The sequence below is a fragment of the Onychomys torridus genome, chromosome 4 (genome assembly GCF_903995425.1).
Source record: "Onychomys torridus chromosome 4, mOncTor1.1, whole genome shotgun sequence".
NCBI lineage: Eukaryota > Metazoa > Chordata > Mammalia > Rodentia > Cricetidae > Onychomys > Onychomys torridus.
Window position 1 is genome coordinate 38,661,149 of NC_050446.1, and position 144,179 is coordinate 38,805,327.

At 38.9% G+C, this 144,179-nt stretch overlaps 2 protein-coding genes across 2 annotated transcripts; both read left to right on the forward strand.

Annotated features, from left to right (window-relative positions):
• The first annotated feature begins 12,316 nt into the window (after nucleotides 1-12,316).
• Psmd14 (proteasome 26S subunit, non-ATPase 14) lies at nucleotides 12,317-100,361 on the forward strand. Its single transcript, XM_036185099.1, has 12 exons — nucleotides 12,317-12,483; nucleotides 21,593-21,728; nucleotides 23,838-23,889; nucleotides 63,306-63,377; nucleotides 63,602-63,721; nucleotides 66,114-66,184; nucleotides 67,110-67,260; nucleotides 79,071-79,178; nucleotides 85,885-85,959; nucleotides 88,424-88,549; nucleotides 97,397-97,459; nucleotides 99,977-100,361. Exons 3-12 carry the CDS (start codon nucleotides 23,842-23,844, stop codon nucleotides 100,073-100,075), a joined length of 933 nt encoding a protein of 310 aa, XP_036040992.1. The 5' UTR covers nucleotides 12,317-12,483; nucleotides 21,593-21,728; nucleotides 23,838-23,841; the 3' UTR covers nucleotides 100,076-100,361.
• Nucleotides 100,362-104,563: 4,202 nt separating this feature from the next.
• Tbr1 (T-box brain transcription factor 1) lies at nucleotides 104,564-114,422 on the forward strand. Its single transcript, XM_036183208.1, has 6 exons — nucleotides 104,564-105,510; nucleotides 106,072-106,226; nucleotides 106,792-106,913; nucleotides 107,486-107,644; nucleotides 108,750-108,811; nucleotides 111,891-114,422. Exons 1-6 carry the CDS (start codon nucleotides 104,819-104,821, stop codon nucleotides 112,750-112,752), a joined length of 2,052 nt encoding a protein of 683 aa, XP_036039101.1. The 5' UTR covers nucleotides 104,564-104,818; the 3' UTR covers nucleotides 112,753-114,422.
• Nucleotides 114,423-144,179: the final 29,757 nt, after the last annotated feature.

A 144,179-nucleotide genomic window follows, 5' to 3' on the forward strand; every position in this document is an offset into this window, starting at 1 on the left:
TCTTATTTATAAATAGAATGATAGAGATTTAGTTAAAGCTACGTCTAGTATCAGCAACACCAGAGTCAGTACCTGCGGGAACAGAAATCCCAACACCCTGTGGCTTGAACAGCTGGGTCACTTCAAGAGAAGCAGGACAGTAACTGTGGAGTCCCAGTTCCTGGCTGAAATAGCAGTAGATTAAGGTGCAGCCACTGTGCCAAAGATAAAGCAACAAAAAAAGGAACAGTAGGACTCTGGCAATTTGTTTCCCACCTCCCAGGGACCTTTGTTGTTTGATTGTTGTCCTGTGTCTTGACTTCTTATTTTATTCCTTCCTCTTAGAGATGGCAATTTCTTTAGCAATTAGTCACTAAAGTGCAAATGGAAATGATGGGTGTAAGCCCTAGATCATGCTTTAATATACATCATCTGTCTCCCCTTTTCACATTCTATAGTGTTAGAAGATGAAAGAATTATGTCACCTTGATCCTCGCCACCTTGAACTTTCATATGTGAAAGGCGGAAATGTTAGGCTTTGTTCAAACCATTACCATTTTGGTCTTTGCTAACACAAAGTCTAATAAAGCAACTAATGTACAAATCAGTTCAGCCAAGAAAGTAACTTGCTCAAATTCACAGTGAATTGGCAGTGATGGAGTCAATTTATGAAATCTGATCTGCCCACACTCAAATCATTATTCAGTATTTTCTATTTTGGTTTTGTATGGACCATTACCACATTTTCTTTTTAACATTTTTAACTTCCTGTGTCTTTGTTTACTTTAAAATTAGATGCTTTTAAAACTAAAAAAGCACTGCCTTTGATAATGGCCATGAAATCATAGGTCTGATATATTATTTACATATTTTTCTAATATATACATAAATAAATATACTCAGTATAAATCTGATATATCTACTAAAATATATATTATTATGTATTAGTAATATGTAATCGTATATTAATATTATCTTAGTTAGGTTTCTATTGCTGTGAAGGGACACCATGACCATGGCAGCTCTTGCAAAGGAAAACATTTAAGTGGGGCTGGCTTACAGTTTCAGAGGTTTAGCTCATTATTATCATGATGGGAAGCATGGCAGTGCAAAGGCAGACATGGAGCTGGAGAAGAAGCTGAGAGTTCTACCTATTGATCCACAGGCAGCAGGAAGAGAAATTGAGCCACTAGGACTGGTTTGAGCTTCTGAGACCTCAAAACCTGCCTTCCAATGTAGTACTTCCTCCAATAAGGCCACACCTACCCCAACAATACCACACCTCCTAACAGTGCCACTGCTGATGGGTCTATGGGCGTCATTGTAGCATGAATCTTAAAGGTATTTACTAATAAAAAACAAACCCAGGGCCTGGTATTGGGGTAAATGCTGAAAGATCAGAGAAACAGAACAAGCCACAGCTTCCTCACCTCACCAATTCCTCAGCTGATCCTGTTTCCTCAGACTGGATGCTTCTGAGTCTGCATCCAGAATGAATCTCAACTGAACTGTTGCTCGAAAGCCTGAAAACTTAACCAGCTCTAGTGCCTGGTCCTCATGCCTTATATACGTTTCTGCTTCCTGTCATCACTTCCTGGGATTAAAGGTGTGAGTCACCATGCCTGGCTGTTTCCAGTGTGGCTTTAAACTCACAGAGATCTAGATGGATCTCTGCCTTCCAAGTGATAGGATTAAAGGTGTGTGTGCCACCATTTTCTGGCCTCTATATCTAGTGGCTGTTCTGTTCTTTGACCCCAGATATGTTTATTATGGTGCACAATATTTTGGGGAACACAATATCACCACAGGCCATTTTTATTCAAACCACCACAAATATATATAATACTATAATATATATTACAATCTATCAGTTTTACTTGTAGGTATATTCATGAGATTTTTTTTTTGGTAAGATACAACAGAGGATGCTTAGAATATTCAGAAAAGCTAATAGTATCAAGTAATAGAAACTTACTCAAATATCCATCAACTGAAAAATATAATGATTGAGCCATAAAGCAATGAAAATTCCTGACAACAGAAACTTGCATGTGCATGATAACTAACACCCTGCTCCTCAGAGAAACTTTCCATAGAGCCCATAGGATGAGAAGAGACAGGGAGAGAGGATGGTAGGGAAAGAAGACCCATCAACCTCCTTTTTGGAAAAGGCAGAGGAAGTAAAGGCCCAGAGAATGTTTGGTTTAATAATTATCTCATGCCAGGTGCCTGATACTGCTTCATATGCATTAAATGCTATTTTCTGTGCCACTCCTTTTTATAAACTAGAAAATAGTTTTGTAATATAATCACTACTTTTTAAAAAATGATCTTTAGACTATCCTGGGTTCCTACATGTAAGGCAAGTAAATATGAATCATTTTAGTTGCTCTGTCCATTCTGCTTGTTTTTTAGAACATAAGAAATAAAGTTCAAGAGGATCTTACAATCAGAGATATTCTCACCCACTAGTAACTTGAATATACTGTAGACTCAGAATTATGCTCCATAGAATCCTTTTTTTTTCTTAGAAGATATAAAGACAATTCTTCATTGAATTATTTGCTCAAACAGTTGAAGGGAACTAAAAAAATTTACTTTGAAAGATTAAATTTAATTGACATCAAGAATACTTATACCACATCATCAAAAAATTTATGGCAATATCAGTAAGTGCCTTTTAAATTAAATGACAAATTGGAAGTGTTTAACAACATATGGTCGCTTTTCCTTGACATATATGATTAAGAATATATCTTTTTATCAAAATGTAAAATACCATCTGGCAAAAGTAACAATTATTCTATTGGCTTTATACATTAAATTAATTCACTGTACTTTAAAATGTAAATATTTTCCTTTTTTTTTTCCTTTTTCTTGTGCTGGATCTATATTTATTTATAATACAAACTGCATAACTCAAAAAACTATAATTAGATATAACAATTAAAACCAATTTTGAATTTTGAACAGAAAGTATTCATTAAATTATTCCCAAGCATTTCTTAAAAATTAAATGGCAACAGTCCCTTTTTAAACACTCATAATAATAAAGCTGGGTTAATGAAAATTTTACTATTGTAACTTAGTAGGCACACCATCAGACCTTGTATTTGAAAGCAGGTGCTTGTCAAGCTCTTTAGAAATAGGAAGGGATTTTATTATAAGGGCAACGTGTGGGTACATTTTAAGGCTTTGAACATGCATGTAGTGGAGTTATAATTCAGCCTTGCATTCATTCAATAGACAGACCGAGTTCAGAGAACAGCAAATGAACTGTTTTGTTCCTCTCCAACAAAACAAAGAGTACTCTACACATTTAGTGATGTGATCTTTTGGCAACTTACAAGTTTTAGGAAGCATATTAAATATAATTCTTTATGTGACAGTGTTCTTAAAACCACATTGAGCCTAACCTAAAAGATGGATATGCTAACCTTAGTGTGTAATATTCCTGTAGTAATATATGTTTTGTTGTTTACTCTTAAAAAATTTATTATCTCAAGAGGAATTTTTCCTTGGTCTTAAGTGTTCTGAGTCTTTTCAAGTCTTCTTTGTAGTAGGATATGCTGTGGATATCTGTATGCTATGAATGTGTTGCTCTGATTGGTTAATAAATAAAGTGCTGATTGGCCAGTAGCCAGGCAGGAAGTATAGGCAGGACAAAGAGAGAGGAGAATTCAGGGAAGAGGAAGGTTGGGTCAGAAGATGCTGCCAGCTGCCACTGCCAGGAGAAGTAAGATGTAAAGCCACAAGCCACATGGCAACATATAGATTAATAGAAATGGGTTAATTTAAGATATAAGAACTAGATAGCAAGAAGCCTGCCACGGCCATACAGTTTATAAGTAATATAAATACTTGGGGGACACTAGTGGGAGAGATTTGTCCTGAATGCCGGCAGGTCAGGACACAGGAAAACTTCAGCTACAAGGATAGAGTAGTCAGATAAATATATTTAGCATTTGATGTTAAATTTTAGTAGCTACTGTGGTCAGGGCATCTTTTCTGCTTTTAAAAAACTTGAAGTTTAGATACAATGTAGATAAGTAAATCAAGGCTTATCAATAGGGTTATGCATTAGTATTATCCAAGTTGGTATTAATTGATCACTCTCCACTCTGATCTGTAGGATGCAGTGTGAGGGTAAAAATGAGAGGGTAGAAATGCAGTGAGAGGGCAGAAATGCAGTGAGAGGGTAGAAATGCAGTGAGAGGGTAGAAATGAGAGGGTAGAAATGCAGTGAGAGGGTAGAAATGCAGTGAGAGGGTAGAAATGCAGTGAGAGGGTAGAAATGCAGTGAGAGGGTAGAAATGCAGTGAGAGGGTAGAAATGCAGTGAGAGGGCAGAAATGCAGTGAGAGGGTAGAAATGCAGTGAGAGGGTAGAAATGAGAGGGTAGAAATGCAGTGAGAGGGTAGAAATGCAGTGAGAGGGTAGAAATGCAGTGAGAGGGTAGAAATGCAGTGAGAGGGTAGAAATGCAGTGAGAGGGTAGAAATGCAGTGAGAGGGTAGAAATGCAGTGAGAGGGTAGAAATGCAGTGAGAGGGTAGAAATGCAGTGAGAGGGTAGAAATGAGAGGAAGAACAAGAGATAAGAAGAGTTATAAGTTTGAAGAACCTAAAGGCATAAAAAAAGGCTTTAAATTTCAATGTACAGTCCAATGAATCTTGACAAACCACTACCACAATAAATATATAGAACACTAATAACAACTAAAATAATTCTATTATGCTCCTACCCACTGAGTTCTACCTAAATTCACTGTGTACCACCAAGGCAACTAATTTTCTGTCAATATAATACATGTGTACATGTATGTGTGCATGTGTTGTTGTTGTTGTTTTTATGGTTTTTTGAGACAGGGTTTCTCTGTGTAGCTTTGGAGCCTATCCTGGAACTCTCTTTGTAAACCAGGCTGGCCTAGAACTCACAGAGAATGGCTTGCTTCTGCCTCCCAAGTGCTGGGACTAAAGGCATGCACCACCATGCCCGGCATGCATGTGTGGTTTGTTTTAGAGTTTAAAGTGATGTTTTACAGTATGAACTCCTCACTACAATGTTTTAGAAATTTACCCATCTTGTTGCATATAATTTTCTTTTCACTAGCCTTGAACTCATGATTCTTTTGTCTCTGCCTCCTGAGTATTAGGATTATGGGTATGCTTGCCGTCCTGGCAAAGTAATTATCTTTTAAGTTTATTTATTTATTTTTTTTAGTGCTAACACAAGCCAAATGTGATCAATATACTTGTAATCTCGGTGCTGAGGAGCTGAAGCAGGAAGATTCTGAGCTTGAGGCCAGTCTGAACTATACAGCAAGTTAAAGGCCAGCCTAGACTACATGGTGAGACCCTCTCTAAATAAGAAAAAGAAAGAAAGAAAAGAAGGGCTAAAAAAAAAATTGTTGTGCCTTTTAAATTACTGTTTGCTTGACACATTTTCCATCCTTTTTGTCTTTCAATATAAAATTTATCTCTTATGAGTGCAATCTATTTGGAATTTTTTTGTTTTTTGTATTTTATTTTTATTTTTTCAAGATAGGGTTTCTCTGTATAGCTTTAGAGCCTGTCCTGGAACTCACTCTGTAGACCAGGCTAGCCTTGAACTCACAGAGATCCACCTGGCTCTGCCTCCCAAGTGCAGGGATTAAAGGTGCACACCACTGCTACAGGGCTTCCTTCCTAATTTTTAATAAGCCCTTTAAGTTTTAAGTTTTTTTTAAATGTGTATGAGTGTTTTGACTACATACATGTCTGTGCCCCACATGTTTGCCTAGTGCCCAAGGAGGCTAAAAGAGAACATCAGATGATTGGGGGCTATCCTCTGAAAAGGCAGCCAGTGCTCTTAATCACTGAGCCATTAAAGAGAACATTCTTTAAATATCCCATTTTGATTTATGCAACAAATCCAGTGACTCTATTGAAAAGTTCTCCTGGCTTGGGTGCTACTTAAAAAGATGATAATGAAGAAGACAGACATGGACCTATTTTTTAGTGGGTGGCTGTTTGAGCCATGCCCTGAAGTACAGGGCAGAGAACTGAGTTGGATCATGCCTCACCCTTCTAAGATCCTGCAATGAATTCCTTTATTCTGTCTTGTGAGTTAACCCCCAAATAAATTCCTTTGATCATTAAGCAGGCTCTGTGGATTGCTAGTGATATAATCCCATTACCTATTCTCATGAAGCTTCCCAGTACAAAGAAGACAAGCGTCCACCAAACAACAGCAGAAACCATGGGTGTGGGACTTGGAAAGAGCATAAGAAGAGCCATCCTGCTGAACTTTTCAGATTTGAGATTAGCTAAGTGAAAAGAAAGTGGGGTAGAGAGGGGGGGGTGTGGCACAGGGCGGGGGGGAACGAGTGCTCTAGTTAGAGGGAAGAGAATATACCAAAGCTCTAAAGCTGTTGTGGGGGTGAACAAAGGAAGAGCAGTACCGTAGCGAAGAGAAGGCAATGGCATAACCAGGGAGAGGGCAAGATCCAAAGGGACTTGTGAGCCTAAATAGTATAGATTCCATCCCCAGCCTCCCAAGGACAGATGCTTGTTTCATTACAGTCTTTGTTTCTGAATTTCTTCATTGTTGTTAGCTTTAGTATTACCCCCCTGCCTCTGCTTCTCCCTCTCTACTTTTGAGAAAATATCTTATGCTATAGCCCTGGCAGGTCTAGAACTTGCTATGTAGACTAGGTTGACCACAAAATCATGACAGTCCTCCAGTCTCTATATTCACAGTGCTGGGATTACAGGTGTGTGCCCCCATGATGGTTAATCTTTATTGTGATCTTGGCTATATTTAAAAATCACCATGGAAACATACCTGGAAATATATATATATATATATATATATATATATATATATATATATATATATATATATATGTATATATGGATGTTTCCAGAGAAGTTTAACTGGGCAGGGAAGGCCCATCCTAAATGTGGATGGCATCATTCTATGAGCTGTGATTTGGGACTAAATAAAAAGGAGAAAATGAGCTGAACAACTACATTTCTCTCTCTCTCTCTCTCTCTCTCTCTCTCTCTCTCTCTCTCTCCCCCTCTCTCCTTCCTCATTGTTAATGGAATTGTGGGAAAGTTATGACAGTGGGTGTTTTAGTTAGGGTTTCTATTGCTGTGAAGGGACACCATGATCACAGCAACTCCTATAAAAAACATTTAATTGGTTCTGACTTACTGTTTTAGAAATTTAGTCCATTATCATCATAGGGCGACATTGCAGCATGCAGATAGACATGGTGCTGGAGAAGGAGCTGAGAGTTCTACATCTTGATCTGCAGGGAACAGGAAGTGAAATGTGACACTGGGCATAGCTTGAGCATAGGAGACCTCAAAGCCCACCCTCACAGTGACATACTTCCTCCAACAAGGCCACACCTACTCCAACAAGGCCACACCTCCAAATAGTGTCACTCCCTGTGAACTTATGGGGGCCAATTACATTCAAACTACCACAGTGGGCGTGGCCAAAACAAACCCTTTCTCCCATATGTTGATTCTTGTCAGGTATTTATTTACAGCAATGATAAAAGTAATAATACATCCACCACACCTTGCCTTAAGTATACATTAATTTAACAATCTTGTCCTTTGATTATAAACACACACACACACATATATTTGAGGATTTTCTTTTTTAAAATTTTATTTATTCATTTAATTAACGTGTGTGTGTGTGTGTGCACTTGCATGTGTGTGCACAGGAGCCAGAAGAGGGTGTCAGGTGTCACTCTCCACCTGTTCCTCTAAGGCAGGGTCTCTTCTTGAACCTGGGGCTTTCCTTTTAGTTAGGCAGGAGGCCTGTAAGCCTCAGCAACCTTCTTATACTCACCCTGCTTGGAGCAGCAGTTGCAGGGGGTCGTAAGGAATGTCTGGTGAGTTGATAGGTGAATGCTGAAGTCTCCAGTTCTCATGGTCACTGAGCAAGCGCTCTTCTCTGCTGAGCCATCTTTCTAGCTCCCAGTATTTGAGCATTTTCTAAGTGCTTGCTCTGGAAACTATAATTTAATTTACCTAGTTTGGATAAATCTACTTAAGTTCAATACTATATGAAAGCCTTGTGTTATATGACTTCATGTCCTTCCTCTTTCTTTGGTTGTGTTGACAAATTCCATCTTTTTATAAAGTATTCCTATCCACTATGATTTATAATTGTATTACTCAGACCTTTAGATCAAATACAGAAATGAGTTACATATATATTCTTCTACATTTACTTATCTTTACAGATGTTCATTCCTTCATGTAGTTTTGAGTCTCTAGTGCCTTCTTATTTGAAGCTGAAGGACTCTTTTTAGTATTTCTTGTCAAGAAGATTTTCTATTGGCAAATCCTGTTTATTTTCTTTAGTACATTCATTTTTGGAATATATTAATATCTCCTCTAGTTTTGAAGTATGATAATCCTGGATGTAGAATTCTTTTGGTCTTTTTATTTCAATGATTTCTTTCACTGTCTTCTGTCTTTATGGCTTATCAAAAAATCCTATTAAGATTATATGAAGATAGATTCTCTCTTGTTACTTTTGGGGCTGGGGCTGTTTTCCTTTGACTTTTAATATATTGATTAATATATCAAGGTATGGGCTCCTTTATTCTGACTCATATTTTTTTGGGTTCTTTAATGTGTATATTAATGGGCTTTCTTTAAATCACATTTAGAGTTTGGGGGTTATTATTTCTCCATTTTCTTTTCTCTCTCCTTCTGAGGCTCCCCTTGTACATATGTTAGTGTGCTTGCTTGTGTTCCACAGGTCCTTGAAGATCTGTTCATAGTTTTCATTGTTTTTTTTCCATCAGTTTGTTAAATCTCAGTGACCCATGCTGAAATTGCTAATTCTTTATTCCACTGCTTAAACCTGACATTAAGACTACACTATATATATAGTTTCTACTTTAGTTATTGTGTTTTTAATTCCAGAATTAATTTTTTTAAAATAATTGTTATTTAATTTTTTTTTAGGCAGAGTATCATCATGTAGCCCTGGAACTCACTATGTTAACCAGGCTGGCTTGGAACTAACAGAGATCTGCCTGCATCTTCTTCTCAAGTCCTGGGATTAAAGATGTGTACCACCATGCTAGTCTCCCTCCTTCCCTTCCTTCCTTCCTTCCTTCCTTCCTTCCTTCCTTCCTTCCTTCCTTCTTCCCTCCCTCTCTCTCCTTCCTTCCCTCTCTTTCTTTCCTTCTTTCTTTCTTTTTTATTAGCAAGATAGGATTTCTCTGTGTAAAGGTTCTAGCTGTCCTGGAACTTGCTCTGTAGATGAGGTTGACCTCAAACTCACAGAGATCCCTGCCTCTGCCTCCTGAATGCTGGGTTTAAAGGCGTGTGCCACCAAGCCAGGCTAGTTATTTCTTACTAAGTTTTGGTGTAACATTTTTTCTTATTTTCTCCTAGTTATTCTGACATGGTTTCCATTAGCTTTTGAACAAATTTGAAATGCTGTTTTAGGGACTTGAAAGGTGGCTTGGTAGTTAAGAACACTTGCTGCTCTTCCAAAAGATGAGTTCTGTTCCCAGTACCCATATCAGATGGCTCACAACTGTCTGTAATTCTGGCTCCATGGGATCTGAGGCTTTGTTTGTTCTCTGAAAGAACTTGCACAGAGGTGGTATCAATTCACACATACATACTTACATACACATAAACAAAAATAATAAAAATAAACCTCCAAAAATTTATCTTGCTACTATAGAAGCTTGCTAAAATATTTATAAGTACATATATGATGGGAGGTTTAATAGCATTACCCTACAATGGAGGGGGACAGTACCCCTACTCGACACCACAGTCGAGTAAATAAAAACCCCAGTGCCAGCAATTTGTTACCTCTTTTTGAGTGGTTGGCCAATGGAGTCATGTAGACCAATCCCCAAGCTTACAAGCTATTGCCAATACTCTTGGCTATGCCCCAGAACTTGATGGTCTGACCCTATTGCTGACTCAAAGAACACAGAAAGACTGAGTTGATGCTCACCTAGAAGCTCCATCCCTATTTGCTAACTTTCATGGTGCTGGAAGGGTCAATGCATGCTGCCAAAGGGAGAAAGCAATCATCAGTGTCACCCAGCTCTGAACCTTGCAAACTCCAAACACAACTGGCCCGACAACATCTGCCCTCTGATGCAATAGTGGCACAAATGTTACAAGAGTAACCAACACTTGCTGGCTGTATCTAAGGTCTGCTCCATGAGGTGGAACCAATACCCAGCACTGTTAAAAGGGCCAAGAATTGTGGCTAGACAGGTCAGAGGCCTTAAGAAAGAACCCAATACTGTCATTCTGATAAATGGACACAGTATTAAAATGACTCCTAGTAACATTTCTATACCAACAGATCACAGCATATCTCACCTCAAATCAGAGAAGCTTCTTGTAGCAGATGCCAATTAACACAAAGCCTCTCAGTGGGTCAATGTACAAAGAGTAGGAGACTGTTGAGTGCTCAGCCCTAAATCATACATTCATATCCCATCCCTTCCAAAGCTCAGGGATCTTTTCAGAAGAGGGAGTGGAGAGGTTGTAAGAACCAGAGGGAGTGGATAAAACAGTGTTCTTTAGACTCAACAGGACAGTTGCACACATGAACTCATAGTGATGGGACAGCACGCGCAAGATCTAAGCAAGCTCAAGCCACACAAAATCGCATGGAGGCGAGTGGGAAGGTAGGTACCGAATCCCACTATTAGCTAAGGAGCTATTAATAGCTGAGCAGAGAGGAAGAGTTACTTTTCTTTAATTATGTGACCGTTGTAGGTTCCACCACATTCTCAAGACTAGTTGGGCAACACAAAGTGGACGAGATTGGGAGTTGAGTTGGAAGACAAGGAAGGTTTGAGAGGGGGATGAGTTTTATGATTAAATAATATTGTTTAAAAATTTTACATGTATGTGCTTCTGTGCATGCCGTGTGTGCAGTGCTCTTGGGAGGACAGAAGAAGTCATTGGATACTTTGGAGGTGGAGTTACAAGCAGCTGTATGTGAGAGGCCCTTTGTGGATGCTGGAAAATAAACTAGAGAAGAGTCTCAAGAGGTCTTAGCTGCTGAGCCAGTTCTCCAGCCCCTGAAATATCTTCATTATTTTTTTAGGGTCTTTCTATGTGGTTCAGGCAGAACTTATATTCAGGCCAATACTCCCTACTCAGCTTCCTGAATGCAGCACCAGGTCTTAATTTTTTTGTTTTTAGATGTATTCTAAATTATGTGTATGTGTATGTCTGCATGTGGATACGTACTCATGTGTGGTGCACTCAAATGCCAGAGAGGTCAAATCCTTTGGAGCTGGAGTTTCAAGCTGCCTGTCCTGGGTGCTGGAAAACGAACTTGGCTCCTCTCCAGCTGTAGTGTGAACTCTTAATCGCTGAGCTATCTATCTCTCCAGGCCCAGAAACTCTTAACCATATTTTCAGTCTTTCCTCCTTGTGAGTTTCACTAAAGAAGCAGCATGATTCTGTAATCTGTTCTCTTCCTTCATCCAATAGTTCCATTGTGGTTTTATTTTTTTAGGAATGCCTAGTGTTTTAAGTTTAGAAACGTTTTAAAGATGAATTTTAGCATATTTGAGAAAGTGGGAGTAATCTGTAAACATGATGAGTGACCTAAATGGAAACTCTATCTAGCCCCATGGTGTGATAGAAACTTGACAATATTAATTTTTGGGTAACTTTGCCTTTTGAAGATCTAACGCAGAGCAAAGATTAAAAAAAAGGTAAAATGTCTTTTATTGATAATTATGTAGAGAAATAAGTAAATTTTTCAATACTGTGAACAGTTGAACCTAAGAGGCAGGGACACTGGAAACAACGTCACTTTTCCTTGAGATCTATAATCCTTTTTAGGCAGTTGAAGGCAAGAAGGGGTAAACTGGGCTCCGGAAGAAGCTAGTTTATCGCTACACTCCCCCCCCCCCCACACACACACCCGCTTTTTATTTTTTCCCCGATTTTGCTTCTCGAGAGACCAAGATAAGTTTTTAACTCAAGTTTTTACTTTCTGAGGAGGGCCACAGTGGCGAAGGGCAGAAGCAAGGAGACAATGGCGAAGAACAGAACCAAGGAGATTCCGGGCTCCACAAAGCTAACGCTACCTCCAAAACATCTAAAGTTAACTCCAAAATACCCGAAGTTAACTCCAAAATGTCCAAAGCGGGGAAAGCTCGGTGAGGTCGGCTGGGCGCCGAGAGTAAAGCAGGAGGGCGGAGCCTCCCGCCCGCCTTCCGCCTCCCGGGAACTGGGGCGAGCGCGGCCCGCGCGGCCCGCGCGTGCGCCGTGCGCTCCTCCCGCAAGCCCGCTCCCCTCCCCAGCGGTCTCCAATTGGCGGCGCGGGAAAGGAAGCCGGGGAGAGCCGGGAACCCGGAAGTACTTCTGGGCAGAGGCCTGGGCGACTCTTTTGAATGGAATCGGGCTGATTCATCGCCGGTTCTCCGAGCCAGGTCCTTGTTGCGTGTGAGGCGCTGCTCTCGCCGCCGGGTTGCCACAAGGCCAGGTAAGGTGCAGACCGCGACCTCCCTCCCCACGGCCTCAGCTGACCCCCGAGGCGGGCCCGGGGAGGTGCGGGAGCCGGCCGCGCTAGGCCGCCGCAAGCCCCGGGCTTTCCTGAGTCACGTTGCCCAGCCAGGTTGCCCGTGGAGTCCCGGGCCTGATGGGGAGCACCGGCCCCCTTGGTTCTCTCTTCCTTTATTTCTGGGTCTCTGGCAGAGTCAGGTTTGGATATCGTCTCCTTGCAAACGTTTCTGCTTTACCCTAGCTTGGGAGCCTTTCCCCCATCAACTAGCAGACCCCTGTTTGTGGCCTGTTTGTGTTCGTCTTCAGTTCCTCCTGTGCTGAAAAACTTTGATACAGTCTGAGGAAGCAAAGGAGAGAGAGGGTGGACTGAATTTCAAGAGGGCGCGTGTTTTCTTCATCGTTTGTCCTTTAGGCTTAAAAACCTTCAGAGAGGCATTGCTTTTAATCATGAATATTTTCAAAATAAAAGTTTGGACGCTCCTGCTGTGCCAGTAGTTGTAGTATTGCTCCATTTGAGTGCTGGTCTGTGGATTGGTTACATTTCCTTTTTGAGTAAAGTAGAAACCAACTACCGCCGCTGTGGGTTATTGGAACTCAGTTTTCCTGTGAATTGAGCTCAATGTCTGTCAAAAGAATAACGTCAGCATCTCAAAAGAGTCTTAAGAAATTTTGTGACCGTTTGTTTACTTATTACTTTATTCGAAGACTAGGTCTCTGTACTTCTGGTTGGTCTAGAACTAATTATATATACCATGCTGGCCTTAAACTTCCGCAGACCTGCCTCAGTTTCCCAAATGTTACTGTTACAAGCTTGTAATTCCACTTCAGCACAGAGTGAAAAAGAAAATGGAATAAAAATGACAGTCAAGTTCCACTTGTTGGTGAACACTTTTAATCCCAGCACCCGGGAGGCAGAGGCAGACTTCCCTTTTTGAGTTAAAGGCCAGCCTGGTCTACCACATGAGTTCCAGGTCAGCGGGGTTACACAGTGAGTCCGTCTCACAACAAAAAACAAAAACCCAAACACTAATAAAGATTTACCATAAAAGGCTTTAAAATTAGCAGAGAAATACAGTTGTAGTGTGAACCCTCCCAGCACTCAGAGAGGAAAAGGTGGGGCAATTTCCAGAAGTTTGGGGCAGCCTAGTCTGTGTAAACTGGTTATAGGCCAGCCAAGGACATATGGAAAGACCTTGTTCTCTAACTTCAGGTAAAAGTATATGTGGGATTTTTTTTTTTTTTTTTTTTGTGGGAGTGTTTTGTTGTTGTTTGTTTGTTTTTGAGATAGTGTCTCCCTACACAACCCAGGCTAACCTCTAACTGGTGTGATCCCCCTACCTCAGCCTCCCCAGTTATGACTTGATAGGAGTGTGCCTCAACACGCAGCCCAAATGTGGTGCTGCAGACATAATGTAAGTAAAGCAATAAGACAAGCACTTGACTATGTTGAAATTGGAAACTGTGACAGAGTGTCAGTGAAGAGAATTAATGTAATGGAGGTCTTCTTTGCATGTTAGCTCACTAAATGGTTCCTTTTTAATGTTTGAATTGTATCTAGAGAGACAGCTGAGTGGTTAAGAGTGTGCACAGTAGTGCACATCTTTATCTTTAATCCCAGCACTCAGGAGGCAGAGGCAGGCAGATCTCTGTGAGTTCGAGGACTGTCTGGTCTACAGAGCAAGTTCCAGGACAGCTAGGGCTACACAGAGAAACTCTGTCTCAAAAAACCAAAAAGAGAGCATGTACTGCACTTGCGGAGGACCCAGGTTCTGTTCCCAGCACCCATAGCCAGTGGCTCACAATGGATTGTAACCCTCTCTCTTGTAGGTGTCTTCAGGCACCTGTACAAATGTGCAGATACCCACCCACTCACACAGACAAAATTAAAAATAATACAAATACATTCTTTGACTTAAACAAACGGCATAGGTTGTATATGTATAGATATTAAGATATACAGTGGCTCATAATTATAGTTAAGGTGTGCTTGGTGAAGACCTGAAAGTTGTCTTGGATTTGTCTAAAACAGAATTATATCTTGCCAAAAGAAGAAAAATGTGAAGGCATGATCTTTTACTTAATCTCACCTATTGGGTTCGTGACATCCATCCCAGCCTCATCCCCTGAGATCTTTGGTAATAATGCATTGCTAGTCTAGTTAAAAAGCTGGAATTTAACTTCAAGACTGGATTCCTCGTCTTTTTATGCTTGCCATATAAACCTTATACTTAGTATAGTACATAGATTTAGAATCATTTGAAAATCAGTAACAAGCAATTGAGCCTTTTTGGTTTTCAGTATTACAGCAGTGTTTTGATATTCAGGGTCTACCTGGGAAAGCCTGACCTGAGTAGTGAGTATTCACACCATGTCTGCTTGTGATGAGCCTTTCTTGGTAGTCTTGCTGCACTTACTGCAGAATTCATACTTTGCTTTGTGATAGTTTGTTATCTTCATCTGCCAAATAGTGCATTAAGTTGAATGGTCTTTATTAGTTTCAAGAGAACTGTAACAGTGACAGCATTTATTGAGTACCTAGGATATTCCTTCCAGGCTCTGTTATAGACACTTTCGATCTATTGTGACAGCAGACTTGGCAAGGTTACATATTTTTGTAGATGAACTTTAGGGTCTACCTCTAGAAGAAAGTAGCTTGTTCTACATAATGTAGTGGGTACATGGTGAAGTCTAGATTCAAATCTGAGTTGATTGGTTCTAGAGCCATTCTTAACTCTGTATTACTAATCTTTTCCTGTTGCATACTTAAATTTTGAGTGCACAAGGTAGTACCTTGCAGATATTTTGCTTAAGTGTTATAATTAGTGACAATGCAGTAAATAGCTGTATTTCTTTTAAGACAATTCTTAGAAGGGGATTGGAGTGGAATCTTGTTTTCTAAATTTAAAGTATTGGTTCACTGAAATGGGGTGGGGGGGAGACAGAGAGAGAGAGAGAGAGAGAGAGAGAGAGAGAGAGAGAGAGAGAGAGATAGATAGATATGGAGAGACAGAAAGACAGACAGACAGGTTGGAGGAGGGGAGAAAGGGTGGATGGCCTGCAGCAGCAGTCAGTTCACCGTTTCTACCATGTGGTTCTGGGGCTCAAACTAATCATCAGGCTCTTTCCTGCTAAGCCACCTTGCAGGTGGCTCCCAATGTTGCTTTTAAATATTTGTAATTCCAGTACTCAAGAAATGGAGGTGGTAGGATTGCTCCAAGTGTGAGACCAGCTTGTTCTATATAGCAAGGTCCAGGCCATCCAGGCCATGTAGTGAGATCCTGTCTTAAAAAACCTAAAGGTGAGCCGGGCAGTGGTGGCACACGCCTGTAATCCCAGCACTCGGGAGGCAGAGGCAGGTGGATCTCTGTGAGTCCTAGGCCAGCCTGGGCTACCAAGCGAGTTCCAGGAAAGGCACAAAGCTACACAGGGAAACCCTGTCTCGAAAAACCAAAAAAAAAAAAAAAAAACCCAAACAAACAAACAAAAAACCCTAAAGGTGGAAGAATTTCTATTTAAAGAATTAAATTTTCACTTTTTCTGGTTCTGATTCTACTGGAAAAAAGTAAGGAAGAAGTTCCTACCTTCCACAAATCAGAATAGAGAATTGAAGAAGTAGAAATATAGTGAGATCACAAATATGGAGTAGTTAAAAAGGATTTACTATTAGTTTGAGAATATTAATATTTACACAGAGGAATGGGAAGTAAACCAGTTACATAGGAGATACAATGTTAAACCTGAATGACTAAACACTTTGTGATTTTATATGAAGTTTATGCATTTTTGGTATGTTAGGTCCCTTGGAAAAGTTTGAAAGGTTGAAAAATTCAAATTAATACAACTTTGAAGGATCTGCTTTTGAGGTAGCCATTGTTTCATATAGTGTCTGTAAATATTTGAGAACTGATTTAAAGCTAACATGTACATGTTCTAAAATTAATGCATTTTAGTCAAGATAATGCCCTGAAAGATTAAGTGGTGAGCTTTCAACTTTCAAGTAGATTCTTGTTTTCTCGTCTTTGCTGTAAGGGTTCTAAATGTTGCTGTGTATGTGATGTTATACTGGATATGTAAAACATGTCATACTGTGGTAATGAATGTATTAAGCAAAGTTATCATATCAGGATGGAGAGGGCTCAGTGCTTACCAGCATTTGTGCTTGCAGAGGACTCAGATTCACCACCCACATGGCAGCTAACAACCATTTGTAACTCTAATTCCAAGGGATCTGACACCCTCTTCTGATCTTAGGGGGTACCAGGCATTCATTTGGTGCACATAGATGCATGCAAAACACCCATAAAATAAAATTTAAAAGAAAGTATCAAAGTGAATCTATTATGACTGGGCTCTTAAATCCTCAGTTTTTTGATAGGTGTAAGCTTAGTTTTGATCTATGAACCTTTTACATTGCTTCTATTTCTGAGAATTGAAGGTATTTTCCTTTAGCCAGGTGGTGGTGGCGACTCACACCTTTAACCCCAGCACTCAGGAGGCAGAGACAGGCAGATCTCTGTCTGAGACCAGCCTGATCTACAGTGTGAGTTCGAGGACAGCCAGAGATACACAGAGAAACCCTGTAAAAGTGTTCTCTTTTTATATTATGATGCACAGTTTAACTTGTGAACCTCTTTGCTGAATTCTGAAAATGGATGTCCCTGTCTCCAGTGTGATGAGTTTATTTCTGAGACATAGCTGGTGTTCTGAGGCCCACTAAGTGGCTCCAAAGTGAGAAAGAAGGGTAGCTTCTTGTAGATGGTGAGTGCTGATAAGGCATAGCAGGTAGCAGTCCTGTTGGCTTATCATATGCCCGTGATTGTGTTGAATGGTTTTCTGTGTGCATTGACTTCTTTATTCTTCTAAACAGCTATATGAAACAGATGTTCTCTTTTTTTTTCATTTTGTGGATGAGGAGATTGTGGAGGAAAGGTAATTGATTGAGGAATACACTGCTAATGAGTATTAGAGCCAGTTTGCATTTCTGGCACTATAACTGCAGGATGATATCGCTTACCACATATACTAAGAAAAGTGGTTATCATCATTTATCTCATCCCAGTGGACTGTTTTTATTTCTTGCACTTTTAGATGATAAGAGAATAAAGGGATGCTGAAAATTATGTTTGAGGTGTTCATAAGGTGTAATGTGCAAATGTAAGTACGTATTCTGTATTTTTCTGATTTTGAAAGTATAGGTAGCTCAGATTGGCAACATCCTTTGAGTGTAACTAGCTGCTCACTATTCACCATGCATGAACCAGCATATATGTTTCTTGTGAAGATGAGTTCAATAGGAACTGGAGGTATATAGTTCAGTAATAGAATGCCTGCTTGCCTGGCATGAAAGAAGCTCCAGGGCTGCCCAAAAATCCTGAAAGTGTAAGTACACTTTTAGTAGGACAGTGAGTGTGTACGTATAAAGTAGACACGGTCAAATTGATCATTTTAACTAATTTTGATGTGTAGTTCTGTGGCGTTTAGTATATTTTCTTTGTTGAATCACTGTATTACTACCAACCATTTCCAGAGCTTTTCATTTTCCCACTTGTAATACTTTTAAAAACATTGACAGCTCATGATTTTGTTGAATGGAGGAGAGCCATCATATTTGCCTCAATTGTAAAACATTTTATTTTTAGATTTATAAATACCAATTATAATTGACAAATGGAATTACATGAAATTAAAAAGCTTCTGTACAGGAAAAAAAAGACTTATCAGCAGAGTGAACAGACAGCCTGCAGAATGGGAGAAAATCTTTGCCAGTTATACTTCTGATAGGGGGTTAATATCTAGAATATATAAAGAACCTCAAAAATTAAACACCAAAACAGCGACCCCCCCACTCATACGCACAGTGTACATACACATAGACACATGCATAAATAAAATAAAATGAATGTTTGTTAAGAAAAAAGTAGCCAGTCAATAAATGGGCTAGTGAACAGAGTTCCCAAAAGAAGAAACACAAATGGTCAGTGGCTATTTTAAAAGGTTTTCATCATTTTAGCCACCAGGGAAACAACAGCGTAAAATTACTCTGAATTCCATCTCATCTCAGGTGAATGACTATTAGAACCACAACAGACACTGATGAGAGTGTTGGGGAAGGAAACTTATCTGCTCTGGTGACAGCAGCGAGGAGATGGAACTGGTCTCACGGTCCACCAGCAAATAAACGGACAGTGGAAATGTGGCCCATACAGTGGAACTTTAGGAAGTTGTGAAGTTTGAAAAAAAGATGGATGAAACTGGAAAATAGTACATTAAGTGAGGTCACCCAGGCTCATAAAGACAAATATCATGTGTTCCATGTCATATGCTTATCCTGTCTTCTAATTTTTATAAATGTATATTTATATGAGATGGAGTGGGTAAAGATCAGGAAAGTAGATGGGGACCTGTTTGATGGGGAAACAGCTTTCAGAAAGTGGGAAGGGAATTCTGGGAATGGAATGGTGTACATTGGAAAAGGAGTGATGGGCTGGGGAACCCACCAAAGTCAAGTATGTGGAAATGCCGTGTGTTTCGTTGCCTTCATTTCATCTAATAGACTTATATATTTCGTATAAGTGGGATCACATGATGTCCCATTGCTGTGATAAAAACACCCTGATAGTCCATGAACTGGCTTTTTAAAGCCCATTTCCTGTGGTGACGCCTTGCTCAGCCTTCATCCAGTGGGGAGGGTTTGGTCCTGCCCCAGCTTGGTGTGCCAGCCTGTGTTGACTACCCAAGAGAGGCCTACCCCATGAGGAGTTGTGGGGGGGGGGGTAGGGAGGAGCTGAGGAAGGGGAGGGAGGGAGGGAGGGGTTACTATAGTTGCTATATAAAATGAAAAAGGATTTTTTAATAAAATAAAATGTAAAAACAAAACAAAAACAAAAAACACCCTGACAAGAAACAATTTTGGGGGAAAAAGGAACTATTTTTATCTTACAAATTCAGATTGCAGTCTGTCATCATTTCCAAGAAGTCAGGGTAGGAATATGGAGCAGGTAGACCCTTCACATCAACAGTTAGTAACAGAAATGAGTGTATACCTTGTGCTCAGCTAGCTTTCTCTGCTCTTACAGAGTCTGGGGCCAAAACCAGGGAATGGTATTGCTCTATTTCTGGCTGTGTCTTTCCATATAAATTAAGGCAATCAAGACAGTCCCCCACATGCATGCACATAGGCCAACCTGATCTAATTAATCTTATTGAGACTCTTCTCAACTCAGTGTGATTGTATGTCATGTCATCCTGGAAGTTAGAACCATCATACATGACATGCCGCATTTAGGCCTGCCTCTCATCCCCCATTCCTTTCTTGTGCTAGGGATTGAACTCAGAGTTTTTACACACCAAGGCAAGCACTCAGTGGCTGGGCTACATTTCCAGCCCTTTCATGTTTTCAGGTTCAGCCAAGTTGTAAGATATATCATTACTTTGTTCCTTTTTAGAGCCAAGTAATATTTCATGTATTCTGTTGTATGTATGTGTGATAGAATTTGTTTACTCATTGTGTGATGGGCATTTGGACTGTTGTCACATTTGACTATCTTGAGTAGTAATGCTGTTCACATGAATGTACATGTCTTACTTTAAAGACCTGTTTTAAATTTTTGTGGCATATATCTAGGAATAGAATTGGTGGGCTGTATGGTAATTCTGTGTTTAAATTTTTGAACAACTGCCAAGTTGTTTACAGAACTCTTTGGTTTTGAAAAATTTACTTAGGATATTGTCATCTCAAGATACATAGCCTCAGATTTTGTTTATAGCAGTGTTTCTCAATTGAGAGTGATTTTGCCCTTCCAAGGGACATTTAGCAATGTTTGGAGACATTTTTTTATTGTCACATGTTTGTCATTTTTGTTAACATATAGTGTGTGGAGGTCAAAGCTACTGCTAAACACATTATAATACATTGGACAGCCCCCACAGCAAAATTAAAGGTTCTGGATATCAATAGTACCAAACTTAATATTCTGACTGTTGACCTAGATTTTACTGTCGTAGAGACAAGAGTGTCTGCTGCTTTGCATTTACCTGGGATTCTGCAATAAGAATGAAACTTTTGCCAGGCAGTTGCCGGGCGGTTGTGGCACACACCTTTAATCCCAGCACTTGGGAGGCAGAGGCAAGTGGATCTCTGTGTTAGAGGCTAGCCTGGCCTACAGAGTGAGTTCCTGGACAGCCAGGACTGTTATATGGAAAAACTTTGTCTTTGAAAACAAAACAAAACAAAACAAAAAAAACAAAAAAAGAAAGAAAGAAACTTTTTTTCTTAGTGTTTATTATCCCTTTTCGATTATAGGTTGAAAATGTAAACTTCTAAATTCTGAAGTGTGTTCAGAGAGGGAAGGAGGGAGGTAATGTTTCTAGTACATTGTTTTCTTGTGGTTTTGACAGGATCTTACTGCAGAGCTTGGACCACTTTCAAACTCGGTCTCCTGCATATTTTTGAAATAAACCAGTACTTTGGGCAACACAGTAGGATTTAAAAGATAATAGTGTTGCTACAATTTATTTCCCTCTTGCTTTTATACAGTTCTTAGCACTTTGCATTTTCTTATTATTTTCATCATAGTTGTGAATAATGAAAGGATCATGGAGATGAAATCTTCAAGATAAAAGACAAATAACACTAGTAGGTCCTCAATGCACAAGTGTCGAAATTTGTATTGAACTTATGTACTGATTGTATAATAAAGTGTTTCTTTTTCTTTTTAAAACTAAGCAAATATTATTCTTTAATAGACCCCAAGGAGTACTGAAAGCTATAAAATATCAGCCCTCAAAGTCAGGGGCAAAAGTGAAATACATAAACACAGTGTAACAGAGTAATCTCTATGCCCAGTAACCACATAGGTGGTAAATAAGTCCATGCTCTCAAGAAGTAATTATTAAAAATCGGTTTTAGAGCCGGCAGTGTAAGAGTGTTTGCCTAGCATGGATGATGCCCTCAGTCCAGTATCCAGCACTGGGAGAGTGTTGACTTTTGTTTGATTTGCGGGACTTGGCTTCTTTTAAAGATTCTTGGGGGGGGGGGTGTGGAGATATAAAATGTTCTCGATTCTCAATTAAGTACCTTTCTTTTTTAGGAGAGAAAGAGAAAAAAAAAAACTATTTGTGAAAAATTATACCTGACAAAATTAGCAAGAATTGGAGTTAATAAGAAATTTGTCAAATTCAACAAATTGAATCCCAACACCGTAAAGAGTTATAGTTGCTGACCAGGTAAGATTTAAGAGTGTATTTTACCTTTAACTGTTGTTTTAGGGTTTGATAGATCTATGTAAATGTATTATTTTTAACAAGCATCAAATTATGAATATGTGTTATAACCAGATTTTAGGAAGTTGTGTGATTTAGAATATTTATCAATATATTTCATTTCCAAATGTTAGTATTTTTATAAAACGTGTTCATCTTAAGTGTTTTAATTTGTTAAATATCTTTTCTTGTTTGCTGAGACATCTAATTTTGTGAAAAACACAAGTTTGACCTGCCAGATTTTCTTTCCCTCTGCTCCCACATCGCTTATGTATATTCACAGCATCTGGAGTCTGTAGTATCAGAAGCAGCACAGAGGAAGTAGATGAACCAACACAGCTGGGGCTGACTCTGCCTAAGATGGTCTGTGTGTGTGTTCGGAAGGAGTGTTGCCAACCCCAATGCTTCTGTAGTTTGGGAGCCTGAAGTGGTCCAGAAGAATTTTTCTTTAGAAATACATTTTAGAGAAAATATCTTTAATATTTTAAAATTACAAGATTGTTTAAAAGGGATTGTACTGAGTGACTATTTGAGGAACTTGATGGAGATGTTATTTGTAATTATAATTAGACAGATAAGTATGGTTGTGAAGATTAGATTTTGTCTGAAATATCAAATTTTCTTGCCTTTTCATTTGTACAGATGAATTTATCTATTGTGAATCTCACAGATGTATTATATGAAAGAAAAAGTCAGACAAAAAAAATCTATGGTTCTGTTTTTATACAATTTGAAAGTAGCAGAACTATTCTGTACCGTTAGAAGACAGAATCCCACCTGTCTGGAGTAGTAGGGACTGGAAAGGGCTTCAGAGGCATTTTCTGTGGCTTTTTAATGTAGGTGATGGTGTCATCAACCAGTGTGCTCACTTTGTGAAGTGTCCTCGGCTTCATCATTTGTGTGCTTTTCTGTATGCAGACTTGAATAAAGTTTGTGATGTTAACGATTACTAAGTATTACGGGATTAAATTGTTACCAACTGGTTCAGCAAACATAATTAGGCAGAATTGTAATGATTTAATTGAGGTTTAGTTTGTAACAGTTCTAATTGGTAAAGCGTGAACAAAAATTCCTAATCTCTTTATGCTTAGTTTATATTATAATTTGTGATGATCTAAGTATACACTTAGTAAGAAGATGAACTTTAAGGCATAGTATTAGTTTTTAAGTAAAAAAAAAAAAGTTGCTTTGTTTTCATTTTTTATATACTTAGTTACACTGTAATTCTTGAATAGTTTGATTCCTTATTCTGTATCTGAGGCTATGTAAGTACAACTGCCATTTCTTTTCTGTTTCTTTTGTGAGCTTCTTGTGCTTAGGAATATCTTCCTTAGTTATTCCAGATGCTGAAGATAAACTGGTATCTCCAAGTTGTAAATAATTAACTCTGAAATTGTGATTGAGAATAGCAGCTGTGAAGGGAAGTGTATCTCTACAGCATCTGAAGTGTATCTGCGTAGGTTCTAGAACACTATCTTAATGCATTTAATGTTTACTCTATAGTATTTTCTTTTAATGTAATGAGTTCATTTTTAAAAAGCCTTTGATGCTAATTCAGAGATCCGTAATCCACTCACAATGTCTTTCACATGTAGTTTTGATGATAACTGACAAGCTGTAAGTTAATTAGCACAGCACTTACTAATGAGGATGTTAAAATTTAATTTAAAAGTGTAGATTTTTATTTGTACACTCTGAGCAAATTGAAGGAAATTCAATCATACATATGATAAGCATTCGGGCACTTCCCCCCACATCCAGGTGCTTTATTAGATAACAATAAGAAAATATAATTAACTTAAGGATAGCAAAGTTTTGAAAGTATGCTAAGATTGCTTGTCTTTAAAACTGGGGATAACCCAAAACCAAAGCAGTGAAATAAGGTCTGTTAATTAGCATGGAAGACAGCTTCTTGAATTAATATGTGGTGTTAATTAACAGGAAGTCTGATGTTGTGTTGTAATTACCACCAATATTTTTGACATACTGAGTGACTGAAGGTGAATTATATAGATAGCAAATGAGTAAACACTTTTGTGCTTAGGAACGTTTTCCTTTGTTTCTGTTTTCTAGAAATATGGACAGACTTCTTAGACTTGGAGGAGGTATGCCTGGATTGGGCCAGGTTAGTATGCAGACTGTTTCTTAGTGTGTAAGCAACAAGCTTTTTATGTAGTTATCCCAACAGAAAGAACCAACAGACCACCTTGTGGTAAGGGGCACACCTTACTGGGAGTGGCTGAAATCGCAACATGAAGTAAAATTGGAAACATTTTTATCTTTTTCTCCTGGTAATAAGAATTTTTTGTTGTTCACTTGTTTGGTTTAAAATGTTGGGATATGTGAACTTATAAAGTTGCCTTCTCAAATAAAACAACAACAAAAAACCCTGAAACTTAAAACATATTTTTTAGTTTATCATATAAACTTGTTAATGTTACACATGACAAATATAACATGGCATACTTTTTGTGGGTCAGAAAATGAATTCATTGACTCAGTATGCAGTCTTAATGCTAAACTTCTGCTAGTAATTATAACACTAATGTGTGGTGAATTGACAATAGCTAATGTTTCCTTTAAGTTTGATATCCTTGTGCTTTCTTTTTATACTGTTAATTAAAATGAAGAGCTCTTTCCGTTGTCTTAATATCATTTATTTTGTTCAGTGCTGCTGGGTAGGTGATTTCTGGGTAAGTTTCTGTTAGAAGGTCTGTTTGCCTCTAGTTAAACAGGTATTTCTCTTTTGTTGTGTTGAGAGACTCAAGCCCAGGCTCACACATGCTCTGTCACTGCTTACCACACCCAGCCCTTTGCCTCTTAAGTTCTGACTATAGTTCTGGTTATCCATTTCCTTAATTAATGAAAAGTTATTAGGTGTCATTCTCTTCCTATAACTCTAGTCTCTTAGTTCCCAGCTTTTCCTCATTTCTATATTACTATTAGTATTTCGTCTTTTTTTTTTTTTTTTTTTTTTTGTTCAAATTAAGCTGTATTTGGAGGGAGAAACACAGTTTTGAGACTTAATAAATGATTTTTTTGTGTGTTTTAAAAGCACCCTACATGATCTTAGGCCTGTCATGGTTTGTCACTGATAAAGACTTAGAAGATGCCAGCTTTTTGGGATTCTTGATTGTGTGTTGAAGCAAACTTAGTTTTCATTTATTTTTGTTTGTTGGGAATATTTCTCATGTTCTTTGTCGTGAGCCAGTTTCTTCATGAGACTTCATTTTTTATCTGTGTAATTCACTCTCTGTCATGGAGGTACTACAAATTCATGTGCAAATGATGTGACATTGCCTTAGCGAAATTCTTAACTAAAGGTTGAGTCATATCTCAATATCAAAATAGCTTTCCTTAATTATTAGATATGTTATTTATTCATATTATAAATCTGCTCGGAAAAATCATACATGAAATCGTGGCCACATACTGAGTTATATTGTTTTACAGTCATCTCTGCATACCTTTCTAGACTGTGGAAACTCAATGTTTTCTAAGTGAGCTCTCTTTTGTTTCTGATTTTTATTAGTTAGCCTCAGGCTCCTCAGTTTGTGTATTTGTTGGAACTTTTGTATGTGTTACTAAAGAACCTACTATTTCATGTATTTCCTCTTTCCGGGTAGATGGCAAGCTCTCAGAAGAATAATGTAGAAGAGTCCTTTTTGTGATCATCTCTTTTTTCAAATACTAGGTGATCAGTTCTTTTGTTTCTCTCTTAAATTTTACTTTACTCTTGATCACTTCCTGTTGGGAGTGTTGCAGAGCAGTTCAAACTATAACCAGGAGTTAACATCAGACCACAAATTATGGGCTTTGTCCTCAACAAAATTGCCATGACGTTAGAGGCTAGCTACAGTGCAGGTGTTTCCAAGTCACCCATAGTTTGGCCCACTTGCCCTCAGGACCCCTCAGATTTGATAATTTACTAGAAAAACTACAGACCTGAAGGTACTGTTCTTATAATTAGAGTTTTGTTATCATGGGTAAAAATCAAGAGAATCATCTAAAAGCAGGGCTTCTGTGTCTTATGTAATCAGAATGTGTCACTGTTTTGCAAGTCTGTGTGTTCACCAGCTAGGAACCTCCACATGCTTCAGTGGGCCCTGAGTAAAGGCATTCATTGAAATCTCAGTACCTGTGCTGGTTATTAAGCCATTGACCAAAACTGAGCCTAATATTCAGTTCCTATCTCTTCCTCAAAATGGGTCACCCTCAAAGATCCCATATTTAAATCATATAGTTAATCTTGTTTGGTCTTTGAGGCCATGTAAGAGTCATTAAACAATTAGTTACTACCATCGCAAACACTGTCTTTAGGAAATCCCAAAGATTTTTGAGGCTTTGTGCTGAGAACTCAAAGAGCAAATTATATAGACAAGATTTGTTTTCAGTCTTAACCTGATTATTTATAATTCAGTATTTCGTCAGAATGTTTCTTGTGCTATTATTTAGTGCTAGTTTTTGTTTTTTAAATTTTTTTTTAAATTGTGGTGTTGGGGATTGAAACCAGGGCTTTTGGTATGACAGGCGGGCTACCGCTAAGTTACATCCCCGGTCATGATGCTGATCATTTTCTTATTCCCTACCAATCCAAGTATTAGACTTGGAATCATTCATCGCCTCTGACTCTGTATTAGTTACAGATTCCTTTGCTATGAAGAGACACCATGACCATGCAACTCTTATAAAGGAAAACATTTACTTGTGATGGTTCGCTTATAGTTCAGAGGTTTAGTCCATTATTGTCATGGCAGGAAGTAAGGCAGTGTGTAGGCAGACATGGTGCTGAAGAAGAAGCTGAGAGTTCTTATATTTTGATCCCATAGGCAACAGGCAGTGGTCTGTCTCACTAGGTGTGGCTTGAACCATGTATATGAGACCTCAAAGCCTGCCTCCACAGTGACACACTTTCTCCAACAATACCACACTTATTTTATAAGGCCATACCTCCTAAGAGTGCCACTCCTTTTGGCGGGGGCATATTCTTTCAAAACACCACAGGCTCATTCAATCTTTCTGACCCCTTCCATATAGCTTCTTGATCCTTGAAGGGAGGGGTTTGATGAAAACATCCTATATAGGACTGAATGCTCCCAAACCTCTCATTCTTTATACATTGTCTAGTTGTAGGTCTCTGTGTTAATTCCCATCTTCTGCAAGAAGCTTCTGTGATGTGGGTTGAATAGTGCATTGATTTATGCATGTAGCAACATGTCATTAGGAGTCATTTTATTGCTATGTTCCTTTAGCAAAATAATAATAATAGGTTTTTCCCTAGGCTCATGACCTATATCTAGTCTCAAGTTCTTGACCACTTTAGCATTGCTAGATATGAATTCTGTCTCATAAGCTGATCCTTAAGTCTAAGCAATAAGTGGTTGGTTACTCCTGTAAGATTTGTGCCAGTATTACACCAGTATATCTTGCAGGATGGCCATTATTTTAGTCAGCAGGGTTGGTACTTGGGTGATATTGATGATTACCTTTCTCATTCAGTAGCATGCAGACTACCTTCAGTACTCACTGATTGCTAGTCAGTAGAGGTGAAGCCTTTAGTTAGGCACCAAGTTCTCTGTCTTTAATGATGTAAGTTAAGTATTGTCTTCAATAGTAGACCTTACCTTCGGGTTGTAGAACAACCAATAGCCTTAACAATAGCTTGTGACGTTTAGGGGTTTCTGTGACCTCTTTGGCCAATGAATCAAAATATAATCCAATCCTGGCATTGGAGGTTTTACTTTATTGCATAAGATGTCTATGTGGGACATTATTGCCCCTATTATTTGGTGGCTCCATCTAGATTATTCTCGTATAAGTATATATTAGGATGCTTCTACAGTAGTAGGTGTTTCAAATGGCCTTTGGTGTTAGTTGTTCCTCCTCAAGATCCCCTTTTCTCATATTTCTCTCCCTATTTAACCCTCCTATTCTAGTTTCCTCTTTGTCTCGTCATAACTATATTATTCCATTTCCCCTTCCTTGGGAGATGCTGTCCTATCCCCTAGTCCTTTACTCTATCTAACCTCTGTGATTATTAGGATTGTAATACAAATATTGAAAGCTAACATCCACATGTAAGAGAAAATCTGCAATATTTGTCTTTTGGGTCTGGTTACCTCCTTCAGGATGATTGTTTCTAGTTGTAGCCATTTACTTGTAAATTTCATAATTTCATTTTTTTTTAAAAATCCATTCATTAGTTGCTGAACATTGAGGCTGTTTCCAGTTTCTGGCTATTATGAACAGAGTAGCAGTGAACATGAATGAGCAGGTGTCTCTGTGATAGGATGTAGAGTCCTTTGGGTGGATGCCCAAGAGTAGTGTAGCTGGACCTTGAAGTAGATGATTCCCAGCTTCCTGAGGAGCCACCACACTGATTTCTGTATTAGCTGTACAAGTTTTGCACTCCCACCAGCAATGAATAAATGTTCCCCTTTCTCTGCATTCTCACCTCCATGTGCTGTCATTTATTTTGTTGATCTTGGCCATTCTGGCTAGGGTTAGATGAAATCTCAAAGTAGTTCTAATTTGCATTTTCCTGATGGCTAAGGATGTTGAACATTTTAAGTGTTTCTCAGCCATTTGTGTTTCATTGATTGAGAATTTTCTGTTCAGGACCACATTTTTAATTGAGTTATTTGTTCTCTTGATGTTCATTTTTCTTTATATATTCTAGATGCTAACCCTCTTTCAGGTATAGAATTAAGATCTTTTCCCATTCTGTAGGCTGCTGCTTTGCCTACATGTTGGTGTCCTTTGCTGTAAAGAAGCTTTTCAGCTTCCTGAGGCCCCAGTTATTAATTACTTTTCTTAGTGCTTGTGCTGTTGGTTTTCTCTTTTCCTGTGGCAGTGATTTCAATACTGTCCCTCACATTCTGTTCTAAATATAATCAGCTTGAGGGAAACTTGTCTTGTATTGAGGTCCTTGATCTATTTGGAGTTGAGTTTTGTGCAGGGTGAGAGAGATGTATTATTTTCATTCTTCTGCATAAAGCCATCCAGTTTGACCAGCACCATTTGTTGAAGATGCTGTCCAGAATAGATTTATGTATGTATGAGAACTTGGTTTATAATATAGGTGGTATTACTGGTGAAACAGAAGGCCTAGTCAGTAAAGGCTGTTGAATTAAGTGGCTTTCAGTATTTGGGGAAATGAATATTGGATCCCATCCTTAGGTGTGCACAAAGTATTTACTAGGTAGATTGAACCATCTACATAGGAAATCAAACTTTATAGTTGTAGACAGTATGTCTATTGGGTGGCTGTTATTCCAAACCAAACTAGGCATTGTTAGGAATAGGAAATTAGAACATTTGTACTTTGACAGAGAGCATGAAATGGTGTAGCTGTTACGGAAAACAGTGTGGAGATCCTCCAAAGATTAAAGGTAGAATTTCATTATGATATAGCAGTCCTATTTCGGAGTATAGGACCAAAGAATTGTTGGCAAGACTACAACATACTTGAATATCAGTGTTTAAAGCAAATTTATATAGCAGCTAAAAGATGGAAACAACTCAGTGCCCTCCAGCAGTTGAATGGGTAAATGGGATGTGGCATATATTTATTTGCACCATGGAATATTATTCAGCCTGAAAGGAATGTACCTCTGGCATATGCTATAAGATGGGCATACTTAAAACTGGCCTGGAACCTGCCTGTACTGAATCCACCAGGTTTAAATGAATCCCCAGGGGTGTCTTGGTCCTGGAGGACATGGGAATGGAGGGGAGGGGCTGGGGGGTGGAGGCGGGAGTGGGGAGGACAGGGGAACCCATGGCTGATGTATAAAATTTAAACACATAATAATAATAATAATAATAATAATAATAATAATAATAATAATAATAATAATAAAAAAAATAAACTGGCCTGGAACTTGCTATGTAGACCAGGTGGGTGTCTGATTTACATAAATCCACCTGCCTCTGCCTATCCACCTGTCTCTGCCTTCTAAGCACTGGGATCAAAGATGTGTGCCACTATGACTGCTAAACACATTTTTAAATGGAACAAGGCCAGACCTAAAAGGGCATTTTTGTTTTTAAAGAAACTTTGATATCCTTACCCCCTTAGTATAGGGTAGCACATCTTTTTTTTTTCCCCTGACACAGGGTTTCTCTGTAGCTTTGGAGCCTGTTCTGGACTACCTCTGTAGACCAGGATAGCCTCGAACTCACAGAGATCCACCTGCCTCTGCCTCCCGAGTGCTAGGATTACAGGCTTGTGCCACCACCGCCCGGCGAGGGTAGCACATCTTAAAGGATTACACATTGACTGTCTCAGGATAGAATTACTGATTTATTTATTTCTTTATTTTGAGACATGGTTTCTCTTTGTAGCCCTGGCTGCCCTGTAACTCTCTATGTAGACCAGGGTGGCCTCGAACTCATAGAATTGCCTGCTTCTAACTCCTGTGTGATGGGACTAAAGGTGTGCACCACTAGTACTACAGCCAGCCTCATTACTTACGAATTCTTTTCGGGAAAGACAGACTGGACATTTAAAGACTAGCAGTAGAGGAAAAAGAAAAAATTACTGCACATTTAGCAGATTGACAAATCATTAAGACAAAAAAATGAGAAAAAGAACACATTTTGTATTTTTAAGGTTAAGAATGACCAACAATAGTATGAAAAGATACTTAGCATCACTAAGTCAGAGAAGTGACAAAGCCATTAGTTTTGAGGTTTTTTTAAACGCAATAGGTGGCTCAGGTTGGTCTGGAATTCACTATCCTCCTGCTTCTGTGTCTTTGTCCTGGGATTCCAATCGTATGTCATCATCTGTGGTAGTTTGAATGAGAATGGCCCCTACAGACTCAAAAGTTTGAATGCTGCTTGGTCACCAGTTCGTGGAACTGCTTGGAAAAATTAGGAGGTGTGGCCTTGTTGGAGGAGGTATGTCACTGAGGATGGGTTTTGAAGTTTCAAGAGCCCATGCCATTCCCAGGTAGCTCTCTATCTGCCTCGTAGTGGTTGCCTTAACATGTAAGCTCTCAGTTACTGCTCCATCATTGCCCGTGCCTGCTGGTCTGTTTCCATGCATCCAGTCATGATGGTCATGGACTCTAACCCTGTGGAGTCATGAGCCTCCAAAGTAAATGTTTTCTTTCATAAATTTTTTGGTCACATGTTTTGTCACAGCTAACTATGATATCCCTAGCAGTTTTGATTTTTTTTAAAAGCCTGTATGCTAGTGAAAATTTGAGGGAAAAGAATTGTCATAGAAGCTGTTTCCCCTTATTGGGGGAGTGGTGGTTTATGGGTAGGAGTAGTTAGTTAAGGATTGTGGCTCAGTGCTTAGAACATTAACCAGTAAATAATCTGTTAAATGAACACATTGTATATGGACTAAAAATGGTTAAAGTCACTTTGGAGAGCATTTGACAGTATCTAGTAAAGCTGAAAACAACCAAACTTACGTGATTCAGCAATTACAATTTTTTCACTTTATAGATTCTTTTTGTTTTGTTTGGTGGTTTTTTTTTTTGGGGGGGGGGTTGTTGTTGTTGTTTTCGAGACAGGGTTTCTCTGTGTAGCTTTGCGCCTTTCCTGGAACTCGCTTTGGAGACCAGGCTGGCCTCAAACTCACAGAGATCCGCCTGGCTCTGCCACCCGAGTGCCACCACCATCCAGCAAGATTCTTACACATGTATATCAAGAAACACTTGGACTATTGCTAGACTATCTGGGACAAACTATGAGGCAATGGAATGCAGCAGTGAAAATAAGCTGGAGGGGCTGGAGAGATGGCTCAGAGGTTAAGAACACTAGCTGCTCTTCCAGAGGTCCTGAGTTCAATTCCCAGCAACCACATGGTGGCTCACAACCATCTGTAATGAGATCTGGCGCCCTCTTCTGGCCTGAAGGGATATATGCAGGCAGAATACTGTATACAAAATAAATAAATAAATCTTTAAAAAAAAGAAAAGAAAAGAAGCTAGAATCTGTATGTATGCCCAGTAGACCGTACAAACATAAATGCAATAATCTTTTTCAAGGGCGTAGACCCAAGTTATGGGAATAGTTGGCTTTATAGTATTCTGCGTGTTGGAAATGTTCGCTCTATCTGAACTGTCAGTTAAGCACTTGAAATGTGATGGGAGGAGCCTACGAGTGACTTCATATTCACTTAAAATCTTACATGCCTTTTGAGACCATGATATATCTTGTATTACTGACTTAAAAACTGTGTTTAAATTTATTTTATTTAACTTTAGTGGCTATAGTATTGTATAGTACAACTTAGGTACCCTTCATGAATCATGAGAAGGAAGACAAAGGTACCTAAGCTTTATATATTAAGTTATTTTAATACACACACACACACACACACACACACACACACACCACACACACACACCACACACACCACACACACACACACACACACACACACACACACACCCCACACACACACACACACAGCTGGGCATGGTGGTGCACACCTTCAATCCCAGCACTCTGGGAGGCAGAAGTAGGCAGGTTTCTGAGTTTGATGCTAGCCTGGTCTATAGAGCGAGTTCAAGGACAGCTAAGGCTCTACAGAGAACCCCTATCTCAGGGGGGGAAAATTGAAAAAACAAAACACAAACAAACAAACAAAAAAAACCACCAAAATATCCCTCAGGCAAAATAAATATAACAATACTAAAACATTAAATCACATTAAATGACTTCTTTTATTATTACTTTTTAAAAAATTCTTTTGAGGCAGGATCTCATCATGTGACTCTGACTGGCCTGGTACTTATTATGTAGACCAAAGTGGCCTCCAATTCAGAGATCCACTTGCCCCTGCCTCCCCATGTAACTGTGATGCCTGGCTAGAGTTAGTGTTTTGAAAGAACTCTGAAGATAGAAGATAGGTAAGAAAGAATGAAAGTAGAGACAAGCAGATCCTGCAGTGATGCTTTACAGTAATTATAGATAGTTATTTTTTGTTTTAACCTTTACCTGCCAGAAAAATCATGCTGTGGCATCATGGCATGAGCCAGCATAGTTTCACGTGTAAGGTTAATGTTTGTAGCTGTCACATTTGAAATAAAAGTTTGAATTTTGCTGTCAGCACTAGTGTAGCGTCATGAAATGAACAAACTTTTCAAAAGGCTTCTTATATGTTTCCTTTGTTTCTACAGAGTGATAGTTTTTCATCCAGATAAGTGCCTCTTACCTTTTTTGAAAACATTTTTTTTTAAGTGTCTGATGTGATGCCCCATACATTTACAAAGGGCTTTGTCAGATTAGGTGCATTCAGGATTTTATGGCCAGAGACTAAAAATAAAAAGAACCTTACTAAACACGGTTAGATTAACTTGGCTTTTTTCTTCCTGATAAGTAGAGAAAAGTCGTGCTATTTTAATAGTTTTATTTCTTTCCTTAACTATAAATAATAGTAATTTTACTACAGAAACAAAGCAAAACTACATGATATCTTTGCTATTTTCTAAACTAGTTCCTCTAGTTTCTAATCATTTTGTTAGTGTGCTTGATTTGATGTAGTGTTGAGGAAGAAGAAAGGTCAAGTCAAAGGTCAACTAATGAGAGCATTGTCTTTCTAGTCATTGTAGTGTGGTTCCGAAGACAGCAGACTGTGAAAATGTGGTGCTCTTGAGAGTACTTAAAAATAAGTAGAAACAATTCCTGTTGGAGGCATTGTAGTTAATCTGTGCTGTTTTATATGAACATTCCAGAAGGGAAACTTAGGGATATTAAATTTCAGTTTTGATGTGAAATTATAACAGTCTATTTGTTTGAGTTCTTGGAATGTAAGAGAAGTGATATATTTTTATTTATACTGAAACTTCTCAAGAATATCAGATTCTGATGAAATAAAATCATAATTATGAGGAACAGTGAAATGATGGATCTGTATATCTGGTTATCTTTTTATGAGCTAGAAGGAAGACCAAGAAGATACTTATGTTTAATACAAAAATCTCAGATAGTGTGGTATAATCTTAATAGTCCACATTGAGGGTATTATGAACTTAAAAATCCAAGTTGTGTTTTCTTCTTTATCTTCCACATTGTTTTATGTATGTTTGTTTTTTGTTTGAGGTAGTCTAGGCTGGTTCAAGATTCTCCACTTAAGCTTTCTAAGTGTTGTGATTACAGGCACCTGCTACCATGTTTTTCTCTGTGTTTTCCTGTTGAACCATTTACCGGCACACATTGGGCTTTCTATCTTAAATTTGCATATTGAATTTATAAGTTTTCATTTTATGTTATCATTCAGACAGTTCTGTGTTCATCATACCCACCTAGAACTTGGGCATGCAGGACTGGAGTTGTCCTTCACCTCACACCTTCATGGTTCTTTGTAGGATGCTATCCAGGTTGAGTGCTCCAGAAGCATGCCATTGAACAGAGTGGTGCTTTCCATAAGACTGCCTGTCACTATATCATTTTTAATTGCTACCAGTGATTTCACAAGCTTTCCTTCTACAAGAGAGAAGGCTTATGGAAAGAGTGAGCTGAGCAGTTAAGGACAATAAAGAGTAAATGATGGCTATGAGAATCTTACTTTTCTCTTACTCTTGTCTTTATATTTATAACCAAGAACATTCTTGCACAGGGTGGCTCCCAGTTAATTAGCTCTTTATCTCTCTTTTTTTTTTTTTTTGGTTTTTTGAGACAGGGTTTCCCTGTGTAGCTTTGCACCTTTCTTGGAACTCACTTGGTAGCCCAGGCTGGCCTTGAAACAGAGATCTGCCTGGCTCTGCCTCCCGAGTGCTGGGATTAAAGGCGTGCGCCACCACCACCTGGCTTTTTTTCCATTTTTTTTTTCCTCTTGGTTCTTTATCTCTTTATATTGTAAATATTAGAGCTTGACTAGTTGAAAGAAAAATGCTTATTAAAAAAAATCGAGCAGGGAGGTTAGAGAGAATGTTTGGTGGCAAGAGTTCTTCCTGCTTCCAGAGGACCCCAGTTTACCAGCATTCATACCAGATATGAGTCACACAAACACACACATACACACACACACTCCAATAGAAAAGAAATATACATGGTAGGGTTGGGGTGTAGCTCAGTGACAGAGCACTTTTCAGACAGCACATTCCCTGAGATTGATCACTAGCACTGCCAAAAGGACTTGATAGTGAAGCAATACAATCCAGCTATGGCGAAGTGCCTCTTTCTATGTGTAGAGAAGCAAAGTACTTGCTTCTGCTCCCATTATATTGTAACTGTCACTCTCGAGAGTTGGTTTTACTTTAGTATGAGCCTCTTCCCTGTTTCTGATCTCTTTCCTGCTTGCAGATTCTCCTCACTGTACACATGTCCTATTTCCTACTTCATAGACTAAAAGGGGCCTTTGAATATTTTATTGCTGTTTTGCTACAGTGCTCTATTTGGAGGCTCTCAGTTTACCTACCATAACAATTGTAGTTGCATAGGAAGTCTATCAGGTACTTGGATTATGAGTCATTGCTCATGGAATTTAGAGCAAGTGTGTGGGTCCTGAAAGAGAATCTACTTAAATGTTGAACGTTGTGTCGAGATTCCTATCTGGTACTCAATAGAGATGGATCAGGTGAGTACAGGGCTAGTAGAACATTACATGTGCTGATGTGAGATTTTTGTGTTCAGTCTTCTTACTCATTCGTCATAACAGTCTTGCAAAGGTAGGGATAATTATTTCCATACTAAGGTTTAATTCACATACTAATAGGAAGTGTAGCTAGAGGTCTTTCAAATGCTAGAACCTTTGCTATATCCATAATTAATATTTCCTTAGGTAGATAAACTATATTGTTATTACTGCCTATATGCTTCAAAATCAAAGCACTCATAATTTATACTGCAAAATGTAGACAAGTAATATACTCATTTTTTTTAAACTTTTAGAAAATGTAGAGAGTTTGAAAGGGATATTCTTGGACTTGGTGGTTAAGAGCACTTACTGTTTTTGTAGCTAGCTGAGTTTAGTTCTCTGTACTCACATCAGATCTCTCGAAACCACCTAAAACTCCAGTTTCGGGGGTTTCTGTTGCCTCCGGCCTTCATGAGCACCTGAATTCATATGCACATAGCCTCATACATACATATAACTAAAATAATGAACGCAAGTCCTCAGAATGGAAAGGAGAGGGCTGTTCTGCTATGAAATACTTGAATCATGTGTTAGGGATATTTAAACAATGAGAATATTTTTTATTTTATTTTCTGTCATAATGTGTATCTGGGCGTGTTGATAAAGGTTGGAGTTTTACAAATAGTACAACTTCTAAAGAAGATTTAGATTTCTGACTTCAAAAAAAAAAAACATTTTTCTCGCTACTTACAAATGGACTACTGCTCTGAACTAATTGCCAAAATATGTTGTTTTACTAAAAAAATTCTTCTGGGAAAGAAGCCTCTCATGTTAATGCAGTGACCGTTAGGTTATACCTTGACTTGTACAGTGAAAAAGAGGCACAGGGAGCTGCTTTATTTGAATAATAGACTTGCCAATTAGCCATCAAGTGCTTCCATCTGTGAAATTGTTGATCAGATGGGTTAGCTGGGATGTTTCCAGACTAGGGCATCATAAATGGCACTTGAAAACTGTCACTTTGATGACGAGGTTTCAAGTATTCCACTGCTTGGTGCTGTGGAACCTTTTTTCCTTTTGCTGCACCATGTTTTTTTAGAACACACTGATCCCACTTATGAATTCTGTGGCATCCAGAGAACTTGGGAGACCTGCCACTGATGTAAAGTTCTGCTTAATCTGCTGCTCTGGCCTGTGCTGCTTTTAAACACAGAGGTAGCAGCTTCTCTCATGGCCTTCACAGTCGTGTGGTTGGTGATCTGACTGGCGCAGTCAGGCAGTGCTTACTGCCTGTTGGGGGCCATGGAGCTGGCACACTGGCAAGTTTCTTTGTACTTTCCTATCCATAAAAGCTCATTTTCAAATGTCCCCTTTATAGAAGTGTGTAGTAGCCTAAGGCCACATAAGTGTTGAGATTTCTCATGTAGCACTGTGTGAAATGACTTTGGCATCTGTTCTTTACATTTTGTAAGGATTTAAATCACTTATTGGTAACTTACATTTTAAAATTTATCCAATAACTGTAAATTCTATAAGTAAAAAGTCCTTTCTGACTGTTGTATATCTTTATGGCTTGGCTTTCTATATTATGGGAAGCTGCTTTCCTTAGGTTTATTCTTCAAATGCCTGTGGAATGTGTTCAGACACTAGAACTGAGTGACAGTCCTGTGTGAGGCTTGTGCTAGGCTTTTCTCCTTTCCTCAGGAGGCCAGATCCCTGGTGTTTGAATAAGCTTCCTCCTGGTCTCTAGTTTGTGTAGGAAAGAAATCTGTGACCAACCTCTGCTCATACTGGCACAGATGGCCAGAGTCGCTGGTAGAGAGAATTTATTTGGGGAGTAGTTGACAGGGCTCTGAAGCTAGACAAGATCTAAATAAGGACTGAAATCCATGGTAGAGGCATGAGAAGGAGAATGCAGTGTAAGCTTCTAGGTGATTTGGGTTTAATTTTTTATTCTCCCAAAGTAGACTTTTATATATTGGTACCGTCTCCATGCCTTTAATGAGAGAAAATTATGAACTCTTGTAATTTGGAGCCCTGGGTTGCATTTTCTTTTTTGTTTTGGAAAGTTTGGGTGGTAGTCCTCTGTTGAAAAAAAAAAAATGCCCAGTACTAAATAGATGAATAACATTAACTAACTAGTAGGTTTCCCTTTGCAGGTGAGGAAATCGAAGCATTGTAACAAGTAACTTTAGTATAACTTTGAAAAATAGTACATTTGGGAAAAATGGCTTTATAACATAACTGAAAGACTTGCTTTTATGTGTACTTCTGTAGTGAATAAATAGAAGTATAAAAAGGGGGAGAAATAGACGGCATAGTGTGGCCTATGATTTTCTTTGCCAGACAGGACATTTCCTTGTGCCTTTGAACTGTCACTATAATGCTTTCTAAGCATTTCTCTTCTGATGTGCTTTTCTGTTTTTTCCCTTGAATTCCTCAGAAGTAGGAACTGTGTGGTAGTTTTCATCACATCCCAACCAATATTTTGAATAAGTGAATGTTTAATGATATGTGGGTAATATTTGACAGTATTTCCAGGAAGTACCAATAAGGTAGTTTTTGTTCCTTAATTTCTCTTATGCCTGAGAACTTCTAATTAGCATAAATCAGGAAGTTTTTGTTGTTGTATCTTTTTATATAGGCAAATGATTACTTTTAAATATACCTATATTAAATATATATAATATATTGCAGGATGCAGAAGTTATATTTGTTGAATTCTACATGTCCCTACTATCCCCGCTCTTTTTAGAAACAACTGTTACCTGTTTCTTTTAACCATTCAGAGATACTGCCTGAAAGTTGTGTCTGATGGAATTTTCATCAAGTGTATGAAATGGAAAGGAAAGTAGAAATATATAGGAATAATGTGTTGCAGCTTTTAGCTACATATGGCTATCATCTTTAAGGTGTAACTAATAATGACTGAAAACTAAATGTTTATTGAACTTTAATTGTTCAAATAGCTTCTTGAGATAATGGTTACTGTATTGGATAGTGTATTATTTATAGTCTATCCTGAGGATTATTCAATTCCATATCTATCTATCTATCTATCTATCTATCTATCTATCTAACTATCATCTACTTATCTACCGTCTGTCTGTCTGTCTGTCTGTCTGTCTGTCTGATCGATCTATCTATCTATCTATCTATCTATCTATCTATCTAACTACCATCTGTCTGATCGATCTATCTATCTATCTATCTATCTTCCTTCCATCCATCCATCCATCCATCCATCCATCCATCCATCCATCTATCGTTTCCTTACCTGAGTGCTCGTGATCAGACTCAGGGCTTTGTGAATGCTAGGCAAGTACTCCACCATGGAGCTAGATCTTTAGCTCTAAAGCTTGTTTTTAAGTCATACCTTGCTCTTTTTTCTTTTTGAAGTATGATTTATTTAGCCAGTCTCCTATTGGCAGACACTTGTTTTTTTAATTTTTTTTTATTACATTTCAGATGTTTCCTATCCTTTGATTTATAGACAAATCTGTAATAAGCCCCTCTTTGAGGTACACATACATATCTCCAGAAGCTAAAATTTCTAGAATGGATGATTGTGTTTAAATCACAATAGGTTTAGTGTGGTGTGATAGAAACATCACGGGCTTTGGCTGAGTTGAGGCTTTACGTGAACTTGAACAGTCTGAGTCTGAGCATCTTCATTTAGAACAGGTACTGCTAGTTCCTTTTCTGTTGCTGAGATAAAACACTATTACCAAGGCAACTTATAAGGAGAGCTTTGTTTGTGCTTACGAGTCTAGAGGGATAAGAAGCTGGTCGCAAGCAGCGCAGCTGACATGGTAACTGGGGATGGCACCAGGCTTTGAAACCTCAAAGCCTACCCTTACTGACATACCTTCTCCAACACGGCCACACCTCCCAAGCTCCCAAAATACCACCACCAACTGGGTACTAAATGTTCAGTTGCCCACAGCTATGGGGGACATCTCACTGAAATCATCACAGATACAGTAGCATCTGCTTTGCAGGTGTTAATGTATGTAATGGATCTGTCAAATGGTACTAGAGGTTCAAGTGAGAGGTGGTAATGACAGCATTGCTGTGACTTATTTTATTGATAACAGAAACATAAAACAAGCCCGGGGACTGTGACAATATTGAATGTGGTGGAACCTTTGGGTGGCTTTAGCTAACTCATCAGATTGCAAATATGGCCACTCTACCCTTTACTTACTTGACCTCCCTGAATTGCGTGTGGCTGTGCGTAAACTATGTTCATGTTGCAGAGTTTTTGTATCAACTGGCAAAACTGTAGACCTCATATTGTTAGTTGTGCTTTGTTTGTCAGCCAGTAGTTAAATTAGGCAGAGTCTGATACAGAATTGAATGTATTTGAATAGTGTTTGGCTTATCAGTGGAACTCAAGAAAATGAAAAAGCTGCTGGGCAGTGCTGGCTCATACCTTTAATCCCAGCACTCCAGGAGGCAGAGGCAGGCTGGTCTATGAGTTCAAGGACAGCCAGGGCTACATAGTGAGCTCTGTTTTGAGGGGCAGGAACAGGGAGGAAAGGAAAGACTCAGGATATTTAGACTAAGCAGTTTTAGGTCCTAAAATTTCTGTCAGTTTGGATATAGTTTGTCTCTTTAGTATTTACAATGATTTTTGCTTATTTGAAACAAATCTCTTAGAATCATATTTGAAAAGTTAAAATTTATAACTTGATGCCTTGGTCACAGTGAGCTTATATTACAAGCTCCTTGTCAACATTTAGCACTGTCATTTGAATGTTTAACTTTAGAAACAGCTTATTTAGGTTGGTGAGGTGACTTATCGGATAAAGGCATTTGCTGCTGAGCCTGTTGACCCAAGTTTGGTCACTGAGATTCATATGACAGGAGAGAACCTATTCCCACATGTTGTCCTCTGACCCCTACATGTATGTCATGACATGTGCACATAAGCATGAAGAAACAAAAAGTTAAAACATATTCAAATTACATTTTTTAATGAAGTGTTTGTTTGAAATCAGTAACTTAAAGTTTTCCAAGGATCCACATTAAGAATCAGTTTCAGACATGCTCTGTATTTGTATGAGCAAGAGGGAAATGTGTTCTGTTTGTTTTCCTATCTTTTTTAGTCTCTACCTAAAAAGCATATTTGTGTATTAAACTCAATTCAGGGAAAAACAAAGTATTGAACTTTTATATCTGAATTTAGTACATATTTCTTAAATGTACATGTTATATTGAAATTAGATTTGCTATTTTTTGGTAGACGCCAGTAATCTTAAGTATTAAAGGTTTATTGTTAGAAGTAGTAGGAGGAATAGTACTTATGTGCCAGGCTCTATACCAAATGTATTCCATATGTTATCTCGTTTAATCCTTACATTAACCAGTACCATGTGGTATGATTAGCACCATTCACAAAAAAAAAAAAAAAAAAGAAGAAAGAAAGAAAGAAAGAAATGAGTCTTAGTTTTAAGCAATAAAGATGCAACCTCAGATGTAGGCTTTCTAACTATAAAGTACTTAACACACCATTGATTCCTTGTTGATACTTTAGTTTGGGAGGAATTAATCAGATTGTTGCCAAGCGTTGCCATCTTATATTCTATACCTGAGTGTTAGGTAGGGTTAGCAGTGTAAATTGTCATTCATAGCTGCCACTGCATTTGACTTTGAACCATGTTTTTCAGAGTGAATAAATGCAGGTGTATTTGCTGGGCATAGTGGGATGCACAAATCGAGCCAGCCACTTGGGGGGCAGAGGCAGGAAGATCTCTGAGTTTGAGGCCAGCCTGATCTACATAGTATCTCTAGACTTGTAGCTTGTACAAGTTATTTTGTCTCCCAATATTTCCTCATATTTGCATTTGACCTAGTTACAAGGCCAAGAAGTAATATTTCCTATGTTTAAAATAAAAGCTAATCAATACTCTTCAGAGACACGTCTGGGCTCTGGAGAATAAATTGAGTCTCTTGAGACTGGATTAGTTGACCATCAAACTTAGTTGTTTTAAAGCCAGCCTAGTACCTAGTACCAGCGACTTTAATGCGTGTATTCTCCACTCATTAGCTTGTTGATGCTCTCATACACCCTGCCATCATGTCAATGACATTTACTATAAGGTCTTCAAACCAGAACAAATACTGGTGTCATGATCTTAGAGCTCCACAGTTTAAGCCAAATACATCTGTTTTCTTTATAGACCTCCTAACTTCAAGTCTCTTGTTATAGCGAGGGGATTGGTGGGGAGGAGACAAAAATATAATCAAGCTGAGTGTCCAATGGTAGATGAACAACTTTAAAAGGTTGTGATGCATGTACATAATGTATGTCCAACAGTAGGAAAAGATGAAACCACAGGGTAGACCTAGAGAACATTGTTATATGAAATAAGCCAGGCACAGAAACATAAATAATGTGATTTTTACATACATGTAGGAGAAAAAAAATTGATCTCATAGAAGTAGAGAATAGTAGTTCCCAGAATCTGGGCAGTGGAAAGGGGAGGGGGCAGAGAATGATCAATATGTGAAATGTTACAGTTCTGAAGTGTAGCTGGAAGTTTTCCTGTGTCCTGCCTGATCTGCAGCTGCTCAGACCCAAGTAAACACACAGAGACTTATATTAATTAAAACTGCTGGACTTATATTAATTAAAACTGCTTGGCCATTAGCTCAGGCCTACCACTGACTAGCTCTTACCCTTAAACTCAGCCCATTTCTGTTAATCTATATGTCGCCACATGTTCTGTGGCTTTACCTGTGTGCCATTATATGCTGCTCCCTGGATGGCGGGCTGGCGTCTCCTGACTCAGCCTTCCTCTTCCCAGAATTCTCCTTGTATGCTTATTCTGCCTATACTTCCTGCCTGGCTACTGGCCAATCAGTGTTTTATTAAACCAGTGTACAAAAGCATTATCCCACAGCATGGAAGAGTAAGTAAGTTATTGGTGTTCCCTTGACTACAGTTAATAATGTGCTATATGATAAATATACTAGAAAGGAGAGTGTGCTACACACACACAGCTATATGTTATTGCAGTATGATCATTACACGTATACATCTATATATCAAAGCATCATATCTCATATGTATATCTATAATTATTTTGATAAAAAAGAAAAAGAAATGCATTAAACATATTATCTGCCAAGCATCAGAGCTTAGTAACAGAGTACAATATAGATTATCTACTGTTTGCCCTCCTGGTTATAATCATGTTGAGGAGGCTGGTTGAGAGCTTTTTCTCACTACCAGTGACCAGTCCAAAGACTGTTACCTTAGTTAACCTAGGGGCCAAAATTTAAAGTATAAAGTGTGGTTTCTTCTGACTACGCATTATTACAAATACATATAGTAGGGTTGAGAACATTATCAGAGGAACTACTCTAAGTCAGGGACCGTCTTTAAAGTAATAAAAGCCAAATAAAGGGTATGTGCAATGTGATTCCATTATTAACACCATAGAAAAAGAAAGCTAATGTCTAATGACAGCACAGCAGGTAGTTGTCTGTCAGTGAAAGGATCACAAGAATAGATTACTAAGGAGCATAAGCACATTGAATGATGGATGCTCAGCATCTTGATTGTAGTGATGCTTTCACAAGTGTGTAGTTTTCCTAGATATCTATGAAAGACAAGTTTTAGAATCCCCCACAGGTCACAGTATTTCCATTAGTATTTATGCATAGACTCCTGTATAATTTAAATCATTTTAAGATTACTTGTGACATCTGCTACAATGAAAATGCTATGAAAGTAGTCATCATACTATATTGTCTAGGGAGGAAAGGTCAGTATAGATGCACCTCCCCCAGCTAATGGCCCTAGCTTGTGTCAAGTTGAATAAAACTAGCCAGCTCAAACTGCTTTACAACTATCACCACAGAGCATCTCTGGACCCTTTTTAATCTTCTTAAATTGTAACTCTGTACCCATTAAATAAGAATTGCCTTTTTTTTTTTTTTTTTTGCATTATTTTGCTGGGGACAAAGTACAGAGCAGAAGCAACTTGGGAAAGAGGAATTATTTTAGCTCACAGTTTCTTGCTTGGGAAGGCAGACAGTGATGGTGGCTCCTGGCTCCTGCCTTGGTGTCAGATGCAAGGACAGAGCTTGTTACATCTATTGTGATCAGGAAACTTAGTCTTCAGGCAGGAATAAGGACTTCCTTTCATCTTCTAGCCCTGCCATATGGCCCTTCTCCTGACAGCTTGGACTCATGTCCAAAGGGGTCCATAGCTTTCCAGACGGAATGCCTAGCTGGAGACCAAAGTTCTTATCCATGGGGAGACATTTTACATTTAAACTGTGTATGTCACTCTTCCTCTGCTCACTGTCAGTTCCCATTCCTATTTTTGAATGTAACCACTTTAACTGCTTTTGTGACTGAGGCATAGTTCTTGTGTATGTTGTAAGTTTCAGAATTTTCATTCCCTTTTAGGGCTGACTAACAATTCATTTTATGTTGTCACCACTCTAGAAGTGGTGGAACCTGGAAGAATTGAGCCGATAAATGAGGCAGACTAAAGTCTCATTCAATAGTCAACTTTATTCAGAGCCTCAGACAGCTTATATTCTGAGGGTTAAGAAAGGTCACCCAGTAAAGTTCTCATGCATTAAGATGTATACAATCACAAGAACAAACCGCATGTGGCAAAAACATGTTTTTCCATGGAGGCATTAAAGGATAGCCTAAACATGTGATTGAATAACACCAGCAAGCAATAATGAGTAATCTGAAGTAAACTCACTCCTATCTACTACACCTGGGCATGAAAATACATTCCAAGAACAATTCTGTGTTTTGAAGAAACTAGGGTCACAAGACTCATGTTTTCTTGGAGTGTTCTCAGAAGCCCTCAGAATTCTCCTTGTTCAGCTCCATTCCTGGACGATGTTCTGACAGTCTGTGTACTACATTCTGATTATTCATTTGTCTACTACGGATAGTTGGGCTGTCTCCTGCTCTTGACTAGCGTGAATATGCTGCTATGAACATTGAAGGCATCCTTGTTTGAGTCTATATATTTAGGTTGTTTTTTTTTAATGTAATCAAAAGTGAGTGGATGATTTTTGAAAAACTACTGTGCTATTTTTCCCAGTAGTCCATTACCTTATGAAAGATTTAAGGAAGGAAGAAAATCTGTCCATGTTGTTTTCAATTCCAGTTGCTCTTTCCTTTGTGAAGATCCATATTTCTCTTGAGCATCATTTTCTTTCTGCCTAAAGGATGTAACATTTTGTGATGCACATATGTCACCCATCTTAACAATTAGCCAATCCTCCCACCCTTTTTAACAGCTAAGCTTTTGTTTTTATTTTCTGAAAATTTTTACCTAAATTCAACTAAAACTGTTGAATTTAGAGGTCTTCATTATAGGTACAGCCACCTTACATAATTTCAAATATTTTTTCCCAATCTGTGACTCTACTTTTCTCCATCTTGGTGGTGACCTTTGATGAACAAAAGCTTTAATTTTGATGAAGTCCAATATTATAAATTTTCTTGATTCCTGGTTTTGATATTGTATTAGTTACTTTTCTGTTGCTATAATAAAACATTATGGCCAAGGTAACTTGTACAAGAATGTATTTGATTTGACTTACAGCTTCAGAGGGTTTGAGTCCATGATGGCAGAGTGGAGGCGCAGAGAGAGCATTGGGAATCACAGAGTCTTTTTGAAACTTCAAAGGCTACCCACAATGACAAATTTCCAATAAAGCCATGTGTCCCAATTCTTCCTGAATAGGTCCACCAACTGGAGACCAACTAGAAAAACACATGAGCTCATGGGGCCATTCTCATATAAAACTGCCTCAGATATTCTTAAAAAGAGAATTGCTTAAACCATATCCATATTTACTTGTTGGTGTTCCTTAATAGTGGAATTGTTCCATTCCCCACCTCACCCCCAGTCCTGGGCACTGAATCTAGGACCTCACACATACTAGGCACGTATTTGATTACTAGACCACATGCCCAGCTCCAAAGTTTTGGTTTTAATATTTAGTTCTGTGACCTATTTTTGCTTAAAGCAAGGTGGGAGTTGAGGAGTATGTTTTTCATGTAGACGTATTTGGTTGTCTCAGCACAGTTTACAACTGAGCTGTCTGAGCTTTTGTCAAATAGTTGTAAGTGTGGGGCTGTCACTGCACTTCCGTTCTGGTTGTGCAGTGACTTTTCTAGGGCTCATCGTTTTCTCAGTTGGAGCAGCGCCCTTCATCTATTTTGTGAATCTCAGCCCCCTGGTCTATCAGACAAAGAACACTTGCTTCCAGTGCTGTGGGAGTTTTGCTTTCCTCTCTAGTTCTTTTGGATGACGCTATACTGGTGCTTCTTCAGACACAGGTGCTGATTGGGACATAACTGATGTCTCAATCTGATGGCCCCTGGACTGTTAAGATGACTCAGGCTGTTTCAGTCTCCCAGTAATCTTGGCTATCTCGCTTCTCTCATAGAGCCCACCAGATTGCCTGGATTCCCTACTCTGCACTTCACCTGGGAATGTCTCAGCTAGGAGGGCTGTGGGGAGGGCTCATCCTATTTGGTCCCCGGTTGTTCCCTTGTCTTGTCTAGTTACTTTGTCACCGTCTGTTGTTTCACATGGTTTTGTCCTGTGCAGGGGAGGTTAGAAATCTAAATTCAGGTCTTGGTATTCCTTTTTTTTTTTTTTTTTTTTTTTTTTGTCTTCTTTTGTTAGAAGGTGATGCCACTGAGCAGTTAGTTAGGTGATTTAGGCTGGCCTTGAACAGATGGTTCTTGTGCCTCAACCTTGAGTGCTGGGATCACTGATAAGTACCACCATCCCTCTCATTTACTTTTTAATGGGAAAAATTGATGTTGGAATAGATTTTCCAGAACAGTATTTCTCAATCTCCCTAATGCTGCAACCCCTTTAATACAATTCATCATGTTGTGGTGACCCCAACCATAAAATTATTTTTGTTGCTCCTTCATAACTGTAATTTTTGCTACTGTTATGAAATGTAATGTAAGTATCTTGTGTTTTTTGATGGTCTTAGGTGACCCTGGTGAAGGGGCGTTTGACCCCCAAAGGAGTTGTTACCCATAGATTGACAATTGCTGTTCTAGAAGGAGTCTTCTTTTCTAGTTGAACTTTAGAGAAATGGGTGTTAAAATACTATTTAGATTATAAGAGAATGCACTTAAATTGAACAATTAATTGAATCCAATTGAACAGAAAATGCTGTTTTTCTTAGAGATAGTGTATAAACAAAGTGAGATTGAGGCCTATATAATTATGTGTGTAATTAAAATTTGATGTACAGGGCAAGATTTTTGTGTGTGATAGTGCTAATAGTAGAAACAGATTGATCCATTTACATTGACATTTTGAAACCTATTTTCCTCTGAATAACATTTAGAGTGTACTTTACTTAGGGTTTGTGGAACACTTAATATGTTGGAGGCATTCTTGTAAGTTACTGTGATTATTAAGTCATTGATATGTTTACAACTGTGTGGTTGTGCTGCTGTTATAATCTTAATTTTTCACGTGCATAGGTGAGAGCCTAGATCAGTCAATCCCCAGTATGTTTAAAAAAAAATGGAAAGTTCAAGAGGTGGCCGAGGTGGCACACACCTATAGTCCTTGTACTCTAGAGAACAGAACAGGAGGCTAGCAAATTTGAAGCATCCCTGGACCAAACAGTGAACTATGGTGCAGAAGGGGAGAAAAGGAATAAGAAAATCAAATAGCTGGTTTGTCCCACAGGTTGTAGTTTGCTGAGCCATTGTTAATCATAGTAAACAAACAAACAAAATGAACCTAGTTGTCTTAGCAGCAGAAGGTATACATAGTTGTGTTTAACAATGGAATTATTATAAAGTAGTAAAAATGTGGGAACGATCTTCACATGTTAGTGTGATTGATTTATACTGACATAATAAAGGAAAGCAAGTTGAGAAATTACATATTCTAAATGAATGCTTTAGTAAACAATTTTAAAACATTAGAAAATCATACTGTATCACCTATATACAATAAGGAAGTAGATAATAAAGCCGGATAAATTGATGCATGCCTATAATTCCAGCACTTGTGAGGTTGAGGCAAGAGGATAAAGAGTTTGAGACCAGCCTGCGCATGTAGCTGAAGGCGAAACAAAACAAGAACGACCCCCACAAAAAATTTTAAAGCACGCTAATCACCAAATTAGAATAATTGCTACATCTGGGTATAGAGTTGGGCTGCAAGAGTCAAGGGAGAAGGATGAGCTGCTCCAGTGATTGTTTTTTAATTTTGTAAGCTAGTGATTTATTAGAGAAGGAATATTTTTAGTAAATATTTGATAGTAAATTTTATAAGAACAAAGGAAAGAAATTGTCTAAAACTCTGTGTGTGTGTGTGTGTGTGTGTGTGTGTGTGTGTGTGTGTGTGTGTGTGTTTCTCAGTGTGGACGGTTGTTGTCAATTTGCTCCTTTTCTGTTGACTACTCACAGGCTGCTTTCCTAGGGCACCTCTCTACTTGGGCCTAAGGAAGGTCACATCTTCAGTAAATGCCTCTATGCCCAGTGTGCTGCCTATTTGGTTTGCTATGTAGTACTTTTCTCTCTAGTCTCTCATTTGTCTTATTTTTTGGATATCCTTATTCTTTTGTGTGGACCTAAAGTTCTTTTTTTTGTTTTTGTTTTTTGTTTGTTTGTTGTTGTTTGTTTGTTTGTTTGTTTTTCAAGGCAGAGTTTCTCTGTGTAGTATTGGTACCTGACCTGGATCTTGCTCTGTAGACCAGGCTGGCCTTGAACTCACAGAGATCCACCTAGCTCTGCCTCTTGAGTGCTGGGATTAAAGGCGTGCGCGCCCCACCACTGCCCAGCTGACCTAAAGTTCTTAATGGAGAGCACACAAGCTAAGGATCATCTTTGACATTTTCATGTGTGCCTGGCTCACAGAAGCATCCAAATGTTTGGATGAGATAGTGCATCAAAGTAAAAGCTAAACTATATTTATTTATAAAGAGATTAAAGAATTATTTACTGAGTATCGTGTGTGTGTGTGTGTGTGTGTGTGTGTGTGTGTGTGTCTATTTAATAATTTTCCTCTAGTGTGGAATTTTCTTAATTTATCTAGCCTTCTCTGAAATTGTTGACTTCTCTATTAAATCATCCTACCAGATATCAATAGAAGCACGCAAAGCACCTCACTCAAATGCTGTGTACAGTTAAAGATGAGTGAATGCAGAGCTCCAAGTGTTTGGTGTAATGGAGTTAATGATGTGGTGAAATCTTGCACGGTTAAAGCACACAGTTAGCAAGGCTAGAGTGGTGATCTGAGAGCCGAGCAGGCTATATTGGTGGCATGCTCTGAAATATGAATATTTTCTTGCCTAAAGTAAAAGCTGTATGTTCCACTTAGTGTATGATATTTTTTAGTTGTTTGGAGAGATGCTATTTCAATGTAAATACTGATTTATATATATAGCAAGAGTGGAAATTTTACCAGTGAAATATAAATTTAGTGTGAATTATGGATGTGAGCTTAAGCTTCGTGAAGGTACTTTAGTGTTAAAGCTGTTGCTTCTTACCTACCTACCTACCTACCTCCTACCTACCTGTTTATTTTTGAGACAAAATCTGTCTACATAACCCTAGTTGTCCTGGAACTCATCAGATCAGGCTGGCCTTGAACTCACAGAGACCCACCTGCCTTGGCCTCTAGAGTCCTGAGATTAAAGGTGTGTGCCACCATGCTAAAGCTGTTTCTTCTTTAAAGACAAAGAAGCAAACACATTTTGAGAAAGGTGTTGGTATGTTTGGTAATACAAAGTTGCCTCTGGCTTAAGCTAGGCAAAACAAATCAGAGCCATAGAACGGAAGTACTTATAGTTATTTGGGGATAAACTTGCTAAATGTAGCAAATAAAAATACTAGGTCCAGGTTAACTTTGATTTTCAAGTATGTATTAATTAACCAATTAATTAATTAATTAGAGGCAGGGTCTCACTGTGTTGTCCTGGCGGGCCTGGAACTCACTATTAAACAAGGCTGGCCTCTGACTCAGATCTGCTTGCCTCTGCCTACTCCTCTCCCAGAAGTGCTGGGTTTAAAAGCATGTACCATTACTCTTCACCTAACATTTTTAGTATGGGTATGTTCTAGTTGCTGCATAGGGTACACTTATTAAAAATATTTATCTGTAGTTAACATTGAATTCATTATCATGCATTTTAATATGGTCATTCTATTAGGAGTAGATGTTATTATATTTAATTTTTCAGAAAATACTAACTGCTTTTATAATTTTGAACAGTCTTAACATTGTTCCTTTTGTTCAGGGTCTAGGTTAGATACCATCTTATTATTACAAGCTATGTTAACTCAGTTTGGGTTTTATGTCAGCCTTTAGGGCAATTCAAGGGTCTTAAATAATTTCAAGTAAGAGTGAAAAAAAGTTCATTAAAGTGAGATAAAAATGGGCTTCATGTCTACACGAATATGTTTGTAGTAAATTATTGGAGTGTTCTGTTGCGGGTTTGGTAAGTAGTCAGATTCTTGAGTTTTGAATAGATTTGCTATTTACCTAACTAATCAGGCCCCACCTGCAACCATAGCGTACCTCTCGGTTTTCTTGTCCCCACATAAGCAGTCCTCCAGTGTGCTCAAACTGTTTTGACTGTGTTCTTCCTAGGGCTGCCTTTGCTAGTTCAGAGGGTCATCTTTTATCCGTGTGTTCTTGTTGCCTTTGCTAGTTCGGAGGGTCATCTGTTACCTGTGTGTTCTTGTTGCCTTTGCTAGTTTAGAGGGTCATCTGTTACCTGTGTGTTCTTGTTGCCTTTGCTAGTTCAGAGGGTCATCTGTTACCTGTGTGTTCTTGTTGCCTTTGCTAGTTCAGAGGGTCGTCTATTACCTGTGTGTTCTTGTTGCCAGTCTCCCTCAGCAAACCTCCTGCCATCAGAAACGCAAGAACCCTTAAGACAGTGTACGACCGACTTGGCTCCTGTGTAAACATTAGTTATGTTTGTCCTTAGTTTGTCCTCCCTGTTGTCAGTTGTCTTCAGTGAAGTCATACTACTCTGACCAAGATGCGGTGATTCTCATGCATGGAGAAGGGCAGGAGAGCCGTCTTTCCTGGGGGAGTGTTACCAGAGGCGTTTGGGTTAATAACATGATGAGCAGTGGAGAGCCACTGTGAGGCCAAGTGGTCTTTTCCCTTACCTAGTCATGCTTGGATAGAAAGGACTGTTTACTTATTTACTTACTTCCTTGATTCAGGAGGTTTTACAGTTGGAGCTCCTGTTGCAGGGCCTTGTATTTTAAAATGGTTTAAAATAAAACCATTTTATCCTGCACTGGTTTAATTGCCTTACTGTCCCATGCTGTTTTGGTCATCTCATATAGGACTGTGAGGTACTCTTGAGGTTCTTTTTTTTTTTAACTTTCATTATTAATATTTGCTACTTATTTTCCTTCTAGTCTTTTTAAGTAGCTTTCTTTCTCTTCCCTCAGAAGTTATTGTTTCGTTGTGTCAGGTTGTGATTTGCAAACAACTAAATGTTAAATGGTTCAGCCTGACAACGTTTTCTTTTCAGCTACACTGTGTGTGATGATTCAGCTGTGGTTTCTGTTCTGATACCATCATTATTCTAGGCTGCCAGGTAACAACAGCATTATCACTCTTTGAAAGTTTTCATTGCACACAATACAGTTCAGGTCATTTCTGTTTTGGTTTAACTTGGAGCCAGTAACTTGTTCACATCTAACTTTAAGAGGTCAGGGGAGTGCGATACTTCCATGTGCTCAAAAGAACTTGGGAGTATTTTATACATAGCAAGAATTGCCACATGTAATGTATCTATACCTGACTAATCTCATCCTACTTTGTATTTCTGTGATATTTTGAAAACTATGAGTTAAAATTATAATAAATCTGCAACAATATAGAATTTGATAGGTTTGGAGATTGGCTCTAAACCTCTGAAATTTCAAGACAGCTTCCTGGGCAAACTTGCCCCAATAATTTTATTAACCTCACAGTAGTGTAATCCTTTGCTTTATACGTTTAGGTCAGTGGTCTTTTACTAGGAATCACTTGGGGTCTAAAAAACAAAACAAAAAAACCTGCTGGGTATGGTGTGGTGGTACAAGCCTTTAAACATAGCATTTGCATTTAAATTCAGCACTTGCAAAACAGAGGCTGATAGATCTCTGTGAATTCTAGGTTGGTCTGATCTACTTAGTGAGTTCCAGGCCAGCCAGGGCTACACTGTGATACTCTGTCTCAGAAAAGAAAATTAAAAAAAAAAAAGATTCCTGAACTTCACCTCAGAGCAGTCATATCAGAATCTCAGGCTGGGCCCAGGCATCAGAATTATGTTAAATGACAAGCAGTTTTGAAATATAACAGGACTAAGAACCACTGACATGTTCATTGCTCATTTTCTGGAGCAGCTCTTTGAACACCAGGTCTTGCTTTGCTTTTATTATTCCTAAAGCTTACCATCATTCCTGTTGTTTCCGCTCCAGACCTGTGTTATATATTCATTTTATATTTATGTATAAATATAATATGTAGTTTTGGAGACAGTACATTTTAAGAATTAGCACTTCATCTAATTAGTTTATCATATACATATCTAGTGCTTGTCATACTGTCTGTCACACAGGTTTTCAAAGTCTTTGTTTCTTACATGTTGTTCTTTCTTTTGTCTTTTTCTTTCATTAGATGAGATAAATAACATTTAAAAAAGAAAGAAACATGATGATAACATTTTTAAAATACAAAGCAAAAACTACACACTGGCAGGCAAGGTTATCAGTATTTATTTAAACACCTTCAGGGCCTGGCTCTTGTGGCTGCTGTTTCTACCAGCTGATCACAGTAGCATCCCCTTAACCTTCAGCTTCTTTGATCAGGGATGCAACTAATCCAGTCTTGTGCCCTGCCTCCCCTTCCAGGGGTGCCCATTGCTTGGATGTTTGATCAGTTTCTTACAGTATGTGCTGAAAGAATATTACATTCTGGGCATAGCATCTTAGAGGGAAACCCAGATTTGAGACAAGACAGATGTAGTTTTTATACACATTCCATAAGCTAGAAGGATACTTGGATTTCACAATAATGAAATCAATCCCATTGTATTCTAAGACATAGTTTTTATTTGGGAAAACATGATTATCTTATCCTTTGAGTAAGAAACCCTGTTTCTTTCATGTGTGTTAGCCAATTTTACATTATTTGGTTTATATTAAGAAACAAACTTTTCTAATAAATGCAAAGTACAAGTAAGTTTACCTTAATGTGTACCTTTTTATTTGTGTGTGTGTGTGTGTGTATGTGTGTGTGCGCACACACACACACACACATCTGTACCATGGCACATTTGTGGAGACCAGAGGACAATTTGCCGGAGTTGGTTCTTTTTTCCTCCCTGTGGCTTCCTGGGACTAAGCACAGGTACTTCCTAAGCCATCTCCAGCCCAGAGGTCTACCTGCGTGCGTGCATATATGAGTGGAGGCAAGGGGTAACCTTGGCTGTGATTCTCAGAAATGCCATCCGCCTCCTTTGAATAGTGTGGCTCACTAGCCTGGAGCTCACCAATTAGGCCAGATGGACTGGCCTGTGAACCTCAGGGATCCTCTGTCTCCGCCTCCTGGATGCTGGGAATCAAATTTGGGTTCTTGTTCACGGAGCAAGCACTGTATTAACTGATCCATACTGCCAGCCCCAAAGGGTTTCCCCTCTTAAAGTCCTGTAGCTGGAATTTTTCTTGTCCTGCCTGGCTCACGGTCAGGACAAATCTCTCTTACCCACCAGTCCCACAGCAGCTCAGACCCAACCAAGTAAACACACAGAGACTTATATTGCTTACAAAGTATGGCCGTGGCAGACTTTTTTTTTTTTTTTTTTTTAATCTTAAATTAACCAGTTTCTATTAATCTATACTTTGCCACGTGGTTCGTGGCTTACCTGTACCTTACATCTCGCTTGTCATGGCAGCGGCTGCCAGTGTCTCTGTCTCAGCCTTTCACTTCCCAGCATTCTCCTTTCTCCTTGTACTGCCTATACTTCCTGCCTGGCTACTGGCCAATCAGTGTTTTATTTATTAACCAATCAGAGCAACACATTTAACATACAGAACATCCCACAGTAAAGTCCTTGTTTGAATGGAAAAGCATCCATTCAGGTTGAAGCAGATTTAAAAGGTTTGAATTTACGTTTCTATAGTTTAGTCATCTCCTGTCTCTGAACAGTAATGCATAGGCCAGGCACTGCCATGTGTCTGTGCCTGTCGATGTGTTGCATTCTTTTGCTCTTCTCCCTTTTGTACCTTCCCCACTTGGGGAACGCTTGCGTAGTCCTCAGTTCTTAGCACAAGGGATGGTGTATCAAATGGTTATTATGATTTACCTGTTCTCTTTTATTTTTGTCCCTAATCTGCTGTGTTGCAGTATTAAGTTTATTGTTTCTTGGGTGCCTTCTACTTTGTAAACTTTGTAAAGGTGGAGAATTGCTTACCTTTTTGTAGCCACACATGATGGAGGGCCTCCTAAGCCTGTGATATTGAATGAATAATAAACTCATGCATTCTGTATATCCATGTATGTATGAGTGAGAAGATTGCCTAGAGTAACTAGGAGGTGAGGTAATGAGTTTTAAATGCTTCACAAAATGATCATTTGTAACTGATTCTGTTTACATTTTGTAATTTGAGCATTTAAAATAAGCAGTTGAACAGTATTTTTTAAATGGGGCCCAGCCAACAAAATGGCTCAGCTGGTAAAAGTGACTAAACTTGACAATGAATTTGATCCCCAAAGCCCATGATGGAAGGAGAGAACTGACTACTACTGAAAGTTGTCCTCTGAGTTCTGTATGTGTAGGCTTGCTCATGTATGCACACACACAAGTAAATAAAGCTGTAAGAAAAATGTAAATGTGTGTGTGTGGAGACCTCTTAACTACTTGCAGTGTCTGTTATGGAATGGTTTTGATGCCTCAGTTGTCTGTTGTAGGGAATTCAAGATTCTGCCTTTCCTCCTCCTCTGTTTAAGTTTTAAAAGACAGCATGCATAATTTGCTGCTCTTAAATGTTTATAGTTCTTTTGGGGTCTAAAGTTTGAACTTTTAAAAGTAGTCAAGCATTGTACTTTACTTGGTTCTTTCCTATCATGTGGATGGTAGGAGTAGTTATATAGAACAGGGGGCATTTAGTCTGTTCTAGTAAGACAGAGTTTATAGATACCTATTGTCACTGATATTCATGTCATATTTTACACATACACACACACACATTTTTAAGTAAGTGAAAATTGTTTCAAAGTGACTGTCAAAGGGTGGTCTTAACGGGAAGAAACGTCAGCGCTATGCACCAGACACTGGGCCTCCAATTCTTAATGCTACTTTGATCAGCTCTCTTTATGACTAGGTGATGGTGTCATCTCCCCATCTCCTGCTAGCATAGCACCTTCACCCCACTGCCTGTTCCTCACTAGACTTTCTGTTCTTAAATTGTGCTCGTAAGGAGCCACTTCGTTTGTTCTGTTGGAGAAGCTCAGTAGGCTTAGGGTGGGAAAGTTCTCAAAAAGGAACTGGAATTGTCAGATATTTAGAGGGCTTGACAGGAGGTGCAAAGGATAAAAAGAATATTGTGTAGGGATATGTTGTATTCCTCAGTTTTTGCATCCTTGAACCATTGCATTTTCTATCATTTTAAACTTCTAATGAATAAGTACATTTTTAGTTGTAGTTACTCAGGATTCCAGAGGTATTTCAACAAGGAGTAAAATTTTATCTTTATCATCATATTGGTAATTTTCTATTGATTTCTCACAAATATTTAGTGTCAGAGATAAGGTATAAGTTTTCAAATGTTAACTTCTCAGTCTGATATTGTTTTCATTAAAGTCAGTACTTTCAAGACTATTCAGATTCAAGATACAGCATATGTACATTAATCTTTATAATATTTAGTATCTTGCCTATATAGTTTTTTAATTCCTAAAATAAAAATATAGGGAATATTAGTATTTATAAATGTGACATTTGAAAAGCAATGCATCATTATTTTGACATTTCCATTCTTATTTTCTACCCTTTTTTGTCTTTCTCTCTTTTTAAAGAATTAATGTGCCATCTGGAAACCTGAGATCATGCCATAAAAGGAATTTTGGCTTTTTTTGGCAACCAGTCATCAGGAAATGCTGTGACTGCACCTTATCAGAATAACGAAACATAATTAGAAAGGTGTATTAACTCCTCTGCTTCAGAGCATTTTTATATGGATTTTCTATGTGTATTAAACATTAAAAGAAAAATTACTGGCAATTTATCTCACTGTTAAGGTGATTAATTGTATAGTTGTTGGATTCTCAAACCTGAATGTGAATGAAATTTCTTAGGACTAAAATGGTTCTGAGCTATTTCTAAACATTGTATGCTAGATTTTTGTTCTGGTGTTAAAATAAGCAAATACAATTAGTTTATATGTTTATCTGAGGAGAGAGTTGCAGTATTACATTGCAATTAACTTGCTGTGTTCTTTTCTGAATAATGCAATCACTGGAACTGTCAGCCAAAGGACTCCTCCCCCTTCTTTTGGAACAATTTTAACTCTAAAAAGTAACAAGTTTTTTTAAAAATTAATTGAGAGAAAACAGCTGAAATCATGTAGTGAAAGGGTTAAGTCCACATGAAAGAATTCATTTCCACTTTAATGACCTAGCCTTGCTGGGTTAGGCCGGTGGGGAGCAGCTTCTGACTTGCTCTCCTCTTGCCAATTAACACCTCCTAGAACAGGTTGCTTCAGCTACATTGAAGCTTGGGCAGCAGAGAGAGTTTACATGCAGCTTGTTTTTCACACTGGTTGTTTAATACTCAAGAATTAAAGTATTAAAAGGTTCTTTTTACCTTGCTGGGTAAGAGAGAAACAATACAGTGGTAGTTAATTGTGTATGTTTGGATTCATGTATTACTTTTATGTTTTTATTTTTAAGAGTTTAATTGATGAAACTGATGGTGGTATTTTCACTAAATTTATGAATTTTATAAAAGAATTGAAGCCTATAAAATTTAAAAATATTTTCTGTCAACTGCTTAGCATAATGTAGGTTTTGTTTTGTATTAAAAAGATAGTCACCTTCATTTGTTAATAAAGTCTCCTTTCTCTTTTTTAAAAAACATATATTTTAACAGACTTTTGAAGGTAATTCTAAAATTCAAGACCAGGAATACACCTTAAATGGTTATAATGGAAAAAAAAGTCTTTGTAACATTTTAATACTAAAATAACAGTTTTGAAATGTTTCGTGTCATTTCCCAGAGTAAGTGTATATTCTTAGATATTTGGGACGTGCTTCAATTCACTGATAGTATTTACTTTACATTTCTTTTGTGTGACACTTTGGTTCATGATTAACCAGCAGGTATTTTAACAACATAATAAAATTGGCTAAATAATTGATACTAGTTCACACTAAGAGAAAGGTGGAGTAATATAACTAATAGTGTTAACAAATTTGTTAAAGGCCTGAGTAGGTAACACTTTGAGGATGTGGTTTTTATGCTGTTATAATGGCAGATGCCTTTTTTTTTAGCACTTAGTCAACAAGGGCTGCCCAAGGAAAAGTCACAGCTTTTTTATACTAGATCAGATTTTTAACCTTCTAAATGAGGAGAAAACAAGACAAAACAGAAAACCATGTTTCATTTAATTTAGCTATATTTAATATTAGTAGACATGTGTGGCAATTTCTGTGTTATTCATTCTCCAAAGGTAGGCTTTGTGCTGTTATAGAATGCATTGTTTTACATCATTAGTGGGTAGGTGTTCATGTCTGAATAAAGGCTAGTTATGTTGCCTGTGGATCAATTATTTACCCTACAGTTATTTAGGTAGGTGACTCATGGATTTCTTCAGCTTACAGATGTAGATCCCTTGCTCCCACTTTTAAAACAAACTTTAAAAAGTCAGATTTAAATAATTTCAAAGTGGCCAGTAGGAATTGAGTACTACAGACTTAATAACAAAAGTTTTTCGGTTTCTGATCTTTGTGAGTGATACATTTAATTCATAGATTTATGGAACTATGTAACTAAATCATATTCTAATTTATATTTTTTGTTTGTTTAAGGCATGGTCTTGCTAGGTATCCCATGCTGCCTATGCCCTCACTGTGTAGCCAGGTTGGCCTCAACTGTGCAGCAGTCTTCCTGCCTTAGCTCCCCGAGTTCTGGGATTACAAGTGTGCTACCATGCCTGGCAGATTCTGTTTTTAGATGGAAGCATTCCTTTAAGTTTTAACATTTAGAAATGTTATTAGAAAACATGCAAGTGCTTTTTACTTTATGAAACTGTTAGGTATGTGTGTTTATTCTGAGTGGAATCATATGAAATATAGACTGGCTTTCTTTAGTTCTGTTTTTTTTTTTTTGCTTAGATTACCTCTCTATGAAATTCTAGTGCTTTCAATTCTTGCAAAAGTTGTTAAAGAACCTTGACCTTTAACCTCTCTAAAAACGTGCTTTGCATTCTTAATGTGATGGTAAATAGTTGTCGTAGGGTCATTAGAGTGCACATGAAGAGTTGACACAATGTAGAGCTGATAATTTTACAGCTGTGTTGTTGATTAAGCACCAGAAAGAGGATACCTGTTTTTCATTACTGTACACTGTTGAGTGTACACTTACCTTAACAATAGTTAGAGAGCTTACTGTTTGATCTAATCAGCCATCAGATGTTTAATCTGAACAGTCATACTAGATTAATTGTAGTTATAGGGAATCTACGTTAATTTTCTATGTATCTTGGGCAATCACAAGATAGTGAACCCCAGTCTACTAGCCTGGATAATTTTTCTCATTGGCGTATAGTTCTGTACACAGTGTAGTCTAAAGTCACTGGCCCTCAAGTTTCATCAGGACTTAGTCATTGGAGGGCCTCTTTAGAACGCTGATTTCTGGGCTGTGCCTGTAATTTCTGATTAAGTAAGAATGTATATTGCCGACAAGTTTCCAAGTGGTACAAGTGGGACTAGTTCAGAGTTTGTACTTTGAGAACTGTTAGTCTAACGGTTGTATTCTGCCAGGTTTTTTTTTTCCAGGTAATTAAAAGTTTTCTTTACCAGACATCCTCATGGTTTTCTTAATATTTCATGTATGTCATGATTTTTCTCATGCTCCTGTCCTGTGTAGCTCTAGATTCTGAGAGTAAAGGATTCTTTAAAAGTGGAATCTCTTACTTAAAAGTCAAGAACTGGCCAAAAATCTGCATCATCAAGTGCTTAAAAATACTTTGCACTAGTAAAACACTTAAGCCTGCCTGTTTGCTTTATAGATTGATGACTATTTAACTTTCCTTCCATCACAGCCCTGGATAATCTACTTTCATGCCAGTGTATTTGGTGGCTGCACTCCTTGTAGCTTTCATTTTTGTTACCTCAACTTTATTGAGCTATAGTTGACAAAATTGTATGGTCTTAAGTTCTACATATGTGTGATGATTTGATATGCATATATTTTGTGGAATGATTCTCTAAGTCCTGGTAGTTTCATATGCATTACCCTTTTCCCCTGTGGCCAGCCCTTCCCCCTCCTTCCCTTCCCTCCCCAACCTTCCCCTTTCCTCTCTTTTCCTCCCCTTTCTTTCCCCTTCCCTCCCCTCACCTTTCAAGATTCTAAATTAAAATATCTCCTATAGCTAGACTTGATGGCACACTCCTTTAAGCTCCAACACTCAAGAGGCAGAGGCAGGGGGATCTCTGTTTGAGGCCAGCCTGGTCCCATGTAGTGAGTTCCCAAGACAGGTAGAGCTACATAGAGAAACCTGTTCCTACAGCAACAGCTTAAGATACTTGCTTTAAGCGTGTGTTTATTGCTTTTTAAGATGACTAAAGGCATCAGAGGATGACACTTTCCCCTATGTTCTTTAATTGTAAGTTAAGTTCTTGGGTTTATTTGCATTATTTAAAGACAGTTATGAACATTCAAGCTGAAAACATCCTTATTTACTCAAATAATTTCTAGAAGTGAAAAACTAGGTCACAAAGTTTGTACAACCCTAATGCTGTTGCTACACATTGCTCCGCTGCCTTTGATGGATTACACCAGTGGATATCACCACCAGCGCTGCTCAGTGTTTCTCTCATTGCCCTTCCCAAAGTGGACGCTGCAAAACTGGTCTTCATGTGTTAATTGGTAGTTCTTTAATTAAAGAAGGTCAGCTAGGGAGGCTGGACACTTTTCATGTTTATATCATTTTGTATTTCTTATATAATTAGCCTCTATATTCTTTGCTTGTGTTTCTGCTGAGGGCTTAGTAATTTTTAAAATTTGTTTGTGTAATGACTTTTTTTGACATAACTAGTATGAGGCAACTAATTTCTAGACTGTTTTCCTTTTTAACTCTTAATCAGAAGTTTAATTTGTTTTTGTTTTTCAAGACAGGATTTCTCTGTGTAGCCTTAGGTTATGTTCTTAATTGTATATTATTTTATTGTTTTGTACTCGTCAAATGTGTTCCTGCTCACATAGACATTCATTATTAGAAAAGTTTTTGCCATGCTTTGGTTTTTCTTTTTTAATGTAACTCTTAATCCTCTTGGTTAATGCTATAGCATGATATAGAGACCAAATTTAGTTTGAAGCAAGATACAAAGGAAAGATCGAATGTGTTCAGTTCTCTGGTGGCAACTTGGAAAGCTAACGAAGTGAAATGTCCAAAATAGTATAGAAGTCTAGTTAGGTTCAAGATGGAGAAACCTGAATTTATCCATACACTGATTGGAAAGCTAGAATAGCTGGCTCTAAAAGTTGCTCTAGATCCAGATGTTTTAATTGTGGTGTGTGTGTGTGTGTGTGTGTGTGTGTGTGTGTGTGTGTGTGTGTTTTAAAGACTTGAAATTGGGTGGCTGTAGGTGAAACTTTTACTGTCCAGTACACCTACTTTTCTAGTGCGCTAAACAAACCTGTTTCTAAAGACAGAAAAAGCAGGTCTCCCCATGATGTGCTGGCTGTCCTTGAACCCCCAGGCTTCCCCTGGCAGCCTTCAGCAAAGATGGAGTGCACCTCAGTACCTGTCTTCTTCTATTGCTTTGTAGTCAGTCTTGTGTTTACTTCCTTTCCCCCCACTGACTTGGTAAAGTGTACATACACAGTGGTTTAATTTTTAAGCAGTTAAAGGTCAAACATCTTTCACATCTGTATTTCTAGAATAGTCACCACTGAACTCTAACCCTCTTCATTTGTAAGAGATAATATTGTATTCTGTGTCATTGTATGGAACCTACAATAATGTTATTTTGTCTCTGTTTCTTCTTGTGTAACTTCAGTTCTTACTTTTTAAATCTTGTCTTTCCTTCAATACTTTTATTACAAAGAAAAATCATATTATACTGACAGGTTTTCTACAGTGTTTGCTATTCCAATTTTCAGTGACTTTTTGAATTATTGGTATGCTGGTCTACAGAGCTATTTACCAAAAGACACTAGTTGTAGATTGTCTATAATTCCACATTTTATCCCCTCTTGTGTGCTAAATCTTTGTTGTTTAGCTGTTGAAGTCTTTACATTCCTCTCTGAACTCAGTTTGCAGGGTCTTTACTGAGGTCTCTTTATTGCCTCATTGAGTTTTATTCAGAACAGGTGAGTGTGTAGAAATACTGTAGCCTCGATGAGATTGCTCTCACAGTCTTCATATGTATCCCACTTTCTCCTCCCTCTCCTTTTTTCTGTCTCACTGTATATTTAACTGCTACCAACCCCTCTTTACTTCTTGCCAGTACCCCACTCCCCATGCCAAGGAATTTTATTCCCTGGCTAACAGGATCAAGAGATAAAATAGGTGGGTGGTCCACACCTGAGAGGTCAGGAGACTGAAGACTTTGAAACCAACCTGGATCAATTAACAGGACTTTGCAGGAAGGGAGGGAAATGGGAAAAGGGAAGGGTGGCAGAGACCCTGTTGGGGGTGGGGAGGAGTTCAGAAGAGGTAGGGAGAGGAGAGGTCAAAACAGTAAATATCACTGACTATTGTCATAGACAACACTCACCAAAAAGGGTTAACTTTCTGTACCATCTTTATTGATTCATTTATTTTTCAGCAGGTATTACTGAGTTCTTGCTATGTGCTAGATACTTTGCTAAGTACTGATTATATATAACACACAACAAAGGCAGTTTTATTCCATTGATGACTGAAATAGTTTTTGGATTCTACCAGTGATATATTTAGGTAAAAATGTGGTCTCTTATTTTTTTTAAATAATTATTTTCTGGCAAATTGAAAAAGGTTATTTTAATATCTACGGACAACATACACTTTTTGGTTTTTCAAGACAGGGTTTTCCTTGTAGCTTTGCGCCTTTCCTGGAACTCACTTGGTAGCCCAGGCTGGCCTCGAACTCACAGAGATCCGCCTGGCTCTGCCTCCCGAGTGCTGGGATTACAGGCATGCACCACCACCGCCCGGCTCACAATTTTTAACGTTGTTTTATGTGCAAGAAATAGCTTGAATGTGGTGTTTTATTATCTTAAGGCTAAAGTATAACTTTCACAAATGTATCATCACATCTGACTTGATGGTCTTCAACTTTTTCTTAATCTATCTTTAAAATTTTTATTAGACATTTATATTTAATATATAGAAGTGCTTGCCTACATATATGTGTGTGTACCACATATGTGCAGGGCCTATGGAGGCTAGAGGGGATGTGATATCCTCAGAAACTTAAGTTACAAACAGTTGTGAGCCATCATGTGGGTGCTCAAATTCAAGCCTGGGACTTCTGAAAGAGCAGCCAGTATTCTTTACCACTGAGACATCTCTCCAGCTCCATTTCTTAATCTTTCCTAAGTTTCTTTGCAAAGTGAATGAAATTAGATTATTAAAACTTTTATAATTTAAACAAAAAGTATTTTGGCTTACTAATTAGTTTTCATTTTGAAAGTCTATTTGGAAGAAACAACGAAGCTGCATTCAGTAAGAGTCTGCACTTGGGACCATCTATGCTTAATACTGGCAGTAAATATTGGGAGATTTTTAAATGTCCCCAAATGTGACAGAATTTAGTGTATACATAGAAATATATGTAGACTGTTAGTGGAGTATGAGTAAAGCAGTTATTTAATTTCAACAAGTAAAAACAAAAGCAAGAGGGAATGAGTGGTTAGCATATTTGACATGGTATAGAAAAGTAAGAAGGGTCGTAACAGAAACTGTGCTCTACACGTCTCAGCATTAAAGAAAGACAGACTTTTTAAATGATGTGTACTGCTTGGCATGGAATTGTGTTTACTGGCTGCTGCACTCACCAGTTACCCTGAGGGTAAAGACCACAAGTTGCTCTGTGAGGCTCATTGTAACAGTCAATAGAGATCTGTTTATTTTTGTGAATAAGTAGGATCTTTTTGGAGATACTTAGTTGGTTCGTTAACCTCTTACAGCATGAAAGGTAGTGATCAGTTACTGGAAGTGTTTTGTGCCACCTACCTGACCATATCTAGTTTGTTCCTTCTGAGGTGGTGGTTGAAAATTTGTTGTGTGTGGAGAAGAACAACTTCATTAGGAAGTGCAGAGTGTGCTGCTCATTCACAGCTCTTTCTCCTAGGGGTTAGAAGTCTTCCACCACCTTCCTCCCACTGCATCTGTGTGTGAATCTTCAAGTGATCCCGTAGCCCTGATCTGCATGCTGTCTGTAGCCAAAGCTGAAGAGGCCCAGATGATCCTTGAGTTTATCAAGCTAGTCCAATAGAATTTGGCCTTCAGATTATATCACATTGTAACATAGTGGTAACAAATGTTACAGTAATTGACAATAATTCTTTTATAGCCAAGGTAGATGAGCACTGTGGAAGTAAACGTTATGCCCATTGGAAAGTTGTCAGGGTACTGAGTTTTGACTATTGCCTTTATGCTTAATAATTGTAAATGTCTTCATGATTATTTGTATTGTAATTGGATAAAAAGGATACTTGAAGAATCAAGTTTATTTCTCCGGTAACTTTAATTCTAACTCCTATATTCTGTGTGGTATAGTAATTGATGAACTTGTTTCTAGGGTCCACCTACGGATGCTCCTGCCGTGGACACAGCAGAACAGGTCTATATCTCTTCCTTGGCGTTGCTGAAGGTGAGTAAGGAGTAGAGTTACTGGCTTAGAGCCTCCTCTGCAGTCACTCTTTTATTTTGGCATATTATCGCCTTAATTCCCTCAGGCATAAGCGTTATTTCAGGTACATCTACAAAGTAGGCTTTTATTCCCACAGAAGCAAAATAGGTTATTTGGCAGCGTGGGTGTGCATGTCAAGATTTCAAATCAGTGTGCTTTGTGTCCTTATATCTTCCTCTCTACAGATGTTAAAGCATGGCCGTGCTGGAGTTCCTATGGAAGTTATGGGTCTCATGCTTGGAGAATTTGTTGATGATTACACCGTCAGAGTGATTGATGTGTTTGCTATGCCACAGTCAGGAACTGTGAGTACTTCTTCATGTTGGCTGCTGCTTGTCTTCATTTTCTTCTCCTTTCTTAATTAAAAATAACTCTCATTTCTTTATGCTTTTCATTTTGCAGTAGGAAGCAGCAATTGTAATACTGATAGTATGAATTTTATCTTGTATTGAATTAAATCATTCCTTTAACTGCACCATGGACTCTTACAAACTGAATGGTGCTAGTACTAAATCCCTTATTCTTTCCTTTAGTGAGCCAGACAAGCTGGATTTAAAAGTTAGTTGCTATCAAAGTATTACTCTGAATATTTGATCAAAGTTTTTAGAAACTGTATAAAATTTGAATTCATGTAAATGAGTCCTCCTGTGAGGTTTCCTTTTGGTTTTTCAAGACAGGGTTTCTCTATGTAGCTTTGCGCCTTTCCTGGAACTTGCTTTGTAGACCAGGCTGGCCTTGAACTCACAAGATCTACCTGCCTCTGCCTCCCGAGTGCTGGGAATAAAGGCGTGCGCTGCCGCTGCCCGGCTATGGTTTTTTTAAATATGCTATGTAGGGAGGTGAATGACTTTCACCTGTTAAGTAAGTAGTAAAATGTAGATTTTTGAAAGCACTCTACATTGTTTAAAATGTCTCCTTTTTAGAGATAATTTTGCTTTGCCTTTTATTTACTGAAGGAGATTTTTATAGAAAGTCATCATTTAGGCTGTTTTGTTCATTTGTTTGAGATGGGGATCTCACCATATAGTCCTTGCTGGCCTGGAATTTTCTACATAGTGTAGGCCACCTTTGAATTGACAGAGATCTTCCTGACTCTGCATTGGAGTGCTGAGATTAAAGGTTTGTGCCACTGTGTCCTACTGGACTTAAAAAAAAAATGTGGGGGAAAAAAACCCAAAAAAACCAAACCCAGTAGTAATAAAAGGCAATGCAGTGGCTCATGCCTCGAGTACCCGCACTGGAGCGGTGGAGGACGGAGACGAAGAATTCCAAGTCTTCATTGTGTTGGAGATTCATTTTGAAGCCATTCTTTCCCACATTGGAGCACTTGTCTCCAAGCAAAAATGATCAGTATTAACTCTACCTGGTTTTCAAAACATATGTAGCATTCTCACTTGTGTGTTTTCTGTGTGACTCTGCTGTGGCTGTGTTCTTGTTAAGGCTGGCAAGGCTTATAAGGTGAAGCTGCTTGCTCTGTTTGAGAATCCTTACATACTAAGGAACAGATTACATGCATTTAATTGATGCCATACATACATACACACATGAAACAAGTATTTTCTGTAAACTAGATGCTATAGTATGCAACATATTGGAAAATAATACAAAACAATGGGAAAACCTGTAATACATTTTGGGTTTTTTGTTGTTATTTTTGTTGTTGTTGGTTTGTTTGCTTTGCTTTTTTTTTTTTTTTTTTTTTGTAAATTGACTTGGAATTCTTTTGTCTTTCTGGATATCCATTATACTTTTTGTTTATGGATATAGAAACACTATATGATCCACAATTGATATTTATATTTATACCTATTATACCTTCTTTTTCTATCAAAATATATAAAATACATAAGAACGAACTTATTTCTGTTATAGGTAGTCCCTATATAGATAGATAATCAGGATAATAAATGATTCTGATGCATTATTACCCCTTCCCTGTAATGTTTGTATGACAGTATAAGATAGGCTGTTTTGATCCTGATGATCACTCTGTGTAGTAAAATCAAGTCAGTGGACTCTTGTGTATGGCTTATGTCTGCATATTCATCCCCCTTTCTTCTTCCTTATCTCCCCTCCTTCTGCCTGGATCATACCCTTCCTCTCCTTCTCTTCATTGTCTCTCTTCATCTTCTCTTTAAAATAATGAAAACAAAACTCCGAAAAGACAGTCTTAGCTCAGCATCAGAGTGCATATTCTTGTTTTCCAAAGGTGCCCTCTTCTTTTGTGGAATTCAATGTGCTGTTTGTTTTGGTTGGAGGAAGTGCTTATGTTAAACTGGCTTATTTAGCTAGATTAGATTTACATTCCTGATGCTGAAATGGTATTAGGAAGTATGCTTGCCATAGGTAGTTGTAACTAAAAAGAAAAATCAGTTTGTCAGCTGTTTGGTACTTCTGATGATGTATATAATCAGAAATAGATATAGATAATAGCAACAGCTATGAATGTTGACACTCTGAATGTTGTCTCAGTCATTAGCTAACAACAATTTGGTACTTAACAGTTGTAGAAAATTTTGTGGTTAATAAATCTTAGAGTTCAATGACTTGAGTAGCTATCAAATACATGTGTCAAAACCTATAAAATTTTAATACAAAATTGGGGATAGACTTTTGTTGTTGTTTATTTATAGTATGTTTCCTTTCCCCCAAGGTTTCCCAGGCAAAGTCTTTTTTTTTTTTCTCCCCATAATCTAGGGTGTCAGTGTAGAAGCAGTTGATCCAGTATTCCAAGCCAAAATGTTGGACATGCTGAAACAAACAGGAAGGTAGGTTTACACATCATTTTTTATGAATGAGCAATAGTTTTGGAAATGTACCTTAAAGTTTATGAGCATCATTCTAAGGGGAAGAATCAGTATAGTTGATCTGCCTATGTGGTGCCTATTGACATCCTGAATGAAAATCTACCAAGCAGAAAACTGCCTTGTATTAAGATTCTCAGCTGTCATGTCATAGGCTTGGGCTATAATGTCCCCCTGGTTAGCATCTAGAATTACTTTGTTTTCACTGTCATCGAAAGACCTGGTATGTTCTGTGTGTTTGAGAATTTCAGCCAAATGCAGTTCTGATAAATGTTTGCAGACAAGAGTTTTGAAGACTGTATAGTCCAAGTGTTTGTCCCTCAGACTAAGTCTCCCAATAGTTGCCGTTCTCTTGCTCAGATTCTTCTACTGTGGAAAAAACTTCAAAATTCCTGTTAGCAAAAGGCTCAGCAGCTGAGCAGAGCAGTGCAAATTGGTTTTTGACTGAGTTCCTAGTTCTACTGCTGGTTTAATTGATATTTAATCCTTTCACAACAGTGGATCCTGGTGTCCATTGTTAACAAATGGACTCTGTGCCTGAAAAATCTAGCTCCCAGAGCTAAGGAGTTAAAGAGGAGATATTTACTTGAATGCTGAAAGGCTAAAAACTGGCTCTGAGGAAGTGTGGTAACAAGGTGAAAAACTGAAAGCCTTATCTACCACTGCTAATGTGCCTCTCTTAATGATAGCACTCCTTTGTCACACTTACTCATTTCCATGTTTTCTGGAGAATATGGTGTCCGATTTCAGAGTTCCTAATGGTGCTTTTTCACACCTGTATGTTTTTCATCTTTTCTTAATTTATACCCTGTTAGTGTGTTGTTTCTCTTCATATCATCAGTGTATTACTTGTTGTGTTCTGAGTGTCTGAATGCCCTCTTTGTTTCAGGCCTGAGATGGTTGTTGGTTGGTATCACAGTCACCCTGGCTTTGGCTGTTGGCTGTCTGGTGTGGATATCAACACTCAGCAGAGCTTTGAAGCCTTGTCGGAGAGAGCTGTGGCAGTGGTTGTGGATCCCATTCAGAGTGTAAAGGGAAAGGTAGAGTCAATTCTAACTTGCTTGCCATATACTGCCACTTTTTATACACACACATGTAAAAAAAAAAATCCTTTATATTTGAAAGAATTCTTAATAAAACACACATACACAAATGCTTTTTATTTAAATCATACAAGTCCATGAATATATGGCATGCTATTAGCAGTTTAACGAATTATGTAGGGTTTTATTTTTAGTTTACTATTATCATGAATGAATGTTTTATCCTTAATTTAAAAAAAATTCATGAATTTGAATGTTAAACCATACTAAAAGCTTTGTACATCCCATTTCCATGTTTTATACATGTATAAAATCCTATGTAAACATTATACATATAGGATTGCTATGTATAAAAAACAATACATACTTGCTGCTTTATACATATTAATATTTTAATAAATAGCACATTTTAAAAACGTTTATTTAAAGGGCTATTTTTCAGACATTATGTAAGATGTATTCTGGAGCTGTACTTTCCAAATGTCTTAGACAATGAAAACTTGCCCGAAGACGTGGTGACCAACCATTCATGTATTGTAGTGAGGACACAGATGAATGATTAAACATGCTGACTGATTCTGAAAAGAGGTTTAACTTGCAGAGCACATTGGGATATATTATTCTTTGTTGAAATCTCTTTTGTTCTTGTTTAGTTCTCTCTCTCTTTTTGTTCGTTCTTTCATTCTTTCTTTCCCCTTAGTTCTTTCTTTCTAGCCCCATATGCCATTTTCCTATTTCCTGCCTCATGACAGCAGGGTGCAGCTCTATTATCACCTTCACAGAGCTGTCTGCAAATGTGAGAGGCAATTCGATTTTGCTCAACCACAGGGAGAGTGGATTAGAAAAACTACAGAACATACAGAAATTGGCTAGGTGGTTACTGCTCTAAAATACTGCTGAGGTGTCTTGTTTGAGCATGTACTCCCATTGTTAAAGGAAAATCATAATACACTCACGGAATCCTTTTTATGCAGCTTTTACGAATAATTTTTAAAGCACTTAGAAATAAATATTAGCTTGATATCTATTAGACCTAGAGTTTGATAGTGGTGTGGATTACATTTACATCTACTCAGCAGCTGAAACAAACTAAGTGTGATTGTTAAAACACAGATTCTTTGTGTTACAAATTTGAAATTGAAAGTTTTTTGATACCATATTATTACAATGTATAAAAATTGAGGTCTTCTTTAAAGCATGATCCTATGAGATGTAATGTAGCTTTTCAAAGGTAGAAACTATCCCCCCAAAAATAATAATACCAGCTGACAGACTAGCAATTTAAGATAACTTCTAGTGTTTGCTGTATCCCTGTATTCTCTTTTACTAAGTATGTTGTGACTTAATACTGATGAAGGAATTACAAATCCTTATTGTTGACTAGCTTTATGATTTAAACTACAGAATAATTTTCTGATGTTTAAGGTGCCTTTTCAGTAACATAATTTAATAATCACTATTATTCTACAAATATAGAATTAAAACTTGTGAAGCTCCCACCACAGTAATTTACAAGCAGTAATTAGGGCTTATCTCTCAGTATAATTCTAAATAGCAGTTTTAGCTTCAAAACTTACATTCAAGTGTTGTGTAATACTGAGTTCTCACTAGTTCTAGTTAGCTGCAATTCATATTATAATGAAAAATTACAGTTAGAACTGTACTTATAGCATGGGTTTTGACAGTGTTGTCTTAACTTTTTAAAATACGTAAAATGGCTATGTTAGCTGAAATGATGAGGTTTTTGTCAGGATATTGTCCATCCCTGTAACATCTGAGTTTGGTTGTGACTTATAACTCTTACCTGTCAAGAGCTTTTGACCTTTTGACAGTATAAATCAAACTAAACACTAAATCTATGATGGACTATTTTAGTTAAATCATGAAACTTAAGAATATAAATTTATAAAGAATGAAGAATAGCATTGTACTTCCCCTTCCTGGTATGTGAATTATCAAAACTGTCAAAATATTTAGTAAAACAGTGATTAGATCAAGAGTTAAAATGACAGTTTGTATGTAAATCACTAAAGTTGGAACTCTTGTTCATACTTTTAAAACCTTCCCTATATATTTTTATTTTTATAAATTGCAATATTACCTATGTTTTTGAGCATTTTAGTTAATTATAGATTTCGTTCTTTGTCATCTTAGTTCATTCCCAGTAAGCTTAGTTTTCATTTAGGGTGATTTGAGTATAGTATAATTTATTGAATACTATCTATATTAGAGTCATAACTTACTCTAATGTCTGTAGTATATATCAGAGTAGTAACTATCCTAGAGACAGGCTTTACTTCTGTTACTGTTGCTATTATTATTCCTGGTAAAAGTAAACATAGAAATCCAACTCTATAACATTATGTAGCACTTAAGCTTTTTTATTTACTCTTTAATATTAAATTTTATGGGTTATTTATAACCAGAGTAACTTAGGAATTTAAAGTGAGCACCAGAGGTCTTTGTACAGCCTTTTAAGTTAGTGTGACAAGGTTATTACTCCTTCAGGTTCCTGTAGCCTAAGTCATGGGAGAGAACTTCAGTGTTTCTCCAAATTCTAAGCTGTAGTTCATATCATTTATAGTAGGTACTATGTATGAATTGATTTTTTTTTCCCCATGTGGTAAGTGCCCTATTAATTTTATGTTTAGATAGGTTTATTCCTTTGGACTTTTGGTGACATCCCTAGGACCAAACATTAAGATCACCATAAGTAATAAAATGCACTATATGATGAATCTGTATCACTCATTCAGTGCATTATATACTACCAATGTTTTAAGTGATACAAGAGAAAATCTTTGCTGTTTGAATTCATAATGTAAGTGGAGAGTAAACTCATAGAGATTACCAGTGAGCTCTTGAATTAAACTATTTAGTGAAATAGTTTCAAGATCCTGGTGTTTAGTTTTCAGTTTATTTGTAAAGTACACATATTTTATACTCAGAGCTTTAAATGGCACAGTGGTGGCCTCTTGCCTAGCTTACTGTGTAGTCCGCCTGCAGTGGGGCTTGATCCAGACAAGTGGCTTTAGAAGTGGATTCAGCTGTCACACTGCTACACTTCTTTCATGTGTCTATTATTGGGTTACTTTGAGCAACATCTGAAAACTACTATGCAACTCATTTATATACTTACATGTGTTAGTTCTTTAAAATATTATTGATTTAGAGAATTAATTTTCTTTGACTAGGTTGCATTAATGAATATATAGATGCTGCAGTGTAGTGCCTGTGTTTTGCTGCAAATTAAATAATGACCATTTAGTCTAAGCAGTGGCTGGGTTTTCTTGAAACATGTTTACTAATCTAATGAGAAACATTTAATCAACTTTTGAAAGTGGAATAGTGATCTAATTGCAGATCAGAATCCCATATTTGCCAGTATCTAGAAGTATACTTTGATAGCATATATGGTAAGTGCAGAGTAGACTAGAAAACAGTCTGCACTGAGCAAAACAGGTTAAGCTGGGCCAAGCATTGAAGGCTGGGTCACCAAGAGTAGAAGCACCTGTGCCATGTGGAAGACTGAGCAGGAATGCTGTACTAGGTGGCGTGGGTCTATTTTCATTCTTTCACAGATACTAGAATTTTAAATAGGGCATCTTTTACCATACATGGAGCTCCGGAAATAAATACAAACAGGAAAAATGAATTAGAGAATGATTATTCTAAGGGCTTACCCCCCCTTCTGTTTAGGGATTGGGAAAATGTAATTTTTATAATATTTCTTACTAATTTTGAGATGGTGGTGGTTTCAAATTAATTAATAGTTCTACTTTTTCTCATTTAAAAGCAAGTATGTAAAGAGAAAAACTCATAGCCTTTATACAGATGATACAATTATAAATTTCCCACAAGATTTTAACGGCATGTAAGGGAATAATACTGTATAGAAGTAGCATTTATTTTAAGCTAAAGCTTTTGTGTTAATAATGCAACCATTGAGCTAATCGATTTTGCTTTGGTATTTGCTATCATTTACAGCGTTGTGATTATATTTAAAATTATTTTGAATGCAGATGTATTAGTTTAGGAAAAAAAGAGTTTAAGACAATGAATGTCCCATTACCTATGAGAATATTATTGACTTTTGGCTTATTGAATGCTTTTACTTCCCTAATCATCTAATTACCTCCAGCCAGTCACACTGTGTACCCGGCATGTACTAGAGACACAGAAAAGAAAAGCTTAGTCTCTTACCCTTAGTGTAAGTTCAGTGTGGGTAAACTGTGGCTTTAGTAAGAAATCTTTCCTGCAATATCATGTTAATTTTTAAGATGATATTGTAGGTGATTTGACATTAGCTCTTCTGTCAGATTTAGGGGGCTTTTCTGAACCTAGGCCTTAGTTTTGAGTGGTTTAATGTTTAATGTGTTACTTAATTTCCTAAGAAGAATTGATTATAAAGGTAAATTTTCTTCAAAAACATGGAGCATTCCTCAGTTGTTGTTAGGCTGTTAGTTAGCAGAGTAATAGATGTTTAATGCCACGTTTTACATTCCAAATAGACTTACTGTATAGTTTTTATTCTGAATAAAGCAGTATTCTGTGAGACTTTCAGTTTGGTTTGCTTTGGAAGTGCTGCATGCACTGAAACTAAACAGTAGTAAGGAAAAGAGAGTATGGATTGTCAAACCTAGTGATGAGGGTTTTAAATAGATAATTGATGGCTTTTTTCACACATGAAATAGGACACAAAAATACTTTCTTAGAGTTCTTCATTTTGTTATGTATTTATTTTATGCTGTTTTGGTGGTGGTCTTTATTATGAACTAGATACACAATATTGAATCCTTAAACCCTGCTTTTATGTAAGTGAAATTTAGTCTTTTCTAGTTTTTGTGCTAGTGTGGTTATTATATCAGATAGCTTGCTAATGACTAGTGTACTGGCTTTAGTGTCCATATAGGTAGGTATAAATCAAAGTCCTGTCTCTTGTAACTGTAACATCTTATTTAATTTACTTGAGTTGTGTAAACCTTAGTTTCCTTATTTATAAACTGAGGTATTTTGGTTATTATCTGTTACAATTTACTTTTTGATTATTGAGATGGTTTGGAAAGACAATTTCTACCTATAGTAATCAAAATTTAAAATGGTTAAGTTATATGTAGGAATTTAGTTGATGTTTTTCATGCTGAATACATTTATTTTTTGAGAAATACTAATTGAAGGTCATGATTTGATTTTCTTTAAAGATGATAGTATAGTACAAGAAATGTACATAGATACTTAATTTGCCCATTGCCATGTGAACACTTTTAAACTTTAGTCTTTTAGTACCTAGGGACTTTTCATCCTTTGCTTTATATGGACTAATGAACAGGAACATCAGCTTTATTATCACGGTTTGTATACTAGAAGAGGATCTAAAATCACTTGTTCATTTTGTGTAGGCTGACTATAGCTACCAGAGTGAGTTGATATTAGACCAGCAACATATAGGTGATAGGCTCTTGAAGCTCATTAGAAGTCCCCTAAGGAGCTCAATATTAAGTGTGCTGTTTGTCACCTGTGAGTTGAGAAATGTCTGTCATGCATGAGTAGAGATTCTAGACAATTTTGTTACACACATTCCTACATATGTGTTTGTATGTAGCAACAATCAAAGGAAAAGGCCCTTCACTTGAAAGGGAGCAAAAGGTGGAGGGTGTTCATGGGAGGGTCTGGTAAGAGGAAAGGGGAGGGGGAAATGTAATGTAATTATAATCACAAAAATATGTTTTAAAGATAGCATTATTTAATCATGTTCTTTTTTCCTATTTTTAATGAAAAATTTTCTTAGAAAAAAATCTTAAAATGTATCTCAATTTCTCATTTTTTTTCCATATACCAAGTGTCTTAGGATAGCAAATTTATAGTTATGATTTGATTTTTAGGGAACCTTTTCCCATTGTTTACTCTTGCAGTACTATTCTTTTGTTAGCTGTGTCAGGTTAGATGCTGCAGGGGTCATATGTCAAAATGAAATTAGACATGTGACAGATTTATTTGGAGAAACACTGGTAATGGGTAAAGGCATGGACCTTCAGACAGATACTAAATTTGACCTTAGGTTGGGAAATAGGAAACTGGCCTAGGGTAGGAAAAGCCTGACCATAGGCTGATGGAGAGTTGTTGAGTCCTAGTTTTCAGAGGTGTCTTTATTTTGGCAGAGATGGCTAGACTCTTGTATTATGGTTGTGTTTAGTCACTGGCTGGGAGCAGCCCAGGGGATGTATTGCCTGGTGTGACTATCCTGTGGATTAGAAAGAAGGTACAGCAGCTGGAGTTAGAAGTCAGCTGTGCTGTCCACAGCAGGTTCTGTTAAACAGAGAGAGATCTGACAGGAACGGCTCACTGAGTACCACAGTTCAGGAACTGTGATGATAAGCACACATGCATTATTTAATCTTGTCACCAACTCTGTGAAGTATCATTCATAAGTAAACAAGGAGATTGAGACATTAAGTAACTTGTCATAGGTAACTTGGCCAGCAGGTGATAGACTAGAATTTTCACTTTGAGAGAAGAGGAGTCTGGCTCACGCCTAGGCACTCATACTCACACTCCTATACTATACTGACTATATGCATACACTAAAAAAGTTCCTTTTATGACTTAAGTATATTCTTTTCACAATGTTTCATGATCTAGAAATGTCTAATTACCTTTGCCATGCTAGTTTCTAAAAATTGATTTGTTTTCATTAAGGGGTGTGTGTTTGAAACTTGTGGTTTTAACTCTTTGAATTTTGATGCATGTCTTCACTTGTCAGAAAAGTACATTATGCTCGTTCTGTCCCATCCGTATTCTCCCCTAGTATATTGAAATTGTAGTACAGATCTGTAGCTACAGTAAGCAATTCTCTGAGGATGAAGAAAGAACTGTACATTCACATAGGAATTTCTTTTCCAGAGCTAAAATTGACATTTTATAAATAATTTCCATGTTGCAAACTTGAGACCAAGAAATCACAGCAATTCAGTGATATGCATTTGGCATGAGTCAGTTTTAGTTCTTAGTGCTTTTCATTGGAAATGGCATAAAAAGTAAGATATCTCTGAATTTTTTATGCTGTGGGCTTACAAGAGACAGAAAATGTTTTTATCTTATAGATGCATGGCAGTGCATAGCAGCAGAAGTAACAAAATGGTCACAAACCTCCACAGTATTTCCCAGGTCACATCATTCATTCTTAATTTTTAAAGAATCTAGGAACAAACTAAGCAGTCGATAACAGGCTGTTTCCAGGCGGCAGTGTTTGGTGTGGTGCTGCCCTTTTCCTCATGCTTCTCATCTTCATCGTGATTTAGAGATGGCTTCTGTGTGTCACTAGCTTTACATGCTTTAAATCTGTAACCCAGCTGCTCACTGGGGTGTCTTCCTTCCTTCCTTCTCTTTCTGTCTTTCTGTCTTTCTGTCTTTCTCTCTTTCACTCTTTCTTTCTTTCTTTCTTTCTTTCTCTCTTTCTCTCTTTCTCTCTTTCTCTCTTTCTCTCTTTCTCTCTTTCTTTCTCTCTTTCTCTCTTTCTCTCTTTCTCTTTTTCTTTCTTTCTCTCTTTCTGTCTTTCTGTCTTTCTGTCTTTCTTTCTTTTAAAGTATTTAGCATTAATTTTGGTCTTAAGTTTTTATTTATTCATTTATTTCTAGGTATAGGTCTTAGGCTGACCTGTATAGTTATGGAAGATCCTGATTATTTACATCTCCTAACTCTTTAAGCTCAAGAAAGTGAGTGCATGATGGGTGTTTTAAGATCAGTTCTATCTTTGGTGGCTGTATGTTTCTGGAACCCTTGCATTGGTCCTTGACTTCCGTGAAGTGCGGTTGGAATTGCCACTGGAGGCTCCAGTGAGAGGGGTGAAGGAGAGGCACTGGCAGGAACCACTGCCAGAGTATATCTGCAGGAAAACACTTTTCATTAAATTAGGTGCAGTGTTGCTCAAAGAAAAAAGAGCTTCCTTTGAATGTAGAAATTGGGATTGTAGTTTGATGCTTTAGAAATTTAGTCTGCTCTTTTAGTGACCTAGGGAAACATGGGTTAAAAAATAGCATGTTGAAATGAACTGTGGTATACTCATGGAAGAAGTAAAAAAAAAAAAAAAAGAAAAAAATTATGGATTAAAATGAATTTGAAAATAATTAGAGCTTAAATCCTAAGCCAGATTCATCATTAAAATGAAATGATAGGTCCTTGACCCTTGGGTGTGCTTGGAATAAACATGGAACTCAGTATTGTTTTTAAAACTATTTTGCTTTTGTAAGCTAAGACAGATGTACAAGAAAGATGCAGTTTTTATTTTGTATTGGCAGCTTCCAAATATTTAGTATCTATTTCCAAGAGTTGCAATTAGTAAAGCAACCATGGTACTGAAGTCTGCACATCCCACAGCTAATTATATTTGCAAGGTCAGAGTGAATACATATTTTCAGAAAAATAAAGGGTTATATAAATATGTGTCTTCTACTTGGCTGTTATATCACAGTTTGTTGATCTGGAGTATAATGTGTACAATTCACAAATTTGTCTGATAACAGAAAGTGGTGTGTGATTGTGTTTATTTTACTAACCAGTATATTCACAGCAATCACTTCCAAATATCTCTCCAGTAAAGATGTGTTAATTACAAAACAGACAAGGTCTTCTATTATATTAAAGCTACTAACAAGAAGACAGCAGGAATCACACATGTAAATAGCATCATCAACCCCTATTTTAGTCCTCTGTTTTGATCTGTGAGTTGCGCATAGACCAAAGGTGCTATTAAAGACTGAGTGTATGAAATAGGCAGCATTATATGAACAAAATTTATTCAACAAGAAAACAGACCTTTAACATGAATTTAACAAGCCTGAGAAATTATAAACTATCATATGCTGCAGATTCATGCAGTGATAATAAACAAAAAAAGGAAAGTAAGAGGTTTCCCTAAGCTAGCCAAACTGCTAATGGTTTTGTTATAAGCTGTCTACTGTTGCGGTGACCTCTGAAAAGTCTCAAGGCACTTGTACCAGAAAAAAATTAACTGGTCAGGATGGGAAATAGAGATTCATTGGGTTTGCAGGGCTTCAACATGGACAGGAATTTTTTTTTTTTAATATTTTTCATCCTTCAGTGTGGAGATTATTGTTGCTATGAGGAGGTGATTTTGATGCAGTCTTTGTTTCTTTTTAAAAATTTTGAGGTTCACAAGACAAACTGGTTTTCATGTGTACATATTCAAAGTGAGCCATGAAAACAGCAGAATGCTTTAAGAATGGATTACTCTTTCTTCCCCGCCCCCTTCTGTGCCTTCATTCTTGGAGGTTCTTTGTTTAGTATGTTGCATCTTAGATTTATTTTCCTAACTGTGGAGTGACCACTTTGCTGTCATTCTGTTGCATCATTCTGTAAATACACAAACACGGGGAAACGCCCTGAGCTTAAACACACCTCCAAGTTCTCACTAGGGCTTTTTTTCAATCTTACTGTGGCATAATTAACACCTTCTTCACCCATTGCTCATTAGTGTACTGGACATTAATGAGTCTATTTTGATAGGTTCTTCTAAAGGCAAAATCCACTTATTCTCACAGCAGAAAAGGCAATTATAAAATTGTACAGAAATTAAAATATGGAATATATTGCCATATTTTTTTATTGCATGCTAAATCTAATTTTGGTCTGCAGGTTTTTGAACATGTTAGTTTTCTTAAGACAGTTGCTATAGCGATGGCAGAAAATTCCTTTAATCTTAGTGTAATCGTTTCTATTGTTGCTCAGGAACTGCCAATCTGAACATGTCATTTCATATGGGTCATAATTGACTAGTTGAACAACATTAAATTCTTAAAGCGTTGTTGTAATACTCACTTTTTAAAAAAAAAAAAATTCAGGATTAAAAATAGATCATGGTACCCACCTAATTATGACCTAACTGGTATTTTCATTTTCTTTTATGATATTTCACACCTGCTTTTATAATATTCCATAGAAATGACACATTTCTGCATGAAAATTGCTGTCTAATGTTTTAGTTTGAAAGCAGTTGGTATAAAAATGTATGTAAGCCTTTCATTGGGATATAATTGTGAAATTTTTTCCTAGAAATGATTTTTGCCTAACTCTAAGAATGGAATCATAAAGCAGTTGAAACAAAACTGATGATTTGCTGTCTTATATTTACCATTAATAGTTAAAAACAATTGTGTAGGGTATGATTAAATACTTGGCTTTGAAGCAAAAGGAATGAATTTTGGGAACAATGCAGACCACAAGGATTGAAAGCAACATTAAAACTTTCACTTTTAGGACAGCTGAAGTATACAGAGACCTTAGACTGTCTTGTGTAATGTGTTGGTATCATGTTATGTTTGCGGTAACTGTAACCTTTAGACTTGTCATAGTGGGTAGAAACACTTCTTTGTGAGGCAGGGTCTCACCATGTAACTCCAGCTGGCTTCAACCTCACAGATCTGCCTGCTTCTGCCTCCTCCAGAATGCTGGGATTAAAGGCCTGTACTACGGACAGGCAGTGGTGGCGCATGCCTTTAATCCCGGCACTCGGGAGGCAGAGGCAAGTGAATTTCTATGAGTTCAAGGCCAGCCTGATCTATAGAGTGAGTTCCAGGACAGACTCCAAAGCTAAACAGAGAAACCCTGTCTCAAAAAACCAAAACAAACAAACAAACAAAATAAAACATAAAAGGGGTGTGCACTACCAGGCTTGGTTAAGAAGTCTTTAAGATAGCTTTAGACCTCATTATATTACAATTGGTTTAACTTGAAAATAATAGTTTTTAATAATTCAGTGTACTGAAACAAGTTGTATAACTGAAAACAAATCCAGATAATAGTGACTTTTATAAAACACTGATAGTCTTGGTTGTTAATACTTTTAAAAGTAAATCAAGAAATACTATATTTTCAAGTCTTGTTTCAAGATTGTCTTGGAAAGAGGCGGTCTGCCTTAGTATCACATGGTATCTAAAACTTCACATTCTTTGAAATTCTTTCAAATTTAATGATTACTATAATCATGTTAGCTATATGATAGTGAGAAATAGCTGATTCTTGCTTAATCTCTTGATGTAAGAGCTAATTAACATGATACTGGGTTATGAAAGAATTTGAATCTTTAATAGACACACATACACACATATACACACACACACATACATATATGTCTTTACAGTTTCTTTTATGTGAACTTACAACCATGTTATATTGTATCTGCCTGAAAGCATGGGTGACCTTGGTTTTCTTACGTTGTGCCTCCTAGGCTTGGCAGTGGAGTGGATGTTTAAAGCCATCAGACAAGGTATAAAGTATCTCAGAGTCAGAAGAAGTAAAGGGTATCTGACTAGTATAGAATACATGGGCAAGTGACGTGCTGGCTGCAATTTTGTTGTCATTTCAAGTACTGTGATGGCGTAATTGATGTGACAGGGCTGGGTCTTAGATGTAGTCCCTTAGCTTGTGCTCACTTTCAGTTTTCATTTCCCTGTCATTCATTTTGACTAGGAAATTTTTAGGAAACAAGTAAGCACAATAAGGAAGGTTATTTGATGTATGCTTAGTAATGATGTGTTTTTAATAATAAAGATGCTAAGTTAATATTTTGCTGCTTCATGGAAATCACAATAATTGGTGTCACCTTACATTACAAGATAGAGGGTGGTATACTGATGGCACTATCAGCAGGAGGTTCTTTTTATTAATATTATAATTAAATGATTTTCTGGAAATAGGCCAGAAACAGATGCAAGTTGATCTTGCCTCGTCCACTGTTGCTTGGCACCATGACTTATTTCTAAAAAGAATTGACTTGACACCTTGTTTTACAGGTTGTTATTGATGCCTTCAGACTGATCAATGCTAATATGATGGTCTTAGGACATGAACCAAGACAAACAACTTCAAATCTGGGTCACTTAAACAAGCCATCTATTCAGGTAAGGACTGTATTGGTAATAGGTTAAAACTATTTTATAATGTTTAAATAGGCTGTCATCATTGAAAGATCTAATTCTTAATCATTTTAATTTTCTTTTAAGCAGTCTTTTATTGTTATTGTTTTAAAAGAGAATTCCAGCTTCTTTTGAGGCTACAAGTGAGAATTTAGCCTGTGCACCAGAACAAAACTCATATGTATATATATAATTTTTTTTCTTGATATAGCAAGAAAAGATGAGCCAGGTGGTGGTGGTATACACCTTCAATCCCAGCACTCAGGAGGCACAGACAGGCGGATCTCTGTGAGTTTGAGGCCAGCCTGGTCTACACTTGTATCTAGTTAGTTTCGAAGGGGTGGGAGGACCAGTAGAAGTTTCACATGGGAACAGTTAGCTAATTTATATTGGTTTCTAAACAGTCTTCAGAGGGGGAAAAAAAAAAAGTAGAGGAAAAACAGGCAATGTATTTTAAGAGGTCACAAGTAACAGTTCTTAGGTAGTGCTTAAGTCTTTCTACCTGTTTTTGCTTTATCCTCATCTTTGGTTAAAATTCTATAAAACACATACAATCATTACTTTTGGTAAGTTTATATTTTATTTGTGTAGTGCTGTCAACCACTGTTACAGTAGTTGTTTGGTGTTCAAACACTTAATATCCATTTGAGTGATTCTTGTTTTCTTTGTTCCATTCAAATGCCTCATTGTTTAAATACAAGTCTTTATTGTTTGTAAGAAATTTTATTAAATGTGTTTTTAAATGCACAGTCTGTGTCTGTGTAGGTAATTATTTCTCTAAAGATTAATTAATAGGACAAAAATACCATGTTTGATTGCATAGGACACTCAGGACAAAGACATTATAGTAGCTACTGCTATTCCCCCTCCGAAACCTTGTTTTGCCTCAAGGTTGTCTTTGGGGAGTTGTGTCATTAACAGTTCACCATGGTCTAGCCTTGGTTATCCTTGGTAAACTTTGTGTTTCTGAACACTTTTGCTGTTGTCATTCACTTGAACTCTTCATCACAGTGAAACGTTTTTGTCTCAAAGAACTGAGGTATGTAGCTTTTGAAAAAAAAAATTTAACGAGTTGGGGAAACTACAGAGAATAATGAGTATGAAATAAGCTACCAGTGATTTTGATTGGGCACAGACAAGCCCATACTTGCATGTTCCAAGAGAATATATTATTTGGTCTGTTTAGCCCATGATAATGACCTTTCTCATACACCCCCATAGCATCATCCTGCTTCATTATTTTCTACAAAAGGTTAAATTGCATCTCACAATCTAGAATCATTGTGATTACTACATGGTATATTTCTGCCAGAAGTTTTTACTAATTGCAAGCCACCAGCTACCTGTTGCATATTTCCTTTTTTAAGTTAAAACGCTGCCTTTTAACTTAAAAGATAGAATTGATATTGAAATCTGTTCCTTCCATACTAATCCAGTTGGTAGTGTTTAATCCTGCCTTCTATCAGGAATTAGAAATGGACCTTTTGAAACAGTTTCAAGCCTTAGTTAAAAAGTGGCATTTTCCTATCATTTAAAATTTGTCTTGTGTCCCAATTAGAATCGGTAAATATATTTATTTTACAGTTTATGTAGTGCCCATCAGAATGGCATCTATGTGGGTGCTTTACAGTTTGAAGACAATTTCAACTCTAAGGCTCTCAAATGGGATTAAGCCAAAAAAGGGACTCACCTTAAAATAATTTAATTTTGTAAGACAAGCTAGATAGAAAGTCCATAATAGAATTTGAATGTCTGTATGTCACACATTTTAAGTTGGTAATAGAAACCTTTCAGAAATCCCAGGCCTTTTATCTTGAAGGGAAAGTTAGCTGTGTTAAGAGGGAACTTGTTCCCAAGACAACGTAGAAGTAAGTGGTCGGAGCCTGACAACAGTCACTAGTGTACACTCCGGAAGTGATTGATGGCTCCCTTGTGCTGGGGTGCCTCTTGTACATAAGACACGGGAGACTGTTGTGATCCCATTGTCAACGATGTAACAGCTATAGGATATACAAGTTCTCCGTTTAGGAAGTCCATGGTTTAGAACTTGTACCTATGAGTTTATACCAAGATGTTGGATTTAATTATCTCTACGTAGTGAAAAAATGGAATTTCCCCTTGTTTTCCTTATCTATATTTTTAAAAACTTTTTACAGTAAAACAATATTTTTACAAAGTAATAATTTTATGTGTGTTTTATGTATTTTATGTGTGAGTGTTTTGCCTGCATGTATGTTTGAGTACCACATATATGCTTGGTGCCCATGAAGGTTGGAAGAGGGCATCAGATCCCTTGGAACTATAGTTTTGTATGGTTGTGAACCACCATATGAATGCTGGGAACTGAGCCTGGTCCACTGTAAAAACAACAGGTACTCTTAACCTCTGAGCCATCTCTTGAGCCCCAAGAAAATAGTTTTTAAGTGCTCATGGCAATATTGAAATAGTTAACGGTCAACTTTATTTTCACTGTCAGATAGGCCATTGCTCTAAGGGAGTACAAAGTGTAATACGTAAAACTGTGTTGTTGGCTTCTATACTAATACAAGAAAGACTATTATTGTCAGTTTAGAAATGGCAGTATTTATTTTAACGATCAAATTTTTTAAGTATCCCATTAAAAACTTGTTGGCTTTTTGGTGCTTTAGATCGTAAGTCCCACAGTAGATTTTGGAGTTGTCATCCTTTTGGACAGTTGGTAAACATTGGTGCCCATGCATGCACTGGGCTTTCAGTCTCTGAAGGGTAGCCCTCAGCATGCTTATGTTGTACAGTAAAGTATTTGAAAACATTGTTTTCAGTCATTACAAAGCACAGTTGTGAATAACAGCAGTGAAACTATTATAATGGTTTATATTATAATATAATGGAATATTTTCTAGATGAGGCAGCTGAGGCCCAGAAAACTGAGCTGCTTGAGTTAATTTATGCAAGAACTGCTAAGTTTTCCCATTCTTTTCTATTATAGTTGGGAATTTAATTAAATAAATTTTGGCATAATTCATATGTTGCCTGTGTGATGCTTTGTTTTGTTTTGAGACAGTCTCATTATGTATCCAGGCTGACCTGGCCCCATGTAGCCCAGGGTAGCCTCAAATCCAGAATTCTGCTTTCACCTCTTGAGTGCTGGGATTACAAGTGTGTGCTGTAATGCCCAGCAGACTGACTGATAAAACACCTGCTATGTCTACAGCAGGTAACATATGGAGGTAACCATAAATATCCCTGTGGTTCTCATCCTGTGGGTCACCACAATGTGAGGAACAGGATTAAAGGTCCAGCATCAGGAAGATTGAAATCCACTGCTATGTACTGTTTGAGTTTATGATCTGGGATGAATACCCTGGGGGTGTGAAGTAAATGAGTTAGTAAAGTTTGAAGATTGTTAGCTGTATTTGTTTTATCATGCACTTGCTCATCTTTCATGGTTCTTGTGGTAAGTTTTACTACGTTTATCTAATAAAATAAAAAACCGAATCGTGCCACCAAACTCCATGTTGTTTATTTCATTGGCACTGGTGATTAATCTTTAAAATGTAAGCCTGTCTGTGAATTCAGTGATTGGCCTCTGGGTTTATTGGTCAGAACCATTGTTTGTTTTGCCACCATGTAGATTAGTTAGTGCAGTTAGTGTATTGCACAAAGATCCTTGGATGATAAACAGTGAAACGCAAGTTCCACTCCCCAGTCAGACTGTGTTTGCTTACCTAAATCTCCACCCAGAATATACACCTCCTGATGAGTGCAAGGGTAAGTTCAGGTTTAGGGAATCCCTGATTAGTTCCACTTTCTGATCTGTACAGAACATCATTTTTATTCAGTGAAAGGTGATCTACTACTTCTAGTAATTGTTGAAAATGGATACGGATTTAATAGGTTTTCTTAGTGGCTAAATTTCATATACCAACTATTTGAAATTTACTACTGCTTCCTATTGGCTTTATAGGTTACTTTTATAGAAGATATTAGTAATGTGAGACTGATTATCCCAGGAAATATCAAGTGTTTTAATACTTAAATTTTAATTTGTATGGAGTGATTTTTTTTTTTTTTTGCCAGTAAATCTTTAAAATAAGACTATTCTTAAAATATGTAGACGTAATCTTACCAGAGCTTGTGTTGTATGTAGTACAGCACACCAGAATGACATGGGGTATGGAGTTAGTGATCTGGCCTCAGATCCTCAGTGCTATCTTTTATTAGCTATTAATTGGGCTAGATTAAGAGTTCATGTCCTTGCTTTTAGTCATCTGTCATGTACACATAGATTGTTGCATTAGAATGTATGGGATGCAAAGCACATGCTAGGTAATCATCAGATACTCACTTTCCTACCCTGCTCCTCTATCTCAGACATTTAAGACTTAGACCGTAAAAACCCAAATTAGAAAGTGCTGGTTATTTGGTTAGCTCTGTCTTTATTTCCCTATAGTTAACCCAAAGTTCTTTTGATTTTCTTTTACAGTTGTTTAAAAATTATAAATTATAATTCTATGCTTTTGTGTCTTAGGAGGCCAATGGTGTTTTTTTTTTTGTAGGTTTCTTGAATATTATTGTGAACCACAGTTGAACTTATGTTGCTAGAGAGTTAGATACTTAAGCAGTATATATAGTTATTTTCACTTTTTTAATTGAAAATAATTATTTTTTCCTACGGTATATTCTAATCACTGTTTCTCCTCTTCCATCTGCTTCCAGATCCTTCCCACCCACCCAACTCCAAACACTCTTTAGAAAACCGGCAAAAAAATAAATAAAAGAAAAAAAGAGAAAAGAAAAAGCATAAGAAGCACACATTCACACAAACAAAGCACATGATTGGGAACCATAATATACAAGCAAAAGACCTGTAAGATTAAAAGAGAAAAATTCCCAAACAAAGCAATCCGAGACAAATAACAATCTACAAAATTGGTTTCTATTGCTGAGCATGGGCCCTGCCCTGATTTATGTGTGATTTGTATGCCCAGTGAGCCTTCGTGGGAGAAAACTAATTGTTCCTTTGCAAGTGGTTGTCAGGTGGAGATAGCTTCTTGGTTAGGATGGGAGCCTTCGCACATTCCCCTCAGCACTGGGACCCTGTCTTTCTTGGGTCTGTGCATCCCTTGTACGCACTGCCTCAGTCTTGCGTTCACATGTGCGCCAGTCCTGCTGTGTCTGGAAGACACTGCTTCCTTGGTGTCTTCCATCCCCTCTGGCTCTTAGACTCCTTCTGCCTTCGTGCACATTGTTCCCTGAGCCCTGATGAGTGGAGTTTGATGAAGACAGCTCATTTAGGACTGAGTCTTCCAAGGTCTCTCACTCTGCACATTGTCCGTTTGTCCAGGTGTTGGTATTTGTTTCCATCCTCTGCAAGACGAAGCTTCTCTGATGATAGCTGAGAGAGACACTGACCTCTGAGTATAGCAGAAAATTATTGGGAATCATTTGTTATACATTCCTTTAGCAGAGCAATACTATTTGGTTTCCCCCTGTAAATACCTTAAGTTTTTGTTGTGATTGGCCTATTTATCTTCAAGATTAAGTACAGTGAAAATAAATTCTGATAAGTGAGATTTTGATTTCTTGTCACTGAATTGGGAGTGTGAGTGAGGTGGATATGGTAAAGAACAAGTTTCTGGGTCTCAACAGGTGGCTCAGTTGGTGAGTGTGTGCTGTGGACACTTGACAGAAATGAGGTAAAGTAAAAAGCCAGGCAGTGTGTGCATCTGTAACCCCAGCACTGAGCTAGGGCAGGCACATCCCAAGAAGTGTGTACGACAGCCAGCAGAGCACAATCTATAAGCTCCAAGTTTAGTGACTGAAGCTTGTCTTAATAATTACGGTGGAGAGCAGTCAAGGAACACTTCTGAAGGTCTCTACATGCAAGGGCACACAAATACATGAGCATACATGTCAATTAGTACACACATGGACACATACCTACTTTCCTCATTGCTAATTTGGAGACTTGCCTGGACACAAGTCTTTGAATTAGTGAAAATTGAGTTAACAAAAAAGGAAACAAGATTAATGTGAATGGGGAAACATGTACTATTACAGAGTTTTAGACTTTTCTTCTGAAATAGCAAACTCCCTCCTAAACACCACAACATTAAGACAATAAATTATGGGTAATTGGTTTGTAACAGGTTATGTTGAATTCAGACTTTTTTTGCTCTGGCCTCTGTGCAAGGCAGTGGAAAGTTTTGAATTTGTGAAGTACCTATAATGCTTTGAAGAATTTGTCACTAGTTCTTTAAAGTTTTATCTTTAAACTTGTAGCAGAGAGAATATTTTAATTTACTCTGTATTTATAATAAGATCCCTTTTCACTTTATTTAAAAATGGATTACATTTTACTTATTTTGTGTTGTGGGGTGGGGACTTCATGTGTCAATTTTCTCTTTGTACCATGTGGTCCTAGAGACTGAACTCGGGTTGTCAGGCTTGGTAGCAAGGGCTTTTACCAACTAACCTGGGCATGGTGGTCATTCAGACCCTAATCCCAGGTCTCCAAGGCAGAGGCCGGCAGATCTCTGAGTTCAAGATCAACCCAGTCTACATAGTGAGTTTCAGGCCAGACAGAGCTACATAGTGAGAGTTTGTCTTTAAATAAATAAAGATGGTGTGGAAGATATGTCAACAGTTTCAAACATTTGTATTTGATTAGGTGAAAGATTAATTTGTCATTTAAAAATTGTTTCTATAGGCATTAATTCATGGATTAAACAGACATTATTACTCCATCACTATTAATTATCGAAAAAATGAACTGGAACAGAAGGTAAGTCCATGAAAAATCTTTTTCTTTTTGAAGAAAATTAGTTTTTATAATTATGTCTATGAGTGTTTTGCCTGCATGTATATTTATGTGTCAGTTGCATGCCTGGTGCCTTCCGAGGTCAGAAGAGGCTATTGGATCTTTTGCACCTGGAGTCACTTGTGGTTGTAAGCCTCCAGGTGTGTGTGCTGGGAACTGAACTTGAGTCCTCAGCAAGAGTAGCATGTGCTCTTCACTGCAGAACCATCTCTCCAGCCCATTCTATTTATTTTATTGTTTAGTTCATCTGTTCTCAGAACAAAAGCCCCACCGTTGTCCTTATCCAGCTAACCTGGATGTTGAACATCAAGCCTTTTCTGAGTGTTCCAGTGGAATCCTTGTCCAGGCATGGTAGGGATAGCCTGGCACTTGTAGTGACTATTGTTGGTAAAATTCCATTCTCATTATTCTGTTATGGGCCGGGGTAGAGTACAGATGATTGCAACCTTTGATCAGCTGGGATGTAGGGAAGATGGAAAGTAGGCAAAGAAATTGGAATTACCTGGCATAATATTCTGAGGTTGGTTTTGTTTGTGTGATTTGTTCTGTTTTTTTTTCTTTTCTCTTTTCTTTCTTTTCCCTTTCCTTTCCTTTTCCTTTCCCTTTCCCCCTTTTTCCCATTCCTCTCTTCTCTTCCCTTCCCTTCCCTTCCCTTCCCTTCTCTTCTCTTCTCTTCTCTTCTCTTCTCTTCTCTTCTCTTCTCTTCTCTTCTCTTCTTTCTTTTTTCTGTTTAACATAGTCTGTTCTTGCCCCTGAGACTGAAGGAAGGGGATGAGGAAACTTTTATCTTAAGAAGCCTCATAGTGATTTTGACACGTGACTTGCTTTGTAGCAGAAAATAGACTCTGCATGCCTATCTGAAGTAGCTGCAAACCTGTAAGCAGTGTAATTGGAAAACAAACAAAAGAGCAAACCAAATAATTCCAGAAGTTAGATACTGAGATTTTTGTGATTGAACAATTTATATGTGCTGGGGGTGTCTGCCTGTCTGTTGTCCGATTAAAGGCAGGGCCTTGTGTGGGCTAGACAAGTCCTCTACCACTGGCATATAATCCTGACCCCTAACATGGACTATTGTGGTTGTGGTGGTACAAGAGCAGCAAGCAGTCTGCTGCTGTGATGTTTTCCTCACATTTCATAATGTATTCAATTATCAAAAGAAAAAAGGAACTTTAATCCAGTGATGGTACTTAACTGAAGGCAAATTCTTGAGTATGACTTTGAAGAGAATTATCTTAAAATTGTAAAATTGTGCCCTTAGAGGGGACCCGAGTTTGGTTCCCAGCAGCCACATCAGGCTGCTACAACTGCTTGTAACTCTAGCTCTGTCTCTAGGCACGTGCACATAATTACATATAAATAGATTTTTAAAAACGTAGTAAGTCTTATGAAAAATTATAGGAGGATAGTCTGGGAAATGCACACGCACAGGCACACGTGAACTTAGGCCGGTGAATGGCTTAGCAGCAGGCCCAGGTGCTTCATTCCAAACATGGTGACCAGCATTCAGTACCTGGCACCCATGGGGTAAAGCAGTAGGACTGACTCCTGCAGGCTTTCCTCTGACCTTCACGTGTGTGCTGTGGCATGTGTGCTCACCCAGAAAGTAAATAAATAGAAAGGAAAGTTGTACATCTGTAAGGCGGGGGAGGGCTCCTAGCCTTTGGGAGACTGAATCAAATCAGGAAGCTTGTGAGTTTGAAGCCAGCCTGGGCTACATGGTGTGATTATTTCCCCCAGTACACAAGTGCACACAGATACATTCTTTACATGTTTGAACTTGAGTTCGGTTTGGGAACTAAGTTATTTAGATTCTTAGCTGGTAGCCAAGTCCCAGTTTACGGGTGTGTTTGAAAATTGAACATGTCTGTGATGTTTTTCCTAGTTTTGTTTTTTCAATCCTGTCAACAAGTCAATATTAAGTTTTTATAGCGAACCTGTGTGTAATACAAGAAAGAGTTCAATGAATCCTTTGATTCATTCTTTTCTTCTCTTTTTTTCCTGTTGTTAGATATTTTAGAATTTATCTAGACCCTGGGGATCCTAAATATAACCAGATAAAGTAAAGAAAAAAAAGTTCATAGACACAATAAAAGTAACATAGCAGGACAAGGGAAGAGAGATCTTGTTAAAAGTGTGAGATGGTTTCTTCAGTCAGTGTGGTTAGGAAGGGCACCTGTCTCTAATAAATTAGAGAGGGCAAGTGAAGATGAAATAGCTGAGGTCAGTACCAGGGGCCAAGGGCATGGATTTGGAGTACCTGGGTATTAATATATTAATATAAATTTAGGATATCTCCAGCTGGTGCTTATTTGAATGAATAAAATTAAATTTAAATTCATTAATTTTTATGAAGTTTTTTTCTCAAGATAGGGAAAGGAAATATTTTTAAGGCAACAAAATAATTTCCTTTTTCTTATGTTTTTAGATGCTGTTAAATTTGCATAAGAAGAGTTGGATGGAAGGATTGACACTTGAAGACTACAGTGAACATTGTAAACACAATGAATCAGTGGTAAAAGAGATGTTGGAATTAGCCAAGAATTATAATAAGGTAAAAATCACTTGTTTTCCTCATAACTTTAAAATGCATATAATTGGGTACCAAGTAGTTATATAAAATAAATAATTAAAATAGACCTATGTTGTAGGTTAGAAAATGGATACTTGATGTATAGGCAATCTAGTCTATTTCTAAAGCCTACCACCATTATGCAAATGCAGCCATAGAAAATATGTAAACAAGGCAACTGGGTTCTTTTCACATAGGTCACTGAGGAGCTAGCAAGATGTTTTAGTAGTTAAGAGACCTTGCTATTCTTAGAACCTGAGTGCTTCCCAGCACCCATGTTAGGTAACTGACTACTGCCTATAACTCCAGCTCCAGAGGATTTGTCACATGGTGTACACATGTAAATACACATACATATAAATAAAAAATAAGCCAGGCATGGTGGTATATATCTTTAATCCCAGCACTGAGGAGGCAGAGGCAGGCAGATCTTTGAGTTTGAGGCCAGCCTGGTCTACAAAGGGAGTTCCAGGACAGCCAAGGGTACACAGAGAAACCCTGTCTCCAAAAATTAAAAAAAAAAAATTTTTTCTTTGCTACATATAATTCATTTAATGAACTTTTACATTTTTCATTTAATCAATACTTACTGAAAACCTACTATGTGCAAGGCAGTGGGGCATGCTAAAAAGGTAGACATTAAAAGTCCCTATTGCCCAGAGAGCTTACTTTCTGTAAGAGAGCATAAACAAAGACAGCATAGTCCTTATAGTTAGAGCTATGGAAAAAGAGCAGGGACTAGGGAGGCTGACTTTATATGGGGCCATTAAAAAATCGTGTTGTAGAAAAAAATCATTATACACAATCCCCTCAAAATATTTATATGGTAAAATGTATATGGTTATTGGGTTGGGGAGATGGCTCAGTCTGTAAAGGCCTGAGTTGCACCCTACCCCATGAAAGGAAGCTTTGTATGATGCCAGTGCTGCATAGGTAGAGACAGGTTTGCTGACCAATATTCATAATTGCCAAGACACAGTCACCTAGTGTCCAGCAACAAATGAATATATGATCTTTGTGTATGTGCCTGTGTGTGTGTTCACAATATAGTACTGTTCAATCTTTAAAAAGAAAGAAATCTGTCATTGCAACACAGTGAACCAGGAAGACATGGTTAAATGGAATAAACTAGACACATAAAGATAATTCCTCACAAGTATGTGAAGTCTAAAAAGCCCAAACTCAGGAGTAGAAAGTATGAAATCATGGCTTTCAGAGTCTTGAAGCTGGTGGTGGACGAGGCTGGGAAAAAGAAAAGGCATGGGATATATTTAGGAAACGGTGTATGTGGCTAGAGTGTGTATGAGGAGTAGGAGGAAGTTACAGAGTTAGTTTTGATCAGTACCTAGAGCCTGACTTTAGGAACAGTAAGAGAAGATTTGATTGGGAGTCACTCAATGATTGTGTTGTGTAGTGCAATGGGAATGGATTCTGTGAAAAGAGGAGAATTGTTGAATTTAACATTTCCTGCCTATGTGATTAAGAAGTATGTTGGTAGCCTTTTCAGTGTAGATAGAAAAAGGAATGAAGAAGGTGTATTTTGTGAAAGGTGGACATTGAAAATGACATTTTATCCATAGTTTGTTTTGGTGGATTCACCCCTCCTGCGCCCGGCCTCCTGCGCCCGGCCTCCTGCGCCCGGCCTCCTGCGCCCGGCCTCCTGCGCCCGGCCTCCTGCGCCCGGCCTCCTGCGCCCCGCCTCCTGCGCCCGGCCTCCTGCGCCCGGCCTCCTGCGCCCGGCCTCCTGCGCCCGGCCTCCTGCGCCCGGCCTCCTGCGCCCGGCCTCCTGCGCCCGGCCTCCTGCGCCCGGCCTCCTGCGCCCGGCCTCCTGCGCCCGGCCTCCTGCGCCCGGCCTCCTGCGCCCGGCCTCCTGCGCCCGGCCTCCTGCGCCCGGCCTCCTGCGCCCTGCAGTGCTCCTCTCTCCACTCGGCTGTCACATGCTCTCGTGCCCTCCCTGTCCACTGCCTGCTGTTTACCCTCTCACAGCTCCCTGTCCAGTTCCATGGCCTATACCCAATTTCTGCCCTCACAAAGATGCACATATATAAAAATCCAAAGCTACAGCTTTTAAACAGTTTGAAATGTGGAATTAAAAATTGACAATGCTGAGCAGTGGTGGTGCCTGCCTTTAATCAAGGCTAGCCTGGTCTACAGAGCAAGTTCCAGGACAGCCAGGGCCACACAGGGAAAACCTGTCTTGAAAAACAAACAAACAAAAAAAGAAAATGAATGGTAAAGCCTGGAATTCAAGACTGAGGAGTCAGAGTTAAGACTGATTATTGTAAGCTGGTCAGTGGTGGTGCATACCTTTCTTTAATCCCCAGCACTCGGGAGGCTGAAGCAGGTGGATCTCCTTGAGTTCCAGGACAGTCAAGAAACCCTGTCTCAAAAAAAACAAAACAAAAAACTGATTATTGTTATAAATATTTATGTTTTTAAGTACTATAGCATATAAAAAAATACTATATAAGAGACAGTGTGTAAGCTTCACCAAATGTAAACAGCAAGTCATTTGAAAGAACTAAGCTTTGAAATAAAGGTAATGGGGTCTTCAAAACTTAATTCTAGCACTTAAGTTAGGTTTTGACAAGCATACCCTAGAGTGTGACATTTCAGCCGGAACCCCCGTAAGTGAGGTTTTTATTTTTATTTTTCCTAGTGTTGCTTTCACGCTATGGGATGACAGAGAGAGAAAGAAGTAGTTTATCATTTAAAATAGTTAACCTTTTATTGTTAAAAAAAGTTAGAGCAAGTTGTTATTCAGCGGACTGTAGGAATGGTTATTTCTCTGTAACATTACATTTAAGTAAATTCATATTTCCTTCTGCCAGGAAATAACCTATTTATGGTTACTGCTGCCCATCCATAGAAGGTTTTTTTTCTATATTACAGTTTAAAAAATCTCTGTAGCACTAAAAATCTTGTAAGGTTTAGTTAAAAAATGAAAACAGTGTGTAAGCTGTGATATGATGAGTCCAATTTGGGAATGTAATTCCCTCTATGATTGAAAGAAAACGGTGAGGTTTTTATAGCAACACTTAAAATACACAGGGAAAGGCCCGTGCTACCACACTTCTTCATGGCGTTCTTTTTAATTGGTTGGTTTTTTAAACTAAGGTAATTATTGTTAGATGCCAGTCAGGTCCTAAAGTAAAAAGAGTTTGAAGATAATTAAATTCTTATGGTCAGAATTCCACATGGGAGTTCTGCTGGATTATTACTCATTTGGTTTTTCTAATTACTGTAGCACCGGCAGCATTATGTTCCAAACCCCTGATCTGTGGAGACTAAAATGCTGCTGCTAGGTTTTAAAACTGCTAATGTTTCATTACATATTTGTAAATGAACCTATCGGTGAAAAAAATGTATTGTTAAAGATCATTTTAAGAATAACAGAAGCCAGGTGTGGTGGTACATACTTTTAATCCCAGCACTCAAGAAGAGGCAGGTGAATCTCTGTGAGTTTGAGACCAGCCTGGTCTACAGACTGAATTCCAGTATAGCCAGGGCCGTTACACAGAGAAACCTTGTCTCGAGAGAAACAAAACAAAACAAAATACTGAAACAAAATCTTGTCTTTTAAAGCATATAGCTCTATAAATTCTAAGACCCGACAGCTTACTCTTTAGATGAATTATTTTTATATTAATTCATATAAACTAAATATATTTGGTTTGCTACAGTATATTTATTAAGTAGAAATTTTTTTATTTTATAATTTAATTTAACTTTACATATCAGCCATGGATTTTCCTGTCCTCCCCTCTCTCGTCCCCCTAAGTAGAAAATTTTTGTGCTCATATAATTAGATAAGAAAAATAAGATGTCAGTGTTGAGGAAAATGAGTCAAATCATCATTATTTGAATATAATATGATAGATTATTTGCAATTGCACAGAAACCCAAGAGAATAAAGAGATAATTTTAAGAACTGTTACGTCAAGAATGTTATAGGTGGTTACAATGCTTTTTAAAACAAATAGTCAAAAGAATTAGGAAAAATTAGTATTTAGCGTGAGTTTCCACCTTATTAAAGAACAGAACCTAACATTAGACATAATTTTCAGTATTAAAAGTTGATGAAACATTCTACCAGTGAGAGTAGTCTATAATATTTTACAGGCTGTATTTTATGTGTATGAGTATGTATATGCATAATGTGCATTACATGTATGTATGTTTACCATGTGGGTGCCTCTTGCCCAGGGAGGCCAGAAGAGGGCATTAGATCCCCTGGATCTGGAGGCTTAGAAAGTTGTGAACTGTGTGTGTGGCTGGGAACTGAAAGTCCTCTGGAAGACTAGAACGGCTTTTAACAGCTGAACCATCTCTCCAGTCCCTTGAAAGTGATGTTCATTTTAAATGTATGACATATGTCAACATTGTTTTAGTAACATTGTCATCTTTAAGATAGGAGATAGGAAATTACACTTAATGTAACTCCTGATTTTTTTTTTTTTTTTAACTTCTAATGTCATGTTAACTCAAAACAGCAATTGCTAAATGAAGTTCTGTCTCTTACACTGTAAGGCCAGTTTGAAACTTGAGAGTCAGATTCTGATTCCTTCTGTCTTTCTGCTCTACTTTCATTTTATTGACATCCATCTCTTAAATCATCTTAAGGTACAGTGCAATTGCTAAAGCTAAGTTTGATACAACTGGAGAAAAGGAAAACCAAAGGGATGAATCCTAATAGGAGCCTTTGTGTAGTCTAGGCAGCCAGTCTGATTGTCTCTTGTTGGCAGAACATGGCCCAGTGAGCACACCTGGCAGCAAGAAAGCTATGTAATGTAGTCTTGTAGCTGAGAGCATTGATGGCTGTAGGAAAATCAGTTATGTTATAAAAGAAAGGAAAATGGATATTGGCAATAAGCAGATAGTACCAGAAACTTTTTTTCCTTCTTTCCTTCCTCCCTTCCTTCCTTTTCTTCTCCTTCTCCTCCTTCTCCTTCTCCTTCTCCTTCTCCTTCTCCTTCTTCTTCTTCCTCCTCCTTCTTCCTCCTCCTCCTCCTCCTCCTCCTCCTCCTCCTCCTTCTTCTTCCTCTTTTTTTTTTTTTTTTTGGCAAAGTCTCTCACAGAGCCCTGCCCGGGACGTACTATCTAGAGGAAGCTGGCCTCGAACTCTCAGAGATCCTCTTGCTTCTGCCTTCTAAATACTGGGATCAAAGGTGAGCATCCACCATTCTAGGTTTACCAGAACCCCTTATATTTTTCAAAAAGCTGAATTACAAGTTGCTGTTACACATGACAATGTTACATACTCATGTGATCTTTATTTTATATCCCTTATTTGATCTTATTATGCTTTAAAATTGGATTCCCTGTTAAGATATTTTTACAAAGGATCTATCTCTGTTTGTGGTTTCTGGTAAATCATGTATTTGCCTTTATTACTATTCATGACACACCATCTAAAGAAATGAATTTCCCTAGTTACAAATGTTGCTATGAGGTTGGGCAGTGCTGGCACAAGCCATTAATCCCATCATTTGGGAGGCAGAGGGAGGTGGGTCTCAGTGAATTTGAGGCCAGCTTGGTCTACATAGTGAGTTCCAGGACAGCCAGAGCTACTTAGTGAGACACATACATACATACATACATACATACATACATACATACATACATACATTGCAATTTAGTGGTGGTAGTGTCAGAAGTTTTATTGTCCTTTATATTCAAGTCTCTTCTATCTTAGAAAGTTTCACAAATTGCTTCATGTTTGTTCATTTTGCTTTCCAAAACATAGTTTTTAAAAATCATTTATTTAGACGTCCTACCTCTCTGTATTCTGTAGTAGTATGAAAAATAAATTTAAAAATCACAAAAGAAATAACCACTTTGCAGTTACACAGAGGTTGTTTACTGGTGAAAACATAGTGTATACCATTCTAGCAGCTTTTTTGTCCTTTGTTACATTAAAAATAAATTGCTCTATTGATGTTGTTTGAACGCATGTACTTAAATGGAATTTTAGCATGTTCTAGAATGAAGAAAGAACGTCAATAAAGAAAAAAAGGTTATTCGAGGTATATGTGGAATAAGATATGTTAAAAACAGTGGTTAAGGTACAGGAGAGAAAACAGGTGTTGGAGTAATTAACTGTAGGATGTTCAGAACACTGGAGTTGTTCTGTGGGTATCTGTCAAAGAATGCTAGTGATGTGCCAAAGGTCCAGGTCCAGTCTATAGTAAAAGATAAATAATGATGGAATTTGAGATAGTGTTCATTTGAAAATTCGGATCATTAGTAGAAAAAAGAGAACAATGTTAATGGGTTTAGTAAAAGTCTCTTTAAGATAGAGGGTACATTTGAGGGGATTACGATCACTTAACAGACCAAATTCCAAGAAACTCTTAGAACTGTGCAGACCGTGCATGATGGGATAGCCATCTGGGGGTCTTTGTTGATAAACTGTTAAAAACGTTTCTAGTGTGAATAGCCACAAACATTTTCAGTGCTTTTTTGTTGGTTGAGTAAACCGAAGAGCACGAATGCAAAAGCAAATTTTGAAGCCAAATCACAGAAGTTGCCATAAACACAGAAGTTCCCTAGTGAGGACACTGCCTGTGCCTGAATTTCATTTGTTTCTGCTGCTACCATTTCTTAATTTTTCCTGGGGACTAGCCAGATTAGAACTGTGAGTGAAGACAGACTGGTCTTGCCCAGATGGTAGATGAGATCTAGGTAACTTAGGTAGGGAGACAATCCTGAGCACTTGGATGGTATGACCTGGTCTGTCTTCTACTGGAAGGGATGTGCTTCCATCTCCTGTCGTGGGGGTTTGCAACCTTAGTGTATGCCTGAATCTGCAGCTGCTCCTCCTCTCCCAGATGGTACCCATGGCTGGGAGTACTTTCTACCATCTGCACTTCTCAAAGAGTTTGTGAACTCTCTGTCATTATTGGGGATGGGAAAACTAATTGGTAAAGTGGTTAAATGTTGTACAAGATTTTAAAATTTTATCAGTGCTTTTTATATCCTATTTGTCCTTTCAAATAATATTAAAAAGCTTTAAGTGTTTTTGACTTTCATCTTTGTATATTTGCCATCTTTGATACTTGCATTAATCCAAGATATTCTCTAATGATTATTTATATGTGGATTGGTATTTTGAGCCAAATTCCAAAACTCTTTCCTCCTTCCAGTATTGTAGTAAGTACGGTTGTTGCCATGTGTGTAGTAGAACAGTTAGCACTGAATGGGAATGGAGTACACATTTAGGAGAATTGTTCCATTCAGCTAACATGCTTTCAAGTCAGCAAGTACAGTGTCACAATTGTGAAAGTAATCTAGGAAGATAAACTATATTGCCTTTCAGTGCTACTATTTTTTGTAAGACATTGAAAAGTAGGAAGAGCAATTTCCTAGTTAGAAATACTTTCATAACTAGCGGAGACTAATAGAGTGACATCTGACTTCGAAAATGAACATATTCTCTGTCTGGGGAATTCTAGTTGGAGTGTTTGTGACTTTTATCTTTTCCTGCTTTCAGATTTGAATGTAATTCCTAATATGTTACAAATAAGCACCCTCCAGTAACCAGCAGACACAAGAGATAGTTACCGTCTTTTCTCTTTAGGCAGGTTCTACTGGTGAAATTCTCTAGATAGTTTGTCCATTTATAAAATTAGACACTTGCCATCTTTGCTCATTTTCAAGTTCTCTGTTTACAAAACTATTAAGAAGGTGTGAAATACAGCCAAACTTCCCAGTTTATGGGAAATGTCTGATGATTGCATTTCCTACATGTTCATTGTTCACACATGAAGAAATTTGGCAGCTGTGAGATTATTAAGTTTAGAGTGTCCAAATCTAATCCTCACTGGGATTTAGGTTTTCTGTTTTCTGACATTACTGTTTCACTCCTTTTGTGGCAAATGCTGTGGTAGCATTTTTGGAGTTTGGTGATCATGAAGTTTCTTCATCTTCTGTTTATCAGATGCCATGAATAAATTACAGACCACAAGTTCACCAAGTGCAGGTTCTGTCTTTAGGCTCTAATATACCCGCACTCTCTGAATACAAACTTCTTCAGGTTGGAATGCTCTGTGAAGAGGTTTGTGGGATGCTGTTATTAAGATGGCAAGGTTGCAATTCTAGCCTGAATGTTCTAATTATTGTGAGGTTTTTGGGTTTTTTTGTTTTGTTTGTTTTTTGGTTTACTAGAAAGCTTATGATAAGTCACAAAGAGTTTGTAGTTAACTCTATAGAAAATAATTTTCATATGCTGTTCATTTGTTTTTTGATTTGTTATTAATTTTATGCTAAAAAACTTGAAATTATTTCTTTATGGTTACTTCATATGGAATTGTGAGTTTTTTCCCTAATGTATATTATAGAGATTTATAGAAATTAACTTATGATGGCATGTGTTAGATCAAAACTTAACAGATCTTTTGATCCTTATGATATTAAATAGGTACTAGATACACACAGGCTAGATTGGCAAAAGAAATAAAGGAGAAATGGGAACTTTAAGAGGGAAGCTATTGTAGGGCCAGTGGGAGGAGAGAACGGGGAATTTAGTGGCAGAGAGGCTACCCCAGGCTCCCGTCTCGCCAATCTTCAGTGCCATTTAGTGATCCAGTGTGATATTGTCTGGTATTGTTTATTTCTTAAGTGTTTCTAAATGATGGTGGTAATAGTTTCACAACCCTGAAGATTGTTCTGGATTAACAAAGGTGGGTTTTGCTTTTTTTTTTTTTTTTTAAACAAATTGTTTGAATAAAAGTTTCCTCTGAATGAAAATTAGGATCACCTTTGCTTTGGTGGTTCTTCATTCATGGGAAAACAGAGAATTTGAAGTCTGTCCTTTGTGTTCATTCACAGGCTGTGGAAGAAGAAGATAAGATGACACCTGAGCAGCTGGCAATAAAGAATGTTGGCAAGCAGGTGAGGAGACTGTGATAGGTTAGACAGTCGCATGCTAACGTGCTCTTGGAGAGCTCAAACTATTGTAGGGACGAGAATTGTTTTCTTGTCTGTTTATACTACATCTTTTTTCTTTCATTTAAATATAGTAAAATTTAAAGGCCACTATATTTATTAGATATCAAATTTTCTTTGCTGTCTGTAGAGAATAAATCGTAAATCTCTACCTATTACATACTCTCTTTAGTGAAAATAGTATGTTAAAAATAGAGGACACTTGAGTCCTGAGATAATTTTACTGTAGATGAGGTAAAATAAAAAGGATGGTAGATTTATTTAACTAATAACCATTTTCATTATGATACATTTATCAATAAGTAGGTAGTATTCCTGCAGATTTACTTCATATGTAACCATTTTTAAAGATCATTTTGTTACTCCATAGCTGATACCCTGAGAAAGTTTAGAATCCTATTGACTACACAGTGAGAGGGGTTTAAATAGTGATTCTTTTGCTTTTCTAAGATGAAATATATATTTAAACCTGGTTATCAGAGGATGAGGAAACACACCCAGCAATTAAAAGAATCTACAGATTAATTAGACTGTTTTTCTAAAGAATGTTGATTACATTTTTCCCCATTTCATGGAACATGGTTATCATATTGCTGATGTTGGCAGAATCTTGATATTTCAGATGCAAGACACTAAGCTGTCTTTGCTTTCAGCCATCCTACCATATGCTCTGATCCCATCACATCTCACAAGCTATGTAGGTTTGGGCCAGGACCATTCTTGGATGGGAAATCTCTAAGAATCACCCAGCTGCCACAAGGAATGTAGATAACTGATAAATGAGTTACCGATTCACTGTAAAACCAATTAATCCAGCAGAGTGGTAGGGGCAAAGGTCTGACTTTATCATAAATTATAAAGGAAGAATTCAAATATGAATACATTCTAATTATTACAGTTTAAAAATGAGTACTCTCAAACCAAACTAAAATAAAGTTCATCTTCATTTCCAGTTTGTATGATATCAGCCTTGTTTTCATTTTCTCCTGCTTATTTTCACCTAATATGTTAGATTACCAGTTGGGAGCATTACCCTTTCTAGAACTCACTAAATGAATTACTTTCTGAGGCTGTGCTTTTTATATATTTTCTTTTATGGCCCACAGGAAACTGAAAGGACTAAATTAAAAATGAAACTGGAAAACATAATTGATGAGGTTTAGAAAACACCAGGGTCACCAGGTTATGGTGATGTACACCTTTAATCCCAGCACTTGGGAGGCCCAGGCAACTGGGTTTCTGTGAGTTTGAGGCCAGCCTGGAAACGAAAAAAAAAAAAAAAAAAATTGTTTTATTTTTGTTTGTTTTGTTTTAGAGAGGGTCTCACTGAGTAGCCCTGGCTGTCCTAGAACTCATTGTGTAGATCAGGCTGGCCTCAAAGTCACAGAGACTTCCTGCCTCTACGCCGCCCCCCCATCCCCCACCCCCATGCTGGGATTACAGGCCTGAGCAAGGTATCATGTTTTAAATGTGGTAACTAGGTTATAGGCTTTCTTTTCTCCCGCTGGTCTTCCCTAGTGCCTTCACCTGGAATGTGTTCAGGGTTAACTCCTAAATAATAGTACTATAGTCTAGTCATTTGGATTACTTGTAGGATTGTTCTCTCAGTTGTAAGAAATTGGTGTATGGAAATTATGAATAAGAAAAGCAGAGCTAAAAGGTACACAAGCCAGGGAAGAAGACTTGTGTAAAGTGATGAATCTTGGGTATTTTAAAACACATGTAAGAAAATAATACTTTAAAATCATTTATTGCATGTAATATTAGTCTTCTTTTAAACTTTCAAATTTAGCTGAAATAACTTATTTGTCCTTAAATGTAAATAAACATTTAATTTTTTAAATTATAGTGCAATTTTAAGTTTCATTTTTAACCTTACCTATTTTAAAATGGATCTGATCAGGTTTAATAGTCATGCCTGTTTAAGTTCCAGTGATACAGTTTCTCAGAATCACTGGATGAAGCATTCTTAACATTTTAGAATTAGTCCAAATTATATTTAAATTTTTCAGTTACAGTGCCTTTTGATCCAAGACTATTTCTGAATCGTTTTCTGAAATACTAAGACGTTTCAGAATTCATGATGCTTTATTTAAGCATCATCAGACATTCAAATACGTTAATGACAGAGTGCACATACTACTCGGGCACATACACATGCATAAATGCACCTTTTTAAAATCAGGTGATTGTGAGTTTTACAAACTGTTACCCTTTATGAAAATCTGGTACATATCTATAACTAGCATTGATTGCACAAATCAGTCTTTTATTGGGTAATTTTTTAGTTTCTTTTTAACAAATTTAGAAACCTCAAGAACATAACAATATATTGGAAAAGCTGAATGAATGATAAAATATGTGTAAATTTAGGCATCATTACTAATTTAATCTGCTCTTGAAAAAAAGTTTACTGGTAATACAGCTATCTTTTTCTTCTTTTACTTTTTTTTTTTCTTTTAGGATCCCAAACGTCATTTGGAAGAGCATGTGGATGTGCTTATGACTTCAAATATTGTCCAGTGCTTGGCAGCAATGTTGGATACTGTTGTATTTAAATAAAGCACGTGAGAGCTGTCTGTGGCACTCTCGGTGTATCTCCTTCATAGTCCTAATGCTCACAGTCGGGCGCCCTGTGTGGTGTGGTGCCTGCCCTCACCTGAGCCACCTCCATCTCAGTTCTACAGTGGCTTCTGCTTATCTAGCCAGGGTCCTGCAGACTCCAAAGTTGTTCAGGAATACATCAAAGTGGACAGAGTTTGTTAAGATCCCATTTACTATTTGAAAAAATCAGTAGCACAAATATATTTTGATTGTTGCTTACAAAATAAACTACATTTACAATCCATGTCTCCCGAGGTCTTTTTGGCACTGGGTGGGAGCGACAGAAGAGCATTTGACAGTGCTTTGGGAATCTCATACAGAGCTATGTTTCTCTTTGCATTTAGAAATCTTCTTACACATAAAACATCACTGTGATAACAGAACTTCACAAATTAATGATTGCCATTAGTGAGTAACCTAGATAAAATACTGAATTTTTTTAAAGTCTTTCTTTCAAGCCAACATTATATATTCATATCTTAACATATTACACTTTCAGGATTTCAGAAAAGAACATTTAAAAGGTGGGCAATTTTATTTTAAACTATCACAATTTGAAGAGTATATTCTATGAACACTTTTGAAACTGTCTAGAAATTGGCTGCTGGAAATACCAGGAGATTTTCATGTAACCCATTGTAGAAAGTTAAAAAAAAATTCTAGTGTGAATTGAGTATCATGAGTTTATAAACAATAGTTTTGTTTTCTTTCCTGAATTAACTTCAAATACTCAGTGGTTCATATAAGTAGTATTGATTATTGGCAGTTCTCATAGCTTCTCACCTAAAGAAAACAGATAGTCATACCCTCCTTGTTAATAAATACTTACTGAAAAACAGTTTACTGAATGCCCCAAGTAGTAGCTAACAGTATGGAGACAAAGATTTAATTCTAGGTTGTATCCTTGTGAAAATACGGTAAAAGTGTTTCTGAGTCTTTGTGAAAGGGGGGTTCTCTTGGGTAACTCTGGATTCACTTACCCGGCGGTCATGAATGCCATGTATGGTATGCCCAATGCTGTCCTAATTCAGCAGTTCTGTCTGTGCACTTACTGTCTGCTAAAATGATCAGAAACTGAAGGTAGGGGTGTCTTAAATTTCGAGTACTTTCAGTCACTTCCCTCCTTCTTTCCCTCCCTCCCTCCCTCCCTCCCTCCCTCCCTCCCTCCCTCCTTCCTTCCCTCCTTCCTTTCCTTCCTTTCTTCCTGGTGGAATGATAATTACTGGTTACTTTCTGCTTGTCCTATAGTTTCTTCTTTTAGATGTAGTGATAGTATATTGTTAACTGCAACATTAAGTTACTGGGATTGCATCTAATCATTTAAATTAAAATAAATGGCGGGTAGAATTTTCCCTTTCGACTAATTCACACTTATGGGCATGTTTTTTGTTTTGTGTTTTTAGATACAGGGTTTTCAATCTTTATAATTAAGTTCAATGTCAATTTTCACATATCATTGGAGAACTAGTTGTGTGTGTTTGTGTGTGTTTTAAGTAGTATGCTCTCAAAAAAAAAAGTGTCAGTATTTCTAGGACTGGACTCAGCATTCAGGCTGTTTCCCTGATTTTCACTTAGTTTCCTGAAAACACCCTGAGTTAAATGCTGTCACTAGGAAGGCTCACACTGCCCTGTCTTGCTCTTTGATCTTGGGGACTTTGATTTGGAATAGCCACATACCACTTCCTCCTGCCTGCTTCCTGTTGGAAACAGTATCCGATTCAAAACCTTGGCACAATCCCTCTTACCAAAAATCATCTGTCTTTTCTTTTTTTACATTTTTAAGTTGATCAAAATCAGCGAATATCTTTGTCTAGTAATATCTAACCATTTTACCAGCAGCCTGATACCCTAGGCACAGTTAGGCATTGAACCAGCTTGTTTAACACAAGCTAGATTCCCTCCGCGCGCACACACACACACACACACACACACACACACACACACACACACACGTGGTGAGGCTCGAATGCTGATCTAGTAACAAACCCCCATGTTATTAGTGTAGAGATGTAACTCCACACTACTGAAACTGATTTGCCTGGACCAGTGTTAGGGAAGCTCATATATACAGTACAAGCTCCACAATAGACTTATGTTGAGAGCCCTCATTTTCCTTGTGAGTGTACACAGATTTCAGAGCAAAAGCCTATATGTGAGGAACCACTGAATTTTGGGCTGATTATTGAAAGTGGGTCACAGTTCACCTCCAAATTCAGTTCCTTAAAAACCAGGCAATGTGTCTACCTTTTCTACTCTCTTCACAATTCGATGGTCACTTTGGCATTCCTTACGTTTTTGAGAGCCAGTATTTTTAAAGAGGTGTCCAGGATGGCAAAAAGCTTCAAAAAACAAGTGCATACAAAAGCCTTCCTTTCATATGTACTTGAGGCTCTGTGTCATGCTTGGGGCAAGATGAGGTGAGAATCAGGAGGGAGAGGAGAGGCACTTGGTGACAGAAGCTAATGATGCAAAGAGAATGCACCAGCAGCTTAAGTAGGGCAAAAGTAGCAGCAAGGATTAAGGGAGGAGACATCAGATACCACCACAGCTATTCATCACCAACAACCCGGTGCTCCAAAGCCTAACAGCTAAAATCCTGCCTGTTGATGAAGCTTCCTGGCCAGGAGCTGAGGTTTGCTTTCAAAGGGAAAACGGGTCCGGCCATCATTTTTCTCCCAGAAAATTGCTTCTGCTTGATTCTGAGACTTCTGATCGTCAGCCTATCCGGCCTATCCAACCAATGCTGGGCCTTGCCCCCGCACCCTTGGGAGGCCGAAGCTGGTACCCTCTTGCAGCCACAGTGCCAGCTTCTGAGAAGTGATGCAGCACAGGCTCAGCACAGGCTGCTTGCTGCACACTAAACCACCACATTCCCAATCTGTTAACTCTTCTCTGACCATATCCCAGCCCCATCCCGCGTTCCCACCGCTGAACTCTGCTGCTCTGGTCTGGCCGGGGGTATGCGGGAGGCTGGACTGAAGGCAGAGGCCCCACCTGTGTATGCACGGGTGGAGTGTGAGCCTCTGGAGTCTGAGCCTGGCATGGTCGCTTGGCACTCTCTCAGTGTCCCGGAGCCCGCTGCCTCTTGACCACCTTGCTGGCCCGAGCTGAGCTAAGCCCGGGTTGGCTCCGAATTCCAGCGCCTGTCGCCTTCAGGGAGGAAAGCTACAGAGCAGGTTGGCTATTCGAGGCACACGCAGCAGCTCTGGGGTTGTAGATCTCAGGTGCTCTGGGCTGGAGGGCCGCGGCTGGCCTCCTGTGGAGCAGGTACTAGGAGATCTTTTTTCCCTACACCTCCGAGTTGATTGGGGCCTCGTGATATTTGTGCCAAAATCTCTTTAAACCGGTTCTTTTCTCTAATCCTTTCAAAATTCCTGGCATGGATTCTTTTTTTTTCTCCCTCTGGATTATGTAAACATCACACACTCACACACACACACACACACACACACACACACACACACAGAGTTCAGTAAGATCACTGCATTGACACCACTTCCACTCTGTCTCCCCAGATCAATGCTTCTAGCGAACCCATTCGCACTGGGGATTCAGCCCTCTCTTTTTCCTGGCGAGGCTTCGGAACCTGTCACCAAGCCAGTGCCTCCGAAAGGAGGAAGTGCGGTGGGACTCAAAGGATACATGGCGCCCGCCCCCAGCCAGCTAGCTGCTCTTCAGATGATCTGCAACCAAGTTGGCTGATAAAATATTTAGTAACGACCCAGTAAACATGACTGCAAATACATTATAAAGCACTTCAGCGCGACGGCTTATGATTATTTCAAAACTTAAAAAGGAGATCATAGATTGTCACTGTTTCTGTACCCCAGCCGGAAACCGAACCTTTCCCGAGGTGGGTTGATGGGTGGGTGAGCTGCTTCGCCTCCACTCTCATCTCTCCAGCATAACGCTGAGGCTTTCAGCGGCGGCGGTTTGTTTATTTATTTATTTAGTCGTGTAGTTTAAAGGTGGGGGAGGGGGCGTCAAGGACACGCAGTACCTACTCACAAAGCACAGGCTCAGGTGTGTATGCTTCTGTGTATTAACTGGAAAAGACAGACTCTGGAAGTTTTACAGGGCGAGAAGAGGCCACCGGCTCGCGCTTTGTATACTTTGCACTTGAAATCGTTACATTCAACTGAATATTTGGCTCATTCAGATCCGAAAAGTCTCCTAACATCATCGAATTCCCTCCTCCGCCCCTCCTCTCTAAAGAGAGGAGGGAGGGGGGTTAGGAAATGTTTAGTAAATTGCACATCTTTGAATCTTCCTAAAGCAGTGGTCACAAAGCTTAAAGGTGACATAACAGAGCTCACGTAAACCAACACACTTCCCCCCACCCCCCAAGCCAACAATAAAATCATCCCCTTCAATTTGCCATGATCGTCGCGACCAGGAGCCAGGTGATTATCCTAATTAATGTCTATCTAATTAAATTACTGTCAGCAGCTAACCAATGGCAGGAGCCGTTTCATCGGCTGCATAAGCAGCGAGATCAAAAGTGAGCCTTTTCTGATTGCTGCATAGTGTCAATTGGCCAATCTCTTCTCCCAGGGAAAAAAAAAAGTAAATCAAACCTTTGAGAAGCATTTGCTGGTTGAAGTGCTTTCTGTCTAGTGAGGGGTCTGTGGATTCCTAGTTTATGATAAACAGGACTTTAAAAACCAGGGACGGGAGGGCGAGCGTTCAGGTTCTAGAGCTATGCAGCTGGAGCATTGCCTCTCTCCTTCTATCATGCTCTCCAAGAAATTTCTCAATGTGAGCAGCAGCTACCCACATTCGGGCGGATCTGAGCTTGTCTTGCACGATCATCCCATTATCTCGACCACTGACAACCTGGAGAGAAGTTCACCTTTGAAAAAAATTACCAGGGGGATGACGAATCAGTCAGATACAGACAATTTTCCTGACTCCAAGGACTCACCAGGGGACGTCCAGAGAAGTAAACTCTCTCCTGTCTTGGACGGGGTCTCTGAGCTTCGTCACAGTTTCGATGGCTCTGCTGCAGATCGTTACCTCCTCTCTCAGTCCAGCCAGCCACAGTCTGCGGCCACTGCTCCCAGTGCCATGTTCCCGTACCCCGGCCAGCACGGACCGGCGCATCCCGCCTTCTCCATCGGCAGCCCCAGTCGCTACATGGCCCACCACCCGGTTATCACCAACGGAGCTTACAACAGCCTGCTGTCCAACTCCTCGCCGCAAGGCTACCCCACGGCCGGCTACCCCTACCCACAGCAGTACGGCCACTCCTACCAAGGAGCTCCGTTCTACCAGTTCTCCTCCACCCAGCCCGGGCTGGTGCCGGGCAAGGCGCAGGTATACCTGTGCAACAGGCCACTTTGGCTGAAATTTCATCGGCATCAAACGGAGATGATCATCACTAAACAGGGAAGGTAATGCTACTTTCTTGGCTGCCGCTGTTCCAGGCGTGACCCGGGGCGGGAGCACCCAAGTTGTGACCGCCGGGCAGCGACGATGTGGGGTCGGGGAACGGAATGGAGAGGCGCTCGGGTGCGCCCTGGAGTTGGCTGGTTTTGGAAAAGGGGAAAGTGGAAGGGATAATAACCACCGTGGTGATGTTGGTGGCGGGGAGCCTGCTGTACCAGTGCGGTCGGAGAGCCGTTCAGTAGCTGGAGCAAGACAAGAGTCTCGGCCGCTGCCAGGCGTTAGAGCAACTCGTCAAGGCTGGCCTGTGCCGACAGGTGGAAAAGCAGGTCGCGAACCCCGCTCTGCACCCCAGCACTGATACCACAGAGCATTCGCTGCTCTCTCCCCGACTTCGGCCCTACGTCTTCCCGTCTCCTACTAACCCTTTTCTAGATCAGCAAATATTCGTTCAGACACACCGAGAGGACAAGTTTTGCTTGGCTATCTGGCGCCCCGCTTCTTGCATTTAATCGCTAACATTTATTTTCTTTTTTTCTTTGTTTTCTCTCCCTTCTTAATTTAAACAGGCGCATGTTTCCCTTTTTGAGTTTTAACATTTCTGGTCTCGATCCCACCGCTCATTACAATATTTTTGTGGATGTGATTTTGGCGGATCCCAATCACTGGAGGTTTCAAGGAGGCAAATGGGTTCCTTGTGGCAAAGCGGACACCAATGTGCAAGGCAAGTCCTTCCAATTAACACGTTTTCTTGACACTTATTTAGGTGAGAATGATTAATTAAAGCCTTTGTGGACTGGCTCGAGGACTTTTTAAAACGATCGGCCAATGACTTCCTAAAGAAGAGAGGGACGGAGGACAGACTGAACGGCAAGAAAGGGGAGGATTATGCAAAAGCTATTTTAATCATTCCCACTTAATGGGAAGAAATCGCGGCTTTAAAAAAAAGCCCAGCTAATGGTCCTCACAGTGAAGATGTGTGTGTGTGTGTGTGTGTGTGTGTGTGTGTGTGTGTGTGTGTGTGTGTGTTATGTGGTACAGAGTTGGGACTGGACAGTAAACCTATTTTAATAACCCCCAGTTAATACAAGTATGTCCCCCCCCCCAAAGAAACAGCTAATGGGCTTCACTTTGTAGTAAGGGGGTGTGCGTGGTGTGTGTGTGTGTGTGTGTGTGTGTGTGTGTGTGTGTGTGTGTGTGTTTCATGTGCTAAGGAGTTGGGACCGGGCAGTGCCCAGAGCATATGTAAACAAGCTTTTTTTTTTTTTTTTTTTTTTTTTTAAATCAAGGAAACCGGGTCTATATGCATCCGGATTCCCCCAACACTGGGGCTCACTGGATGAGGCAAGAAATCTCTTTTGGAAAATTAAAACTAACCAACAACAAGGGAGCATCCAACAACAATGGGCAGGTCAGTCAGTCTCTCTCTCTCTCTCTCTCTCTCTCTCTCTCTCTCTCACACACACACACACACACACACACACACACACACACACACACACACACCTTCTTTAGTTTACAGCAACACGAAAACTGGGTAGGATTTGGTTCCATCAGTGAAGACTTCGAAAATAATTTCTACCTCCCAAAATTATATTTAAGCCATTAAGTTGCTTTCTTTGCCTTCCGCCCGACCTCGTTCTGGAATTCATCTTTCCAAACACAAATACTGATTCATTTTGAAAAATAAACGAACGAGATTTGAGATTTGTAGCTTGTGGGAAAAAAAAAAAAATCTTTGTTCTTCTAAGGAGGACTAGGGGAAGGGACTAATGGTTTGCATTCGGGCTTCCCCAGTGCCCAGAGGATCCTGGCTCCCAGAGGTTGGGGCGGTGTGTGCGGGCCACCCAGTCACCAGGAGGCGAGGCCCATAGCCAGTCTGGGGCAGCGGGCTCCAGCTGGCCCAGCCGGCCCAGAGCGAGCCTGGGGCTGGTGCGAACAAGCAGGCGTTAAAAGGAGCTCTCCTTTCTCTTTCCCGGACAGATGGTGGTTTTACAGTCCCTTCACAAGTACCAGCCCCGTCTGCACGTGGTAGAAGTGAACGAGGACGGCACTGAGGACACCAGCCAGCCTGGCCGTGTCCAGACGTTCACTTTCCCGGAGACTCAGTTCATCGCTGTCACCGCCTACCAGAACACCGATGTAAGGAGGCTCGGGCTGGGCTCGGGCAAGTGGCACCCCCTTACCCTCCAGTCTTTCAGCACTTTGCAGACTAGCATTGGCCACAGCTGGCCCTACAGCACGGTTTAGGAGAGTGCTAGGGGCCGGCCAGGCCCTTCCCCCAAACAGCAAGCGGGTGGGGAAACACTGCCTATGAGCTTCCAGCCTGGCTACCCTCCCACCTCCACCCCCCAGCGGTGGCCAGGATTTCTAGGGCCGATCCATTTGGAGCTTTAGCTTGGACCTTAAACTAGAACGATAAAACGTGCGCTTTCTTCCTTTCAAAAGTCTCTTTTTGAGGAAAGAGGCAGATCTACCCGTGCATTTTATTAGCAAGCAATGAAATCTAAAATAAAATGTTTCTAAAATCTCAGAACTGGTGGCTAAAATGAGGAGATATTACTGTTCTGAGAGTTCAAAACAGGAAGGAGAGTACATACAAATTCGTACATATGCAATGAGAAAACGCCAATCAAATCAAATTACAGGAACTAATGGAGTTTGCTAGCACAAACTAGAACTTTCGCAGTATTTGCGTGTTTGCAAAAACTGATTTTAGTAGCTGATGTGACTCTAGAAGTATAGAAGTTGTGTGTTTGGTCATGTAAGTAAAACTATTAGAAAGGAAATAATTATTTCAAATCAACCCAATTTTAAGATGCAGTTTACAGGGCTTTCTTTCTTTCTTTTTGTTAATTGAGAGTCAGAATCGGCTCATTTATAAAATATATACCTGTGGTTACACTCTTGAAAACACTAAAGAGTTAAAGATATTAACCACTTTTGTGTTAGTGCGTTGCATGTAATCAGTATTTTTTCAATGAGTATTTGAATCAACTTCTAGCACACAGGAGAGCTAACCGAAGTGCTAGTGGGTATTATCCATTTTAAGCTGGTTCTCGGAACTTTCCCAATACATCCTGCTTTTCCTCTCCTGCTAGACTCTCAAAGTTTTGCTAAAGAACCTTGTTTGGTTAATGACTCAGTAGACCCAAGTCCTTGTCAAGGACAGGTGACCTATTCCCAAGCGCACAACCTTCCCATGCAGAAGGGGAGACTGCAATCACCCTTTCTTCTCTTTTTCCAGATTACACAACTAAAAATAGACCACAACCCCTTTGCAAAAGGATTTCGAGATAATTATGACACGTAAGTAATTTTCCATGTTCCTTCTCAGATAGCTGTTGAACTGGCCACTAGCTTAAGGGTTGATTGTTGTGTTTAAGGATTTTCAAAGTAAAATGTGTGAGAAAATTGTTGGAGATTCCCCCTTCCTTTATCACGTTGGCTCCCTCTCTGGTGACCTTGTGGCTTTGTATTTGTGTGATTTTGGTCAGAAGTTTGCTGTACTTATGTTTAGCTTTCTTTCAAATCCCAAAGTTATTGGCCGCCCCTGGGGCTGGCTGGCTGTGGGAGAAAGCTGCCCTGGCTGTCCCCTGGGCATGCTGTATGTGTGGCTGCAGATGCTCAACTCAGAGTGTCTGTGTCTGAACCGGGGCAGTTCTGCCTGAAAGTGCATGTGGCCCTCTCTGGCAGTTGTTACAGTCTCCTTGGCATATGTGACTTTGATTTACTCATTTCCAAGTTTTGTGTGATAGCATTTCCTGTGAAGTTTACTATGGACTGAATAAAAATGTGCATTCGCCAGGCGAGTTTATGAGCAGAACTTAACTTATAGTCATTACAGGCTCTGGGTAGCACTGAGATGTGGTTGCATCTTATTTATAAGCTTCAGAAGAAAAATGTCTCCTCTCACTTTTGGCATCTATGGTTTAATTAAATGTGCCGGTTCCCTTTCTTTAGGCTCCCCTTACCTATCTCTAGGCCTTTCTCAGAGCAAGGCTGTCATCTGGGGTAGCAGTAGGCACAGACTGAATTCTTTCTAGATTTGTTCTGGAATTCTTGCTCAGGGACTATAGCACCAAGAGTTTTCAGACAGTGTTATAGAGCAAAATGTAAAGTGGGATCGGATGATTCGCCTACTTTTTTTCCTGCCTCTAAAAGATAAAGGGAAATATGCACTTTAATCTCCTGGTTCTGGGATAGAGCTAGAGTGTTGTCTTTGACTGGGGACAGATTAAAGGTGTGGAGAAAGAGATAGGAGCTCCTTTGCCCCAACCTCCAGATATCATCTCTTCTTTCAGTGTTTTTATAACTAGTGGGAAAGTCATTGATATCTACTGGCTCTAACTTTCTTATGTGTCCCCCCAAAGCAATTCAAAGCAGTTCCCCAAAATTATGAATATAATTCTCTAGAATAAAACTTGGCTGCTTCAGGTCTCAAGAAATGAATAAAGTTAGGCCCAATACAGTGGAAAGAATATGGCCCAAGAGACTAGGGATGTTGGAAGAGAGCTGTATAGATTTTTGAGCTTTTAATTCTGTTAACATCTGTTCATAAGCATTTATTTTGCACAAATCAATTCAGTAATCCCAAGTGTTTGAGACCTGGATGGGCATCTAAACTGTATCTTTTTTGGATTGCTTTTTTTTTCTTTTAAAGAATATTGTGGTGGCATACAAAGATATTTGTACCTTGCTAATTATGTTCCCTTCCTGCCTCCCTCCACTTAAAAAAAAAAAAAAGAAAAAAAAAGAAGCAGCTGGAATTAAATTTCAGGAGGGGGTTATTTATTTATTTATTTGTTTGTTTGTTTATTTATTTATTTATTTATTTATTTATTTATTTATTTATTTTGTAAACAGAGTGCCCCAGAGCAGCCACAGTAACTCATCTGCCCTTCTTCTGGCTGCCTTCTGTTGGATAAGGCTCTCCCTTTCTGAAACACTCCAAGTTTGTTGTAGAAATCTTATCTATTATAAAAGTAATCCCTGGGTTTATGGGGGATGAGAGGGAGTTAAATAGATTTAACACACGCCTCTTTAAGGTTAGTAATCTGGGCCTGGTTTGATTAGAGAGCAATGGGGTGGGGGGGTATGAGAGTTCAAGGGGTCCTAGAAGGTTGCTTGGCCACACCCGGGAGAGTTTTCTCCCCATAGGATTAAGACCTGACAATACTGAGGCATTCCTTCAAAAACAGTGTGTTGACTAATGATGCAAACACTTATGTGTGAGCTAAATACAAAGTGAGGTATGTTTGTATGTCTATGAAGAAACACATCATCATCCAACTCCAGTTCTAATGGATCACCTAGGCCTAGGGCCTAAAGTTAATCTAACACAATTCCCGCACACACAATCTCTCTTGATTATTGGGCAAGTTCTCTAACTATCCTTTGCCTCGGTTTCCTCATCGGGAAAGTGGAGTAATAGTACCCAAGAGAATTGTTGTGGGCTAAAGAAATCTACCTGTGCTTATGTGAATAATTCCCATGTGCCCGGCTCTCTGTAAGGCAGGGTTAGTTGCTTGGAGGAAGGTGTTAACTGTAAGCCCCCCCCCCCCCAACACACACAAAGGGTCTTTCTTCTCCTCTTTTGCTTTTATCAAAAGCTGGGTAGAGAAGACTAAAGTACACCTTTTTTTTCTTTTTCCCCTAAAGAATTTTATTGGTAAATGAGTGTTGCTTCCAAATAGTAATTTCTGTTTTGTTCCCTTGCGTTGGTAGAGTTGCGAGTTAAAGGGCGTACATAGTGGGAGGCAGCAGACAAAAGTACCTTAGAGGATTCCAGCGGCAATCCTCTGGGGCGCTGAGGCCCGTAAAAGTCAGCCTTTGACGTTATTACCTGGACATGTCAGTCCCCACTCTCCCTACGCGGTTTTCCCCTCTGGAGATTTCTTAAACTCCCTAGAAAAAGAAAAGGGATCATCCGAACAACTCAATGGACACAGGAGGTCTTAAAAGGGTGGAGAGAGCGGGCCACTTGTTTAGACATTTCACCCAGAAATTCACCAGAGAGGAAAGGCCCAACGGGCAAATAGCACCTCGGTGCCTGGATCACTCTGTCGTACTGTGAGCACAAGGCTGGATCAGTGGGTTCAGGCCCCATCTTGGTCCCCGTGCGCTTAGCGGGAACAGGAGAAGGTGGAAGACCCTCACTCTGCTTTGTGTCCGGCTCAGGTTCCAGCAGAGCAACTGTGACCCTTCCAGTGTGGGGTAGGGAGGGTGCGGGTCTGTGATCTTCTGCTGTCTGCACCCCGTGTGTCAAGCGCAACTTCCAGACGGACGGTGTGTGCGGGGTGGGCAAAACTAGAGGTGGCTTTCCCTCCAGGACCCTCCAGGGACCTCCGCGCCACCCCTCGGTTCTCTCTTTCTCCCTTCCCCTCAGGATCTACACGGGCTGCGACATGGACCGCCTGACCCCTTCGCCCAACGACTCTCCGCGCTCGCAGATAGTGCCCGGCGCCCGCTATGCCATGGCCGGCTCTTTCCTGCAGGACCAGTTCGTGAGCAACTACGCCAAGGCCCGCTTCCACCCGGGCGCTGGCGCGGGCCCGGGCCCGGGGACGGACCGCAGCGTGCCGCACACCAACGGGCTGCTGTCCCCGCAGCAGGCCGAGGACCCGGGCGCGCCGTCGCCGCAGCGCTGGTTCGTGACGCCGGCCAACAACCGGCTGGACTTCGCGGCCTCGGCCTACGACACGGCCACGGACTTCGCGGGCAACGCGGCCACGCTGCTGTCGTACGCGGCCGCCGGCGTCAAGGCGCTGCCGCTGCAGGCCGCGGGCTGCACGGGCCGCCCGCTCGGCTACTACGCCGACCCCTCGGGCTGGGGCGCGCGCAGCCCCCCGCAGTACTGCGGCGCCAAGTCGGGCTCCGTGCTGCCCTGCTGGCCCAACAGCGCCGCGGCCGCCGCGCGCATGGCCGGCGCCAACCCCTACCTGGGCGAGGAGGCCGAGGGCCTGGCGGCCGAGCGCTCGCCCCTGGCGCCCGCCGCCGCCGCCGAGGACGCCAAGCCCAAGGACCTGTCCGACTCCAGCTGGATCGAGACGCCCTCCTCCATCAAGTCCATCGACTCGAGCGATTCGGGCATTTACGAGCAGGCCAAGCGGAGGCGGATCTCGCCCGCCGACACGCCGGTGTCCGAGAGCTCGTCCCCGCTCAAGAGCGAGGTGCTGGCCCAGCGGGACTGCGAGAAGAACTGCGCCAAGGACATAGGCGGCTACTACGGCTTCTACTCGCACAGCTAGGCCGCCCGGCCCGCGCCCCGCGCCCCCCTAAGCCCCCCAAGGCCCCTCTGCTCTGCCCCCCGCGTCCTCCTCCCCAGGCCCGCTCTTGCGCACTCGCTCTTTCTCCTGACCCTCGATGACCGTCTGCGGGGGAGAAGTGCAGGTCTCCCATTATGATTTTTAACTCTGCTCCTTTCTTTCTGCACAGCCAGCTCTGCAGTTAGCGCACCGACCTTGAACCTGGCTGTGAACCTTGTGGTTTTCCAACTTTTCTTCTGGGAAGCTATGATCCTCCCCGTCTCCCCCCCCCCCTTCTTTTTGTCCGTCCCCCCCACCCCCCTTCTCCTTTCTCTTGGAATGAAACTTTTCAACTTTAGGAGACCTGGGCAGTCCTGTCAGGCAGCAGCGATCCCGACCCGCCTTGTCTTGGCCTCCCTATTAACCATAGGATGTTGACTCTAGAACCTGCACCCACCCAGCGCGTCCTTTCTTAAGCCCGAGTGGATGGATGGATGGATGGATGGATGGATGGATGGATGGTAGGGATGTTCATAATTTTAGTAGAACAAAGCCTGTGAAATGATTGTATATAGTGTTAATTTATTGTAACGAATGGCTAGTTTTTATTCTCATTGTCAAGGCACAAAACCAGTTCATGCTTAACTTTTTATTCCTCTTTTTCTCCTTTCATTCTTTCTTTCTCTCCCCACCCCCTCTTTGTTTTCTTGTGAGATATTAAAGATAGTCTAAAGAGGCTCTGGAAACACGAGACACTCCATAATGACGGCTCTCTCACTTCTCAATTCATTGCATGATATAACCACTGTGTGCCCCAGTGCACACTCCATAGCTAAGGAGAACCCACCTGAACACCTGTAAAAGCTAGTTGCCCGCTCCTAGGCAAGTCAGTGGCATGATGCCTGCCTGCGAAGCAGAGTTAGCTGGAGTTGTCTGTTTCCCCCTTCCTTCTAAATGGAATAGCTCCACATCAGCAATATTATTTTGCCTTATTTGTTTTTCCCCAAAGTGCCAAATCCATTACTGGTCTGTGCAGGTGCCAAATATGCTGACAAACTGTTTCTGAATATCTTTTCAGTCCCCACTCCACCTTTATATGCTGTAAATCTTTGTAATGAATAATCTAATAATACAGATGACTGACTTGTTGGTAACTATAGTGTAGTCTAGTGAAGATGAACTGTGTGAGTTGTATATTTTACTGCATTTTAGTTTTGAAAACGATTCCCCCCACCACTTAGAGACAGCTGAAATTTGACTTTCTTGGGAAAACACTAGCATTATTGCAAGTAAGACTGATTCCCGCCCAAGTCTTGTTATATTTGATAAGGAGCATTAATCCCTCTGGAAATAGATTAGTAGGATTTCTAATGTTGTGTAGCAAACTTATACTTTTTTTGTACTTTAAAATCAATGTGAAATATGCATCATACACAATATTCAATCTAGATTCCAGTCCATGGGGGATTTTTTTCCTAATAGGAATTCAGGGTCTAAACGTGTGTATACTTTGGCTCTTCTGTAAATCAAATGTTGTGATTTTTATATTTGTTTTGTTTTGTCTGTGAATTGAATAATTTATACAAGTACACACTCCACTGAGAATCGTTTTGTTTTCTGCTCGTTTGTATCGTCTGTGTATAACAAGTAAAATAAACCTGGTAAAACGCTAACTATGGTGTTTGAGAGCAGTTTACAGTTTGCCAATACTTATTCCAGGTTATGGCTTTGAAGGGTTAAGCAAGACTAGCCCCCTTCCTCTGCTCTGGGAGCTTAATAGTAGCCACCTCCTACATCCCCTTAACTTTGTTTGGTGGCACCGCTAAGGACTGTTTCTTCTTATTTACAATTATCTAATTCTCTGAGTGTAGTTTTCTTTACTGCTGATTTTTTTTTTTTCTAGGAAAATATACGCACCTTCTTTCTCCTAGCTCTGATTCTCTCCGAAGTTGAAGAGACAGGAAAAGGAGGGTCTTTAGATGAGTTAAGAATCTCTTTAAATTTCACACAGCAGCCTCTGAGGCATTAGGTGAGACAGGGAGCAATTTAAACCAGGTCAAGACAAACTATTGAGTGCGGGTGCTGAGAAATTTGGTTTTACAAAGAGACCTTGGAGGTGATTGTTGAATCTTTTAAAATGCAAACACCCGGAGGGCCTACATTTCTAGAGCGAGTGGCTGCAGGTATTCTTCCGGGTGGGGTGGAGAAAGACCCGCAGAACCAACACGTGGAAGGGTGGATTTTAAGGACCGAGGTAAAAACTTGTTTGGAGAGGGCCTGGGTAGTGAGGGGGATGCCTGGGGGCGTCCACGCTCTTGTCTATGGTGCAGTCCTCGCCGCTGTTTTACACAGGCCAGGTCCTCGCCCTTGAGAACAAATGGCGATGAGCAATTTCACATGCAAGTTTGCAATTCTGTCTTTGCCTCATAGAGGCGACTTCTGCACTTTTGTCTCCAAGGACAGGGTGACTCCGGAAAGGAAAGGGGCAGGAGATGATGGCTCAACCTTCTCCTCTGGTCTGAGTTGGCCTGGGGTGACAGCACTAAATTCATCAGCACCCAGAGTTCGCCCCGTGTCCCCTTTGTGGTGGGGCAGCTGTAAAGAGGCTTCAGAATTCCAATTAAAATGAAGAGTCGAGGGGGAGATTTCACTGACTTGCCTTCCCTGGATAATCCCGCCGCTAGACGGCGTTCCGTGGAGTCTTGCGTGCCCCAGGGAGAGAGAGAGAGAGAGAGGAGGAAAAAAACAAACAAACAAGAAAAAGCGATGACTGATTTTCCTTTGTGTTTCCTTTCCCCTCTCCTCACCTACGAAGTCAAGGCGACTGCAGACAGTACCAAACCCGGTGTGTGTGTTGGGAGAGGAGAGGAGCTGTGTGTTCCCGGGACCGTGCACCCACCCGGGGCTGCGCTCTGAGCCCGGCCCGCCTGCCCCAGCCCAGCCGCAGCACGTGCAGCCCCGGGCCGCGTGGACGCAGCGCTCGCCCGCCCGCCCGATCGCCCGCCCGATCCCGGGGTGGGGGGCCAGGGCTCCGGGGCGCCTGGCCGCGGGCTGTGCGTGCACACTCGGACCCGAGGCCCGGCCGCCCGCCCGGCCGCCCGCCGCCTCCCAGGCCCGGGTCCCGGGGAGGAGGCCCCGGGAGTGAGTGGTGTCAAGTGCGTCCGCGAAGCCTTTAGAATCCGAGGAGAGCTTTCCCGGGGACGGCGTGCCTCGTGCTGAAAGCCGCGCTTTCGCTGCTCTTAGCAAGCTTCAAAAGCACCGGGGAGGTCGTTTCCCTCGCAGCTCCGCCATCTGCTGCTGTGTGGACTGAGTCAGCGTGAGGTAAAATCTGCAGCCACGCGCTCCTCCCGGAGGCTGTGCGCTTTCTGGTCCCCTGGCAGCCCGAGCCTGTCTCCTCGGGAGGAGAAGGCTGGCTGGGGTGTCGAGGGAGCCGGGCCGTGGCTGCCGAGCAGCGGCTGGGCCCAGCGCAGGCGAGTGTGGTGGCCCTGGGAGGTGTGAGGGGGCCTCCGAGTTCCCGCGCCAGGCCGCTCTCCCGGAGGACCCAGGGGCATGGCGACCCCTCTCCGCCCACTCAGTCCCCCCCCCCGTGTGCCAAGGCGTGTTTCCACAGACGGGAAGGGCAGAGCGCGCCACCCTGGGCTTCCTTCTGCCGCCTCCCGACCCTGGCCAACCGCGCCATGTCGCGGGGCTCCAGCCTCGTTGTCCCCCACTGCCCAGGCTGCCGAGGGTGGCTGCCGCCGTCGGCCGCCGCCGCTGCTGCTGCTGGGGCCCTGGAGGCGCTGCCGCCCGGAGGCCTAGCCCGCCCGCCTCAGGCCCATGCCTCCCCGCGCCTGCAAGAGCGGCGGGACCCAGGCTCTGCCTGCCCCGGGCTGGCTGCACGGAGCCCAGGCCTCGGGCCTAAGTGAGGCCTGGTGCGAGCCCCGCGGCCTGGGCCTCGACGTGCAGGCCGGTGGGCTGGGGGCAGGCAGAGGCAGGCAGGCCTTTGGAGGGAGTCTCAGCCTCAGGCTCCTGCTGCAAAGGCAGGCCTCCGCACTCAATAAATAGCCTTCAGGACCGCTGGCTGCAGCATTTTGCTAATTTATTTATTAATATTTAAGTATCAGCGGGAGCTCCCAGACCCATTTATTTCACCAATCATGTTGTTCCTGATTTTTAAAACTGAAATAATGGGAGCTGTTAGCAATTAGGAAGTTAGGGCCTATGGAGAACTTAATAGCCTTATATCCTGAAGTTATATTTTCTTACAGATCCAACTGTTCATCGTTCTTTTGTGACGACCGACTCACCTGTTTTGGGGGTGATACTATTTATCCTTTTAGCACTGAAGTTTTAAAGGATATTTTATTTTCTGTTGAGGATACAGGCTAGGAACAAAACTTTTACTAAAGGGAGGCCATATACATTCTTAAAAAGGTGTAAAACAAGTAATAGTCAGACAGTGTATGTTCATAAGCAATTTTATAAAAACATTCAGCTTGGTCTCAAGGGTTGTGTCTAAGTAGTCAGTCACAGGCATTTTGGATAAGGGGTGGAAAAAAAAAGTAGAACCTATTTTAAAACAAACATCTAGCTAGATTTCCTCGAAAGAAACGGCAACAATAGATAAGCTTAGGTATGAAGCGTACTCAATTCAGTTTTTAAAATATTTAATTTAGTATGGCAGCAACTGTGTAGTTAATTTTAATATTCGAGTGAGTACTATTGTGGCCTAATATGAAATAAGTATTTTTAAAGGTAGTTGAGATCTTTTAAGCCCTTCAAATCTTTGTGGATTACTAGAGTCATTGAACTTAGATTTTCTTTTCCCAGATCAAGAGGAAGACAGAAAAACAGTCAAGAGTTTAGCTATTGCGTTATGCGTAGTTTAGACCAACAGTTTTGAGAGTTGTGTGTCTTTCTGTTTTCCTTCTTTGCCTTGTGTCACACTTAGAAATACATTCACTTGAAAGAAACCCCCACTGTGTTCACAATGAAGTAAACTTGATGGTGTACAAGTCACTGGTCTCATCTGAGCTGATTATATCTGCCTTGCGTGTATTTTACACCCACAGTATGGTTGGCAGTGGTGTTCAAGGCATGGCGTGAAAAATTTGATTTGAATAGTTCCATTAATCTAATGGGGGGGGGTGGAGCATAGCTTAATAGACCTTCTGCTGATAGAAGGTCCCCTTCTTACTATGCTAACTCTGAAATAAATATATAATCTAGTATTAAGAACATGGCATTTAAAAGGCCCTTGCTGGTAGTATTTAATTTAATAAATATACTAACTGTGACATTATTAGTCCAATGAGGCTGTACCACAAGCTGGTTCTTCCCAGTTGTTTGACCTATTACTTGTCACTAGAATCCTTATAAACATATCCTGCAATTTCTGCTTCAGTTTTTGTTTTAAAATTGTTTTGGCTTTCAAGTCTACAAAATTATCTGCATGACAGAGCTTTCATTGTGTCTGCAGAGAGGCGTCTGTACTTTGTATCCTGGTACAGATTAGGATGGAAAGGCATCTCTGAAGAGATGCTTCTGACTGTTGTAGCCAGTTAATGTCATTAGGGGGAAAAGTACAGGATTAAGTTTCAGGGTAACAGTTGGATCTGGGCTTTGGTGGTTAGATACTAAGTTTCAAGAAATGGTAAATTAATTAGACTTCCTGGTTGGAAAATAAATCTTGCTTTTATCAGATTTATTATTTATAGTACGGGTTTAGGTTTAGTCTACTTCTCCTGCTGTAAAAGTGTGCTGTAGGGTGGAAGAGCTCTTTTAGTCCAGTCTTCACTTTCAGGTGTCTTAGAAGAGGAAAAAGCTAACCGTGCTATCCTAAGACTACAGGGCCTTCCTGACGCACGTCTGAACTTTCAGGATAGGTTTGTCCTTTATTTTGCCCTTCCTACCACGAAAGAAAGGCATTTTCAATCTTAGAAAAATTCAGAAGCAATTTTTTGGTTCTCAGTTAATTCAGTTTCATCTTAAAAGTTCAAATTTAGCAAAGCACATGTTCCCTTGTTCATGCCAAGTGTGATAAAAACTAGTCGAAAAATAAAACCCTCGCAAACAAGTAGAACACTGCACTGCGCTGCACACTGTATAGGGCACATCATTGGTGGGCGCACGCAGATCTGCCTCAGAAAGTCTATAGAAAACCCCATTATCTCAGATAGATTTGAGTTGCGCCTTTTAAATAGCTTCTTTCACTATGGTAAGCACACACATGAACATTCAGACCTTTGCAATCTTCTATCAACAAAAGTTATTCTTCCTAGAGTTTCAGAATTTCTTGCTGTGCACAGGAGATAATATTGTCTTGATTGCATCTACAGTATGAATTAGTAAAGTCACCTGTCCCCCTCTGTAATGCTGCTAGTTAGGGGCTACTTCGTGAAATCCCAAATTTCATTTTTCTGTTTATAATATGAGGCTACCATATATACAGTAGCTTAATATTTGTGAACTTCAATGAATAAAATATACACGGGCCTAATGTAGATTAAGTTTAGGCCATCTGTAATTAGCACAATTGTTTTTTTGAGAATGTTCAGTTATCATGTATATTTCTGTTATTTCAAATGTCTTGCTTGATTGGGAATTTATGGAAGACAAAGCAGTTTTTCTAATTAAAGTGTTTCCAAAGTGGCTTGTGTTTGTATAACTTTTTGTAGTTTTGAAGAAAAGAATTATACGTTTGGATATAGTTTTACCAAATAATGGCGATGTTTACTACTCAGAACCTTTCTTTTGAGAAAACAAAAACTATAATGAGAATTTATCCTTTCATGGTTTACTTAACATGGAATGCAACATATTTTATTCAAATAAAATCTTTTTCTACCTCTGTCTTAATTCGCTATTTCTTAAAATGACTGCATTGTTAATAATTGTTACAGCTCATTCACCTTTGGCATTCCATCTCTTAATTTATGCTCACATTTTGCTTTGTTCCTGTGGAGAAAGTCAAGGAAACATACTGACTTCTTCCTCAGCAAACGCCCCTCCCTCCTCATCTCCGCGCGCTCCCTGACACTCAGTCTGCCCTTGCTGCAGCTCTTGCCAACAACTCCTTTTGGAACCTACTCTTCTTTTCTTTTGCTACCACCCTCAACCTGAATCTTTATAAACTCTGTCCTGACTCATCAGTTTGCTTATTTAAGGTTAGAACTTTTACACTTTCCCCCAAAGCAATTTTAAAGTATGGGGACAAATATTAGATGGTTTGTGTCCTTTTATTTACCCCTCCTGTCCTTAAGAAATTATGCTTTTCCCTCTATACACTTGTATACTCATTTCATCAGTGTATTCACTTTCCTATGTGCTGGTCTCTCTTTGTATTTGTGAAAGTGCTATCTAATGTTTTTGTCTGTTACTGGTTTGGATTCTTTTTATATAGACCCTCTTTAGCTATGTGAGCCACTGCACTTATCCCTGGTCTCTTTTGTACTTAAGATTCATCTGTCAATGCTTTCTTTGATCTTTTTCAATTCAGCTTCCTCATTTGTATGGACACTACTACAATCTTTCTTATGTGTTCACCAGTGCACTTGTAATTAAAGGCAAAGGCCTCGTTACCATATAGTCTTATTCTCCTAGCTATTTTAAGTCATAATTAGCCCTTTTGTGACTTGATATCATAGATTTTGTAACTCCTTTACTTTCTCTTGCTAGCTTTTCTGGCTTTCTTTGCTCTGCTTACTTGCCAATTCACTCATCCATTAGTTAAAAAAAACGTTTCTAAAACGTTTTCTTTTCAGTGTGTATGGCCTCATATATGTCTCTCAGAAGAAAATTTACCAGTCATGTCCTGAGTGATGTGAAGGCATAGCTGTAAAGAAGAATATCTGGCAGTACTCTTCTGGTTTTATTTAAATAGTCCTTGTTATTTATTTTACAGTTCTGTTTAGGACAGTTGAATTGGCTGGTGGTGGTGGGCTTCAGGAGGTCTCAGGAAAGGGTGATTGAAAATCTTACACAGTACTCTTTAACCCCATCCCCGTTGATCCTGTCCTTCCTTGGTTTCCAAGTGGTTACAAATGGCTACTTTAATTTTTAAAGTGTTACTCTCCATGTGCTTTTTCAACTAATTGTCTTCACCTACTTGATGATTTTTCTTTTGGTCTGATATTTTAATTTATAGTCTACATTTTTCCTATTTGGCCTCCTTTGAAACTTCTGATTATAAAGGTCACATTTTCTTTATTCTTAACTCAAGCTTAACATGATGAGGATTAAAATAGATTTTTAAAGTTAATTTTTCTTTGTACTAATTTAGTCCCTCTAAGGCAGCAATATGAAGTAGATGTACCACCCAAAAGGAAGAGATTTCATTACTACAATTATACATACTTATAGATACATATATATCTTTTAAAATAAGCACATCATTATTAGTCCTTTTTCTATATAGTCATAAAAAGGTGTGCGCACACTAGCATGATTTAAAAAAAAGGTCAAGAAAAGTGAGTGAGGATTTTGGTACTACATGCACTTTTTTTTTTTTTTTTTTTTGCCTTAGGAATTACTATGCTCTCCTACCAGAGCCTATAATACCCTTTAACAATCAACAAGTCTTATTTGTGAAAATAATTGCTCCTCCAAATTAGAATCAGAAGCCTTTACATGTATTATTGCTTAATTTGTACACAGTTTAATCTCCATTTGAGTAAGAAGCTAGTGAAAATTTACCAAAGTAAGACATTGTATTGTTATTGTTTGTTGTTATTTTGAGATAGTATCTCACTATATAGCTCTGAACAGCCTGGAATTCACTCTGTAGATCAGGCTGATCTTAAACTCACAGAGATCTGCCTCCCTTTACTTCCCAAGTTCTTGGGGTTAAAGGTGTGCACCACCATGCCTGGCTACAAAAAAAAGACACTTTATGATGATCTACACTATTTTCATTTGTAAAAGGAAATCTTTCAAATGCATTTCAGCTGTAACGAATTGTTCTATTTGTGGATTTCTGACTTTTTTTCTCCTGAGACAAGGTTTCTCTGCATAGTCATGACTGTCCTGGAACTCTCTCTATAGACCAGACTGCCCTTGAACTCAGAGATTTGTCTGCATCTGCCTCCTGAGTGCTGGGATTACAGGCGTGTGCCACCACTGCCCGGCAATCTCTGACTTCTTAATGGAGTTCAAATTCAAATGTTATGAGCTAGGATAGAGTTACTTCTAGAGAGTGGCTTTCAAAGTTTTTAAAACTGAAACACACAGGCAAAGTTTCAAAAAATATTATTTATCTTTACTACATAAATTTGCCTTAATATTTTAAAGTCACTTTCAATTTTATTGAAAAGAAAATTTTAGCTATGACCTAGAAAATATATTTCATGATTCTCTTGGACAGTGGCTTTCCATTTGAAAAAGAAAGCAATACTGTTAGTTTAACCAGCCAAGCATGTCCCCACTTTTCTTGTATCTGTCTATATAATGTTTTTTTTTCTAGAATGGCAGGCTGTGTAAGAAAAATTGAGTGAATGACTTATTTAGCAGTCTACTTGAGTGCATGAAGACATAAAGGGTGATAGTATGTAATGATGGATTGTCCTTTTTTATCTTTTCTGTCATTAGAATCTTTAACCTTTTTTTATATGTTTCTTAAGAGTTTTTGTTTTGAGACAGGGGCCTAGGCTGGCCTGGGACTCGCAGAACTCTGCCTGCCTCCTGGGTGCTGGGGTTAAACTGTGCCCTGCATGCCCCAGGCCCCACCTGGTCTTTATGGTCAGAGAAGGGTTGACAGCTTGGTTCTACCTTGTCAGGTGGTAAATAGGATCTATCCGTTACAATCTCATACCCAGGGACTGCTATATAGTAATTAGAAAGTAAAAACAATCTGACTGAAAAATGATCATTTACTTTAAACCCTTTCTTTTCATGTGGTGTGACTATCCAGAGCCTCTTAGATGCTAGCCAAGTGCTCTGTCACAGAGATATATTCCCCATCCCTTAAAAGTAACTATTTTCATTTTTTAAAATGACATTTTTTACATTTACTTCGGTTTTATGTGCCTGCAGGTATGTGTGTCATGTTAGTGCCTGGTGCCCTTGGAGTTCAGGAGGCTGAGGCCCTGGGATTGTACTTCGAGAGGATCAGAAAGCACTATGTGGATGCTGGGCATCAAGCCCAAGTCCCCGGTGGGAGCAACAGGTGCTTTCCCACTGACCCAGCTTTCCAGCCTAAATAACTCTTTGCAAATAATTTTGTCTTTTTTCTTTTTGTTTTAAAATCATGTATCAGTATGGACATTTTTTTTAGAAGAAGCAGTTTAGCTTCTTGAGAAAAGTGATCTAAAGTACAGTGTCTTCTCACTTTCTGTGTAGAGATCTTTGTCCTTCTTTAACTCTGAGAAAACAGAATTGCAAGTGCTGCCTCTGGAGACTCTACCGTCAGCTGTATAGCACCTTTCCTCTGGAAAAAATGAAATCAGAGAGTGTTCTGGAAGCATCTGATATCATCCTCTAAACAATAGACACCACATATCCAGAACAGTCCTACTGTATGGAGCAGTGCAGAATTCTAAGAGTGGGAATTCCCTTTAGGCAATATCTATTATAGACCAGATTTTAATTCAGTAGTAGAGGGAGCAGCTCTACATATGCCAGGGAGAACATTTTTCTCATCAGTACAGGGCAGATGTCAGCTGCTTACTTACTCAGATGGCCTTATAGTTCACGGCATGTTCCCAAGTCATTTATTTTTAATGGTCACATCCATTTCAGATAATCACCCAGTGAACAGAATAAATAACTTACGTATTTTAGAAGTTTATTCAAAATATTATTATGCAAATATCATAGAAACCTGCATTTTTATTTGTTCAGATTTAGAATGCCCTAAAAATGAGGGATATTTGATATTATTTTTCCTAGTAAAAAGTTTATTTTATGTGTGTCTGTGTTTTGTATACTATTTGTATATGGGATTGTTATACATATAGGATGAAATAAGACATGTTTATTTGTTGAGAATATAATGTAGATCATGAAGCTTTACCAGCTTTAGGACTTAAAATGCCTAAATGCAACTCTAAGAGAAAAGGCTTGGTTAAGTATGAGAGGGGGAGACTTCCCCTCCAAGGTCATGCTATGTAGCCCAAGATGGTCTTGAACTCGACGTTCATCTGCTTCTGGTTGACAAGGACCAGGGTTATAGGAGTGCATCACTTTACCCTGCTGGATTTTTGTCATGTTCAACTAAGCTTCTGTAGTGTTCACAAACCTGCAGCTTCTAGGATTTAAAATTAAGAGAAGGAACAGGAAGAAAAATTAAAATTATTGATCCTTATTCTTGGATTCTTGTTTCTACTACTCACTTTTCTCAAATGCAGTATGTCATCTGTGCTGGAATTAAGTATTTATTAATGCTCAAGAAACTAGGCAGTCATGTGACCAGGGCTTATTATAGCTCACTCCTAAATTTAGAAGTGTTCCCAGATTGAAAAATGGTAAAAGGATTAGAGAACAAACGCAGTTTTTAGTTTATTCCTTATTTTGGGTTTAATTTTTAAAGCTAGATTCCATCATTCTAATAATATTGTATCAATCCTTTAAAATAATGTGTTAGAATATTTTGAGACCCTTAGACTTTGTCTAAATTATACTTCTTTTGTTTGTTCACTTAGTATTATTCCTAGAAATTATATATAGTCAAATTTTTATTATTGAGGCATTTCCTGTTTTTGAATTATCTGTATACATTGCTTCTCACTTCTTTCCATCTGCCAATCTTTTGATTATTTTATTTCTTAGTTTCACTTGTTAATAAAAAAGGGAAATTATGGTAAAAATGAAATCTGTTTATTAGTGAATGCAATTTGGCAAGAGAGAAGATACAAATATTTCTAAAATAAAATCTTTGGACTAATGGGTTTTATTTATGCTTGCTCTTTTTGCAGTTTAAACTATAATTAAATGAAAAGGTTTTAGTTTCTTTTTGGCAAACCAAAAGCAACACTGTGATAGTTTCCTTTAGTGCCCTAATGAGTATGTCTCACCAAGGTGGACTGTTTAATATGCAAACACTTGAAGCAAACCTCAGAATTCCTCTGCTGTTATACAAAGGCTTTCCTGGCTAGACTTCAAACTAAATGTCCCACCAGCCTCTTTCCCCCTGATGGGTTACTCATGGAGGGAGGAGTAAAAGCGAACAGCATTACACTCATTGTTTTGTTTTTGTTTTGTTTTTCTTTCGTTCAGGTGATGGTGGTAGTGTGGCACTCTAGTGAGGTTTATTATAGGTGAGATGAACTTTCTTCCTCTCCTTGTACTGCTGGTGTTTCCACAACTTAGAGAAACAGATTTCCCCATTTAGTACAAATCGAAACAGCAAGAACTTCTCATGTAGATTGGATTACTATTTAATTTAGTGAGCCTTTGCAGATTGCTGTGACTGAGACATGGATAAGACACCGTTGAGACTTTAGGATGGATTGAATGCATTCTTCTCTGGTTTCTGAAAATATTGTTCAACATGATGGAAAATGGTAAAGTGATGAGTTCTGGAAGCACATGTGAGAAAACCCTTGGGAGCATAGGACCTGTATGACTGTGTCCAGGTGAGGGAATCATGGAGGCTTTGGATAGAGAAAAAGTCCTCAGTGAGGTGTGGAGGACAGAGAAGACAAAGTCTACTTAAGAATTCAGTAGTGAAAGGCTAGAGAGATGGCTCAGCAGTTAAAAGTACTGACTGCTCTTCAGGAGGACCTGGATTCAGTTCCCTACACCCACTTTGTGACTCACCATCACTTGTGACTCCTGTTCCAGGGGATCAGATGCTCCCCCTGGCCTTCATGGGCACAGCACATACCCCTACATATAAACACATATTTAAGAATAAAAAAAGGAAAAGAAATCTTGATGCTTGGAAAACAGAATGTGTCAGGAGACAAAAAACAGGATAAGATTAGAAAGGTTTGGAAACTTCCATAGTCTCACTTACAATTAACAAGGTCCTGGGTTCTAGTCTAATACTAAAAAAATGGGACTTTGATCAATAGAGATAACTGTGACTAAGCTGAAATGACTTTCAGTATATACTCTAAGAAATGGTGTGTTTTCCTATACAACTTACATTTTCTATTTAATATATTTAGACTCTATTTCCAGCCAGTACACACTATTTCATTCTTTTTAATATCTTTAGCATTATTCTGTATGGACAAACCATTATGCTCTGTGGTATCATACCTACCATAACTAGCTCTTTATGTTCTTGTAGTTATTGTTATGGTTTTGCCACTGTGAAAACAATACTTTGTTTATTTATCCACATTTTCTTGTCTTAGCTATCAATAGGACAAGTTTCTGAAAGTGTAATTTCTGGTCTGTAAGCTTTACACATTTGCAGTTACTCTGTAAGTACATGAAGATTTGCTTCTACATTTTCTTACCAGCTCCAGTTATGTCACTCTTGACATAATTAAAATCTTTATAGTATTGATAAATTTAGAAATTGGCATCCAAAATTGGGAGGTATCTACTAACTAGGGAACATATAACTGGGAATTTGTAATCCTGGGATGGGCTAACATAAGGAAAAACATGAAGGAATAATGTGAGATGCTTTTCTAGACTGTTAATTTCTCTGAAGAATTTGGGAGGAATGGGGCCAGAGAGATGACTCAGCAGTTAAGAGCACCTGTTGCTCTTTCTTGTAGAGGACCTAGGCTCAGTCCCCAGTAGCCACATGGCAGCTCACAACTGTCTGTAACTCCAGTTTCAGGGGATCCCATGACCTCTTCTAGCTTCTGTACTTATCAGCTATGCTCCCATACTCATTAAAAAAAAAAAAAGAATCTGGAAAGAGTGCATGTTATTTTCAGTTTAAAACAAACTAAAATTTGAAGGTAGAATATAGGAGCATAGTTATTAATAACTGAGCATTTATTGTACTAGTATGGTTCATGTATGAAAACATTTTGCATATTGGAACTTAGTATACAAATGCTTAACTGGGCATGGTGGTGCACACCTTTAATCCCAGCACTCAGGAGACAGAGGCAGGTGGATCTCTGTGAGTTTGAGTTCAGCCTGGTCTACAGAGTGAGTTCCAGGATGAACAACTACAGAGTAAGACCCTGTCTCAAAAACCCAAAAGACAAAACCAAAACCAAAACCAAACCAAAACCAAAAATCCCAAATGCTATTATTATATTATCTAACAACCCATTAGAAATAAAAAAAAATCTCTTTTTCACTGTTTAGTCGTGCTACCAGTGTATAAGGAATGGTAAATCATTTATTCAAATTTTTTGATAGGATTATAATAAACTAATCAAAAGGCATTGTTGTGGTTTTCCTGTGACCCACTGGGTCTGCAACCACTCACACCCAAGTGACACACAGAGGCTTATATTAATTAAAACTGCTTGGCCATTACCTCAGGCTTAGTACTAACTAGCTCTTATTCTTAAACTCAGCCCATTTCTGTTAATCTGTATGTCACCACATGTTTCATGCCTTTACCTATGTGCCATTATGTGCTGCTCCCTGCTTATTATTATCATTATTCTCATTACCTGCCTATCCCACCTATACTTCCTGCCTGGCTACTGGCCAATCAGTATTTTATTTATCAACCAATCAGAGCAACACATTCACAACATATAGAACATCTCACAGCACATCATATAGTTGACTCATCTCTGTTCTTTCAGTTTGTAAGCAATCTGTTACACTGCCACAAATAATATACTTATAACTTATTAATTACATATTTTGTTTTTATTTTTTATTTTGTGAGACAGTTTTTTTTTTTTTTTTCTGCATAGCTCAGGCTTGCCTTGATCTTAGAGTTCTCTTGCCTTGGCCTTTTGAGTGCTAGGTTTATAGGCTTGCATCTCTACACCCCCTCACATTTTGCTTTTAATAAAAATGTTACTTTTTAACCTTTAAGATAACAGTTATTTTCTGTTACTACATACTGTATTATTTCCTAAGTGGCTGATGAACAGAGATGAATTCATTTCGAAGATACATTAAACAGGAAAGACGCACTAGTAAAATGATCATGCATTTTTGTTTGTCATTCCCAGTGAAGATAGGATTCTTCAGACTTGGGAAAATTTTTCACAGTATTACTGTTTCAGAATGCACTGGTGTGCAGCTATGAAACAAGCATGAACCTACTCTGTGGAAGCCAGGGTAAGACCCTGGTTTTCTGTTCACTGAACTCCTCCCTCTGTTTTCACAATGACTCCTTATGTTGGCCCACCTACATGTGTACTACAGGGAATACAGTCCAGAAACATATTCTTCAGGTGCCTGCCTTAGAAGACACCAGATGAAAACCTCTGTACTGCCTCATGCATTGAAAGACCCCCAGTGGAGATCTTCCCTCAGGAGAGACCCCGAACCCAAGGAACACACCGAAACAATCCATCAGATGGAAACAGCAAGAGGGTTTATTTGAATACACAGGTACCTGGGGCGACAAGCCTCTCGGAGGACTTGCGCGCCTTCCTAGGGAAAGAGGGACTTTTTATAGGATCCCAGGGGCAGAAGCATGGTTACAGAAGCGAGAAGCATAGTTACAGGGTTCCCATTGGTTGATTCAAATAAGGCCAGGGTGAACTTGGGGACATATTCTTAAATCTCTGAAATTTGCTGTGTGTGGCTGACTTGGCCTTGTCTAGAGCACAGTGGTGTTTTCCTAGCCCAACTGTCTATTCCCCAAGGCCAGGTGGCCCACCATAGATATCCTGTTTTGACTCAATGGTTTCTCTCCCAAGGCCGGGTGGCCAACCATAGTTATGAACTCCTGTTTGGCCTTCTTCCCCTGAACCGCAGATATCCTGTTCTTTATGTTTAAGCCTTGCAAAATGGCGTTACAGCAGTCAAGCTAAAGCTATTGTAGGGGGTCTTTCAGCATCAGTCCGTGTTCTGTTTTATCCTAGGAAGGTAGGAAGGTCTGGATTTAATGTACAAAATTCAAAAGATGCAAGGCTTTACTTTCCGGGTTGTTTGCTTAAGAGCACAGAACTTCGCTTTCAGTTGTCTGTGTACATAGAGCTTTATATGAGCTGGGTAAGCAAAATAGCAAATTCAGCTGCCTCTGTGGCTTGTGAGAAATCCACTTACGATTCATGAATGCTTGGTCTATGAAAAAAATTGGAGATAGAGTCTTAAGTAGCCCACGTTGGCCTTAAGCTTGGTATGTAGCCAAAGCTGGCCTGAACTCCTGATCCTTCTGCCTCTGCCTCCCAAGTGTTGGGATGATGGGTATGTGTCATCATGCCTGGCTTCTATGGATGAAAAAATGTGGCTTCAAAGAAATTTTACACTTGCTAGAAGCTTTGGGCTCTGCTACTGACTTTTAGGTTTTCCTGAACCAAAATATTCATTCTGATAGAAGAGAGAAATAGTAATTATAAGATGTTCTGTTTTAAATAGCTTTTTATAATACCATTTTTTAATAATCATGCTGCTGATTAGATCTGTCTACTAAGGAATGACATGTGACTAGTGTCACTAATGCTAGTTCTACTTATTAAATATTACTTTTGAGGGGCCGCAGAGGTGCTCAGTGGTTAAGAGTTTTGGCTGTTCTTCCAGAGGAATGGAGCCCTCCTTAGTAACCAAATCAGGATACTCATAAACACTTGTAAACACTTGTGACTCCAGCTCCAGGGATACCTTCCTCTGGCTTTTGTAGGCATCTACATATATGGCAGGCATGCACATGCATGAACACACACAGACATGTGTGTATGTACACACACACACACACATACATACACACACACACACACACACACACACACACACACAAACAAATTTTTGATGCTCAAATCTTTGAAGTATAAACCTAGATACAAAAAGATAGAAACTTATCAGAGATTTAGTATTCTTATTTTTGTTGATATTTACTACTTCAAATTATTGTAGTAGTTGTTAACACTAGGGCTCTCTATAACCTTGAATGTTCTGGGTAATCTTCAGTGTAAGTCTGTGTTTTATTAAGCTGATAGCTTTCTTCTTTCTTTTTTCTCTTTCTTTCTTCCTTTTATTTTTTTGAGACAGGGTCTCTCCATGTAACCTTGGCTGGCTGGAACTCAGAGATTATGCCTGCCACTGTATCCCCAGTGCTAGGATTAAAGGCTGGCCACCTTGCTGTGCTCTAATTAGCTTTATAATTTGGAATCTCACAAATCCCTTATGAATCTATTTTATTTTATTTTCAATGTTCTTTTGCATTTAACTAATTAAGCAAAAAGATTGATTATTTTTTATTTTTTAGGGATTTTGCAACTTAATATAGCTCTGATTAGCAGTATATGAATTCTCTGACCATTTAAATAGTATTTTTCTTAAAGAAAATATTTATGAGATGCTAATAAACTATTAAGTGAACAAGTAATACAATATGTGACAATTTTTACACCCTTCCTGCGGTGTGTAAAATTTTAATACAAACTTGGTATATACATGATAACAATTTACATGTTTATTTTACCATCTGGTAAATGTGTAAATGATATTTTGAGAAGCACATTTCATATTCACTTTGACAACTTATTCTTGACAATATGTGCCTTATCTTACATATCCACTGGAAAGAACTTGGAAATTTTTGAAAAGAAAAATCCTGGAAAAAAGATTTATGTGCTAGTTTGTTTGTTTAAAAAATATTAGGAGAATTAAGATTTAGTTTTTAGTGCTAAGCTGAGGAATTGTTTGATGACTTTTATCAGACATCTTGCTATATAGGATAGAATAATCAGAGCATTTCCAAATATTATAACATGTACATCAAACAAAATTTAGTACTAATGCTATAGGCCACAAAGGTAGCAATGATAAAATAAATTTGTGTGTTGTATAATCACATCTTTCCAGAGTTGTGTAATAGTATCACATCTTTTTCAGAGTGTTTAGCTTGCTATCACTTGTGTCTAAATATGGGAGGATCATGTTTTTCTAGTGTGTTGCAATGAACCTCAAGTGGATAGCTTTTATCGAATACTTTAACAGCATTTATGACACTGTGGCCTTCTACCTTTTAAATTTCATTCTTTTTGCTTACTAGTCTCACTGGAATAAATCTCAGGGATTTATACAAAACAAGCAAACAGATAATTTCCTATTTAATTTTGTCACATTGTATTCTTTCTTAGTTGGTAATAATAAGATAATTTTGTGAAATTTTATGGACTATCTCTATATACTAATTATCATCTGCCCATCTGTAATGAAAGGGTTTGATAAGAAAATAGTAAATGTTGGCTTTAAGAAATTAATTCTTCACCACAAAATCTACAATGAAAGCAAAATACAACTCAAAACTGTATTTTTATGTAGTAAATTTAGAGATCAGAATCCAAGAGTATCAAGAATATTTTAAGTGAATTATTCATCCACTGTTTTCAAATTCCAAATAGCTGTTTAAACTCCTCAGTTTAGTTTTCCCTATCATTTTTCTCCTCATCCAATTTCTGCCTCAATGCTGTGATCATGTGACATAATTCTGAGACATTATTATCTGTGCATAGCTCTCTCTACAGCTATGATTTGAGTTACATTGTTACTGATGCTTTATAATGCTTACAGATTTGAGTTACATTGTTATTGATGCTTTATAAAGCTTACAACCTGCTTTTCTGTAACAACCATGCGGGATGAGCAGCGGCTGCATTTCCCAGTTGAGGTACAGAAGTTCAAACTGAGCAAACTTTTCTGTAGTTAAACAGCTGGCGAGTGAAAGCAAGAATTTTACTCCAGATCTGCATTCCCTGATACCACACTCTTTTCACTACACTTCTGTCTCTAAACTTTAGTACAGAGGGAGAAGTCTCTGTGTGTATCTAGAAATGGTCTTGCCACAAAGGTCAGGCTGGCCTTGAATCATGGTCCTTCTCAGTCATTTAGATAGCGGAATTCAAGGCTTGCATCATTGTGCCCACCTGGAATCTGCTCTGATTAAAGTGTTTTTAAAGTTCAGTAAAGAGTTATTTTGTCTCAGAAGGCTAAAGCTGCCAGATATAGGCATATACTGGGGTAGAGAGGGAAGAAACGTATCCTTTTAGAATTTGTATAGCACTTTGAATTTTCTAAAATCTGACTCTTTTTGAATGGTTTTATACATTCAAATCTTACCTTAAGCCAATTCATTTAGGTTTATTTGTTAAGAAATGGATTTGAAGCCAGTTGTGGTGGCACATGTCTTTAATCCCAGCACCTGGGAGGCAGAGGCAGGCAGATCTCTGTGAGTTTGAGGCCAGTCTGGTCTACAAAGCCAGTTCCAGGATAGCTAGGGCAGTTACACAGAGAAATCCTGTCTCAAAAAACCAAAAAGAAAAAAAAAAAAAGAAAAAAACAAGAACAAAAACAAAAAACCAAACCAAACAAAACCAAAACCAAAACCAAAACTAAAACAAAAGTGTATTTGAAATTCAAATCAAGTAAATATAAATCAACTAATATGCATTTAAAAATAAGCAAAAATGGTATCAAAGAATCTATGGAGGTTTTGGAAATCAGGTGAGTTAAACAAAACAAAAAACAAAAACAAAAACCTAAAAGTACTACAATGATAATATAACAAATACTCATTGAATACTTTTGTATGACACTGGTCTAATTGCTTAAGCATATATCAACTAATTTGATTATCAGCAATCTTGTGAGGTTCATGTTATTGCCATTTTCATTGGCAGTTGAAGGAACTGAGGCACAGGGAGGTAAGCAAATAGGGAAACATTTTGTTTGTAGATCTGCCAGTGTTTCCTCCATCATAGTCTCTCATGGCTCTGTGTCGTTTCAGTGGGTGGGACTGTTTCAGCACTAGAGGCCACGGAAACCATGTTTGCTTCCTGCGTAGTAATGACTGAGGTGGTTCCACCTCGTGTTCAGGGTTATCAGTATCAATATTTTTTCAAAAGGCTTTTTAAAAACTTATTTATTCATTCATTCATTCATTTATTTATTTATTATGTATACAGAAGCGTGTGCCAGATCTCATTACAGATGGTTGTGAGCCACCATGTGGGTGCCGGGAATTAAACTCAGGACCTCTGTTAGAGCAGTCGGTGCTCTTAACCTCTGAGCCATCTCTCCAGCCCCTTCATAAGGTTTTTAAAAGTATAACAGAAAAAACTGTATCTGGTAATGGTTATTTTAAATGAGAAATGTCATTTTTACCAACATCACAGCACATTTTAAAGAAAGAACAGTATCTGTAGAATTAGTCAGTTTGCTAAACTTGTATGTCTGGTAACTAGTTAAAAACCATCTATAAGATTGCTAAAATGAACATATTTTATTGCTTTCTGGTGTATTATTTATATATAAAATAATGGAAATGTTTACAGAGAATACCTGGTAGAACTAGTCACTGGGCATGTAGACTCAGAGGTCTAGTGAGTGTGCATGAGGCAGGGAGGGCAGGAGGTAGGTGGTTTTATTTAAAATTGAACCTCTACTTTAGGTGCTTTATCTTATTATCAGACATAAAATGGAAATCTGCTCTTTATTTTCTTAAGGAGCAGAAAAATAAATAGGACCTGTAAAAAGAGTAGTAGAATTATTTTCTTGTGGATTTATTTGTATAGTTTCAATTCAGAACATATAAACACACATTGAAATAACTTTCTCTAATAGTTTAAAAATCTTGGTTTTGAGATTAGGGTATAATTCAGTAGTAGTAGAATTCTTTCCTAGTGTGCAGTGTTTCAACTAGTGTACTCAATCCCCAGCACTACAAAAATTAAGAACAATAGCATAATAAAATTAGTAATAAAAGTAAATAAAAATATACTTTTGTGTTTTTATGAATGGACCTTTTATTTTGTTGTCTCAGTTTGCAAATAAGAAGAATATAAAAGGGAACTAATGCTTTTCTGTGTCAATAATTATTTTATTGCATTAAAAAATAAAATTCTTTATTATTATATTTTATGTGTGTGGATATTTTGCCTGTATGTGTGTCTTGGCACCGTTTGTGTGTCTGGTACCTGCTGTGACTAGAAGAGGATGTCAGATCCTCTGTAACTGTCACTACAGCCCTCCGTGAGCTCCCATGTGAGTGCTGGGAATGGAACCCTGGTCTCCTGGAAGGAAGCCTGTGATCTTAACCACTAAGCCATCTCTCTAGCCCTTAATAGTTATTTTAGAGAATTTATTTTATACCTTATTGTGGAAAACTTCACTGAGCCTATTTGTGAGATAAGCTCTTTAGGACTTACTTCTCTGTTGGTGGTGGTAAGATGAAATTTTCCCCTAGAAGAGCTGCCCCATCTCCTTCTAATGTCAGCATCTGTTTGGGTAAGCTGTGGTTTGCAGTCCACTGGAGGCCCAGTGGGAACTCTTTGCTGCCCTGGACTTTCACAAACTATGCCTTTAGTTTCTAAGTGGCATCTTGACTCTGTTCCTTTCTGAGTAATCAAAAGTCAATCCATCAACTAAACATAACCATCACCACCATCAAAACAGACACCCAGACTAAATTAGTAGTTGTTGGAAAGGAAGGTACAGCATTAATGATGTTTGAGAGTACCCTCAGATAATTCTAACCATTAGCCAGTGTTGGGGTAGGAAGAAGAGATTTGGGGCTTGGAGCCATCTGGTACCTCTAAACTCGTATTTCATAGATAGTTTATTCATAGGGCTAGGATTGCTAGTAACCCATCAAGAAGAGGCTACCAAAATGTATCTACCAAAAGACTGTAGGATTTGTTTCATTCTCATTTATAATATTCTAGTAGCTGCCATTAAGGAAACAGTACGTCAGATTTATATGTCTTCTCTCCCAAGAACGGGCATTACTAGGTCTCTCAACATTTGGTATTTAAAATGCCCTTAATTGGTCTCTTTCTGCTTAGTGTTCACGAAAGTCTTGGTATATCTTGCAATTGGAATTGATGCTGATTTTAATAACAGCTTGTCTATTATTGAAGTACCAGTTTAGAAAATAAAAACCACCTTTTCTCCTGTTAGTTAAATCAATAATTAATAGCCAGAGCTTGATAAAATCCAGTCACAAACTCTGGCATTTAGATTAGGTGTTATCTGAAACTTGCACTGACTAATCGATTCTTTTAAAGATCTTACACTGAATTGCACCATAGTGGATCAAATACTTTTAATTAACTCAAATGAAAGCAGTATCCAGCACCTACCTCTGGCTTCAGAAATTGTTTTGCTGTTTGGTTGAACTAAAATCGTGCAGTTGATTTGATAGAAGCTGTTCAAACTGGTTTTTAAGAAATTAGGCTAAGTTGAGGAGTCCTAAAGCCTATATTGCTTTGGATTAAGTGAGATTTCTATAAAAAATAATTTTGTTTTGGAGAAAACAAAATGTGGCACTGATAGTAACTTTTGGCTTTGTAGATAATTGAGTTAGTTCTATCAACAATAATGATTCATGCTGTGTACTTATCATAGTGGGATTTGGGGAAGGAAGACCCTACCGTGCATGAAATATTACCAAGTCTTCAGTAATTTTTGTTGAAGTATTTTTTTATTTTTTAAATTGTATGCTGGTGTTTTATCTGCATGCATGTCTGTGTACTACCCCGTGTGCTGAGGGCATCAGAATCCCTGGAAATGGAGTTAGAGATTGTTGTGAGCTGCCCTTTGGGTACTGGGAGTTAAACCAAGGATCTCTGGAAGAGCCAATAAAGCTCTTAGCCATTGAGCCAGCTTTCCAGCTTCTTGTTGAAGGATTTTAATAAAATGTGTTTTAAAGATGATGAATTAGGAAATTAAAAATTGTTCATATAAGAATCCATCTGAGAAAAGGTGTCATGTGCCCCACAACGTTTTGTGTGCTGCTCTTTCTCTGTTATGTATCTGACTGTATCTTTTTTTTGTTTTGTTTTGACGGGGCATGATTCTGAGACAGGGTTTTTCTGGGTAGCTCTGGCTGTCCCCGAAATCACTCTATAGATCAGGCTGGCCTTGAATCCAGAAATCTTTCTGCCTCTTCCTCCTGAGTGCTGGGATTTAAGGTGTGTGCCACCACTGCCCAGCCAGACTTGTCTTATTGATTTTATCATGTTGATTTCTCCTACTAGAATTTATTCATTTCTAGAGTTTTTATATAGACTTTAGTATATATTTCTTGGCACATGATAAATTCAATAACTATTTATTCAACAGCTTTTGTTTTTCTTTATTCTTGAGAATTTCATACATGTATACAATGAAGTATGTTCATATATACCAATTGTTTCACCTCTGGGAGGCCCACAAAGGTTTCCTAGTGAGATCTGAGCTTGCTTTATCCAGCAGAGCTGCATTAGAGGATTGCTTGACCATGTGCATGCTGTCTAGGTGGTTGGAAAGGTCTGCACTTGTCTGACCTAGGGAGAGGTCTTTTGCTCCATCCCTCGGCATTCTGATAAATAGCCCTTTAGAAGAGACGTAAGGGGCGGTGGATAAAGATCCAGGCTCTCCCAAGGCTATCCTGTATTTCTATCTGTTTCTCTCCCCTCTGTCCTTCTACCTTAATCTCTTATCCCTCACTCCTCAAGAGAACCCTGGGGTAAGATGTGGGAGCTGGTCTCCCAACTGGGCTTCCACACACCTCTTCATCTTCCTGCATATTTCCCAACATATCCTTCTCCTAACTTCCTGCCTCTTTTTTAACCCACTAAGTCCAGTTAGTGTTGCTCATATATGCATGGGTATGGGACCATCCACAGGAGCATGGAAATCCTATCTGTGGTCACCCCCCCAAAAGAATGAATCTCCTTTCCCCCCAAACTCAGCCGCCAATAGCTCCCCATTAAGGAGTAATATCTGGAGATCACTGACCTTCCTCTGAGCCTGACTTTTGAATGACTTGGTCTCGTGCAGCTCTTGTGCTGGCAGCCATAACTCTGTGAGTTCATGAGCATGATGGCATGTCGTGTCCAGATGACATTTCACAGTACTCTTCTCCATCCTCTGGCTCTTACATTTCCCTTTTGCCTACTCTTCCATCATGTTCTCTGAACCTTGGTGGTGGTGGGGAGTGTTGATATAGGTGTCTTGTTTAGGGCTGAGTGTTCAGTGTCTTATTCCCAGACCGGTTAGGCATCTCTTCATTGACTGCTGTTCAGTGCAAAGAGGAGCTTCTCTGACCAAGGACTAGAGCAGCCTGAGTCTATGGGTATAAACCTGGACTTTAGATGGCAGCTTGACAGCACGACTACTTAGTGAAATAAATCTTCAAACCAATACAGACTGTTGTCATTGCCTTTGAAAGCCCATAGTGACTCAGTGGGTGGTGTTCTTTATTATCTTGAATAAAAATATTTAATTGTTTTACAAAATCATTCTATTACTTTTTTCTTTTTTTTGGAAAGTATACTATTTGGAAACATTTTCTGTGTCTGAAAATTTGCAAATTTAGGTTTATTAAGTTCATTGTTTATGAAATGTGTATTAGATTGAGATATGAAGTATATTGTTAAAATTATCCAATAGAGGATAAAGGTTGCTATTTCATAGTAGGCAGTTTCATGCCCAGGAAAGATCATGGAGTTTTGAGGTTAGATGGATCTCGATTTGAATTTGTCACTTTCAAGCTTAGTGATTCAGGGGAATATGTTTTAATCTTTAGTTATAATGTACTTATCTGTGAAATAGGAAAAATACTTCACACTAATTGTCATTATTAAGTAGAATGTTAGAAAGCATCTGCTATACTCTCTGGGTACAGTAATGGCTATGATTAAATAAGTTAGCAAAAGGATTATTTTCAGGTGGTAAATGAATTAAAAATGGGTCTCTATTTTCCAAAACAATCTCTTCAATTGAATTAGAACCTGTGATTCTTTTCTTTTTACTTTAATTTTCTGAAAGTTAATTTTTGAACTGTTCAAAATGAATATTGTGAAAACCTGCGTAGATATACTTTATTATTTGCTGATACAGGATCTTGTACTGTCTTTTACTTTAAGATGGAGCAAAATTGGTCGTTTTCAACCTGGACCCTGTTAGTCCCTATCACAAACCACCACATAATTTGGAGCATTTGCCAGTGTTGGCTCAAGAGAGGCCAATCGAGACACTAATAGATGCATTTTCTCCATGAGTACACCCTTGGATCACACATGGAATTCCCATTAACAGCAATGAGAGTTAAACTTGTAAATCCCTCATGCATTGATGGGAGAATAGACCTTTTAGTTTACTTAGGCATCTTCCAGTTATTTGGCACTTTCCCCATCCCTTGTGAGTTCTCCAACATTTTCATTAAAGGCTTTTCTATTTTCTATTCTGCTTCATTCCGTTTGGGTTGTAATTCATGTTGGCCTGATGCCTTGGCAGCAATGAATGATTCTAATTGCCTCACTATCTATCTAGTCTGGCCTACTCATAAAGCCTTTCAACTTTTCATTCAGGCTTCTGCAGTATCAACTTCATGGTCATAAACTTCCCACTCCTATCTTTTTATTGCATCTTAGCTGCTTACTTCTTATGTATTTAAGAAACTTGGGAGATTTCATCATTATTTCATTCCTTTTCTGTTACACCACTTACCCTTTTTGTAAAATAAAATAGTACTACAGACACCCAAGGATAAAGGATGACTTTTGTCCAGACATTTTATCAGAAGATCTGGATACCTTTGTTTGTACTGAGTTAGCTATAATAAAGGATAAGAAGCGAGAAAGCTTTTTAAATGTTATTCTTATTTATTCTGATTCTGATTCTGCTATAGCTTAAAATACACATTTTCTTTCTTTTTTCCTGGTCCTGGCAATAGACCTAGCATGAGGATTATAATAATAACCTGAAAACAAAGAACCTGTTTGAACCTGATTTTCTGGCAGATGGGAGGATACTCCAGCACTCTATATAGTACTAGTGTTATGCTGATTCTGTGTGGTACGCTTTTTGTTTTAAAGATTTTATGGGAGCCTTTCTTATATGCTAAAAATTGTGAGCAGGGGCTGTGGAGATGGCTCAGTGGGTAAAGTGATGGCTATACAAGTATCGGGATGTGACTTTGGATTCTCAGCATCCACATAAAGGCCAGTGCTTCAGCATGAAACCACAGCATTGTGGGTGGGGACAGCTACAAAAAGATCTCATGTGCACCTCAGCCAACCAGCCCAGCTAAAAGGAAATGGCAAGCTCTAGGTTTAGTGAGACCCTGTCTCACTAAATAAGATGGAGAATATCAAAGACAACTGGAAAAAAATAAAGATACTTGACATGTACCCTCCCCCATAGGCATGCTCACAGCTTAAAAGGATTAAAAGATCATGGATTATTAAGAGATTTTGTTACCTTTTGCTATCTATATTCCTTCTCCTTTTAAAAACAGGTTTACTTTTATTTTGTATGTATGAGTGTTTTGTCTGCATATGTGTAAGTGCACCATGTGTGGAGAGGCCTCAGAGGTCAGAAGAGGGTATCGGATCCCCTAGAACTAGAGTTACAGATGATTGTATGTTATGTGGGTGCTGGTAACCAAACCTTAGTCTTCTGCAAGAGCAGTAAGTGCTTTAATCCTTGAGCCATCTCTCTAACTGCTGCTTTTCCTTCTTGAGAAAGGATCTCACAAGTTCCTGGCTGGCAAGGAACTTGCTATGTAGATCATGTCAGTCTTGAACACACAGAGATCCACCTGCCTCAGCCTCCTGCGTGCTGACATTAAGGTGTGTGCTACCACACCAGACTCTTCTTCCTTTTTAAAAACCATCTCTTCTGTCTTTCTCCTCCCTCACATCTCTCTTTCTTTCTTCATAAGGTCTTATAGCCTGTACTGGCCTGGAGCTCATGGAAATCCTCCTGCCTTGCCAGGGTTGGGACTGCAGGTATGAGCCATCATACTCCGACTTTCCCCCCATTTTTATTTAAATTTAAAATATTCTCATTTTAAGAAATTTCTAATACTTCATAAAACTGTTGTAACACCCCCACATATCTACCTGCTAAAAGATTTAGGGCATTTCTTAGAATCAGGTTAGATTCTTGTGACAAGACTACTTTTTAGAGGCTGAGCATGGTGGCACATACCTCAGTACTCAGGAGGCAGAGACTGATGAATCTCTGAGTGTTAGAGACCAACTAGATCGACATAGTAATTTCTGGCCAGCCAGTGCTACAGAGACAGACCTTGTCTGGAAAAAAAAGAGGACCCTAATTTTCCAGTGATAGTATAGTACCTGCTTCTATAATACTTGATTCTCTGTCTCTGTCAGTGAAAGGAGATGTTTGTATTGTCACTATCAGCCAAGATTTTTACTATCAAGAGAAGTTTGTTTGATTTTTCAAAATGAGATCTAAAAAATGACACCAATCTTTCATTTATTAACTAAAATAATTTTAAAAGGTATCATCTCCTTATTTGGTTACAACAAGATGAATCAACAAGTCAATTATTCCTTCCCCTTTCTTTGCCAGTTTAAAATAATGAAGTGGAAAATGGTGTATTTTCTTCTGCCTAGACTTATTTGATGTATTTCAATCTATTAGAGTTATCAAAGTATTTCTTTGGTCCATGATGACTGTAATTCATTGTAAATCTTGATTTTATTTTCAGTATAGAGGGTTGAACCCAAGGCCTCACAAGTGGTAGGCAAACATTCTGCCACTGAGCTGTTCTCCAGCTCCAAACCCAGATTTCTTTTGATGCAAATGTCACCAGGCTTTGATAACATTTTTTTCTTCCTTATATAACAAGATATTTTAGTTGCATCTTGAATTCTGAATGGTGGGTCTAAATCACATTTCCCATCCAGCACATATTTTCTAATAAGCCAAACTTCATTGGAAATTAGAAACTACAATCTAGATTCTAAAGGTTATTGCTACTGGACCGGTCCTTTCAGGGACCTTGCCAAGGAATTGTGCACACATAACATAAATACATGCACACACATGTGTAATGAGATTATAAAGTAAAATGAATCACAGAATTGTACTGATATTTCTAACTCTAATACAGAATTCTATAGTTTTTATTTAACCATCTTCAGTTTAAGATTTGTATCATTTCTGTCATCTTGGAAACCTGTTTCCTATTTTAGCAAGAGGATTACTTAGTTCATTTTCTCATCAATGTACTTAACAGCCTTGCAAAACAATACCAACACTGCCAGAATATGTCCATTTAAAACAGCTCACCATCTCTGTACAGTTGCTTTGAATTCTAGGATAGTCTATTAAGTATATGCAGAAAACCTGCTGTGATTTGAGACGTCATGAAGTGTTTTCTCTTTGCAGCTTGCCACTAACTGGTGCTGTAACGTTATAATGGCTTCCTTAAACAATCCATGTTTTAGGAGCCCAGGAATATATTATCTTATATGGCAAAAGAAACTGAAAAGAAAAGGGGGAGGGCTAAAGGAAAGACTTGCATGGGGAAACTTCCTTGCATTCTGTAGGTGGCTTCAGTGTAATCCTAAGGATCCTTAGGGATTCAAGTAAGAAAAAGAATTAGAGATAGCAGTGATGTGATATGAGAACTTAGCCTACCCCTGCTGACTTTGGAGATAGAAGTGGGGTGTTAGCAATACGTGGCACTATCTTTGCATGAACAAAATATACAGGTCTGGTAGTCAAGTTAATTGTTTTTATTGGAATTACACATAGTAATCCATTTGCAAAAAATGTACTGCATTATCTTCCACAAATTGATAGAGGACTGTTAATTTTTTACACCAATCCACATTCACTCATGTGCATACCATAGGACAGGTCAGTGAACAGGTTGTGGTAGTCAGTTCATACAAGTCCTGGGCTTGGTGGCAATGCCTTTATCTGTTGATTCATCTCACCAGCCTGTCTATGGGAAATTCTATTTCTTTGCCTTTCTATCCTCTAGAAGCTGTCTGTATCCCTGACTAAAAACCCTTTCCTCCAAGCCTTTTCATAGCCACTGGGCAACATTTTCAGTTTTTTTTTTTTTTTTTTTTCCGGATTCTGATCCTCCTGCATCCTCCTCCCACCCCCACAAAGGTTCTTGTGGTTAGAAATCTACTACAGGATAATTCTTCATCTCAAGCTTTTAATCAAATTTGCTGGACCATTTTTTATCAGGTAAGGCAACATACTCAGAAATGCTGGAGAGTAGGGGATGGACACCTGTGGGAAACCATTAGTAAGCTTGCCATTTGTCAAGTGCAGAGCCATCAAATGAAGGAATCTGTCCATGTCCTTGAGTAAGATTTTAATAGTTCCTTTTTTTTAAAGATTAAAATATTACTGGGGACCTCTCTAACACTTTGCTTCTTCCTGTTCTCATGTGGTCTTCATTTATCATGGTCTGTTATTCCTCGTTCTCCCTTTCTGTTCTTGATCCAGCTGGATCTCCTGCTCCCCTAAGCTCTCTTTCCCTCAAATCTTGCCCTTCATTACTCCCACTGTCATCCAGGTTGTTCATGTAGATCTCATCCATTTCTCTGTCATTGGGTTTTCCCTGTGTCTTTCCTAGGGTCCCGTTTTCTAGGTAGCCTCCCTGGAGTTGTGTAGCAGTCTAGTCATCTTTGTTTTACATCTAATATCCTCCTATGAGTGAGTACATACCATGTTTGTCTTTCTGAGTCTGGGTTACCTCACTCAGGATGATTTTTTCTAGATCGATCCATTTGCCCTGCAAACTTCATGATGTCATTGTTTTTCTCTGCTGAGTAGTACTCCATTGTGTATATGTACCACATTTTCTTTAACCATTCTTCAGTTGAAGGGCATCTAGGTTGTTTCCAGGTTCTGGCTATTACAAACAATGCTGATATGAACATAGCTGAGCAAATGCCCTTGTGGTATGATTGAGCATTCCTTGGGTATATACCCAAGAGTGCTATAGCTGTGTCTTGGGGAGATGGATTCCCAATTTTCTAAGGAAGCACCATATTGATTTCCAAAGTGGCTGTACAAGTTTGCATTCCCACCAGCAGTGGAGGAGAGTTCACCTTGCTCCACATCCTCTCCAGCATAAGCTATCTTCTGTGTTTTTGATCTTAGCCATTCTGACAGATGTAAGGAGGTATCTCAGAGTTTCTCAGGGCATCTATTTAATATAATTGTCCTTCCTGAAAGAAACTCATTTAGTTTTTATTTATTTTTATAAAAGAGGTTTGTTTTTATTTTTATTTATTTATTTATTAATTATTATTATTATTATATTTGTGTTTTAATTTTACACATCAGCCATGGGTTCCCGTCCTCCCCCTTTCCGCCTCCACCCCCACTTTCCCCCATCCTCTCCCCTCCATTCCCATCTCCTCCAGGGCCAAGACTCCCCTAGGGATTCATTTAAACCTGGTGGATTTAGTACAGGCAGGTCCTATCCTCTCCTTCTAGGCTGAGCATGTCTCCCTGTGTAAGCCCAAGGTTCCAAACAGCCAGCTCATGCACTAAGGACAGGTCCTGGTCCCACAGACTGGGTGCCTCCCAAACAGTTCAAGCTATTCAATTGTCTCACTTATCCAGAGGGCCTGATCCAGCTGGGGGCTCCACAGCCTTTGGTTCGTAATTCATGTGCTTCTATTCATTTGGCTATTTGTCCCTGTGCTTTTTCCAATCTTGGTCTCAACAATTCACACTCTTACAGTCCCTCCTCTTTCTCAACAATTGGACACCTGGAGCTCCACCTGGGGCCTGGCTGAGGATCTCTGCATCCACTTCCATCAGTTATTGGATGAGAGTTCCAGCATGACTGTTAGGCCATCTGATCACCAGACTAGGTCAGATCAGGCTTTCTCTCAAACATTGCCAGCAGTCTACAGAGGATGTATCATTGTGGAATTCTGGGGACCTCTCCAGCACTCTGCTTATTACTGTTCTCATGTAGTCTTCATTTATCATGGTCTGTTATTCCTCATTCTCCCTTTCTGTTCTTGATCCAGCTGGATCTCCTGCTCCCCTTAGCTTTGTTTCCCTCAAAACTTGCCCTTCATTACTCCCACTGTTGTCCAGGTTGTTCATGTAGATCTCATCCATTTCTCTGTCATTGGGTGATCCCTGTGTCTTTCCTAGGGTCCCGTTTTCTAGGTAGCCTCCCTGGAGTTGTGTAGCAGTCTAGTCATCTTTGTTTTACATCTAGTATCCTCCTATGAGTGAGTACTTACCGTATTTGTCTTTCTGAGTCTGGGTTACCTCACTCAGGATGATTTTTTCTAGATCCATCCATTTGCCTGCAAACCTCATGATGTCATTGTTTTTCTCTGCTGAGTAGTACTCCATTGTGTATATGTACCATATTTTCTGTTTCTCTCCCCATACTTATTCAATAAAGTACTTGAAGTTCTAGCCAGAACTATAAGACAACATAAGGAGATAAGGGGATACAAATTGGAAAGGAAGAAGTCAAGCTCTCCCTATTTGCAGATGACATGTTAGTATACATGAGTGACCCCAAAAATTCAACCAAGGAACTGATACAGCTAATAAAAACCTTCAGCAAAATAGCAAGATACAAGATCAACTCAAAAAAATCAGTAGCCCTCCTATATACAATAGACAAACAGGCTGAGAAGGAAATCAGAGATATATCACCCTTT

Excerpts from the sequence above, each read along its gene's own strand:
- Psmd14 (XM_036185099.1), top strand. The coding sequence starts at position 23,842 with ATGGACAGACTTCTTAGACTTGGAGGAGGTATGCCTGGATTGGGCCAG. Across the intron at positions 23,890-63,305 it reads GTATGCCTGGATTGGGCCAG|GGTCCACCTACGGATGCTCC; the intron begins GTTAGTATGCAG and ends ACTTGTTTCTAG. Across the intron at positions 97,460-99,976 it reads TAAAGAATGTTGGCAAGCAG|GATCCCAAACGTCATTTGGA; the intron begins GTGAGGAGACTG and ends TTTTTCTTTTAG.
- Tbr1 (XM_036183208.1), top strand. The coding sequence starts at position 104,819 with ATGCAGCTGGAGCATTGCCTCTCTCCTTCTATCATGCTCTCCAAGAAA. Across the intron at positions 105,511-106,071 it reads ATCATCACTAAACAGGGAAG|GCGCATGTTTCCCTTTTTGA; the intron begins GTAATGCTACTT and ends TAATTTAAACAG. Across the intron at positions 106,914-107,485 it reads CATCCAACAACAATGGGCAG|ATGGTGGTTTTACAGTCCCT; the intron begins GTCAGTCAGTCT and ends TTTCCCGGACAG.